We start from the raw sequence: 124,822 nt of genomic DNA, 5'->3' as shown, positions 1-124,822 counted from the left end.
TAATGCTGCCAGGTAGTTTCTTGTCTTGCTGCATAAATGGTTTCTTGGAAAGAAAATATAAACATTCATTAAAAACTTCTGACAGAAGAAAAGTTTTTGGGTTTTTGTTTTCAGTTTGGGTTTTGTTTTTTTTTTTTTTTTTTCCCTTTAACAACTCCATTTGGCAGTACACAATATTCCTACCAGAAAGGATGGGAAGATTAATGGCACTGTTCTGCAGCAGCTAGAGTTTAAGGACACAGAGAAGACTTGACTTTAGAGCACATGGTACACAGCTGGAAATTATCACATTAAGTTCTTGGCACACAAAGCCCAAAATAAAGGCAGAAGTCATCAACATGATACACATTTGGCAGTTGCTCCAATTTAACGTGCATTAAATTGGGAGAGGTTAGAAACTCTAGTCTGTTCCATGAGCTATCAACTCCTTCCCTGTGCTCCTTTCCAACACTTCCAAGGACATCCTCTCCTCTAGCAGAGATGTGATGGCTGATACGCAGCTTACAAAACCGCAACTACCCTTCACAGCTGGTATTTAGCTCCAACATTTCCTGGTGCTTTTTAGGACCTGAAGAAGGGCTTGTATAAAAGTTTTTTTCCTACCCACCTAGCCAAAGAGGTCTCCTCCCAACCCTCCAGTGGTCTTGGCTGGTACCTCCAGACTTGGGCCTGCCACAGCATGGCTGTCTCCATCCTTCTCCCCTCCTTGCCCTTGGAAAGGGGGAGACTTGCAGGCCCATCCAGGAGGTGGCTGTGCCAGGGATACCCCCCCCATACCTGCTAGCCCTTACCTGCCAGGCAGCTTCTCCCTGGCTTCATCACCATGGAAACACAGGGCTCTCACCACAACACAGGGATGCCCACCCTCCCTCCCCAGCCCCACAAGGCTCTGACCCACATCCTCTCCCCACCTTCCCAGGAGAACAACCCCCTCCCCCCAAATCAGGAGCCGCAGAGAATAAAGAAACAGGCCAAGACTATTTTTTTTCCTCCCCTAATAGCAAAATATATTTCAACTGCTGTAATACAGTAGATTATAAACAGTTCTTCTGCATGACAGAACATGGTACAGGTTGCATACAGGGAACCACTTGGTGCCAGGGCAGGGCCTGTGCACAGCTCTGCTTGTGCACCACTCCCTTGACACCACAGATGAAGGGGCAGCGATGGCTTCTTGGTCCCAGCTGCGAGCGCAGGGAGAAGAGACAAGGCTGAACTCGGAGGTACTGCGGGGAGCTGGTTTGTAACGGATGTTGCAGAGCGCAAGGGCTTGCTCACAGCTCACGCTGGACTGCTGTCCTTCCAGTCCATCTACATTCAAGAAGGTGGGAGCTCAAACAGTTTGGTTTTCCTTTAGCAGGTGGACCAGTTCACATCAACCATGCCATTTCATATTAAAAACAAAAATACACCAGGATTTCCCCCTTCTCTCCCCACAGCATGCAGCACATGCTGACGGTTGTCACGGGATAGCATACAGTTAGCAGCTCAGATGCAGGACTGTTTCACCTCTGGAGGCTGGAAGTTAAATATCCCAGCAGAAAGGACGTACTAGGCATGAAGACTCTGCAGAGGTTCAGTCTTCCTGAGAACAAACTGTTATCTGCTTGAAAACCCGGACATATTTCATCATATTAATACTGATTTTTGTGATGTTATTGAGCGAGGAGCTGCAGCTGTACTGGCTGCCATTCCAAAGCTGGAGGCTTCCCACTTCAAAACTGCAGGAGTTACCATGGAAGCAAGCTGCACAATTCTTGTGTTGGAAAGAACCACAGAAAACAGTATATACTATTATTAAGAACTTGTAAAGGGCAGGTTGTGAACCTTAGCATCCTCATTATTGACCAGAACACCATACTGCTAGCTCTGGCACTCACAGCCTAAGAAAACTCAGACAAGCATGGTATAATTGACTCTAATTAAACAAGCAATGTGCAAAAGACTTAGTGTTTCCCCTCCAGTACTCTTGAGAAAAATGAAAATAAGCCCACATTCAAAAGCAATTAAAAAAAAAAAAACAAACATGAAATTGAAAGTAATCCCAATTGTTAGTGCCCTGACAGCATGGTTGCCAGATGCCTTGACCTACAAGGCTAAAAACCTCAACCTGTCAGAAACTAAGACTAGTTCCAACAGCTGAGCACCCCTTTCTGGTTGCCTTTTGCTTGCCAGATGCTCAAGCCCTCAGGCTTCAAACACTCAGGATGCTGACACAGTAAACACTGATGTTCTTTATTAGGAATACGACAGTGCCAGTTGCAGGGGAAACACTAAAACTTAGCACAAAGTGCCACGATTTGATCTCCTTTTGGGAAAACTGATACATTAGCAAGACCTGACACGGGCATCAGGAAAACAAATCAAGTCCCTAATCCATCACACCCTATTTGAGTCCAGTTACAGCTGTACATAAGTGTTTTGAGCACCACAACTAAGAAGTACTGGACTGAATTTCATCCTATATTAAGGAGGTGACAAAGCTGTTTGGCCAAATGGTGGGGTGGTTTTGTTTGTTTTTTAAAAAAGGAGACTTAGTTGCTCCAGCACTTCTGTCCCTTCCTCCCACAAAAGGTACGGTGAAAGATTTAGGATTAATCCAACTGAATGAGAAGAAAGTAATCCATTTAATTCACAGGATCAATTTTATATACTAATACTGCCAAGTTTCAGTATATACATGAACTCCTTCCTCTGAAATTAACCTAACTGTTTCAACAAACAAGTTCTAGAGTAGGAAATACTTTAGAGGAGAGCCACATATGCAAATGCTGTATTTGGCAAATTTGACCTGACACAATGTCCCTTCTGAAGAGCCGGATTCCTTCGTACAAGAAACTGAAAACCTGGATGACTGCAAGTATCACCTAGCTTTCATGAAATTACTTTTGACTCAGGTTAGTAAAAATAGAAGTCCAAAAGACAGTTTTAAGTGGACTGGGAGACAAGTCCATCAACAGCCCCAATACTGCTGGTATCCAATACCTGGGCTGTAGGTCAGTCAGGAAAAGCTGTTACTGCAAAGTGCCAAGAACATTTGAATAATTCAGAAGTCTCTGTGACCAAAGTTAAGGTACCTCCATCAGGTTACCCTCTCTCTCTCTCTCTCCAATAACGGGAGCTGCAGTTCCAGTAAAACTGGAGAGGTATGTTCCCACATACCATCTAAGTTCCCTTTTGTGCTTAACATCTGACAGAAAAAGGAAACTGAAGGGACTCCGCCTAATTAATACCTATTGAAACACCAAATTCACATAATTCTTCTCCCTTTAGCAGTGTGTATGGGAGGATGTCCTACCTCTTCAGAAAGAAGAGGGCAATACCTAGGAAATTGGTCTTCACTCAAAAACCCCACTGATGTAAGAGCAGATACAGGCAGGTGAAAAAGCAGCTCTGACTGCAGCCACTCTGTCAACCCTCATTTCCCAGCAATGGAGTTAGAAGCTGCTACAATACACATTGTTAAGAGGCACCGAGATGTGCTGGCATATTGAACTGGATGTAGCCATTTCAGATGAGAATGCACTGTGTACTTGTAAAGTCAACTGTATTTTCTTACAATTGGGTCATAGTATTTCAGATCTTTCGCACTAAAGAAAGCCTTAACAACTTGTATACCTTAAAGCACCTGCTTATAGCAAAAGCTCTTTTACAAGTTAATTGTGTTAAAAGAATTGATTATCTGGAACAACAGAAAGGAAAACCTAGAAGAACTATTCCTCAAGTCGCAAAGGCCTTCAGAGAACAAAAATGCTTTAAGTCAGTTGGGAACTTAATGAATACAGAGAAAACAAATTTTCAGCGTAAAAAGTCACACAAAGACTGACCACGCTGTGCCCTGCTTCTGAACCTGATTCTCCAAATGCAGCCACAAGTAAACTGACAATCCCCTCTTCCTCTGCCCATTTTAAATCTGCAGGCAGCCAACATACATAGAATACAGTTCAAAGCCATCCAGGAATACTTTGGCTATTTTCAGAGCAAGGAGGTAAATATCCTGTTGCTCTACCACTTGTCCGCATCATAGCAGCGGACAGGATCACAAAGAAGGGAAGTTTTGTAGATATCCCATTACCAAAAGGGAGAAAAAAAATTGCAAGGGGATGGCTAAGGAAGATGGACGGAGCCAACAATGAGCAAATCTGACTAGATTATCTATTGTCCAGAAGAGCAGCAACTTGGGGGGACCCCTGGATGAGTAGGATTCCAGAAGACTCCACCTTCAGCTCAATGTTTTACTGGCATGGAAATGGCTCAAAGTGGGACAGCTGCCCCACTGTGGGACAGTGGATGCTGCCTATGAAGCCTGTTGCAATCCAGGTCAACTGGTTTGCCCCAGTAATGTTTAAAAAAAAAAAATTACAGTTTCTCCCCAATAATCAGGAGGCACAACTTCCCTTAGAAAAAGTCCATAGTGAGTTAGGTCATTGGTCCAAATACTTGGAGGACAACTCTCATCTTCTGTGATGATGACACAGCCAGAGCATGCCATTTTTACATCTTCATATGACACGACCACGAGCGTGGTTTTAAGTAGTCCAGGAACGTGGGCTGCAAAAGATGGAGAAGCAGTATGTCAGTCACAGGCAAACAGCACCAGCTGTGGAGTGGTCTGCTGAAGCCAAACTTCCCTAACAGGAAAGATCAAACCGCATTTTCACATCCTACAACCCTATTCTTATCCTCACAAAGGATAAGCTACACTGTAGAAGTGTAGCTACAGTCAGAAGCTGTTTGCCTGCCATCCACCTTACCCCTAGTTCTGACACATCAGCTAAATGCTGGTTCTAGTAGCATACTGTATCAAGAAGCGCATTCAAGCTGGAACACAAGAGGTTCCACTTAAATTTGAGAAGAAACTTCTTCTCAGTGAGGGTGACAGAGCACTGGAACAGGCTGCCCAGGGAGGTTGTGGAGTCTCCTTCTCTGGAGACATTCAAAACTCGCCTGGACGCCTTCCTGTGCAACCTCATCTAGGTGTTCCTGCTCCAACAGGGGGATTGGACTAGATGATCTTTTGAGGTCCCTTCCAATCCCTAGCATACTGTGATACTGTAATGGCAAACTCAAGTGAGGAGAGTCAAACTTAAAATAGAGTTTGCCTGAGGACACCTTTGGTTAAAATGGAAATCAACTAGGACAGCAAGTTTTATGTAGTACAGAATCTGATCTCAAGAAAATGAGTTCCAAGTCAGAAAGTAACACCATCAAAACCCCAGACTGACCATTTATAGGCAACCAATTCTCACTGCCACCCACTCTAGCCTGGGAGAGGCACAGTAGGCTCAGTTTTTGTGAGCCTCCTAGAAGAGTTTCTCCTGACCTCATTGGCCAAGTGCTGCAGTTCCATTCACATAGCCTGAATGGCGTAGCATACTCTCAAGTAGTGGCTTATGTCCTCAGAGATGTGGGAAAAACACCCCCAGTTTCAAGTAGTGAAATGCTATCAGCATAGAAAGAGCACTAATGAAAGCACTTTTGTTAGAAAATGCTTTCCTAGATTCTCCACAGTTTCTAGACTAAATAACTCCTAATCAATAGCACACTGCCAGGAAGACCAGTGCCATTTAACATCTGCCCTGTCCCCACAGCAAGAAAGGACAGGCCACTTGCATGGTCAGTTATCCCAGAGGAAAGGTCAGTCACTCACATTTTCCATAGGGCAGTACTGGCGGGCATACCACTCTTGGCTATAGAGGCAAATGATGACACCTTGGCCCAGGAAGAGGGAAGTCCACATGATCACATTCCAGATGGGCCCTTTCCGACGGTCATTAAGGATGAAGTTGAAGACCACTGCAAAGAGGTGAAACGAGTAGCATCATTCAGAAAAAAACTCAGGATTAAAGAATCAAAGACCTGCTGATTTAACTGGATCTTTCCCTCCCTTTGCTTCATCTCTAGAAGAACGAGGCTGCTCCGTGAGGTCAGTATAGGGCAAGAAAATCTGATTATGCTTGGCAGTAAAGCAAATACTGAGATGATTCTGACATTTACTTCCAATGAGTTTGCCAACAAGCTAGCCTAGCTGTATGCCTCTGGGGATCAATATTGTTTGTGCTAAGCTGGTGAGTAAGACATGCTGGCAGAGGTGGCCTAGAGTTTATTAGAGCTCTCTAACTTATTATAGCTCAAAATCCAAAATGAAATGCAAGAGCTTTAACTTCTAAATGGGCTCTCTTGCTCACTGCAGCAGTAATGTAATACCTGTCTTACACTATGACTTTAAAAGAGGAAGACTTCCAACTTGCTGACATACAACAATTCAACTAAGGCTTGGCAAAGAGGAAGCAGTACTATTAAAATATGTAGTGTCCCATGAACAGCAGTACATACATGCATAGCTCTCCCTCCCCACCCATAACTTGCCCATCTGAGTCCCAAAGCTTGCAAACGCAGTGTGTGTATACATGTACCTACTGAGCTACTTGGCTGCAAAAATCCATTCACAAAGTTTGGACCCGCAATTGCAACTCTTGGACAAGAAACACTTCTGTGTGTTAGTGCCTAAAGGATAACTGGCATCAGCATCAGAAGAGCTAAATGTGTTTGTTTGAAAAACAAAAAAAACAAACCACAAACCCCACAACTCACACACATACTCTCTCCTGGGAACTTACTTCCAAAGCACATAAACAGGAAAAAGAGAACTGGATAGAAGTAGCCGAAGCAGATGCTCAGAACATATTCATGCACAGCAGCTGATACTGTGAAGACAGACAGCATAGCTGCTGCTTTAAACTTCTTGCCAAAAAACTGGAAGAGAGAAGAATACAAAAGTATTATAAGCTATTCCACTGTGGTTTTAGTTTGGTTGTTTCAACATAATTTTTTATTTTTTTTTTTACCTGAGCTAAGAAAGGCCTTCTCCCGGCATACATAAAACGCTAACTGCTTTACAGAGCACCTTGGATTTTAGGTGTTTCTTCAGGCATATTTCTGGTGTCCTGCGTAAGTACTAAGGTTGAGTCCACTCATGAAATACCTACCACAACTCATCAAAATAGTGCAAAGTAAGCTCAGACTGTTGAGTCAATCCTTACACTGACACCTCAGACCCATATTTTATGTATATTAAGGACTTGGAAATGAGCAACGGATCTCTAAAAAACACAGCAGCTACCTACAACAGCTGAGGCAAGACATTTTTGTGCTTCTCAATGGACAGTGACGCTGCATCTTGACAAATATACTGTCTTGCTCAGTGGTTAAATGTTTAGTTAACAAAAAGAATGTATCTGCTTGTTACTCACCCAAAGGAAGTCCCTGTAGGCATAGTAGTAGAGCCAGTCATGTACTACCACATTCCAGGTTCGGTAGTAGTTTGCATAGGAAGTGGAGTTCCACCAGTCCTGAAAGCACAGTTGAAAGAGTAGAAAGCTAATTAAGCATAAAACATTCTATGGGCCTCTTCTGGGATATCAAGTTGAAAAAATATTGATCAGAGTAATACCAAGCTAATATAAGAAGTTGCACCATGAAATAATGTATTCCATTGCACTTCCAAGATTCCACTCTGTATATCAAAGTCTGGTTTTATCCCAAACTGCAGTGGCTGAGATGATAAAAGAATAAAAAGAGTGCCAGAGTTACTGGGTAGGTCTGGTGGCTGGTTCTGTTTGTGTATACAGGGTATATTACATTAAAAACAATTGAGACTGCCAAGTAGAAGTGAGATCTGTTCTACAGCACAGCAAACTTAGGCCTTAACAGCATATACCAAGCAAAACCCTGTGGATGCTTTGTTTGGTAAAAGTCTTCAGTTTCCTCCTCTTTCATTTTCATTAGGAAAATGAATTTTCGAAGCTTTATAAAGCTTGCTTTATAAACTATAACTCCTGCTTCTTACCTTGTAGAACATCCTATCTGCAAAGCGCAGCATCTCAGCAAACGCATTAAGCCAACAGTGAAGGAATGCAAAGAAAACCAGGAAGAGAATCAGTACACCTAGAAACAAGGTAGATTCAGACTGGTTTTGTAGTGTTTTCTCTCAGCTATAAACAAGAATATGTAACAGTCAGGACTGTTCTTATAGGCACTGACACAGATGAGCTTTGTGCTAAACTATACTTCTACTTTTTTGTATTTCAGTTTCTCACCACACCAGGTGATGCTTACACCAGTGGGAAATAGCAAGGTTGTCACAGAGCCAAGAAGCTGGCTTTGAAGACAGTTAAATTCAAACCCACCTTTTTTTTTTTGTGCTCCTGACTCTAAAGTTTAACACCATAACACTGAAGTCTGCCCACAAGACCTCCTTTGCTGATCATTGCCTGTCATCAATGCATCTCATATGAAGCACTTCCCCTCCCTTTAGCCTGTTCCATAAAGCTATAGTCACTCATGAATTCGGGTCTTACCTGGCAGAATGGAATTGAAGATGCAGAGGACCAGCCCTCGAAGATTGAAGGTTTCTTGACTACTGTTGTGAAACTGAGGAATGCAGAGTCTCACGAAGATGTAGTAGGCATAGAAAAGCGAACCAAGCACCTGGAGCAAAAAAATAATTAATCTGACTCCATAACAGAAATGCACAATTAACACATCACCACTTGACAGCTCTAGGAGAGGAACTGCAGCTGCCAACACAAATCAAAATAATTTATTTTACATTGCTGCTAATAAACTTCCCTAAGGGTCCGGGAAGAAAATAAGCCACAACCATCTCTGTAGCATGTCGACAGCCAGGAGCGAAATCAACTTGTCTTTTCTACTACAGCAGCTGTAAGTTTCTCCCATTCCTATCAACTCAAAAGTTACGACACAGAAGATTTGTGCCAACGCCAAAGTACGTGGGGATCAACTGTGATCTAGGTACAAGACAAGTGCAAAAATAATTCAAAAATGCTTATTGTAGTTAAATTTAATATTAAAGCTTACTTTTCTTTTATCCCAAAGGAGGTGTTTATAGGCCAAACAGCCTCAGGCCTTCTTTGGCTCATGAACCCACATTCTGGAAGTTGAGGTCAAAATGCAAGTCACTGTTTTAAATAGTCTGACCACTGTAAGCCAGGTAGGTGCTTTATCACCCTCTTTTGTCAAAGAGCAAGCAGCCAAAGGCCTTTTCATGCTTCATTCTTTCTTTTTTTTTTTTTTTTTTTTTTTTTTTTTTTTTAAATGTTTTGCTTTTTAAACCATTAATGCATTGTGTGACAGTAAAAGTTTCAATCACACAATACCATTACTTGGAAACACATCCACAAAAAACAACTGAAGGTCACATCTAGGCAAATGTGAAGATCAGGTCAACCTTGAGCTCAAATAAGCACTGAAGATTTGGACTCCAGACCTAATTATTTCAAATTGGTCTGAGTATCTGCAGGCAGGTAGCTGCGCCAGTGCATTACAATACAGCATCAGTGTACAGAAAGTGGGCCAGAGCATGGATATTGCGCTCCCCACACATACATGCAGCTTTTGTTTGTATGGAATGGAGTTTAAAGGCTTGTTTAAGCAAGGATTGTTTTTTTTTTTCTTCTTTGACACAACCATTAGTGCAGCAATATCACTGTTTCTTTGTTTAGTCACTAAAAAGTACTCTTTTCTACTAAGCCCACACCAAGTAAACAGTGATTTAATGCCAAAGGGGGAACTGTTTAGCAACACAGTTTAAATGAACTCTGAAGGTGCTTTCTTCAGAAAGCTGCACTACTCACCTGTGCAAACTTGGTAGCTACATAGCCCCATCTTATCATGGGATTCCTAGGAAAAAGAACACATGACACATCTAACTAAAACCTCAAAGCAGCAAAAATCTCCCTTCAGTTACTGACTTTAGTGACCTATACTATGAAAAAAAAAAAAAAAGTTTTTTGAATTCTAGAGTTCTTAATCTCCTGACATCCCAGAGAAGTCTGCCCAAATTGCTAGTTCCTCACTTTCAGCTACAGCAGGACAACTATGGCAACACCATAAATGGAACAGTATCTGGAGGGCAGCATTATGCAATTACGTAGGAGGTGGTGATCTGCCTGATAGTCACATCAAGGACTGCTGACTTGACACTGTCAAAGTGCAACCCAGCAAAGTGCAGAAAAGTTTGAGAGTTGCCAGTTTTAAAGGCTTCAGCCTATCTTCTCAAACTCAGGAGACAGGGCTGCTTATTAGCACCACATAAAACAACACACAAGTCTACTGCAGGAACTGAGTGTCACTAGATATTCAGTAGCAAGTTCTTGATTTGTTTCACTTTAAGTGCACTTCCCAAAGAAATAAAACCAAAACTGTAAATTCAAAATACTATCAGCGTTAGAATGAGTTTTCATGACCAAGTCCTGCTCTTGCCAGGTTACCGACTTAACCACATCGTTATGAAAGCTCTAACTCATAAATTGAATAGATAACATTCAGAGACTCTTAGCATTAGCTTCTGTTTTTAAACTACTTTAATGTTCTATTGGTGTTGCTCACATTACCTGGGATAGTTGTCTCTGTAGATGAGGGTGGGAGCAAAAAGGAAGTACAGGTATTGAGAAATTCTGGGAATAGGTACTGTGCCTGGAAGAAGGGGAGATAAAAAAAAAAAAAAAACACAACACTGCAATCTTTCTGCTTACTGAAGTTTTCAGTTTCCCCAGTACACTTTCACAACATACAACCCTTACTACCTCAAAAAAACATCAGTCTGGAACTAAAGGTATGGGATTTCCAGAGAGGAAACAAAACTAGACTTATCAGATGGAACTGCCCTCCCCATGAAGCACAGTTAACAAGTGAGGGTGACTAACAGGTAGTGCAGTGCTAACTAACGCTGCTAATGATAGGACATTCCCTTTCCTCCTAGGGAAGATGAAGCTGTAAGGCCTGTACCAACACGTGGGTTCATGTTCAGCTCTGGCATGCCTTGCTGAAAGAACTGTGCTTCTACAGTTGCTGTCATTTCACCTAGAGCGCTGAACTGGGGGTGTGCAGGCAGCCTCTACACACCTTTTTCTCGTAAAAGCAGAAAAAGGTCTTGCTTCAACAGGACTCCTTAAGACACAGAGATGACTTTGACTTGAACAACAGTCTATCTCATTGCCTACTACCAAATGAAAAGGTTCAAGCTGAAATTATAATGCAGAAGAGTCAGTGTAGAACCTCGTCACCTGCCCATCCAAAGTCACCTACTCAAATCCTAACTCTCCAATTCATGAGGGCAGCTCAAAGCAACAGAGGGAAAACAAGAGCTGGTTATGCACTACTGTCAAAAAAAGCAGGGCAAGTTACTCACTGGACTTGTCTTTTACAGAGGACAGGACTCTGGGCACATTCTCCCGGACAAATGAATGAGCCTTCATAACAAGACGAACCTGTAAAACCGTGAGAATATCAATTTAATCCTCTCACTTTCCCAACTTCACAATAAATACTGGATCAAGCATTTTACAGCAACACCTTCAACATCTTGGTTTCTCTCCAATTTACCCCTTTTACAAGGAAAAGGCTGCTTCCTCTGCTCACAAGCTTGTTTAACTGACATGAATTTAAAACACTGCAACGTGAAACACACAGTAACAATCATGACTCAGGAGAGTCAAAACACATCCCATTTACACTCACAGGACCACAGCATATGCAAGGACTCCAAATTACACCAGTAAGTCACTAACCAATTAGCACCAACTTAAAATTGATGCAAAAAATAAAAAAGCCCCATCCATTTCAGTAGGACAGTATGCTTCAAAATCTTGAAACTGACTCCTTGAAGTTAAGATGTGTGCTACAGCAATTACCACTACATTGGAGTAAGGTGGTGCCACACATAAATAGTCCCTCAAGGACTAAAAGAAGAGCTAGTTCAAAGTTAATTCTTCAAGCCTACACTCTCATCTCTGACCATCCTTGTTTTAACCTGATGGTCTGACTAGTCCTCCACATTCCTGCACTCTTTCCTGCCTTGCCCCAGAAAAAGAAAATTCCACTTTCAATACAATTCTGACTACAAGACAAAGACAGTTTCTTCTTTGGAACACAATAGGAAACAGGAACCACTTGTTGACTACATACTTGCCTTTTTTTTTTTTTTTTTTTTTTTTTTTAAGAGGAATGTTACAGCATCCTTGTGAACTATGGCACAACAGGTTCTTAAAGTTGGTTCTAAGCATTTAGCATCTACAAATCAACTAGAATTAAATGGAATTTCAGCCTTGAAGAATGTTCAGAAAAAAACCACAGTAAAATCTTAAATACAGGCTAAGAAAAACAAGTGGTTTCCAAGTCAAAATGAAATTCACTATCTACTTTTTCTCTTTAGACTTGCGGCCTGTATGTCTGTTAGTAAGTCAAAGAAACTCCATTCACAGCCCTGGCTTAATTTAATGAATAAAACCAACACTTGACTCCTTAAAAAAAAAAAGGACTCTTTCCATTTTGAAAACAAGATTCAATATAACCAAAGACATGGGGTAGGGACTTACCTGTTCCAATATTACAATAAAACGGGAAGCTGGAGGCAGGGCATATGATACAGCAACATAGGTTGGTCCAAATCCAAGCCCAGCTGTTTGGAAGAGCATGAACAGTGTCCCATAGAAGAGAGAGCGGATTACACGATGGGAGGAACCGCAGTAGCCTTGGGCCCACCAAACATAAAGGTTGTATGGAACAATAACTGTAGCACAGAACATGCACAGCCAAGTACAGAAGACGACTGGGAACTTTCCAAAAACAAAGACCAAGAGATCAAATCCTAGGACCAGCCTAGAAGGCACAAGGAAAGAGACCATATTGAGCATCCATTGTTTCATTAGAAATACTTCTACTCCACTAAGTGGCTACAAAATGCAAAGCTTCCAGATCATAATTGTTTGACAGTCTAGATAAAAGTGGCTCTGGCAGTTTTCAGTTCAAAAACAGGGGACTGTCTGTGGCAGATTTAAGTGACCACCCACAAGCACATCAGAAAATAAGATATGAAGGACTCATGCCATCAATGCTGTCAGGCACAGCTTACCTTCAAATCCCACAGGGCTTAAGCACATCTTTAAGATCAGCAAGTGCTTTAAGAGTATGCTCAAGCTCATCCCTGCTAAGGACAAGCACGTGACTAAAGGCTCCACTGCTGAACCAGGCTCCAAAAGAGCTTTTGGGGAACACTTCCAAGACATCACTATTATGTTAAGAATCAGTTCTTCTCACGAGTTTAACACCTAAAGAGGCTGTTTCCCCACCTCTCTAGGCATGAGGTCTTTTAACATCTAGCACTCAAATGTAACTTAATTCTGCTTTGTGAAAACTGTAAGCATCCCACATGGACTCAGTTTACAAGTCACTCAAAAGGCTTAGGGTCATTAAATGGTCAGTCCAAATACATCCATGTGGTGCACACCAGGTACTTTATTTCATTAATCAAGCTTAAAACATAAGGACATAAGCAAAAAGATGTTCAACCTTACTGGCTATCAAAATCACCAGAGCTTACTCCTATGTGTAAGCAGCTCTTCTAAACCAAGGTCAGAGGAGAAGGTAGTACAGAGTACACCAACAATTTGTTTTGTGTGTGGAGGCTCAATTGCAAACTGGATCCAAATTATCAGTTCTAGCTGAGAACGTAGCCCTATTACTTGATTTTGGAGGTAAATACCTGTTCTCCCCCAGCGCCCATACACTATTAAGTTAGGATCAGCTAAACAATATTCAATAGTTCACAAGCCTGTTCTTATACCTAGACAAGAGGGACAATGATTCTAATCAAGATACAGCTCTAGTTTTGTAAACTGAAAGTCAGATAATCAGCAAGATAAACGTGTAATCCTACTTGTGTACATGGGATACCACTTGCCAAAAAGATACTATTTAAAGCAACAAGCAAGTGTGAGGAAAGCAGTCTTTCAAAATCTCATTCACAACTGGCTAACTGCAAAGCGCAATCTTAACAGAGGCTGTGCCAATATCCTTGAGATTTCTCCCCAGGAAAAACTAAAAGTTCTATTTTTATTTAAGCACAAGTACAGTGTTCCAGAACTGTCATCATTAAACAGAGAAAGGACTGCTGAAGTATTTAGTTTTTCTAAACACAGTCCTCCTTTAAGCAACACAAGCAGCTGAAAGCTACTGTTTCATTAAAAGACACTCAACTAAAGCAGCCCGCATTCAATAATGACCCCTCCCTTTTGCCAGTCTTGTGCTGAACTAAGCACATTAGGCCCAACTGTGTTGGCCATAATTCTCATGGAATACACCAATCTATAGGATTTTCCTAACACCTAGCTACCCGATTTGAAATAAACATATCCCCTCTACAGGAATTCAAGCACATATTTTAAGCATGTCAAGTTAACATACTTCCAACAACATCCCAAGGAAGGATTCCCCCTTCTTTCTGCACCTTTCTGCAGTTTCTGCACCTTTCCGCAGTTTCGTGTACCTCCCTCTGGTGCTTTGGGAGAGAGGATTTCCCAACCCTGGTTCCCATCTTTCCAAAGCAATCTTACCTTCCTTCATCAATGAAGTCTACTAGAAGTGTGCTGAGGATGAAGACAATGAGAAGGGCGATGAACATGTGGTAGATCGTCCTGATGTGACTCACTTCAAACAGCTCACTATGGGAGAGATTCAAATGCTATCAGGCCATTTGCATAGCATATCACACCTCTGGTATGTTAGCTTCCAAAGCATTTTACGGTGAGGTAACATAACATCACTGCCATCCCAATTCAAAGGGCTGAAGGTAACGCACAATTTGAGTGCCAGTCTACAGACACTTCCTTGGTTTATCCACAAAGGACAATTAGCCATTATGTTAATGGTACCAAGAGGACTGTAATGAAGGTTTACATTCAGGAAGCCTGCAAGCTGCAGTAGAAATGTTTTAGAAAGAAACAGAGAAGCTTAAATGGATTAATCCCCAGGGGTTTCAACATAAGACTGTGGGTGGTGGTGGGGAGAGTACCTCAAAGCAAAGGCTAGTTAGTTTGCCATCATGGGTATTTTCAGTTATTTAATGGAAAATGTGTACTTAAGTTACTCACTCCAAAAGGGACCTCCTGGCAGTAAAGATCTTCCCATGTTCTGGAGGGGCCCTCAAGGTCCTGCAAACAAAGAGGAGAACAAAGAGAACATGTGAGACAAGAAAGGAAATAAGGCTTCCAGGAAACATAACCTTGTTATAGGAACAGCTTAAAACTGACTTACTTGGCTTTGTGCAGTTCCTTCTCTGAGCAGGATGCTGGGAAGATGGAGGCTGAAGATGAGGAATCCAGGAGTGCTGATTTTGCCACCAAACTGTTCACAAACTCTGTGAAGTGACTGTCCACTTCCTTCATGAAAGCTGGCTTCAATTGCTGACAGCAATAACAGACCAGAACTTTGTTTAATTCTCTGGATGCATTTTCATAAAATATTTATATTCCTTTTTATCCCAGAGCAGGGCAGAGCAAGGCATCAAGAAAACATTCTTGTACTATCTGCTAACAGTTGGAGCCAACTTCGAGATGATTGGGGCCTACCCCAGCCTGTTCACACACCTCAAACATTATTTAAAGTCCTCTGGTCTATCTTCTCTATCAGATGCAACACAGAGGAGCAAAGTAAACACACCAATCTTCATATATACGTCTGGAGTGGCAGGTATTTCACATATGCAATTGTGCCAAGAAGGTTGAGCTAAACTTAATAAATGAGCCCCACAAAACATTTCTCAATTTTAACCAGTTACATCCTTAGCATATAAAACAAGTACAACAAGATCTACTTTTTAGCCCATCCAGTGCTATTGAGGGAAAAATGTAGCTTTTCACGCTTGTGGCTAAGCAACCATCACTTATGTTCTTATACATTAACACAGAAGTGATATTAACAACATGAGTGCAGGAAGAGGGACCAAATTTACTATTCCACTGCTACCGCTGTTTCGATGAAAACTTTCATGTACAACTGAAATTCCAGAACACAGAAAATTTCCACTAAAGCAACAAAACAGGGTAAAATTGCTAAGCATTAAGACTGAGCAGTGAGAGGGACAAAACTGGTAAGCAGCGAGACTGAAGTTCAAGAGTTCAGGGAATCAAATATCCCAGTTGAATCTCCTATGCTCCCTTTTCTTCAGACAGCTTTATACAGGTTGTCTCCTCTATTACAAGAGGATTACAAAGACATTTTTCAAGTTTGCCTCCAGATTCAAGATCTGAGTTTTCCTACATGATAACTAGACATTATTTCATCTTGTCTTCCTACTGATCAGCTGCTTAAGAAACATGTATGTTCCCCTGATCACCTTCGGAATTCCTGACTACTACCTACTTTCTAATCTTTAAGCTTGAAAAGTAACAAACCCAAGAAATCCGTTTTCAAGGAGGGAAAGAAAAAAGCCTGGAAGTTGTGCACAAAAACGATGCTTCCTCAAAAAGGCATTTGTGACACTTGAGCTCATTTGTCAGTAGGTGTTTATGTTTCAGTGCCTGACTATTAGGCAAAAGAAAGCTGGAGCAGTATTGCTTTTGCTAAAAAGGAACAGGTACAAGGTCTAAGAAAAGAAGTAAAAGCCAGATAAGTGAAACAGCACCTGTTAGCTCTAAGCTGCAGCAGTGATATGTTTGCCTCTTACACAGACCTCTTTCTACAGCTATGTTTTAAGGAGTCTGATTTCCACTGATGCACACTTGTCACCAATGATATAGCCTTCATTATCCAAGCATGGTTGGACTGATTTTATACAGTAGATCCAAACAAGACTAAGCTAAAAAGCCCTCTCTAGAAGCAAAGCTTTTAGGCTAACAAAATATATTAGTAGAAGATGTATTCTTACAGAATGTTATTATCTAATGTGACAACAGCCAAGTGAACTAGTTTAACTCTCTGGCAGGAAATACAAGGCAATCTGAAATGAGACCACATAAACCCAGGAGACAATGAAGTCAAGATGCATCAGAACTCTACATCCCTCCTGTTTCAGTGGTCAGATCCAGAGAGATCTCTTGAAACAGAAGCTGCAGTAGATTAATATTTAACTTAAAAATATTTTTTCCCTATTTGGCAGCTGCCAGTATAAAATCAACAAGCTTCACTGGTACTTAATGAAATAGCAGCTCTTAGGAGTTGGCTACTCTTAGATATTGCTTTTCTGGGAGGCAGAGAAGATTGTCTCTTGTAGAGATGTGGATCTGTTCCTTTAAAAACAGAAGAAAAAAAGTTAAAGTACTTTGGAACTACAACCTGTAACAGAACACACCAGTGCTCTCTGGCACAGACTGCTTTTACAGCATGCATGCACATATCACTACCAAAAAAAGTCAAATAGGAATTTCTGCTGTCTTGGAGTGCTCAAATTTTCATGCCAAACAAAGCGCTATTCATTCCTACCGAAACCTGTCATTTTATTTAAAGACTCTCCCCTTCTTTTCAGCCCAATCTCCTCTCAGCAAGAGTTTAACAGAAATTATTTCCTTAAACTACCTCTTGCTTTTACAGTTAGGACTCTGCTGAGTTTGCCTCCTCCTAATACAACCCTCCAGGGCCGACATCAACATATGCACATGTTTGGATTGGAAGAGCAGGGTGTGAGTTCTTGTTAGATTAAATAAAATACGATACAACCAGTTCATAGATCTTACAGTGACTGTAATTGCATACAAAACTTCACAACATATCGTGCTATATTATCAACTATTACTATTGCCATTCAAAGGGCAAACTACTTGATGAATTGCCAAGGTAACTGTGAGTGCTCAATAAGCCAAGTGCATTCCACCCAGTCACCACAGAAATGAAACTTAAGGGAGAACACACCTCCCACCAGTCTTCACTATGACAGGGCACAGATACACAGATGGCCTTGTTGTAGCTTCCCCCAGAGAGTACTTAACCAAGAGTTTCCTAAGGTATGCTTGAAGTCACAGACAAGGAACTGAGCAGGTCGCTCAGGTGTCACCATTAAGTTTCAAACAAAAGAATCAGATCATTACAAAAAAGAGAAAGAGGAGTAAGTATGAAAAGAATGCTGTAAGAGCCAGAAGCTGGCCAATAATTTATGAGAACTCAAAGAAAGTTGAGGGAAATAACCCTGAAGCTTACTTATAAAGAGAAAGTTGCACAAATTCCCCAGCATCTTACTCATTCTAACAGATTTAGTAATTTTAGTCACTGAAACATGATGACATCCAGCCCTGACCAAGTGACAGAACACACCATTCTCAACTCAGAACAAAGGACTAGATTTTCAGACTGAACTGCAGACACATGAAGGCATTCTACTTCAAATAACACCTAGCACCTACAAATCCCCTTTAGAACAGTGGGAGTTGTCAGTGACCAGCACTTCTCAGAAGTCAAACATCTGTCTAGACCTTGGATACCTATCACCTAAAAAGTAAACTGCAATCCAAGATTATGTTCAGTGGTTCACAGAGCAAAAGGGCCAGGCACTGCAGGAATTCTCAAGAGCTTTGCAGTAGATGGATGCTTTTACGCAGCCTTATAGCTATTATTGTAGCTTTGAGGAACCTTACACAAATTTGCAAGCTGCTTAACCCAGGGTTTAGAACCTGAACTCACCCTGTTTTGGGTGAGTGCCACTGGTGGTTTCTTCAATTCTCTTTGCAGACAAGAAATCACTTTGTCTAAGAACTAGTGTGTCTCAAAGCTGGTGGCCAGAAAAAAACCCAAAACGTTTAGAAACAAGAGACGTTCCTGAAGAAAGAAATCCAAGATCAAGTTGTTTCCCTGCAACCAACAAGTGGTCTCTGGAACTTGCAAAGCTACACGTGCTAAATGCTTTCTTGTGCAAGCATCTATTGCCAACACAGTCATTTGCAGTGGCTATTTTGTCTGCCAAGAAAAGATGAGGCTTGCTCTATCATGTCCTCAGTAAGAGTCATTCAGAGAAGACCGTGTACAAAAAATCCAGAGCTGACTATCCCTCTAACATGCTGAATTTTAGGAGTTTCAGCACAAAAAGCACTACACCCTTTGCAGAAGACATTTAAATACACTTTAGTTATATCTGTTACAAATTACACACTGCCTAGAGAGGTGAAAAAACCAAACTTGTAAACAGGAAAACATCTCAGAGGTGCAAGATATTTTTCTCTGTCTTACAAGTATCCATTCCTTAATATCCACATAAGGGTGGCACAATTAGATTACTTCATCTTTACCATGGAATTCTCTGCAGTAAAATGAAGCAAGAGGGCAGGACGATTTGCCCTGAAGAACATGCATGCTAGAAAACAATGGTTAACAAGGAGGGTGCAGTTCCTTGTTAGCTAACTTCATTTAATTTGGGCATAAATCACCTTAACATAAGCTAAGACAATGGCAGCTCATACAGGTGCAGTCGTTAGAAATACCCAGTGCTATTTCTTTGAGGTTACTGCTTACTGACAAAAGAGTGGGACCAAGAATCAGGAATGTCATCTCCACAGCCAGGGCAACAGAAGCTGTGGGGTACAGGTTACAAGCTACCCTTTACTCCATGGATAGCAGGACACGGAGCATTTTAAAGACTAAATACACCAACAGGCTAGCTGATAATTACACTGCCAAAAGTTAGTTGTGAGAGAAGTTCCATTTTATCTACAGGCCTCAAAGTTCATTCTTATCTTTGGACTTCAACCTATTGGGGTCAAATAAGACAGAATTTGATAATACTACCTCTCTTGTGAGAAGTCAGAAGAGAGAAGGAGGAGAGAGCAGGCTATATAAAAGTCACTACACTCAAGCTATGACTAAAGAAAGATATTTGTGTTCCAGGACTAGTGACTCTCCAAAAGACATTTAAGGTCAATTATCCCGCTCCTCCCCACCAGCAAGCATTAGAGTATATTTACCTCAGCTTCTGCTATTAGCTGCATTTTCCTTGTTATCACATGGTCAACATCAACCCGGCCTGAGGAAGGAAAGCAAATATTTAATAGTTGTGTTTTCAGTTATGCAAGCTGCACATCTGAACACACAGAAAGCACAACATGCAGTAGCTCAGTCATTGATTTTTTCATTAGCCCTTCTGACTTCTAATAAGGTTCCAGTAAATCCAAAACTAAGCTTCAGGAAATTCATAAGCAATGACCAAGTATTTTAAACAGCCATTTAGGATCACAGCACTATAAGGCAGTCAACAGCTGATAACATGCTGGATTTTCAAAAGCTTTATTTTCTATCAGCAACTTTGCAAGTCTTCCCAAGGTCCCTAAACATATTCAGCCTTGAAGCAGCAATTAGAACAACCCTTAGAAGGTCATATCCAAGTGTGCTGACCTTTTATCAGAGCTTTATCTTACGCACAGTGAAGTAGACATAAGATTAGGTTGTCTGGAGGTCTCTACATTGCCAATAGACAAGGCAGTCAAGTCACGACTATCTGTAAAATAATGTAACCAGCTCTGAAGACAGGCTAAGTGGCAAGTTGGAAGGTTATCCTGCATTCAAACCTGGCTATCCCACTCCCTTCATCCTGCCAGGTGAAATGCTAGCCATCAGACTAACTGTATTCCTCAATATGTTTCATTGCTTAATCAGTCAGGTCTAACCATGCCATGAACATCATCTGACTTTTATCATTACTAATACCACTGGCTCATAGGTAAAGCCTCAAATACCAGCTTTCTTTTGCATAAAGAACTATACACATCTGAGATGCCTCTATTACATCAAGCAGAACATACACAAATCAGACATTTTAGACTAGTCGAGTTTTAAAACAAGGTTTGTCTGCAATAGTTGTAGAGTGCTGGCAAGCCAGCTGGTGTTTCACTTCTCCAATAAGAACTACAACACGGAAGATAAAGTTACTTAAAACAGAGTCTTGCACATGAAGGAAAAACAAGATTAAAGCAGCAACATCCACCCCCCTAAAATACTAGTCAGGGCAAAAAGATAGCAACAAACCTTGCCTTGTGCACGTCCTTTGGCAATTATAGCTACAACAGTAACTTACAGAGTAACACATGGGTAGCATTACAACTTGCATGTTCAGTATCCAAGACAACATTACCACTTTTAGAAAAAGAGGGTACTGAACTGATTCTCTAGTAATGTTTCCAGTGAAGCATGAGCTAACAGATTTGCAGTAGAGGTGTCAATGTTGTACTGCTGTGTAACAAGAAAACAGATTCATAGCAATATCACAGTTCATAATGCAGCATCCTTGTCTTGTCCTCCTTATATGTGCACAGACTACGCACACAAAAATGCAGTGTGCTGTTTCAACAGAAACAAGTGCCTTGTGATGGACGCTAGTCTGAGGGTGCTCTTATGAGCAACCAGTTGTAAGAAGTTTAGGTAGACCTGCTTCAGAGATGACCAATTCCAATATTGTAAAAGAGTTAAATGAAACAAGAGATTATCTTCAACAAAGCTATGCTCAATTTTTAGCATTAATTCTGCACCCTCCCCCCCCCCCCCGATCAAGCAGGAAGATTGTTGGTTTGGTTTTTTTTCCTATAAAAACAGCTACACAAGCTATAGACTTAAGAACAGACCAGCAACAGCAGCCTATTACTTAGCAGCCTTGTAATGCAACAACAAACAAGGAAATTATTTAACACCATGAATATTTGGCTGCATGCAAAGATCCATTTTGAAAAAAAAAAACCAAACCCAGAGTTTCTGGTTGCTAAGCATCTCACCTCCAAGACAAAAAAAGTTACCTCAGCATTTAAGCTCATTATGCTGTTACATTTGCCGAACAGCAGCAGTTTGGAAAACAATTTGAGAGAAGAGCGTAAGACACCAGTAGAGAGTCCCTTGCCCCACTCAGCTCGTGCACTTTGCTGGTCTCAAATGGATTGCCACCCTTTCTCCACCAATAAGTTAGAAAAAAAATAAAAAACAAGTTGTTCCACAAGTAGAACTGTATCCCCTTCATATCACCTCACTGTCTCTCCTCACCTCACTCCCTCAATGGCAACTCCACAATTGTATTTGTAGCCCCCTCCCCCTATTACCACTATGCTAAGAACTACCTTGTGCTTACCTACTAGCAAGTGAACAGGACACAACTAACCTTTTCCTGCAAAAAGGTTAAGAATTCATGTGTCTTACCCAGCTGCCAGTCTTCAAGACTTTAGATAAAGTTTGCCTGGAGCCATCCAACATGGCCAAAGAGGACAGGACACATGAGACCAAAGAGATTGCACTATTTCCTTTGTAAGCTAAGCTAAAAATAAATAACCACTGCTTTGACCATGTATTTCCTGTCAGATCTTGCATTTGAAGCCTCAGTTATTATAACTACCCAGGAGTAGCTCACTTTGGAAATAAAACACCCATTTTGACTTACAAGGCCTTACAGATGGATATAGTTTTACAGATACCTAATGTACAGCTTTTATGGTTGTAGAGGAAATGAGGCCAGTCTCTGACCTGCTGACATTGTAATTGCTAAATTGTACGCAGTGTCCCTCCTATCACTTATTCACCCACACACTAATGTGTATGCACAGACTAGAATAGAAACACAGCATCTTTTAAAAATCAAGATCTCCATGTCTTTAGCATATACATCTCAAAGTAAAGCCACCTGTAAGCTTCTTGTTTCCTTTCCAGAATAAAGAGCCTCCTGTAGAAGCAAACCCACTGCAAAACAACAACTCATTCTGCTGTGTTGCATCGCCCCATAAACTCAAGCTGCGTCACAAGGCAGATACCAGAGAACACAAACTCATCACCTTCTTGAATCACTCATCTTCCATTGTGCAAGCTGCTACTTATGTTCTGTGAGGTCATTCGAGAAGAGAATCATCACATGATTTTGAGTCTAAAGGGAATTGTGCACTGCTGAGATGTCCAAATCTTCATTTTCCTTTGACACTGAAAATGAAGACTGGATCACTATATCACTTTGGGATTGCAACATCATTACAAAAATGGACTCAAGGCTGCACAATGCAAGCAAGCACATCTCAGCATTTACAACAAGATGGGATACGCCTTAAGAAAATGGGAAATGCATTTAAAGTTATAAGGAAGTAAATCTTCGAAGACTAGTACAAAATAGTAGCAAATTTCACAGGAGACTGAAGCATGGTTTGCTTGGAAAGAGCTTTGCTCATGGGGAGAAATTTTAACTTAATGAGAGCTATGTTCCCTTCCCATCAGCAGACATTGATAAGACCTTTAGCTGACCACTTGGCTTTGGCTTGTAGAAACTGACCCTTGTAGGGGGTGACACCTCTGCACAGCCCAAATTCCAAGCAGGTTCAAAAGTCAGAAAAAAAAAAAAAAAAACACAGCAAAAGAGCAATTTAAAATGTAAGCTTTGTTTCCATAAGAAACCAGGCTAATAAAAGATCACCTGAAGACTGAGAAATCATCTTATTGTTGAAAACTTGAGCAACTTAAATTTCACAAAAGATTTACAAGCTACCTTTCTTAAAGATCTCATTGTCCCTTTTTCAACATACTCTTGTACATGGTACAGATAAGGGTCATTTGAGATGACTAGAGAAGCATCCCATTCATATCATCTGTTAGTGTTGCAGCTTGGGATCCAACAAAAACAGCTTCTATGTAAGATGCTAGCCAGCACTCCACTAAGCAAGCTCTCAAAAATCAACTGTGTTAAAAAGCATTCATTTTATTTAACTGCTACAGTCTGCAATTACCACTAAGAGCACAATGGGGAATAAGTAATTTGAGTAAAGCTGTGGCTTGCGTGCAGTGCTACAGTTCTAGCTTGTAGTGACTTCACTAGTCGCAGAAGCTGCCTGCAGCCCAGCACTATGAGCCATTGCCACTTGAACTGTTCCTGCACTGTGGCAGTAAGTTTATTATTGAGCAGTTAGAACAACCCAGGGAGACTACTGCTACCTAAATCCCTGCATGGCATTCAAGAAAATTTGCAGAAAAGCAAGCACACAAACAAATGTCTGTTTATTGCCACGTGTTATTCAAAAAAAGACACTTCTCAGAACAACCAAGCACACCACTCACAGTTCAGAAGCATTCGCCCCTAATGTCAGGATCTGTTTAGCTTCAGGATCTTCACAGAAAGTCACACATACAAACTGTACCCACTACTGCCCTTCTCTAGAAGAGTTTACAAATATTATCTTCATTATTTCTTGTTCAGACAACTTACCATTCAAGAGGTTAAAGCAACACAGGCAGAAGGATTTCATTACTGTCAGATACCTGTATTCAAAGGCTCCCCCTCTTAAAAACACTGAAGATGTTATCTGAAGGAAAGCAATGTTAAAGCCAACCCAGTGCAAGGTTCCTGTAAAGAGGGGAAGTCTTCCATATCCAGTACAATACAACATATGTTAATAATCTGATGCTAATAAGCCTTATTCTGACTTCTGGTAGTTTTTTTGGCCACTCAGCAAATAGAGGCAAGTTATGACTAGATCGCTCCCAGAGCTCAGCTGATCTGCTTAAAAGAATGCATAGTCCATAGGTGACTTCACTGTGCTGCCATTGGGCAAAGAATTCAGTTAAAAAGTCATTTCTGCAGGGACAGGGGACCCAAACAGCATCTTCACTAGCAGGAGGAAATACCAGCACTCTCTATGTCATGCCAGCATGTCCACAGGCTCTTCACAATAAACTGCTCAGCCTTCACCAAACACATGTGTTGCAAAACATGAGAGCACCTAGAATTACCGGAATCCACCTAGTCTCAGACAAGGCAACTCTGTTTGATCCATCTCCCTGAAACACATCCAAGAAACTCAAATCAAGCAGCTTAATCCCAAATTCATTAATCCGTAACAAACAGCCTGTTGATACAATGAACACTTATTGCTATGAGTCAGAGAGCAAACCCTAAAGCTTTCCAAATTACTCCTGGTTTTAGAGCTCGCTCCTCCTACATCTATCAGTAGGCACACACAATTCATGAGGCTTCATGAACTTTTGCACTGAGAATGATCAATAGTAACCTCTTCATTGGAAGATAACAACCCCTTTCTAATACCAGCATTACCAAACAGGCTTACTCACAGCAAACAAAGATATGCCACATAGCTTGTTTGGAGATCAGTCTCCAGAGACACTTCTAATCCTTTTCTGATTTCCGAGGAAACAAGGGCAGACTCCACAACCATCAGTTCACTGTTTTGAATGGTCTAATCTTAGCATTTTAGAGGCACTCAGATACACATGTCCTCTCTAACCTTTTAAGACCTGCCCATCCAGTTTCTATTATGCTCATTCCAGGTAAGTTTTCCTGCAACAGGTACTGCTCGATATCAATAACTCATTAAGCAGAACAGTTTTAGATTTATTTATGTATCTGCAGCTGAAAACATGTAAGACTAATCTTATTAAGGAAGCCCAGCTTTTGACAGGGGATTACTGCTGCCTAGATCACCTGTTGACTCTACGCCAGGACCAAATTAGTTGTTTAATTATGATGCTGGAGCCAATTCAAGGAGAAGTGATACATGAGACTGAAGTTCAGCTACTCTGTCAAAGTGAAATTACAGGCTGAACGATTACAAGATACAAACACATCAAAGGGCAGAAAAATTCCTCCAGTAATCTCAAAGCTACGAATACTTCCACATGGCAATAAATTTGGGGGTACGTGAGTACAAACTACTCAGTCTTAGAATTCAGCAAGCAACGAGGCAGTTTTCAGCAGAATTTATGAGGCAAGGAAAAAATAACCTAACCTATACAAACAGAAGTGTCAGATGTAACGTAGCTCTAAAGCCAATATATGGATCAAAATTACTCCCCCAAGCAATTTCAGATCAGCCAGCACATTTGAGTTTTAATAAAGAGAGGATTAATGGCCTAGAAGTTTATGTAGGAAGTTCACGCACTTCTGGAAACAAATCAATTGGCCCTTGACACATTAACTCTTAAGTTAAAAAGCAGATTGTGTTTGCTAATCAGGGAGGATCAAGGGTGGGAAACCACATTAGTGATTTAGTTTTTCTACAGAAATAATTGCTACAAAGACACTAAAATTTTTACTTGCATATAAGATACTGTCTTGACCTGGCTAGAACCCCTTGACTGCAATAAACATGCATCTTGTCTAAAATTCAACACAACATCCACAGTTAAGATGTTGAAGAATAAAGAGAATGTTGCCAGACATAGCAGCCTCCTGCTGCCTTTGTATACATCAGTTCTAATGCCTTAGAAACAGCTATTCGGAAGTGAAAGGCTGGGACAAAAGAAACTGAGAAAAGAAGTCTGTGGCTACTTCTTTAGAAAAGTTCTTCCACCTCAGCTGTGCTTTCACAGAGAGCCCTGCCTACTAATGCAAGCATACTGGACTACATGAAGAGGCCACTGTCTGGAACACTTGAACACTTTATCTTTGTAAAGCCTCAACCTTTGTGCCAGAGAGATACTGCTCTAACCCCATTGTAGAGAGGAATTCCTGACCAGAGGGATGCATGTTCCTCCTGGGCCTATAATGTGGTCAGGCATCAGAGACTGACTCATACCTCCTACCTCCCTGTGGCATTCCTGGTCCACATCACTGCGCTGAGAAAAGACTCTGCAGAAACTGGTAACTGCTAAGTCTCTTTGTGACACTTCTGCTGAACTGGTAGCAACCCTGGAAGGTAAGAGGCACCAAGTCTTAACTAACCAGGATTCCTCCCCACTGTCCTTCACAGCAGTTTGTACTTTAATAAAACACATTGCATTGTTCCAAGTCAACCCACCAAGCACATGTACATGCATGAAAGCTCAGTACACATTCACAAGATCTGCCTCAGAACATTTACTTGCTACGCACGCACAGCATCTCACCTGCAGTGACATTATGCCACATCTCAAAGGTATTAAAATGAAAGGCTTCTAAAGACAGGCACACCTACCTATCAAGTGCTAATTATCACAGCTATTATTTATTCTTTACCCACAAGCTGGCAAGAACTCAAATTCATGTGTAGCAGTTAAGGTGTTTCCATAGATAAAAAGATAGAAGCCTGCTTCTAAAACCACTATAACTGTTTCCCAGTAGCCATCAACTCCTTGCAATTTCCTAAAACCAGCATTAATGGAACAGTCCCATTTGATTCAATTAAAATGATGGTATCACCCAAATCCCAGTTCTCCAAATGGAAAGTCCTCGGCTTTCTCTCCAATGTATTTTTTGCAAGAAGAAATCTGACTTGTCCTAAACTTAAGTTTGCTCCAACTCCCATTTCAGTTGAAAGAAGTATTATGAAATAGTACCAATGTATTCAGAAGCATACCAGTAAGAATTCTCTCCTTAAGTCACTGGTACCAGTGTTTTGGAACTTACACTCACGTGGCAAATTGTGATAGACTAGCTTAGCTTTTTGCTCATTCCATCTCCCAAAGAGAAAGGAAACAAGCTGCAATTTCATTGCTAACCTTCTTATCACCAGGCTGGAATGTGGTACAACATAAGCCAGGAATTATAGACAGTCACAGTGTCCACAGGAAAAACCACTCAAACTGCTGCACAACTGTCCCTGCAAATCAAGGGATAGGACATAGGCAGCAGCAACCCTTCCACAAAGCCAACTATAAGCCACATTACTTTTAAAGTGACCACAATATAAATGAATACAAACCCAATTGTGTATTGTTCTATCACACCTTTTAAGGCAGCCAAGGTTGAGACTGTACAGAAGGGAGCTGTTTTGACATTAGCAGAGCCCCACAGGAGCAGACAATCATTCTTTGTGGTATCCTGTCTGTCTCTCAGGATGGATACACCAGCTTAGCCTGCTATGTCAAAGATCATTTTGTTCAATCCTGAGGAAGCCACATACTTAAAGCTTGTAAAGGAAGCAAGATGAAGTCCCCAGAAAAAGCATTTATCAGCATTACTCAAAATTGTTGTCAAGATGCATTTGCACCATTTACAGCATTAAAGCACCTCCTCCTCATCACACACACTTCTCCTGTGACAACTATTCACCATCTTTATTCTACACCTCAGTAAACACTGCAGTACACAGTGCTGAGGTAAAGTTTGGCAGGACAGCACTCCAAACAACCTAACCCTGCTGAAGAACTGTAGTTGATACACAGAGAATTCCACTTTGGGAGCCTTTCTACGAGGAGAAAAACTAAAATGAAAGAGCAAAGAGGCAAGGACCATGCGCTAGAAAGGACACCTTACAGGAGATCACATGCCAGAGATGCAACTAATCCCAAGTGAAAGAATCTCACCATTGCTTGAGTTTTGAAATGACCTCTCACTTTCAGGTCTCCTCTGTGTTTCTTCATTCTCAGGCGTCTTGCAGGTTGTAGTGGAGCCAGACTGGCGTTTTCTTACACAGTCGTCACCTGCCATTGTTGCCTCGCTAGACCAGAAAAGGATATCAGATAATTAATGACAAAAGAAACTCATTTACTCTTTACATTGTTCAAGAATAAATTTACATAGCCATCTTTAGTGTAAAGTCAGACTTTCTTCCATTAGGAATTCAGAGCAAGGGAAGGGGAAATGAAGCACACACTTGTATTAGTCATTTACCATGGATTACACTTCCTCTCCCTTACTAGAAGGGGTAAAAGAACAAAGTAACCAAGCAAGTTCCCCCACTGCTACTAAAATATCTCTCCACAGCTCCCTCCTTTCCCTACAGACCTTTTAAGTATTTTAAATAACTTAAGCCTTTGTTAAATCTTTAAAAGGCCAAGAAGCCCTTGAAAATGCTTTCCAATAGTCAGTCAGATAGCAAAATCTGTCTTCCGAGAGATCTGGCAGGTTTGCTTTGCAGAATCACCCCGTCCTATTTTGCCTGAGCCAAGCCCTTTCCTGTCGAGTCTTCAGTTCTTACTGAAAAAGCAGCTTCCTCAATAGATCCTTGTACCCTGCTTGGCCACTCACAGTTGCATTGCAAACCACAGGAAAACAGGAAGAGAAAATAAGTTTTGAACTACGCCAGATTCAAAGGTCACTGCTGGGGACAAAGCTGCTAGCAGGGAACACCTGAAACACCACAGTGAGGCTGAAAACAGAAAACTCTTGGCTACTGAAAACGGGGAAAGGGGATTCTAGTTTTGCCACAAAGCAACAACCCAGCATACTTTCCACAAAATTCAGCTCAAGAAGCTCTCAGAGATGTAGCTACAACCAAGGACAATTTTCAGAACCGGACTTCCAGAAAACCACACAGGCATGTACGTAACCACATTTTCAAACTAACACTTCTCTTTTTTGATACATTTTTTCCACCTTGGCACAAACTCTTAAATAGACATGTGTCTAGTTGCTAGTGAACAGAATACATGCACCAGCACAGCCGAGCTGTTAAGAGACAGGCAAGAAAAATTCATGCACTTGTAGAAAAGCTAAGAAGGCAGAACACAATTAAAGGATGGATTTCCTCAGAATACTGAGGCTGGCACTTCTGCAAAAGGGAAATAAGACTCACAATTGTACATTTTCAGGACTCATTTTAAGGACTGTGTTTGTCCCTCCAGTAGACCAGACTCCTATTCTCCTTTTGGGCATCACAGCATAGAGGAGAAACCCCTTTGCAACACTAAACGACAAATCACTAATTCAATCACCAACACCATTTCTTGCAGCACTGCCTCTTAGCTCTCTCGGTCTCAGGAGATCACAGCCAAGTCTACAAGCTATAAAACAAAGACCATAAAAATGACAAACTTCACAGATGGCTTTGTACAACATCTGATAACACATATTATGAAATTTAAATAATGCAAAAAGCATTTACATGAAGAACAGAAAGAACCAGGCAATAATATGGTGAATCTTCCCACAGTAACTATGCTCGCTAGCACAGAGAGGTAGCTGGCAGGACATACCCACTTCTATCAGCTCTGTACAGTTACGGCTGCAGCCCTCCTGAATACCCTTCTTGCCTTTAAACACAAATCAGTCACCATCATGAACACATTACTCTTTCCACCTCCCAGCCTTCCCCCAAGGTTCCCGGTACAGACATGGCCACGTGATGAGAGTATGAGAGCAAAGGATCATTTCGCCTGCCTGGGGGTCACAATCCGGTAGAGATCCTGGACAGGCAGACGTTTCCATGTCTGCTCCTACACAAGAGAGATGCCCAAAACCCTATCACAGGATAAGAATGGGTCACTCTGATCACACAACAGGGTCTACAGAGCAACAGAGAGGGAAAACCAAGCCGCCATATGAATTCATGCACTAACAAGCTACTCCCTAGGCTACTAGCAAGCCTTTCTGCGACCTTCTGATCCAAGTTAAGCTGTTCTTGTGAGCCACATTTGTCCTTAAAGGTGCAAGTTTTCCAGATCTAACAGGACCACAAGTTTAATTCTTTCCCCACTACACTTTTCAACTTATTCAAGAGGTGAAGAAGGCACTCCTTCCTCTCCAGCACAGAGTGATTAGAGTATCTGACTGAAAGGCTAACAGAAAGGAGTTAAAGTGATGCAGGATGCGGGAAGGAAAAATCACATGTGGGAGAAAAACAAAGTCAAAGCAATTAACTTAAGAGTTATTCAATTCAGCTAAGCTATCATGACCACAACAAAGCCTTTTCACACCAAACAATAACTGTGTTAGGGGAAATCTACAAAACCAAACATTTTCCTAGTGTAGTTTCCCTATGACTAGAGGTATAAAATTACAGTACCTAGGCAACTACCAGCACATCATTGCCTAAAGAAGGTATCAGACCTTCCCTCAAACCTCTGCTAGAGCCACATAAATCACGACACAATGCCATGATAAGTCCAAAATGTTCACTACCTCCTTCACTAAAGGAAATCGCTCCTCACAATCAGTAAATACTCACTCCTTTCACCCCACTCTGGGCACTTGCAGGACATCTAGAACTACAAACACATCTCATTAGCAGATTTCCCAGCAGAAACTCCCTGATTTTATCCACGTGACTTCGTTATGGTACTTGTAGAAGGTCTCAGAAACCTCCAGTTTCTCCATCTTCTCTTTCCAAACACTGGCAATTATAAGTATGCCTTAGGAGAAAGCAACACCCTATAGGCAGTAACTAATATATTTGCATTTCAAAAGGCTTGGTAGCGCAGTGAGGGCACACCTTCTACCTCCAACACCGCTTATGCTAAATAAGATTATCCCAAACACCTTTCAGACTTCCTTCGGCCCTTGGGCATAGCGTTATCTAGCAGACCCGGTGCTACACCCTCGGTGTCAGATGAGTTCTTCCCTAGGCAGGTCCCAAAAGAAATTTAAGGTCGTTCCATAGCTCACCCACAGGAGGGGGGGGGGGGAAGGCCTGAAACCTGCAGATAACCATGGAAGTTGCCCAAAGCACTGCCCAGGCTCCGAGCACACCCCAGACCACAAACCCAGCTCCCTTCGCCACTAACTCCCTGGAAACGAGCGCGGAAGTGTTATCCGGAGGTGAAGCGACCAGACCCACCCCCACAAGCCCTAGCCCGGAGGCCTGAGGAGCGCAGCCCCCCTCCCCTCGAGCCGCACAGCCCTCCGAAAAGGCTCCGGGTACAGCTTCCCACCCTGTTTCCCCCCCCAGCAGCACCGCACCGGGGGGACGCCGGTGGTACCGGGGGCCGGCCGGGCCTAAAGCCGCCGGCGGAGGCGGGGGGAGGACAGGAAGGAGCGGACCCGCTGCCGCGGAGCCAGCCGGGCCCCGGGGCGGTGGGACCGACCGGCCTCCCTCACCCCGCGGGAGCGTCACCTCAGGGCGACCGAGCCGCTGCCTCCGCGCGCGCCGGCTGCCCCGCGCCGAGTGCTTCCCGCCCTCTGCCGCGCGCACCCGCGCGCCCAGGGCCTCTTCCCGGGGCTCGCGCACGTCAGCGCGCAGAGGGAGGGGGGAGCGGCGGCGCCGCCGATTGGCTGGCGGGCGTTCCGCGGGGGAGGGGGCGAGCGGTGCGGGGGCGGTGGGAAGCCGGGGTGGGGGGAGGGGGAGAGATGGCACGTGAGGGGCATGTGGGGCACGCCCCCTCCCTCCCCCCCCCCGTCCCCCGTCCCGGCTTTCCTGTCAGGCGTCGCGGCGGGACGGAGCCGCCCGACGCCACCTTATCCCGGTCCTTCTTGAGGCGGAAAGTAAAGCGGAGGGAGAGGTGCGCCGCGTCCCCGGGGCCGTGGGACGGCCGTGACCCCCCAGCCCGAGGGGGTGGGCGGGTTCAGGTAGCGCCCGCGGGCAGGACGGCCCTCGACCACGATGCCCCCCCCCCCGCCCTCCCGGTACAAGGAAGACTCGTTTCAGGGAACTGGGAGGACACCGAAGTCAAGGCTAGGGGAGGCTGGAGGAACGGCGGCGGCTTTATCTGTCCTCGTCCTTCAGAGGGCACACAAGGGTTGCTCAACAAGCGCTTCCCCCGGGGTCCTCCCCACTGAGGTTCTTACACGCGGCTTTATGGGATCGAGGGCAAATGTTTTTAAAGGGAAGTAGAAATGGAGCACCTGCCGATTTGCGTAGCACCCCCTGTCCCCCAAGCAGTGGGGTTTTGTGCCAAGGGGGTGCTCACCCTCACAAGTTTGACCTGCGGGGAGTGTGAGCTGCGGCTTACAAGGGGGGGAGCCGAGAAAGGGGGGCCTGGCTGGAGAGATCTCGTTCCAGTCTCAGCCTGTACTCCAGAGGGTCGAAAACTGGGTGAAAGACTCGGATTTGCACCCTTGCTGTCACTCTTTCCCCAGGCAGAGACAGGTTCATGACAGACGGACAGACAGTGAGTCACAGGAACACGTCACCAGCACACAAACTCCAGTAACCTCTCAGCAGCTGCGTTTCACCGTGTAAATGGGAAAGTTTTCCCAAAGCCAGGAGAGCTAAGCCACTACTTTCCTACTGGCAAGTATGTGTCTTTCCTTTTCCTCATGACTTCAGGGCTGTGCTTTGATTTCAAGTATACCTTGAAAGGTTGTCCCAAACTATGGTACAAAGCTATGGTGAGGTATTAAAACATTTCTATCACATTTCACCTTATCAGATTTGTTAATAAAACAAATTTGTTTTGACCAACACATACCCGAGACACACCATTTAAAATGTGTACTCTGCTGGAACTATTCGGAAGTGGTTTTAAACAACCTGTGGGCACTCGGAGCAGAGCCGCTGAGTGAAAAAGTCTGAAACTGATTCAGTCTGCAATGTGTGTTCACGCTATTATCCCACCACCCATCTTTCATGCTGCTTACCAGGAAAGCTGTTGAAAAATTAAAATAAAAAAGTAAAAATCTTATCATTGCAGAAAGGCAAATAGCTGCATGGATGATAGCACCAGGAATTCTCACGTAACTGTTCTTAACAAGTCAGTTTTAACACAATGCTGCTTAGAGACTCTCAAGTCAGGCTATACATGATCACTGGTGCCCTCATGCTGAAAATGCTGTGCTAGCTACTTACACTGGTGCCTTGTGGTGCCAGCATCAGCTGGGTGAGCAAGTGGAAAAGCCAGAAAAAAAACCAAACAACCCACAAACTCCAAAAGATTCCTAAAGGTCAATAAATTGTTGATGAAACTGTTCACCAAATTAGTAAAAACCTAAGTCTGGGCAGTAGGAAAATGAGATACCTTTAACAGAAAGAAATATGCCCCTAAACTTCAGAGGTAGTTTGTTTGCTTTTCTTATTTTACCTTAAAGAGGTGGTGGATAGGTACCACCAGATTTTTATTAGCACCTCTGGACAAATCTCCCAGGCCAAAGCAGCGCGCTGTGACAGGCACTGAGCTCCCTCCCTGGACTCTCAGTCTTTCCCTAACAGAGCTGTTTCACAGCCTACCTTCCCTTCTGTTTAAAGGCTGTTTACCTGCAGCTCACCGATGGTGAAAAGCAAAGCAGATGGTCTTGTTACTTTTCTTCCCATCCTTCAAAAAATAAATTGGAAGAAGGCATTGTGACCTCTGCTTCTTGCCACTCACACTCTTTGTCTGCTGTTGTCTTCACCAGTCCAAACTGCTGCACTGTTCCATCAGCTACATCATTTACTCTGCTTGTCACCATGGTGTTAGTAATCTTGATTTTCTAGAGCGTTTCACATTAATCCTACAGGTTGCATTGCACAACGATTGCCTAACTGCAACCGTTCTTGAGCACTCCTGGCTGAATCACTGCGTGGTTGTTCCCGTTTGTTGATGTGGGAAGCCATGGTTCTCACACCTCAACCTTTTACTTAAGCCTCACTTGCTCTCACCTACCCAGTGCCAGGCAGCAACTTGATTCCTGCAGCACTACTTGTTTCTTCCCTTTTTTTTTCTTTCCTCCTCTATTCCCCTCTGCCCCTGCCAGGCAGTCTGCATAACAATTTACAGATCTCATGTGCACTTTATGTACCATGACTTTGGTGACTGCAGACATGCTTGATACAGTGGTCGCTGGCTGAGCCTGCCTTACACTTATCAGCTTAGGGGGACCACAAAGAAAAGCCTTTGCTGTTAACACTTATGTGCTGCCCAAGGTAGACGGACACATCCACATGATGACTGGTGGGGTCTGTGCAGCCCAGGGGAGGCACTGGGGAGGGCAGCAGCATGGCCTATACTGGCCCGCATTACGGAGAGGTGGGGATGGCAAGGGAGGGGAGGTAGTGGATTGAGGCTTTCACAACCCCTCTATAAAATCCATGCCTGGTCCTGTTCCTTCCTGCCATTTTTGGCACTGCTGTGAAACAGGCGTGATTAACGTTGCCTACTTTTAATTCTGTGTAACTAATTTATTTTCTATTTTACGATAGCTGTCAGTCAGCCCAGGGAGTAAGTAGCTGTGGCTGTTTCCGATACCTGCATTTATTGACCACAATGATTAAGTCCTCAAAAACTTCTACCTGGATTTCAAGTCAATCACCCGAGAGCCTCAATACTTTCACATATTTCAGTAAAGTGTAGTATGTCCTATAATAAGTTGTTTAAAAGTATGGTTTATAATTTCCCAATATGTATGCACAATGGCAACATCCTAATGTGTAAATGAAAGAGCTCCCTCAAGTGGTTAAAAATATTGTTACATTTCACTTTTTTTTTCTTTAAAAAAAACCCTAACAAAATGACAGTAATGTTAGATCTGTAATGTAAACCCAGTTTTAAATGTAGCAATGAATAAGCTTCCATTTCTGCATAACCATAAAAAATGGTGTGGATGTAAGGCTGAGCCCAAAACTCAGTCAGGCAAATGCTGCAGTTAAAAAAAAAAAAATTAAGGAACTGTAGAGAACTTCAGCCTGATCTGATAACGCACGATTGAATTTTGGCAGGAAAACTGAAAAATAGCTCCAGCAGATATCACATTGTTGAGGATCCCTGAAGTGTTTATAAATCATAAAGCCTGCTTTTTAAAAACGCTGTTTCAATTTTTCACAGTTCCTACTACCATCATGGCAAGATTTTGCATGTAAATACCCTTGCTACTCTTTACTTTGTACGAGGCATAGAGTTTTCAAAATATTTGGTGAAAGAGATTCAGATCAGCAAACTTCAGAGGAAAGACAGAAGCTGCAGAGAACAATTCCTAGGGCAGTTACTTTCCAAGCAATGAAGTCGTGGGTTTTGGTGGCAGAGGAAACAGTCGGAAAGAAACAATCGCATCTCTCTCGGCAGAGGGCAGTAGTATCCTTATTCAAACATCACATCACCTTTTGCTATTGAACTGAAATCATCCTTTAAAAAAAAAAAAAGAGAAGCCCTACTGCCAGCCAGCAGGTTGCTGGCTTCCTCTCCAAGCTCAGAAAATCAAGTGTTGAGCTTCTTGCCACGACCAAGCAGGAGGCGCAACTTAATTCCTGTGATTCCATTGCTGAAAAGGGAAACTTTTGAGGAGCAAATAATTTTTCCTTTCCCTACCATTTTGGAGTAATAGAATGAATCTTGCCAGCTGGGCTGGTGTAATAGTTGGATTTTTGTTTGTTTAAATTGAGGAGGTTGTTTCTTCAGTGCATTTAAAAAGGAGAAGATCCTTCTAATCTGGCTAAACATCAAATCATGAAAGGTATTGACTCTGTATATGTATAACTACTGTCTAACCCTGCTAAGCCCAACTGTGTTTTCCGAGACTGTATTTATCCTCTGTGATATATCAGCTTTCTCTTTCTGTTAGGCTCAGAAACAATTTCACCTGGGTCCCAACCACTTTATATATTAATGATTCTCCTTGCGACACCAGCTCAAACCAATCTCAGATTTATTTTGCAGCATATTCTGCTGCTTAGTAAAATTGCATGAAAATATCGAGCTGCCTAAATACAAGTGTCTCTGAAGTTGTTTCAGCAGGAACACACTGCATTAAATTAGATCCAGAACAAACAGGTCTAGTTACTAGTATTGACTCTCCTGCTTCTAAGGGCTTTGTAAATATTTTTGTGGAAATGCAGCACTAAACTTGGCCAGGATCTCCTTCCCGTTCCTACAGCAGCAACTGTATAGGTTCCTTGTGACTTCACAGATTTCCAGCTGTGCTACACAGCTGGGAGCCTTCCATGTGAAGGTAAGACACAGCAGGTGGAAAAATAGACATGTTACACCGAGTTTAATGATTGCTTACTACTCCGTAGTAGTAATCTCTTCCTCTCCATATTTCATAAAACTGTGCATCCTTTCTCTTTTTCCTAAGTAAATACAAAATAGTTTGCTATGGGTCTCCCCATAGCTGCCAAGGTGCTTAGGTGGAGAAAACAGTGTAAGCCAGTATTTTCTACCATTTTGTTGTCTACCATTTATTTTTTTACAGTATAAACATGCTGGCTGCTGATGGACGTGGAAGAGAATTCGTGCTTACAGAATAATTGGTCCAGGATGATTCCCAAGACTGTTGTTTGCAGGTAATCGTACAGTCCTACCTATTCTGTACATTGCAAAGTGCAGGCTATGGGGACTAATAACTTTCTATGCGCAGTAATCAACCTTTTCACTTTTCTAATGTGGGAGATTTCCATGGCTTTCTCCATTCCACAGTTGTAGAAACAGAAGCATGTTCTTTCATATACAGGGCTTTCATATACAAGCTATAATACATATATATATTTAAATCTTTTAGACTATCCTAAGAAATAACACTATAAGGCTGTGGGAAAGGTACTGGACTTGAAGGCTGTGGTGGAAAAAACCTTGAGGTGCTATGGTGAGAACAGATCAGCGTCTTGGAGGGAGTATGAGATCCTTAGGGTCATCAAGGAGAGATCTTAAAAAATGTCATTTAGGTAAGGCAGTGTGCTTGCAAGACTCATGGGGAACACTACAGAGAAGTCTAAGAGTATCAAAATGGCAGCTAGAATCATAATGCCAGAAGTGGTTGATCTTTGCAATGAAAAACCCCCCAAAATATGAGGACAACAGGAAAAATAATGCCCATCAAAACCAGGACATATTTCTCAGGGGAGAATAAATATCTTCATAAAACCATGCAAGATTGACTCTCCATTGTAAACTAAGAAAGAAAACACATTTTCAGCTTTCAGTGTCAAACATTTCCTCTTTTCCACCTTGTTTTAATCTCTGCAAAGATGGATGACATCTACCAAAAGTAGTCCCAAGCAGGAGAAATTTCTAAATCTGCCCAGCCAGCTCTTTGGCTGTTTCCATGGCAATGAGGCAGCGCGTCCTGCTGCTCTCCCTTCTGCGAGAGCCTTTCCCAAGTTTTATATGGACAGACAGTGGCATGCGTTTGTAGATCCCCTGCCAAAAACTTCCCTCTTCTCTGCTCAAGGCTATTCCCATCTGTTCCTTTCTGCTTCTCCCTGATTTTAGAAACACCTGTCCCGAGAGGGAATCCATCCATGTGTTCACTTCTCTTCCACAATGATTCAGGCCAAGGAGGGACTGCTGATGGTTATAGAAGTTGAGGGACTGGAGAGAGCAGTGGTTTCCAACTTTTCTGCCTTGGAAAGAAGTTTTGGGAGATGGTAAGGGAGAACGTTGTAGGAGCCAGGAGCATAAACAAAGCAGAAAGAAAGAAAATCCAAATTTCTGTCTAGTCTCCCAAAAGAACTGGACTGAAACTTGGCACCTCTGGCCATAGCAACAAGTATAGCAGTAAAGAATGTACAGACTTGGTACAATGCACTGCTTATTGAAGGAGATGACAAGCGTGAAGGAACACTTCCAAACCCCTGAATTCAGCTAGATCTATGTCACAGCTCAGTCTTTGGCAGCTCTCAACAGCATTTCACATAAAGTGAAAAAAAAATAAAAGAGTCAGAGTTATAAAGCTGAAAGAGGATCTTTTGCTATCAGCTGAGGACTAGCGAAATAAGGAGGTTATAATGGAACTACACCGGGAGGTGAAGCAATCTGCAGGGTTTGCTGCAGTTGATCTGCATTGGGCTGAGTTGATGTGGTTACAAAACCATCTTTGTGCTCAGCACTATTCCGTTGTTGGCCTACTGCCTTGAGGCTTAAATGCTTTGGAAATATGGATGAGGAGATGAAAACTTGAGCATGTTTGAAGGATTTAAATCTGAAGATGGCAGGCCCAGGAGAGGGATTCTGAGTTCAGGCATGTAGGTCATGCAAGAGAGGTCTTGTCTTCACTAGCAAGTTAATATGAAATATAGTGAAAGTGTTCCTGTTAGTTCAACCCTTGCCCACACAGAAAAATTCGCTCATTGCCTAAAGTGGCGGGAGAAACATGAATTGACAAACCAACCAGAGAACAGGGTAAACCTTGAGTGAATTCACTTAATCCTTTACCACTGCCATTTCTCTGCAGTAGGGACCCTCGTTAGCCCCATCAAAAAAAACAGCAGCACTCACTCCCCACAGTTTTTCCACTTGTGCTTTCCTCACTAACGGCTTGCTCCTTGCTTCCTATTTGTGAACTTATTCGCCCAGTGCAAAAGGCTTCCAGTGCCCACAACAATAATCACCCATCTTCAGCACAGAAGTCTTTATTTTATTATTTTGAAATTGTGTCTAACAAGACCTCATTTTACTGTTGCTTGCTGATCAGACACCAAGTTATGGCAGAATCACTGGCATGATGCTACTGTAGCTTGTGATTTTAGGAGGAAAGATTGAGGCTGAAAGCTTTCTGGTGAAATTCCAAGTAAGCTGTCATGAGAAGAGAATCCAATGCGCAAGACCTCAGTGCTAAGGGAAAATCAGAGGGTTTCATCTACTCAGAGGAAAAGCGTAGAACTATAAATGCTAACTTGGTAACTCCCCAGGAATGAGCATGTGCCATGCTGAAACTGAATGCATCATTAACAAATCCCTGAGGCCGGATCTCTATTTCAGACTGCGCAGTATAACAGCTCCAGGGAACATACAAACAGAGGATGCTGATAGTTTCACAGTTTCTGCGTCCCTGTGAGGCAGAAAATAGAAGTGCTCTGAAGCTCTTTCCCGGGAACACAGAAGGAATGTTTTCCAGGGCCATCAAAAGCAGAGGAAGATAGGTGTGTTCTCTGCAAACTGGGAGAGAGGGAAATGGAATAATCTGCTACCATGCTGCTGCTAAAGGAGTCTCTTGGCTGATCAGGCAAGCTTGTGGACTGTAGCTATAGTACTGGTCCGTTGCAGATGAGACACTGGGGAGGGATGTGAACTTGGCTCCGGTAGACGGAAATCTCAGAAGCACGTACAATCCACAGTGGATTCACGCCATATCAGCGTCTCCCTGAGCAGCACAGATTATTAATGTGCCTAGTATGGCTGCCCTTTATCACAAGCAACCCACGGGAAAAACTTCCAAGACAGATGACTCAAGGTAATTTTGTAGTGTGACTACATCCTAAGAAACAGTAGACAAAAAGGGAAAGGCAGACAGCCAGGCGGTCTCTAGCACGCTGAGGTCAAATTCCCCTTTCTGTCACTCTCGGGTATGAGAAAGTTGAGGATGACCCGGAGAGGTAACAGACATACTCCCGTGTCTGCTGGCAGCGACGGACAAGGCACCAGGCAGACTTAAACATACGCACGTGTGAGCGCAACGATATAATCTCTGACTATCAGAAAGAAGATGCCCGGGTTTCACTCCTAAATGTCTCAACTTCTCTGCATAGTTCAGATTGCACAGTAAATGCCTCAGCTGTATGAAATGTGCTGTTGGCTCTGGGGAGGTATTATTTCAGGTTGGCTGCAGCTGGGAGTACGTAGCATGACTTCAGGCCTCATTAGATGCACACTTGACAAGTTTTCTGCACAAACATAAAGGGAAGAAAGGTTTTCTTAAGAAAACAAGGCTTATACAGTTGTCCTATGTGTGTGGGGAAGGGAGTGTCTCTCTGTCTGCCTCAGCTGTCTTTTACCTCCCAGTAACTTTTGAACCTGTGGGCCAATTTTACAGAAATCAGACAGACAGAGGTTCCAGAAATATTCAGTTCCTGTGAGTTTCATGAAAAATTCAGCCTAGTTAGAGGACAGAGTCTTAATTAATGCTCTGAATGGAGGAAACCTGCAGATAAACTCAACTTTTATTACAATAAGAATTTAAGTTGGCAGGGATCACTGGAGTCCATCTCGTCCAGTCTCCTGCTCAAAGGGCCTGCCATCCTCAGATTTAAATCCTTCCAACATGCTCAAGTTTTCATCTCCTCATCCGTATTTCCAAAGTTAGATGAGGCTGCTCAGGGCCTTGTTTTGAAAACCTCTGAGATGTCTGAGAATCCATTCTGGACCTCAGCTTCACAAAAAAAAAAATTATCGAGTACAACTCCTTTGGCTCTGCTGATCAGGAAATTAATTTTCCCCTCGTTTAAAGAAGGCTTAGAAGTGGCAGCCGATGGTAAAGCCTGCAACAATCCCGACACCTGGCAGTCCATAGGAGTCTGCTTATGTTAAATATATCTAACCACCAGATAGTTATTTTATTTTGGCATTCTGTGTTAGTTAATGATTAAAAGTACAAAGGTCAGACTCAGAGACACAAGGCTGTGTATATCTCATTGTTTGATTTACCAGAAGCTACAAGGGAAGGAACGCTGCTCTGTATGAGTGGGAACTACAGGCTACATATCCAGCCTGACAAGCTAATGAGAACAAGTCATTCATTAACAGAAGACTTGCTGCTAGGCAAACACACACAGCTGGTATGGGAGAAGAATTTGGATGTGAAATGAGACAGTGTAGTTGGTTTTTTATAAGACATTTCCTACTTCAGCAAGTTTACAGTCTAAATAAAGACCACACATAACACATTAAGAGCCTGATCAGAGGAAGATTTGGGCTTATGTCTTTTCTGAAAGGTTTGGTAATGAGCAGAGTGGCAGAATTTGCAAAGAGAACAGAAATATTTGCATGTTTAACAGAAGGAAGAAGTTTAAATTTAAGTAAGATTTAATTACAAATGTATATACTGCTCTTTTGGGTACCAGTCTATTCTGTGCACGCACACATACATACGCATTCACAGAAACATCTTACAAAGCCCTGATGCCTTCTCCTGCTTCGTTTGTACAAATACATTTTTCTTTAGAGTAGTTGCTACTGAGCATTTTTTAAAGAAGTAAAATTAAACCTGGAAGCTGAAAAGCAGGGATATTTAATACTACATAACCATCTGAGGTGGGAATGTAATGTCATTTGAAAGATAATCACTTACGATTCTTGTGTAATGAAATAAAAAAGCCTGCCAAGGAAGAATCTACCTGGACTTTGTAGAAAGAAACAATAACAGTATTTTAGACCAAACTTTGGCTTTTCAAAGTGATTTAACTATTTAGGACCATTGCATAGACCATGGCACCATTCATGGCCAGGGCACACAGGCATTTACCAAAGTGATCCAGAGCAAGGCTGGATACCTGCCATCCTAAATTTCTAACATGAAGCACCAATCCTGCAAGAAGTTGTACCCTCAGGCTTCCTTACAAGATCAAAGACTAAATTCAGAAGTGTGTACCATTCAAAATAACACCAGGAGTGCAATCACAGAGAGATTAATGATTGTTAACAAGGGCAACACTGGAAGATACGGTTTTCAGTATAATTTAAAAAAGGGAAGTGAAGGTGCCAGGAACTTGGCTGGCAAAGCATTCTGAGCATGAGTGACAGTGTGAGGAGGCGAGAAGATAGAGGTGAAGGAGGTATAAGGGGAAACAAGGAGCATGGAGAGGAAGTGCTGTTAAGTCTTAATTCCATTTTAGTTTAGCTGCACATCTTAGAAAAACGAGATAAGGATTTTTTTTTTTTTTCTGGCTAACGTAGCCTTTATTTTGTTTTGGACTATGACGGTGGTTATTTTAATTCAAATACAGTACAGTAGTCATCAGAGGAATCTAAGGAGCGATGAGGTTGGTCTCAGAGGCATTGATGGAGGTACCGCAGTATAGTATTGTGCTCTGAAGCATTTGCTATCCCTTATCTAAATGTCAGCTCTCTGGCTACAAACCTCTCAGTGGGAAAAAACAGAAAACACATGAAGAAAAGCTTCCATCTGCAAACTAAAGAACCCTCTTGCTGTCCAATGAGCTAGTAAGATTTCAAATTAGGAACCAAAAAAATTAGGCTCCTAAACATGAATTAAGGCAACCCTGGAACACTGGTGGCAAAACACTCCTATTGACCCACCTGCAGACGAATGCCTAAAATCCTGAATCATCACCAGCACTGTAGAGGGACCTCATAATGCCTCAACAAATGTACTTCATCAGTGATCACACTGTGCAAGCTGAGTACTAATTTGCAATTCCCAGCAGATGCACAGACTTGTCATCATTTTTGTTTGGTTGAGGCAACATTTTCCAGGGAAAAAGGCAAACAAACAACATTCTTAATGTTCTTCTTAGCATGCCTTACTACAACCTTTCATACCTTAAACAGGTGCTTGGGAAGGGCGGTTCAGCTGTAGTACTTACAGAAATATATCAGACAGGAAAACAATCACAGAGGTGCTGTAATCTGCTTATTCCATGTCTCCCACCTCTGGCTTTACTCTGATGAAGGCTGTGAAAATGTTGTGGGTTATACCACAATGGGTATAGTTCTTGCAAAGCCTCAGCACAGTTAATGTGTTGCTCTTTACAGTTAATAGACATGTACACAATGACGGGCCACACAGTTATGATCCGTGAGGGTGGTTAGTTACACAGTACACCTAACTCAAAAACACAGGACCAAATAAAAGAAGAATTGGGATGCCTGAGATGCTGTAGTGAGCCGACTGTCTCTACATGCAGCCACACTCCTTTCCACTACAACACTGTACACCCAGGCCCTTTCCTCCCTCCGCACAGAGCCTGTCATTTGCTTGCTTTCCAGGTAGGTGTCAATGTTTAGACTAGTAGCTGGCAGCGTCAGAAGAGTGGTTTGAATGAGGGTAATGCTGAAGCAGTATCAAAGAGATAACAAAAGGTTGGTCACACTGAGGAAAGGACTGACTTGGGTGGTGGGATGCAGCAATTGGGTGAGGGAGTGTGTGTGGCATTTTTATTTTGGCTATGGTGGAAGAAAGAACAGTTATTAACAGAGGAAATTTAATCTGTCAAGGGCTGCACGTGAACCTTTCTGTGCTGTTGGGCAAAATCTGTTAGAAAACCATACTTCCCCAGAAAGCTTTTATGTTCATAGACCCTCATTGAACAGGCTTGTGAGTACCCCAAGCTATCTTGCATGCTGTCCTGGTTTGAGCTAAAAGAGAACCAATTTTGTTCAGTAACTTTGCTTATTAGCTGGGCCTCTTCTAACTACTGAAATTAACTACATATTGTGCAGACAGTGTTCACTCTCTCAGAGTGATAAGACCAATTGTTTATAGCTGATGCCCAGGCATGGTATGCAGAGAGGCTTTTGCTTATACTTATTGCTGTAACCCCCAAGGCCAACCAACTTTGTTATTTGCCACGTTGGAGGGTTGGAAGTGGAAAAGCATAGTGGGGTCCCACCTGCAGGGAGGAGTGGACAGGACAGGTGACCCAAAACTGACCAACAGGGCATTCCATCCCATCTGCCTCATGCTCAGTATAAAAGCTGAGGGATCAAAGGGTCAGCTCTCTTCCTTCAATGGCCGACATCTGAGGAGGACTCAGTTTATCTGCCTGTGATCCCGATCCTGAATCCAGATCTGGAATCCAGTTCCCATCCATCACTGAGTCCAGCCTGGGACTGCCCCAGTGCCAGGCAGTGACGTGACTGTCATCTTGGGAGCTTGATACGGTTTTGTATATTTTTCATTATTTCTTTTTATTTTATTATTAATATTTCATTAAAGTAGTTTAGTTCCTTCTAAACTCATAAGTCTCTTTTCCCTCCTCTGCCTCTCTCTTTGAAGAGGGGTAGAGGGGAGCATCTGTCGGTCCCATTTGGGGTCCCTCAGGTCCCGAGTAGTGGATTTTGGCCTAAACCACGACACGTGCATTGTACATAAATTCAAATTTAAATCATAGTAATGATTCAAAATAAATTTTAAGACAACACTGAAACACTACCTATTGTGCCATGAAAGATCTGTGCAGACAGTACATTTTAAGAGCTGTCAGTCAGAGAAGAAAGGGTGAGTGCTTGTACACTTTGCACCAAGAAACAACATTCTCCTTTGAAATGGTTCACTGCTTACAAGCTTTCGATGTTTATTGCAGAGTAACTAACCTTGTATCATGAAGCCTTTGTCAGATTTTAAATGTTTTCTTTTTTTTTTTTTTTTTTTAATGTCTTTTCCTAGAAGCCCTCCATTAAGGCTGAGGTGGATGCCTTGTTTTCACATGGGTGAAGTCCAGGGTGTTACAGGGACAGTGAGCAGCAATGCCACAGGCCATCTAGTGGACATTGCCTTTGCAGCCATCCCAGGGGAGTTACAGCTGTCCTGAGCTCCACAACTTGTTCTGGTATTGCAATAAAAACATAAAAATCCTGACATGTTATGCACATGTATCCCTTACTCTTGAGAACTCTCCAAATGCCTCCTTGATCAGCCCTCTGTTGTTCTAGGCACTTAACAAATACCTTAACTAAAACCATCCATGTCCTAAATACCAGCCAAATGTTCAAGACAAATCTGTTTCTCTGTGTAGCTTTGATACTCAGAGGGTACATGAGCTGGAACAAGAGGAAAGATTACCTCTAGAATGTATTTTCAAGCCACCAACAGAGTACTGCTAGTTAATTTTTCCTTGGTTACAAATAGAAACTGCCCAGTTGACTCAACGCTTAGGCTCAGGAGTCTCCAATTTGTCCACGGGCTTCTTCTGGCACATAACCCATACTTCAGGCAGATGACAGCAGCGTGCTCGTGACATGTAATGCAGAACACGTAAGACTGCCCAGCCAGCAATTATTTGATTGTGTGATTTTTGGAGCACGCTGTGGATGTGAAGCAATGCATTGTCAGTACTTAGAAGAAGCTTCAAGAAATGGATATACAGCGAATATTTAAAGTCAGTTCAGAAGTGTTTCTAGAAATATCACATTTCTCGTCAGGCACATTACTGTAACCTCAATGCTGCCTTTGTTCTTTGGGCCTTTTTATCCCTTACTTGAACAGCTCATGAGACAGCAGATTGACTGGAAGCCCAAAATCACCAGGAGGACAGTAACTGTTACTGATGCCTCATTAATGCTTGGTGCCAGACCTCTTCAAAAGAAATTACCTTCTGAAAAACAACCTATTCCTGATACTACATGAGGCTGATAACATCACAGCTGATAATAACAAGTAGCATTGATACAGATTTTACCTCTTCAAAGCACTTTGTAATCTTTCCATGGTTAATAACCGTGACACTCTGTGAAGTAAATACTCATTAGCCCCTGTTTTAACAACAAGGAATGGTGTGGCTCAGTGTCATCAGTGAGTCAATAGCACAGGGTCGTTTTCAGTTTGGCGAGTTTCTTGTTTATATCCCCCTTGCTCTTCTAGCAGGTAATCTAGAAGAGCGGTCACCCCCTGTTTATATGATAGCATATAAATTATGTTGTTGAGAGGACCAAGTGGGGTACAGTTTGAGGGTAGGGCTTGTTTAGCACACAAGCAGCAATGGCTGGGGCACTGGCTTTGACACTTTTTTAATAGGGTACAGCATGATCTTAAAATACTATTATACCATAGCAAATGGTAACCACGCTGCAGCCCTCTTCCCCTTGCAACAGGCCTTTTTCGAAAGCCTGACTCCATGACCAGTTAAGATGTTTCTGTGTCAGACATGTTCCATGCAGTCAGCCATTAAAGTAACCCACAGCGAGCTGCTGTATGTACACAAGATGCTGGTATGGAGAATGAGGGACTTCAAGAGATCCGAGGAAGAACAACAGTGTTTAAACTCAATTCTCCTTAGTGCACTTATGTATAATAGTCTCTTGATGCTGGCATCTTCTTTTAAAATGCTAATGGCCTTCCTGGATAGTTCGTTAGGATCAGTGAGTAAAAGGCATTAGGAAAGAAAAATACTATTTCTGTTAATTTTTAAAGAGTTGTTCTATCCTACATGGCAACTGCAAATGGCACGAGGGAGTTCTATGTTTGTTGTCTCTCTACAGCCTCCAGAGAACATATATTTTGTTTACAAGGCAAACCATTTATAAATGCCAAACCCTGCAAATTCTAGCTGGAATGAGACCAGGAAATATCTCCACTGCGGAGTTTACCCATGTGGGCCAGTTCTGCCTGCGACTGTCCATCCTGCAGAAACACCCTCTGCTCACATACACATAACCGTGCCCACACAAGGTCCTGGACTTGGCAACGCGTACCCCATGCTACACCCCAGATGTTCCCAGCGCTATTTTAAGAACTGTTTTGTTGTGTGTTATTAGCAAGTCTGTCTGTAATTCATGATATTCCCAATGTTCTTAGTCCATTAATTTAGTGAGTTAAGGCATTTCTGGTTCCACGTGCTCCTCACTCCTATTTACTCCAGCCTGTGTCAAAGTACACACCAGCCCAGCTGGATGAGCCACCCCTATTTTAGGCAGAATTATTATTGCAGCAAGGCGCAGTTTGAGTGCATGTGACAGTACGGATAGCATTTCCATAGCACCTCATGACCCTGGGAAGGTAGAATATGACCTTAGAATTCCTGTCGCTAGGAATGTCATGCAAGAAAGCTGACTTTCACAGAGCACAGAGAGGAGCTGCTTCTCACCTTCCCACCCCGGGACAGCCACACAAAGGTTGGTCAAGCCACAGGTTGCTGTGGCTCCTTGGAAGCTGGCTGGCTCTGAGCGTTACCAAGCCAATTTGTCGCTGTCATGTGAGTTCTCAGTGATGTGGTGAGGGCATCTGAGATGAGCCACATTGTGGCTTATCCATGATGAGGCAACATCGCCAAAGCATTGCTGAAACAGTAGCTAGCGTGGAGAGTGAAATACTCCCAAGTGCCCAGAACCTCTACACTGCAACAAGCACCATCATCTTTCAGGATGAAACCTCATCCCTTCTGCTCTGGAGAGCCTTATGCTAATATTACAGAAGGCAAAAGACGACAGTTTACCAATTAGTTACAGAACAGAGCGCATGTTCAGCCACCCGATGACAAGATGCTGCTGCCAACCACCCCCGGCCACCAACATGCCTGATGTTATTCACGCAGCCGTGCCCTCCTCTTCCTCCACACCCTCGGCCAGGAGGGCAAGAGGCGGAGGACAGCAGGTCCTGCCAGCAGCCCGAGGACTTCGCCGGGGGCCTGGTGAGCCATGGAGGAGGAGATGGATGCACACGGCTCAGGACAGGCCCACCACCGCTCCCTCCTGCAGCCGGGTCCACGACCCTTGGCTTCACACCTCACTACGAACCTGCTTGGGTTCGTCGGCCAACCAGCCCGGCTTTAGCCTAGAGCGAAAGCGTGTTCAGGGGGCCGGGGCTCAGCTTCGCCGGGAGCGGGGCGCCCTCGGGGCCACGGCCGCAGCCGGGTAGCCCACGCCTGGCCTCAAACCGCCGCCGAGACGGCAAGGACCCTCCGGGGGCGCGATCCGGCAAAGTAACCCGGGGTCTGGCTCCTCAGTGCATGTCCGTGCGTGCCCCCTCGTTTGTGCCTGTCCCCGCCGCGGCCACGCCGCCCGTGTGACCGCGCCTGTGTGACTGTGGCGGGGGCGGGGTGGGCGGCCTCCCTCGGAGGACCGGAGGTGGCTGCGGGAGCCGCTCTGTCCCCTCTCTCCCGGCGCTCTGTGGTTTAAGATGGCGGCGGGGGCTGAGGGGGCGAGTCCGTGAGTCCCAGGCCGGAGCGCCGCGGGGGCCGGCGGGGGCGGCGAGGCGGGCGGGAGCCGCCGGGCCGGGCCGCGCCGCGGGGGAGGAGGAGCAGGAGGCCGCCTGCCGGGCCAGGGAGCGGCGGCATGTGAGCGCGGGCCGCGGCCGGGAGCGCGGCGATGGGGCAGCAGGTGGGCCGCGTCGGGGAGCCGGGCGCCGGGCTCCAGCCGCCGCCTCAGCACCAGCAGCAGCCGCGGGGACTGCGGGGGAGCAGCGCGGCCAGGCCGGCGGGGCGCCGGCGGGAGACGGCCGGGCGCAACGCCGAGGGAGGCTTCAATATATTCACCCAGCACGGTGAGGGGCCGGGCCGGGGGCCGCGCCGCCGGGCGGGGGCCGGGGTGGACGAGGTGGGGGGGCGCGCCCGTCTGCGCTCGCCCCCCGTCAGAGGGTCGGGTGCGGGAACTCGGGGGAGGGGGGCGAGATCGCCCTTCCTCCCCTCCCTCTTTTGTTGTTGTTGTTTTAACTGGGGGAGGGGAGGGTTGCGGGAGTTGCCGGGGTGAGGAGAGGCGCCTCTTGCAGGCGGGGAGAGCGGGGCAGCCCCTGCCGCTGCTGCCACGTCCCGGGGGATGCTCGCCTCGGCCCGGCCCGGAGCCTGGCAGCGAGCTCGGGGCCGGAGAAACTTACCCCCGGAGCTGGGGGAAGCGGGGAGCGAGTCCCCGCCATCCACAAGCAGGAGCGAGGTGGCACCACCGGCAATCAAAACTTGCAGTGCTTGGTAGCTGTCACTGCAGCGGTTCCTAGCTCTGGTTTTGTTTACAAAGGTAAACGTTACATGTGCTTTGTCTTCCTGTTTACAGAGGCGCTTATAACTTGCCCTTCTAGATCGGTAAGTCTCTGTTGCTATATAGCTCCTGACAGAGCAAACGATTTTGTTTTGACCGGGGCATTATAGCTGCCTTCTGATTCTCAGTTGAAGTTTTTGGCTGTCTACTTCTTATTGCAGTAAACTGATACCAGAAGTATTTAATGCAACATGACTAGTTTCTGTAGTCTCTTACGAGGAGCCCACAACTTCAAGTCCCCCTTTGTAACTATGTTTTTTTAATTATTGTTATTATTTATTCTATATGTTTGGCAACCTCTTAATATAATGACCAAGTTTTGGAAGGTATGGTCAACTGAAACCTGTCTGTCTTAACAAGCATGTTGAGAATAGATGTGTGGATGCATCTCTGATCCTAAAGAAGTGAATCTGATATGGAGAGCTTGGCTGGTTTGGCTTTCAGTGGATGGAGATGTCAGTGTTTATAGAGAAAGGCTGCTTCTGACAATACATATTTTCTTTTGCTCAATAGAATGAGCATAGGCAAAAAGATTAGGGAACATGCAACCAGCAGTCTAAATGTAAATATCATCTGCTGTGACTGCTGACACATAAGTATCTATCAAAACAGGAACACAGCACTAAATCTGGTTCTTAAAATCTCAGTATTATCACAGCTTTTGAGTTCAGGGAGCAGTATCAACTTTAAAACCAAAACAGAACTCTGTGCTTGCTGAAATGCCTGACCCACTATTACTACAATTAAAACTAAGGATTACTATTTTATTGCATCTTTCAGCCATTGTGGCTGAATGACTTTGGCAGAAACATTACTGTAAAATAGACTAATGCTGTAAACTCACAATGTTAGGAGCAGATCTCAGAAGCTCTGCACATACCCCACTGCTTTCAGTATGCTGAGGTCTAAGTCTTTAGCAGCAGAGCAAAATTGCGGTATAGACCGCAAAGTGTGACTTAGCAGGCAAGAGCACTTCTGCTAATGTCAAATTGTCTTTTAGTGCTTTGGTACCAAGATGACTGGTTCTTGCTCTCACAGGGCAAGGGCAGAAGGGAAATTTGTGGGAAGTACGGTACACCATGTGAGGACATGTAGTTACTTCAGAATAACACAGTTGGGATTGACTCAAGCATATCTTTTCATTTATTGCTGCATGTTTTAGTAGTACTTTAGTTCAGCATCCTGAACAAATCCTTCTAGCTCCTCCCTCCACCCTACTAAATTTTAAAGGTAAGGAGAATTATTTACATGTAATGGCAGGGAAACAGAGAGAAAGAGCTTTCTTAAGCATGCATGCACACCAAATAGACAAATTATGTGGTCTGCCAGCCCTTCTGCTCTGTCTTCCCTAGATCTAGAAACAAGAATGAACCTGGAAAGTCAACACACTGAATAAAACTGGTCAGTGCATATAAAAACAACATTTCTCTGTGATAACAGCAATTGTATCTTTAAAATAATGACTATTTATATTGCTTAGGTTATCCACTTCAATGTTAAGGTAATGAATATCATTTTACTTAGGTCTTTGTTGCTTCTGTTATTTTATTTGCAGACTGTAAAGGAAGATGTGTTTATTGAAAATAAGATACAGATTTTTAGTCTTTTATATTATGTAAAAGGGGTGGGTTTTTTTGGCAGTCCAGTTTTTGAGAGTTTTGGGGCAGGCTTCAAACTCCCATCCCATCTTGGTGAATACCTCAGCCGTGTTAAATTGTTCCCTGAGTCTATGCACATTTTCCTAGTACTGAGTGAAAAACTCACTATTAATAATCTATAGCAAATACTAGTCAAAGTTGGGTATCTTTTTAAATACTTGTCTTGGGCGATAACCAGAGATTTTTGTCATGTTCCTGAATCTTGAGTTCACTTGCTTTCTCAGAGAAATTGTGTTCTCGTGATCCAGAGTCTTGTTGTCTGAGGGAATTTTTTTTCTCTCAACTTCTCTTCTTATTTTTCATTTACTGACCTTGTTGTCCTGTTCTACTTAACCCAGCTTTTTGCTAGCTTTCTTCAAATGCTGCGCTTCTTTTGCTGAGACATTGTGATTGCTGGCGATACTACTTGATCCACATTCCTCTTTTCTAGTAATTTTGTACTGTCTCTAGGATATGTATTCACAGTGATGGAAAAAACACAGGATTGTGGGCTAGCACTCTTGGACCACTAAGTCAGCCAGTCTAAGGATGAGCCTGGATTATCAACCTTCCTTGGCTTTCCTCGATGCATTCACTGATGTGAGGAGGACAGCCTGTTGACTGGTGCTAGACCCTTTACAGGTATAAATCTCTGCCTCAGCTCGTGTCGGCAGATTTCATACTATACCGTGCCAGAGCGACATGAACCTTACTAAGTACTCTTGACAGAGTTAATTTTAAGGGGTCGCTTCTCCTGGATTGTTTATGAAAAAGATGAAAGTAAACAGTATTTTCAGTCTCAGACCTGCTGTAGTACAGGATTTTGAAGAACAGGTTGCGTCAAATCGATACATTGTAAAATCTCTTATGCTAGGCTACTGAAAACCTGAGACGAGCATTTTAACGCAACTAGAAGTGTAGTTGACCCTGAAAAATTGAGCTGTTGAGTTGACCCAGTTTGTCCCAAGTGTGTTTGCTGTGTTACAGTTGTGTAGGAGAAGCACTACAGGTATACAGGCACTACCTATTTCAGGAGGTATTTTTGGAAGAAGCAAGGAATTTGAAGATGTTTTCTGCTTTATGGGAAGAACAGGGAAATCTGTGTTGTGGCATCCCATTATTCTATCATGAGAACAGACAGCTAGGTTCCTGTGGGCTTCAGGTCATCGTAGTACTGAATTCTGTGAGCACTGCTGTATAGTTGAGCAGAAAAGTCCTATGCAAGCTGATATAGACTGATGTGATTTGTTAGCCGTGGAGCAGAGTTCTCCAAGACGCAAAAGTTAGTTGTGGAGTTTGCAGCATTTTGCAATTAGCCTTTCAAAGTGCCCCATTGCAAGCATTCCTAGCATGTAATCTGTGACTTATAAAAGCAAGCAATGGATCATCAAGCAAGTTGGTTGCTAGTAATATACTAGAAATGAAGAGTGTCAACAGAAGGATTATTCAAACCACTGGTGTTTCCATGCACACTGCATCAGAATTAACTAGTACCACAGGGACAGTAACTCAAGAGGGAGAATCTGTTGTGAACACTAGTTGTGATCAAATTCTTACAGGTCAGTACAACCAGAAAAAGATAATTAGTACTTGGTGCCATTACAGGATGAGCTTGCTTTCACTTTCAGAGAAGGAACAGGGGAGAGGACGGGAAGTAGGTTATCTCCTTATCCTTTCAGTAGCTTGCTTGAGGGAAGGGGTACAACTGATGACAACCAACAACTTCCAAGTTGCATGGGCTTTACTCGGCTCCTCGTATGACCTTTGAACAGTGACATGCTCTAATTTTCTTTCTGAAGAGCAGCGATAACTGCCTAGTGTACCAAGATATTCTTTGGAATGGTGTTAGCATGCTTTTCATCTCCGAAAAGACTTGCTGAGTGTTGTAGAAAACATACTGTAGGAAAATCAGATTATTTAAATCCTGGCTAGGAAGCCTTTGCAATACCTGTTTGCAATACTGCACCAGTTGCCTTGGTGATATATTTTGGGGTAGTGCAAGGCTGTGCCACACATGAGCTTTTGATCCAGCAGGCCCAAGACATTTGTTCCCTGTTTTGTTTTCTAGAGGAGGAGTTTAGCAACCTTTTATTATGCGCATCAAGGTCAGGGAAGATAAGCCTATACTTTTAAAAATAAAATTATCATTAAAGTTCCCCTGAGGCAGTTGGAGTGCTACACCACATGATAAAAACATTCTAAAACAGGAAGAAGCATAAATAACACTCTCCCTTTGAAATTCAGTGAAACTGAAGGGCTGGATGCAGGAAAATGGAAAGAAGGAAAGAAAATAGGGTCAGTTTAACAACTGCACTTTGTGGGCCGCCTAAACTGTTCTTTATTTTTCATCTCAGTGAAATGCAGCAAGCTCGGGCCAGAGCTACTTGCCTGCAGACTTTCCTGTCAGTAAATGCCCTGTGCAGATTGAATATAATCACTGTATTCAGTGCCTGACTCTTTGTACTGTTAATCAGAAGTCTTGTGGGACCATAATGTATAAATAACTCTTAACTAATTGTTTGGGGAATAAAGGATAATTCAGCTAAGTGTCTAGAGGAACATCTTCTGTAGAACATGAAATTATAGGCGTGTTCTCTATTGCATCATTCTCCATGATATCTAAATTATTCCTGCAGATTCAGTTGCATTCAGTACTCATTTTCATACCTTGTCTTAATTTAAGATTTTTGCATACTGTGTTTCGCAAATGAGAGGACTCTACCAACTCGATGGAAGGGACAATATAATACAGACTACCGATCTGTTATAATTCCTGGCATATGTTGATTTCCTACGTACTTTTCTCGTAAACAGGGGAACATAGTCTGAAGAAGGTAAGACTGAAGTGAAGTTACTTCAAAAGATGTTATTCAGAACTAACTTAAAAATCATATTTCAAAGCCCAGACAGATCTCTGATTTCTCAGTTCTCCACATGTAGCAGATGGTGTGGTACAAGTTGTTCTAGCAATATTTCACAAACTTGCTATCGCTTGCAAGTGTAATGTTTTGCAAAAAAAAAAAAAAATTGTTGGATTTTTTTGGAAATAAGGACATGGCCAAATGAACAAATCAGTGAAAAGTGAACATATAAGCTATTGGACACAAAAGCAAATTGTCACAAGTGGCTGAAATCATCTTTTTTAAATCTAGCAGGACTGACAGCTCACATAATTAGAGTTCGAAGGTAGTTGGACCGTCTCCTAGAGATGCTGTAGCAGGATTGGCCTCAGGAATATTTTATGGCTGGTACTAATTACCGATTCTGGGACAGTAGGCTTGAAATCATGTTTTCACTGGTGTTCAGAAGTGACCTGTTCTGTGACCCACTTACTTCAGCATATGTCATGTTTGTTTGTTCTTAAAGCAGGCCAGTCCTTGCTGAAGTCAAATCATATTTTTTAGGTCTTTGTTTTATAGATAAAGCTAGATGATCGTTAGCGTGATTTATTCTAGCCCATTTCTCTTAGTTGTCACAACTTAAGTGTTTCCAGTATATTTGTTATCCGTAAACTGTCTTCTAAATACTGCTGACAGCTGACTAGTTCACACTTATAAGAAACTATGTTAAAATCTAACTAATATGAAACAAGAAACATAAGTTTGTACTTATTCCAGTAGGGATGTGTGTGAAAGTTATTATGAGTAACAGAGTTAGGTTTTGTTTACTGACTTACCAAGTTCATTTTCACCTGGTTCTATTTCAAAAACCCAAGGATGGATGATCATAGACTAAAGCCTCATTTACACTATAACCGTTTCAGAATCTGATATTCCTAAATCACTGCTTGCCAAATGGTTAGTAGTTCTTTCAACAGTATATAATTATGAATGACGCAAAACTTGGTAGCTCTAGTGCAAATGGCCCCTTGACTGGCTTTGCGGTGAATCTGCAAAGTAGGCATCAGCTTCCTTCTTAACAGCATTCAGAAGAGTATTTACTGGTAAAGAAATATTTCTCAGAGTTGTTCGGACCACCAGCAGTCTCTCTTTCCCTCAACACAGCAGGAAATAAAAAGCTTGCACTGAATAGGGTAACACAGTTGGCTTGTTGGGTCCAAAGTAATGGTTTTCTCACCGTTACTGCATCATCCCTGACATTTCTCTGGTTTTGTGGTTAGGAAATACTTTATTTTAAAGGCTGATCTTGGTATTATCTGTAGAGATCATTCTGTCTAGAATAAGTGACTGTTACAAAACCATTGAGGCTTTCCGTTGGTAACACTGTAAACCACAACAACAAAGCTTAGTTATATTACCCATATCTGCTTAGGAAGTTTCATGTGCTTTGTGGGCTTTATAGAAAGACATGCACATCTCCCAGTATGATTGCTTATCTGCAACAGTGTATAAATTAACTTTTTAATAGATGGCTTTCTGTATCAGCTAAATTATCACAGGGATTTCAAAAAACAGTCAAAAAATAACTGCGTTTTTTGAGGGGGAGACAGATGCACAGAAATACTTCACTAAGAATTGAATTGGTTTTATTTCTATCTTCTAGTGCTTGTTAAAGGCCTTTTAAACATACTTCTTTTAAGACTGAACTTTTTCAAGAAATTCCTTTCCTCTTCTCTTGTCCTTCCCTCCCAAACCTTGTCCTTAGGATCTTAATCTTACTATGATACTTCCATTAAAAATAATTACATGTGTTAATAAACTTGGAGCTTCACTTACATTGATTTGAAGGTTTTCTATGACAATAGTGATGTGAGAATTTGGACTAAAATTATGTAACAAAAATAGCTCTTCGATGAAGGAAAACTCATTTTCTATAGGACAGTTCTGCATCCCCTCATCCTGTAATCTAATAATGTTACTTGTTTGGATTTTGGTCTCTTTCCTGGTTTCTTTTGGTGTTTTTTCATTGTTTTTGTTATTCAATACTAAATACTTAATACTAAAGGGAAACCAAAGTAGCTTCTTCTTGTTACAAGCTATATAACTGCTGCTGTTAGGGTCAAATTAGGAATCAAATTAGAGGATAGGAGAATGAGAGCATTCTGCATTTGTGTCTCAATACACCCCCCCAGTCTATTTGACCTTCCTTTCTCCTATGATAATCTCAACAACAAAGTATCAAGTGTGTCTCTGCTGTTCATATGTGTTGTCATCTCAACTAGGATATGTAGGATGAACAACTCTGGAGAAGAGTATCTCCAGAAAGGCAGATAATACTGGAGAGGAAAGAACTGGAATAAAGAAAGACTGGAAAAATAGAAAAGGGTAGAAGATGATCTTGCAGCTTCTCCCTAATAGTGAATTTTGGTACACTGGAGATTGTATTTCAACTGTTCAGTTTCAGAGATAAAGTTTTAAAATACAATCTTGGGTGTATTTAATAATTGTTGAATGAGACAGGTGAGCCTTCTAAACTGATCTATGATAAGTTAGAAGTGGGTTACTGACCGATGTCCCTGTAGTGGGCAGCATACCAGTTGGTGGGTTTGCCCACAGAGAAGAGAAGAGAATACTAGAGAAGAGAAGAGAATACTATTTCAGTTGGAAGGGACCTACAATGATCATCTGGTCTAACTGCCTGACCAATTCAGGGCTGACATAGCTGATGACTGGTATCAGGAACAAAAAGATGAGGAGTTCCAAGCTCCTGGAGCACAACCAAATGTTAATTTGCATGACTGTTCATTTGGGGAAGGAAAAACCCACCAAGATCATCTCCTCTTGTTCCCTTCTTGCCAGAGGTAGAATCAAGTACAATTGAATAGTTAATATACTCTTTAGAGATCACGTGGGATTTACAGTGGGTTGGCATAAGATACCAATAGTCACTTCTGTTGCAGGTTGAGTGTGCTCAGCATATGGCTAATTTTGAAGCAGGTGTCAGGCTTGCTTCTGGTTGAAAGAAATGATGTTAATGTTGGCTATTACGGTGGTGGTATGTAGCACAGGTCATGAAGTGTTCCTGGTTTTCAGATTCTGTGTTCAGTTAGACCCATAATTTTTGGAAAAGTTGACTGTAGAAAGTAATGTGCCTGTACAGTATAAACACCAAACCATACAAGAATTGCAAAGTGAAGAAACGCTGCCTCATCATAAATCTGTGTACACTCCAACATGGCCTAACCTAGAAGCTTGTTTAAATATTGTCATATCCAAGTAGATTAGTATTACCTCCCTACATTTACCCTAAACATCAGGGGTCCAAAAGGTGTTTACAGAGTGCGGATCTGTTTCCTAGACAAAAAATGAAAACATTTGTACTTTCCAATAATGTAGCTTGTGGATTGTGAGGATAACCCTTCAAACCCAAGCTGGAGTGTAAATTAATATAATGAAGTCTTTCTTAGTTTACAGGGTCAACTCAGTTTCTCGAGATTATTTCAAAGCCTTTGCTGCTCAGGGTTCCTTTTGCTAACCAGCAGTGTCATGGAGTTAACAAGACTGTTCAGTTTTACTGCTGCTATTCAGAAACCTGTGGGAGGCTGTGCAACTGATGAGAATATCAATTTTGTGTTGCTACTTAGAAAAGCCAAAAGCAGAAGTAGAGACAAGATACAGCTATACTGGTATCTCTGAAGTTTACTTAATAATAGAAGAAAACTGGAAAAAAACACTTAGATTAGCCTTGAAGGGATTTAAAAAGAAATAATTTTACAGTGTTATTTCCAGTCCAGCAATCTGTCAGAACTTGCCAATTAATGAAACTATGGTGACTGTTTAGCAATAAAAGTATGTTTATGCAAGCATTTTTAAAATTGATACAAGTTATGTCATCTAGGAAGTGTGAAATGGACTCTTAGAGATCTGAATAACCTTGAAGATCTTTTGAAATAGTTAGTGGCATAACTTCTTTCCTCCATTAAATCACTGGGTGCAGCAGCACTTGAGCTTATACTGGCCTGAGATGGACTGCATAAGCATGGACTTACTGACTGCTTGTTTTTTATGCAGTTTTTTCTTATATGACAGGTTTTAATTGTAAAGCTTTACTTCAATGCAAGTGAAAGATAAACTGTGTCCTTTGTCTGAGAGCTGATTTGTGTTTCCTTTTTGCCTATAAATTATTTTTTTTTTCATCTATAAATTTGCAACAACAAAAAAATCAGTCTAATAGTTGGCAGTGCTCAGGCTCAGATTTAAGATACTAAAGTTAAAATAGCAAGTTCTTCAAACTTGAACTTTAAATGGCTGAATGTCCTACATGTGCTTTTTATAATATTGTTGATATTAATGGAGTTGAGTCTTGGTAAAGTTACTCTTAAAACGGGACCTTGATCAAAGCATACAGGCTGTGGTATAGGCAAGACTTTGAACAGATGGTCTAAAAGTTGTTTCTTTGATCACTTTGTGGTGATATCACTCATTTTTGGTTTCTTTTCAAACCTGCCTTTTTTTTTTTTTTTTTTTTTTTTTTTTTTTACAGACAGTATTGGTATCAAGTAAGCCACAACGACCTTTATCATTTCTGGCAGTAACATATATAAATAGTGAGAGCCAGCCTCTGCAGGCCCTGGAGAATTCTCATGCTTTCTCCTGGCTAGGAAATGGGAGTTTTGGTAGGTTTTGTTTTGGGTTTTTTTGAGGCAGAAAGATGTGTACAGCGCGGGGAGGGATGTATTGTAATTGATACCGGTGTGAAACCTGTGCTCTGGCCCAATTACCCAGTGAAGCACAGCAAAATACTTTCCCACTAATCATAAATTGTATGCTTGTTATTCAGGATGATGTTTGTCAGTTTTACTTAATTTTGGTTTATGCCTTTTTTTTTTCCTAAATCCCAAGAGTAAACAGTGAAAGCAGAGGTACTTCATCAGATTAAAAAGGTTTTGTGTAGAGAAGATCCTTAGAATAAATAGGAAAATGGAATATAGCATCTTGCAGTGCTAGTATTTCAAATTATATTTAGTTTTTTCTTCAGGATCTCAAAAAAATATGGATATTAAGGTTTGCAACCTAGCTGTGAGGAAGGAGCTTATTTGTCATGTTAGGAGAAACTGAGATTTATTCTTTTGAGTAATCTAATAAATTTGAGTCTGATATAAACTACAAAAGAACAACTAGCCCACTTTTCATATTTTTTTTTCTTCCAGAGATGCATTAGATGGCTTAGGATTGCTGTGCAAAATCAGTAGATGCTCAAATGCTGATTTGTGTAGCCTGCCATAGCTATCCTGTGAAACAGAAATCTAGCAGATTTAATTCTTACTTTTGTTGTAGCAGTACTGAACCTGTTTTGTCAGAATTTTTTTTTCCATTTTCTGTTTTTATGTATTCATAATTAAATATATTTAACTTCCTTAAGGGTAAAATGCTTAAAGAGAACATTGCCGTCTAAATCAGTCATTTAATTGTGTGGTAATTCCTGTACTTCAGCACCTAATTAGAAGTACAGATATGCTTTCAGAAGTTGAAATAGGCCATAGGCTTAAGTCTGTTAGTGCTAAGCTTGTCTGTTGTCTTGTACAGGAGTTCTAATTCTTTCTTATTTTGATGTGAATAATTCTGTATAGCTTCCATCTATTTTTTGTCAAATGGTTAAACTAAATTTGAGTAAGACAGTATGTGTGTGTCTTTCCATCAACACACAAGCTTGCACCATGATAGTAGAGGTGCGATGACTTTTTTCTGCAAGTGCTTTGTTACTATTTCTGCTAAATAAAATGTTTTCCTCGTTTTAGGGGTAGGTGGCAAAGCATATAACTGCTTCTAGGTGCAGGCTAACTCTACAGTAATGCTCAGCTGCCTTCTCAATACCTGCTCAGCCACAGGTGGCCGGGCTTAGCCCTGGTATTATACTCTCACTTGTGTTGGGGCCATGGAAACTGGCATGCCTTAAAGCAACATAATTGTAGGCTGTTTAGACTCAGGTGAGCTTTGCTAGTTTTCTTGCTTTGCACATGGGGGAATGTTATCCCCAGGTGCCAATTATTAGCATGTTTTCTGTTGTGCATCAGCTGTTACAGAGCTACACTGCAGCTGATATGCCTGAGGCATTGCCGGTAAGTATTTTGTTTCTGAACAGCAACAGCACTTGACTGTGAGGAACCTCTTACACAGCCTTTCTGCTTTCTTTCGCCTTCTCCTCTCCACGCAAAGTTCACCTTGTTGTGTTCGAACAGGGAAGCAGGCTTTGAAACACGTACTGCATTGTCAGCGGGGAGCGGATGAGTATGAAAGAGCACAGCTTCATGCTGAGCAGAACTACCACGTTAGCTGAGGAGCCTGGGCAGCATACAGGAGGCTGTGTGAATTTTAGAGTAAGAAGGTAAAAAGATCAATTGCAGCCGCTTATGGAGAACATGATTTTCCAGCCTACCACGAGAGGGTGCTACAATGCTTTGACTTAATTTATCCATTGCTACAAGGTTTTTCTGCTAGGAAAAGTAGAGGGGTTTTCCAACATTACTGTGTTAGAGTGAAGAGTGTTTTAAGTAACTTTTGGTTTATGAAAGCAGGCAAGAGCCACATATCAAAAGGCAGATGTAGCCGTCTTTACATTTTAAAGGGAACACATGTTTATTTTGCTTTTACCTTTAAGAGCTGAACTGCTTCCTTTTTAGTTGTTTTGTTTCTGCTGGGCTTTATCATAGATAACTTCATCTGCCAGTAAGAGAGGTTTTCCAGCTTGTTTATGTGTAATTATGCAGGCAACCTTTCGTGCATGAAAAGACATTAAATCTGATACTTCTGCTAGGTAATCTGAGCCCTCAAATCAAGAGTCACTTCTCATTGCTTTTGTGCACTTATCTGTAAAATGGCAATAATGTTTACTTGTTTTATGGAGATGTTTAGACTTAACTTTTGCATAAACAAACACAGAAAAGCTGTCTGCAGGCTAAATGTTCAGTCATACACTCTTGTCTCATCCTGTAGGCTGTTAGAGAAACGTGTTTGTTGTGGTTCTATCCTGTATTTCAAAACACTTGTGGCATGATAATAGGTCTGAAAAAAGGTTAGTGTTTGTGTTAATTGTTTGACTTGCCTTGAAATGGAAGCTCAAAGTACTGTACTTTGCTGAATATTATCTATCAAACATCCATAAAGAGGCTGAAGCTACAGTGAATTAGCAACAGATAGAGAACTTTAGTATACTATCTTTGGTTGTTTAGTAGTAGAGCAATGCAAACGGAGTGAATTGCAGTAAGCATTCACGCAGTTGGGTTGTTGGCTGGGAGACAGGATCTCTGCAAAGAGATCCCAAACCTGGTGTTTAGGGTTTAGGTATGTAATTACAAAAAAAAAAAAAAAAAAAAAGATCACCTCACACTACTGTGTTCATCATTGACTGCTCAGCTGTGGGGTAGTTGTTACACTAAATTGGGATGCATTTGTATTTCTCTAAGTCAGTTATCATTCCCTTTAATACTACTCACTGAAAGGCCACATTGAAAGAAACACATTAATCGGTCCTAAAACACTACTAGAAAAGAGATATGAAAATCTGTTTAAAATACAACCAAGACAAACTTCCTGTCTTGCATACTATCATGTAAAAGCAAAGGCATGACTTCTGGTATCCTGTAGCAGTCCTTTTTTCTCCCCCACACTTTCCTAATTTGTTACAAGGTTGAGATCTTACATGCACTTCAGGCCTTGGTACCTGGCTTTGTTACATCCACCCATCCATTATTTCCTCATACAGAAAGTTTGAAATGCTCTTCATCACATGGTGACCCGCTATGCTCCAACCCCTGAGCCCAACAGGGAAGTGGGCTTGTAATTTTTGAAATCATAAAAGCTATTATAGAAGCAGCATCTTGGTTTGTTAGTAGAGAAGCAGGCTTTAGTATTTAGAATAAACTCTTCAGGTACAGCAGTGCTTCATATAACCAAACTGCAGGTAAGTGAGGCATGAATACACAAGATGGTTTATGCAGCAGGTCTCTAGCAGAACTATTAACACACCACCACGCTTTCTTTTCCAAGTTCAACTGTAGAGGCTATTATACTTTGCCCCATGACAGATTTTCTTCCCTTTTTTGATGCTTGAACTTAAAGCTACTTGTTTTAATCCTACTTCATTAGTGTGAGGAAGCGTAGGAGTTTTAGCTTAGAGAACATCAGTAGTTAAGACATTAGCTGTTTTCAAAGTGTTGTATGTCTTTTTATTGAAAGTGTTATTCATTATGCAAAGCACCAGTATAGGTTAGGGGCGGACCTGCTGGGAAGTAGTTCTGAGGAGAAAGATCTGGGGGTCCTAGTAGACAGTGAATTATCTGTGAGGCAGCAGTGTGCCCTTGTCACCAAAAAGGCCAATGGAATCCTGGGCTGCATAGGGAAGAGTGTGGCCAGTAGGTCAAAGGAGGTCATTCTCCCCCTCTACTCTGCACTGGTGAGGCCACAACTGGAATACTGTGTCCAGTTTTGGGCTCCCCAGTTCAAGAGGGACAGGGAACTGCTGGAGTGAGTCCAGCAAAGGGCAGCTAAGATGATTAAGGGCTTGGAGCATCTCCCTTATGAGGAAAGGCTGAGAGAGCTGGGACTCTTTAGCCTGGAGAAGAGAAGGCTGAGGGGAGACCTTATTATGGCGTACAAGTATCTAAAGGGTGGGTTGAAGGAGGATGGAGCCAGGCTCTTTTCAATGGTTCCCAGTGACAGGACGAGGGGTAATGGGCACAAGTTAGAACACAGGAAGTTCCGTTCAAATACATGGAAACACTTCTTTACGGTGAGGGTGACAGAGCACTGGCACAGGCTGCCCAGGGAGGCTGTGGAGTCCCCTTCTCTGGAGATTTTCAAGACTCGCCTGGATGCAGTCCTGAGTAATGTGCTCTGGGCAATCCTGCTTTAGCAGGGGAGTTGGACTAGATGATCTCTAAAGGTCCCTTCCAACTCTGAAAACTCTGTGATTCCATGATTAGTTAGAGAGATACATACTGTAAGGATTTTGTTTCAAAATCTTTAAGTCTTGCATTTTAGGAAGGACAACTGATCAACACCAGTTTGAGTCCTGCTCTGCCATGGCTGCCAGTCTGATATTTAGCAAATGACTTTGTTTCTTTGCTTTAGACCTTCTTCTGCATAGTACAAATTTTACCCTACTCTGTAGGACTGTCAAGAGAATAAAATATCAAAACTGTGAGGCACTTGATATATCAAGTGCTACAAAAATATCCCATGTAGTATCAAGTCATAATATTAGCATGCCCTGACTGAGAATGTTCTGTAGGCTGTGAATTTAATGCATGCAAGAATAAGCATTTACTGCTAGTGAAGGGTACAGCACGGTTAGCACTAGTGAGGGTAGTCACCCATAAAACAGGTACAGCCTCAGCAGAAGCCTGGGATCTGATACATTGTCTTTCTCTTCTCTTGTTAAATTACTAATAGTGTTTCAGCAAAAATTGTGGATCTTATTGTTTAGTTGTAGACATCTGAGCAGGCTAGATGGTTACCTGCTAGAGGACTTGGAAGTAAATCTTCCAGTAATTCATGTCCTCATCAGAAAAATACTGTTGCATCTTGTCACAAGTCTGGAGAACAAATCAACCTCCAGAGAGCAATTACCTAGATTTTATAAAAACTTCACCATTTAGGATAAGATACTCATGCTGCTGTTTCCTGACTGCCTCTTGTATAAAAGAACAGGCACATCATATGTGTTCACTCTCAACTTTGTATGTTAGAGCTCATGCAATTTTAAATCTGAAAAAAAAAAAAAAAAAAAATACAACTGCACATCTCAGGCGTGGTCTCTGAGGAAGAATGCCGAGTCCTTTCAGCAGCGTGCCTCCAAAGACAGCTGCGCAGTTAGCATTCATGTCTGCCAGGGTCTGTGCTCTCCACGATGATCCCCACCCCAAATCTCCAGACAAAAACAGGAGATGAATCTCAACAGCTGCAGAAGGCTCAGTTTATGAATCTTAATTAGGCTGAGTTATTTGAAGTGTTTCTTTTCATAAGTCTCTAATGATGGTTGTAAGGGCTACATATCCCCATTCAAGTTGTCAAGATAATGCTAACTTCTCTGTAGAGGTGAAGTTCTGGTGGTCTGAGCCTGTGTGGATGCCATGTCCCTCTAAACACAAATAATGTTCATATAGACCATGGTGTTTTTGTGCTCTACCAGTGCACTCAGTTCTCCTTTCTCTTTTCCCCTGCCCAGGTTACAACTTTTTGCACATGCTGATTTTTCCAGTTGTTTTTCCCTTGGGAGTAGGCTACCACCCTTATGCGGTATACTGCTTTCATAACATTGGCAAAGTGCCCAATAAAACTGGTTTGAGACCTCCACACCCAGACATGAATATTTTTCCTCTCCAGTTTAAAGGAACAACCTACATTTTATGTATTTGTCTTAGATTACAGCAGCCACTTTCATGTATTAGAACAAAGCCAAGACTATCAGTTTCCCCATAATTATATTCTAACTGTCATTATATAGGAAGCCCTGCCCTTTCTTTAGAAGTAAAATTGTTAGATTCCATATATTGTAATTGGGCAAGTCATTTAGTTTCAGTCCTGCTGCTAGAGCATGCATCTATTGTGTCTAATGTAATTTCCCCTTAATGGGGCCAACAGTAGCAGTACCAGTAGTATGAAGTCCGTTATAAATAATTTGTCTACAGTATTTACAATACATAATTTTTAAAAGCTTCACCAGGGATTTTCAAAGTAAGAATACTTCCATTATTTTTTTTCTAAGGTGGAGAGGGTCATAAGTTGATCTAGAAAATACCTAATCTTGAGGTCAGCTCTAACAGGGTATAGCTGGCTTGAATCTTGGTTATCTGAATTACAGTATGATAAGGCCAAATTAATGAAAACTTGTCAAAAGAGAAGCTTGTCCCCACAACCATCATGGTCCTTTACCGCGACTCATTCTCATCTACCCCTGTGGTGAGCCAGTCCAGGGAGCTAAACCGACAGAAAACTCTGAAGTGCTGGTTTGGTTTCCTGACGCAGCTTACTGCACATCAGATGAACGTGGGCGCGAGCATGCGGGAAGCAGTAAAGGAGGCAGCTGGGAGCAGGGGAAACCACCACTAATCTGGCAGCAGCTGCCTGATGGGTTCACTTAGCCACACAGTCAGTCTGCACCCTCAAAACCTTAGCAAAATGGTTCAGTGGTTTTGTCTCTTGTGCCTGGGGAGGGCTTTGATGAATCTGCTTTAGGATTATTAAAAGAAACATCTAATAGGCCATACACAGACACTTAGCACTGTATCTCTTTAGTAAGGCTGCTGTCTGAAACAAGTCCCTGAAATTTATCATTTTAGAATCTTTGTAATTCAGAAATGAGTTAACTCGGATGCTTAAAGAGTCAAAGGCACTGTCTGTTCGCAAGAGGTTACTTCCTCAAGTTTCTATGAATAGCATCACCTCTTACCTGGTTTAAGGGTCGGGTTTTTTTTAACAGATATTCTACTTAAGTGGGGTTCGTGGGCATAATGGCTTTCTGCCAGGCTATGCGTGTACGCCTTAAACAAAAAGCTGATTATAACCCAGTGCCCAGCTCTTCATTGCTGTCATTGAGTTGGTGAGACATGACAGCTAAAGGAAAAGGCTGGCTGCCCATCCTTCAGGCTGAACTAGGTGTGAACTTAAAGTTGGATAACGATAACCAAATGGATTATTTGACCAATATCTCTGACAAAAGAGCCTCAGTTCTGTGAATAAATCTGTCAGGCTAGTTTCTCTAGTAATTAGGAATTAAGTTCTTACACTGATAATCTTCTGCTGCATTTTAATTAGACCCAATTCTCAAACTAAACAGTCACATTTGACGTTACTAATAAGAGAACATGCCAACCTAGATTAGTCAGTCCTTTTGAGGGCTGATTCTGCTTGGTGTATTTGATCATGACAATTTGACATTTGCCATTACTCAGCTTTTCCAGCTTCAGAACCTAAGGTGTGACCCTGCATGTTTTATTTACTGGTCTTTTTAGTGGGAAAAAAAAAAATGTACTCTGTGCAAGCGTCTGCTGGATATTCTCAAGGCTCTCATCTATTGTATTTCAGTCATTGATTTGTGTGCTGTTAATCTTCATGGGTGCTTCACTTGGTCTTTGTGGATGCTTTAGACATTTTCGTTTTTTGGGGACAGAGGCAATCTACTGTTCATGATCAAGGCATGGCCTTAAGGATTGTTTGCCCCAGAATCTGTGCTGATGCTTCATGTAGGAGCTTCAGCATCCTTGCTGGAGGAGCTTAAATGTGCTGGGTGCTTCCAGGTTTCTAAGTTTCAGCTCTTGGTTCAGTCTTTCAGGGACCGACCATGCAGGCTTTATAAAAAATTAAAATTGTTATGCTTGTATGGTTTATTTTAGATTGTAAGAGACTTAGATCTCAAAGCAATAATATGTCCATATAAACATCTTTCCTTGCCTCACTTCCCTCACTGTTTTTGACAGTTTGGGCATCTGCTCTGTTCTATAACCTATCCAGGAAGTTGTTACTTCTAAGCAGCCCATAGTTATATTGCCTTTAAGTGCTTAAAGTAGCTTGAAAGCGATGGGAAGACTGTTTCTGGCAATGCTGCAGATGAGCAGGAAAGATGTCATTAATTCTAAAGACCCTTCAAATAACTTTCAAATATTAATTAGCTTCTGGTTCTATAAAGTCCTTCTAAGCTGAAAGACCCATTTTAAACCTACATGGTACAGCAGCTTTCAATCTGAAGTTAATCGTATGTGCTTCTGGATTCTCCATTGCTTGCCCAATAGCAACTCTTGAACTAAGGCATGTCTTGTAGTTTACCGGTAAATTCTCAAATTTCTTTGAAAAACAAGTAACGTGTCACAACAGCATGGAATTCCAATAGAGAAATGCCCTAAAACGTTGGGTTTTAGCGGCATCTCAAGAAGCTGGCAGCAATTTACTGTCATGCAGTAGTGCTAAATAAGAGGTCTCCATAAGGATGAGATTAGTCCTTGGCTGGAAGCAGTATCTACATGGGATGGTAATACTTCTGCTTTATAACTACTGCATTGAGGAGAGTTACAGTTACTTTGAAAACATTTAAATACAGGATTGCCATAGGTAACTGCTGTAAAAACTAGAAATGTAACTGAGAAACCTTCTCCCAAGCTACCAACAGGCAGAACAGCTTTAGTTTCCAGTACCTGGACAAAAGGCAGAAAACAGCATTCTCTCCCTTTGCTTTGAAAGGCTAATTCAGAACTGAGTACAAGTTCACCATGCTTTTGGTTACTCAAATATCTGATTTGGAGTAGGTTTGTACTGTAAGAAACTCAAGAGGGAGAATGATTTTTGAGAGGAGCATTTGCAGGACTGCCTGTTGTCATGGAATTCCCAGCTTCAAGACAGCACCTGGTGTGCTGGTATCAGCCCAGTAGTGAGCCTTGGTCCCAAAGGAAGCACTTACTGCGGCTAGTTCTTGAGGGGATACAATATAGCCCTGTGTAATCCAAGCAGTCAGCTGTCCTGACAACCTATATAGGCCAGCAACAACTGGGAATGTTTTTTCTGTGGAGTGGGAAGAAGGAATGAGGTGGAACAGTTGAATTAAAAAAAACAAACCCCCAAACCAAAATAATCCTAATTTAACAAGATAAAAGGACCTTTCTTGGCCTTTCAAACCAGAAGATGTGGGGATGCTGTGAGCAAGTTCCCTTCTGGATGGCAGAGTTAGACTTTGGTCTCGATCTCAGTTCAAAATTTTACATTTCATAAAACAACATTTCTAAATTAAGAAGTAGTTTTACATACCTCCCTAAAAGCAAGCTGTATGGCACAGCTGGCAAAAATCTTGCTATGAAACTGAATGCAGCTAATGTTCTTTTGTCAGAGATCTTGTTTTCTAGTTTAGGTTAAGTCATCTTGCACTTCAGTAATTTCCCCATTCTTTGATTGATGGTGATGGAGTACAGGTAATATTCCTCCTGTGGGCTGCAAGCTCTTCTATGAGCTATATGAATGGCTTGACTTCTCCAATTTGTATGACTTGAAGTCGTATTTTTGTCCTGTTCACGCACATCATGTATCAGTGATAGCTCGCATCAACTTGAATGGCATTTTCTGTGCATTTCTACTTGTCACTGCTACCATTGCTGCAGATGTAAAAACTTATCAGTGCCACAAGAGGCAAAGTAATATCGATGCATCCTCCCAGTTTGTGATGTACTGTATTCCTTGGCTCTATAGAAAAGCATCTTGCTATCCACAGTAAAATCCACAAAAAACCTGATGATGTAGATGGATGCAATTTAGGAACTAACCAGTACTTTACAGAGGGAGAGGAAACAAACTGCTGAGTGAGCCACAATGTTAGACCTCCCACTGGGAATTTCCAGCCCTTTCCCTCTTCCTTCCTCTCTCAGAATATATATAGTAAATAAGAGTAAATTAAGCACTGGGGGAGGTGGCATCTAAAGGCAGAAGCAGTAATAGAGGCTAGAGTTAAAGCTAGGCTAGAGTCTTCAGTTAAAAACAGCTGACAATATACTGACCAATCCTCTGGGCATCACAGTCGTACCACCACAAATACTGACAACAGGAGAGATGTCTCAAGCACCTACTAAGTGGGAGGAAGGCTCTTTAAATAACTAGCAGTGGGTCTTATTCCCTGACTGTGTCAATATTGAGTTGTTGTTGTTTCACCCTCTGAACAGGAAAAATTAGTCAAGTAATTGTGTAGCAAGCAAGTAACGAAATGAAAGAATTTATTTGCTTTTTCTAGTTTCTGGATCTGTTTTAGAAAGGAATGAATACCTTCCTCATCATTTTGTGTTTCTGTTCCAAAAAATCTCTAAGCAACACGATGAAAACCAGAAGAAGAGACAACTAGATATGGTTAAAATTGGGGGAGTGGCACTCAGTTGAACTTCATCACCGAAGCAGTTAAAAAACCCCACTTGTCTATATTTTGATTTTAGAGCATCTGCATTTTGAGGGAGCTAAAGCAGCATTAGTCCCTTCTACTCTCATTGTTAATGTTAGCATGCTTTTAAGTACTGTGCATAATCCAGACTTGAAAAGACTGCCTTGCTCTTACAATATAGCTTACATTGTCTGTCTCCTCTTATTCCAGGTAAATAGAAGGTTTTGTGGTACCAATTCAGTAAAATAGGATTTCATTTAGTTAGGATTGCCTCAAAACCCTTTATGATCCTAGATAAATCCATACAACTATTTTCCATATTTCCTCAACACAAGGAGGAAGTGTTTGCAGTGTTATAGAAAAACAAACAGTTAGCATTCAGGTTACCATTGTAAATTAGCAACAGATCTTGTCTCTTGTGGAGATTTGTCTTTTGACAAATTATTAGATAAATCTGGAATTGCAGCTACCTCCTTTATGATGTTTATTTGTCTGTAGATCAGATTCTGTCCTTGCTAGCCTCATTTAAGGTTAATCTAAGCATTCTACATGCAGTTTCTGGTTTTTGAAATGGCAATCTTTAACCTGGTCAGAAGATTTTGCCTGATGTTTCTGGGGTATTAAGTCACTCGTTTCCACACTGTTGTAGTTTGTTTGCTTTTCTTTACTGCTCTGAAAACAAATTACTAGAAAAAATATCTACAGGATGTTTCTACTCTGTTTGCATCCAGGCACATTCAAGTTTCCCATCTCCTGCAGTATTTCTCTCTGGAGCAAATTATACCTTCTTTAACAAGTCTTCTAGTTCAGCAGTTTCCCTTGCAAAGTAATTTTTTTGTTTGTTTTTTAATGCTCCTCACCATAGCATAGCAGTATCTGATGACTTAAACAGATCGTACCCTGTACTAAGCCCTGATTACAGTATATAACTTGCTGGAACACAATGTTTTTGTTTAGTGAAAAGGTGCTAGAAATGAAGCGGCTATCAAATAGGAATAAAGAAAATGTCTTTTACTCAACTTTCTAACTTCAGTTCACCTGTTTTTTTTAATTAAAAGCTGCTATCAGTCTATGACAAATGATGTGAAGAGGAAGCAAGCAAATAGCAAGGTGGTAAAATTGCTTATAATATTAAGTTATTAAAGACAGTAGAGACAAAAGTTGACTGAAGAATTGCAGGAGGTTGCAGGTTGAATTGGTACATGATTCAGTGTAAACACATGGAAGGTGGTACACAGGAAAATGTTTCTAGCTTTGCATATGAGGTATTTGTCTCTGAGCTGACTGCTGCGAAAATGGAAATAAATCTTTGAGCTGTAATAAGACAGTATCATGACAACTTTTAGAATTATAGTCCAAATAGAGCATTAGGAATAGAAAAGAAAAAATGTATAGTTCTGCCACTGTATAAAGCTATGGTTTGAATACTGCGTGTAATTCTGATCTGGTTATCTGGAGGGGTGTATGGTAGAGCGAGAGAAAACTCAGAGGAGGACTGTTTAAAGATGACTGAAGACAATAACATTGTCAGGCTGCCTGAGACAAACTCTTCAGCCTGGAAGAAAGGTGGCTGAGGTAGAATAAGATAAAGTACTGTAAAAGTCAGAAGTGGCAGGGAAAGTATCGACAGGTAGCGATGGTTCAGGATTTGCCACTGTACAGGCTGAAGATGGTCAAATGAAGCTAGCAGATGTCATGTTCGAAACAAGTAAGAGCCTGTTCTTTATTCCACAGTGTGCAGCTGAGGTACTGATAACATTGCAGCAGGATATTGTTTATTTGATGGGTTTAGTTTGCATTACTTCAGACAGCAACTGGAAAAGTTAATGGAAGAAGCCTGTTGGGAAGTTTAACTACAACAATGCCAGCTCTGGCTCGGAAAGACCTTGAGCTGCAACATGTTGAAGGCTTGGAAGTTATTCTGGAATAATATCATTACCCTTTCCCCAAGCAACTTCTGTTAGCAATGGCAACTGCAGGATGCTGTGCTATTAAGTGACACAGTATGGTGGTTGTTACGTGACTGAAGAATCCCAGTTGTCAGCTAGCTGACTTGCTTTTGACATTAAGTGTTCTGCTCAATCCAAGAGGCGGGACTTGTTTTTCCTATCATACTTCCTTTAAACATTCTGTAGTTTTGATTCTAACAATCAAGAAGTAACCTTCTTTCTCCTAAAAAGAAAAAAATAATGCCTAACTTGACAGTAGCTGTTACCACTACAGTAGTGGATGTACATAAAGTATTCATTTGTATCTTAGCTGCATAAAATTCCTCCAAGTTGAATATATTGGCTAGTCTTAACTCTCTTCAATTAGTTATTTTTAAAACACTGTTTTCCTTCTAGTATTCTGTCAAAAAATATGAGATTTCTACTGAATAATGTCAGGCATAAACTGACTTAATTGTATTAGCATTTTCAATCCATATCCACTCAAGTTATTAATAATCTTTGTCTATTAATTTACGGTTATCATTCTTTGTAGTAAAACTAATTTTATTACTACACCACAATTCAAACAGTGACTTTTTTGTAGCTTTGAATACTTCTAGAATAGGAGTATTGAACTTGCTCAGTCTCACTGTTATCTCTTTTCCTTCAGAGCTGTATTAATTCGGCCATAACCCAGAAAGGATTTTCCAAAAAATGTTATTTTAGCGAGTACATTCTTGTCTTAATACTGGACTCAGACACACGAGGGCTAAACACTGCTGGTAGATTTGAAAAAGCAAATGCAGTGACACAGCCTGAAACTGCAAAGCTGTCGGTGCTGAGCTAGGAATTCTCCTTCTGCCGAGGCTGGGGTTTGTGTTACCCTGGTTATTTAGCAGCTGTTGGAAACGGCGCTGGTGAATGGAGTCCCTTGTCATTGGCTCCACTGACCAGACAAGTGTCTGGGTTTCGCCAACGAGAAGTGGCACAGCAGCCAGTAACTAAGTTTAGTGCGATGGATGTGTTTCTCTGACTTCATACATGCATGTTCACACTTCCCCCCACAAAAGTGAATCAGCCTGTAGGGCTGAGAAGGAGCAAGACAACTAGAACTCCCTCAGCCAGGGCTCGGCTGGATGTCAGACGCTGGGGATCTCCTGACAAGCATCCACATTAAGAGTTTTCCCTGGTTCTGAAGCTAACAAGACAGCATGCAATTCTTGGGCAAGTATTCATGCTAAAGCTCGGCTTTTCTTGGAGGAAAGGAAACGCTGGTTTATTTCTTAAGACAAATATATCTCAAAGGAGGCAAGATCACAAGAATATTTTAGTCAAATGAAGTAAATATTTTAAAAACGAACCCCCTTCTTTGTTCAAGAGAAGAAAATGGCTGTGGACATTGCCTTGAACAGCATATTGGTTGCTGACAAATGAGGTTGACAGTTTTGTGATCTATTTTTAGCTAGAGAATTATTTTTTTTTAAAAAACAGAAGCTTTGTAGCTTTGGCAGTTGCTGCAAATTCAGTGTGGGTGGATGGAACTGAGAAGCCGCATCTGTGCTAGCAAGCATTTTGGGATTCCATTAAAAAATTAAACTCATGTACTGGAAATTGAAGCTGTATCAGCTCACCTGGGGAGCTCTGCCCTCCGAATATCCTCCAAAAGGTAAGCAGTGCTGCCTGTCCAAGGCACTTGCAAAAATAATTACTTGGGCCTCAAGATATGACATCAACTCAAATTTGAGCTTAGATTGACATTTTCTTTCACTCCTGAGATTACAGGTCAGTGAGTTAGTCTCTACCCTTTCCTTCCAAGTTTTCCTTTTAACTAGAAAGGCTAAAAATAAATTTCAAAAAGCCAGCTGATAAACAGTTTAATGTGGTCATTGTTCCAGGTGCTGAGTCTAAGGAGAGTACCTAATACTGCAAGACTTCTAATAAGATGTAATTATGTCACTTGGAAAGCAGCTTGGACATTTATGTCATGTTAACTTGAAGGTCGGATCAGTTAATGCTTTACATCTGCAAAATAAACCTCTCACCAGCTAGACCTTGTTAGTGTAGATATTTCTGGCTTGCTTAGGGGTCATTTGAACCACGATTTTTCAGGCAGTCTTTCTGCAGAAGAGCTCTTACTTTGAATGTTTGTCTTAACACTGTGAATAAATAGCTATTCATTTGATTTGCTTAGAAGCAGACAATATCTTGACTTTGATCTGGCCAGTATTAACAACTCCTCAGGAATTCTGTTGGAGCGAAGTGTAATCCACATTAAGCAACTTCTGTCCCAAAGTACTGATTAAAAAAAAGTGCTAAATGACTTGCTGTAAGCTGTCATAATGTTTGACCATCCCACCTTTCCTGGAGAAGGACTGGGTGACCTAATCCGCCTTACCCTTCATACTGGAGAGGTTTACTGGAACTTACCACGACAGAGGAAGAATGTCAAACAGACTTTTGATCTACATGTATGCAGTTTCCCAGTTATCTTTGAAATCTGGGTGTCACTTCATAGCACTCCTTTCCCTAAAACTGTCAATGTGGGAGTAGTTACTGTCTGCTATAGGCAGGATTCAGAGGAACAAAGATTGGAACTTCATCACCTCAGTACTCAATGGAAAGAGGTATGTAATACAGAGCATCTAAAGGGCGGTCTCTCTGCTTGCTTCTAGATACCAGCAATTGCAAAGCTGACTAGCTTTATAGGAGCTGAACAGAACATTAGTATTAAGGTAACAAATATTTTGATACAGTATTCAGGATTTTGCAAAGAGGTTACATTTGTAGCTTTTTGTTTTAAAATCCTTTGTGTATCATTTTGATTGCATTAAAATCTCTCTCACTTCAGGGAAGTGTTTTTCTTATTATCTGTCGTGCTGTTGGGTTTTGGTTCCTCACCCAGAGGCACATTAAAAAAAGTCAGATTGGTACTTCGAGTGGATTCTGGTGCTTCTGACCATTTCCAGTAGAGGAAACATCCATTGCACCTTTTAATAACTGTTAGGTCCATCTGTCCTGTGCTCACTTGAGTTCCTCACCCTAAAGTGTTTTTTAAATGCATCTAAAAACCTGCATCATTTGCTACCTGCATTTGTCCCAGAGTCACTTCCTACCTGAGTTCTGTGAGGACAGAAAATCTTAAAGGTAATGAGAGGCAGTCTATTGAGTTAGCAACATTTTTACTGAAAATGATCAATGCTTTATCTACTTTGAAATTCTCTCTTAAAACAGCAATGCTACCAAATGCTGCAGTAGAAGGTTTGGTCACTTAGAGCCTACACAGCTGTTGATCTATGAAGAGATTTATGCATCGTGCATTCAACAAAGAATGAATGAAGATTTTCAAGTGAACACTTTATGGCTTAAGCTTGGTTTATTTCATACCAGATTCTGCAGTAAAAAGATACTTCTTTACCAGAAATTAGTTGAGGAAAAAATAGAGAAGTGCTGCATTAAGTTGATATTGTGAGAAATGGTATATATTTGTGTCACTGACATCTGAGCAAAGAAACAGGCTAAAGGACACCTCCATTTGTTCAATAGCATTAATAACAAAGGGAAAGGGTAACTGGAATCAGTCAAACAAAAGATAGGCAGTTCCTTCTAACAATATTGATGTATAATATTCAGGTAGACAGATGATGTCTTGAATTCTTCATACATTGGTGTAACTAAATCAATTGAGATTTACTTGTCTCTCTCCTTCTACCAATTAAAATTCATTAACACCGAAAACCCAAACCTTGTCTTCCCTTGGATTTTGTATCAAGCTAGACAAAAAACATGTCCTCAGGTAAAGACCTACCACTAACCATTAAAGAAGTGCAGGGGAATATCATATGCAGCAGTTTATCATGTTGCAAAATAGATTTGATCCTAAGAGGTGAGGTGTATGGAGAGCTTTTAGGTTTCCCCATATATTTCTCTCTCTGGTACCAAAGATTGCTTTCATTAACCTTTTTGATTTCAGATATATATTGATAGTTGAGGGAAGACAGTGCTACCAGCTTGTCTTGAAACATTTCTTTTTATATGCTGTGAGCTGTTCATGATGCAATTTTGTCCCTGACTGAAGTCTCCTCCCATTCTGTCTCTCCCAGCCTGGTACCATAAATAGAAACCAATTCCTTGCCCATCCCAAGTTCTTGGCTTGGAGCTGTATTTCTTGGCTTTATTCAGTGGGTTGTTTACAGTACTTAAACCTCGCACCACTCTGTGGGAGGCCCAAAGACTAACTATGGATCTGTGCTTAGCTCAGGCAAACCACGTTATTAAGAGTCTGGCTGCTTGCAGAAGAGGAACACCTAGGAATGGCATTTAGTTAGGTTGCCTGCATTTTACCAAAGCCATATGTCAGCTGTCTGACCCTTTTAAACTGGTGTTTTTCATGGCCGCATGTATGTCAGCAGAAAGACTAGGTGGTCCATTTAGGTAAGGGCTCAATTCTGTTACAGGGTAAAGAAAGTTCATAGGTCTGCCTGCATGCTACCACATTACTAGACAGCAGGAACTTGGCCTGTTCAGCATGGGTTTGCTTTTTAGTATGAAGTTTGCTTTGAGTATTTTTGGTTAGTAGGAAGTGCTGAGACTTGGCTTCAGAAACAAAGCTACAGTAGAATTTGATACTATTCCAATCGTGTCAGCAAAATAGGAAACCCACTTGCTGCTGTGTTATCAATTTTGTTTCCTTGTATTCATTAAGGCAGAAATCCTCCCACTAACAAGCTGGTTAAAGTTCTTGAAGTCTAGTGATGTAAAGTGATGTACCTTTTGAAGATGCAGTGGAAAATACCAATTATACTAGCAGTTGTTCATTACTTGATGGTCTACTTTCTATGCCTGTTCTTCCATAGTCTTAAAAGCAAGCATATAAAGTCAGTCTGTGTGTGAAATAGCATCATGGATATTTATATTGCTATTTAGTTTGAAAACTCAAAGTGAAAATAAAGTGAAAATGTGTCATATGCAGGGATCTTAGCGGCCTTGTATTCAAGTGCCCCTTTGTGAAAGAGGCTTGTGAAAAAGAGGCATGTGAAAAGCCAGAAGATGGAACACCATGTGTGTATATATATGCACACATATATATACACCCTATGGGTTTTGATGCACAATGCTAAGATATCAGATTGAGACTGCATGCAATATATTTACCCTATGACCCTTTCTTTGTCTGTCTTCCTTCCATTGACAAACCAGTCACTTTGGCCTGCTACCAACACCACCAAATCCTTTTCAGAGCTGTATTTCCATTTACACGTTCTTTTGTTTGATTAAGACATTGACAGTTGGTTCAGAAAGTCAGAGTACAGCGAATTTTTTTAGAAGCTCCCTGAACTATACATTTCAAAGTAGCATAGTCAGCAAGATTTCCTTTTATTCAGCTTTTTCCCACCACTGGAAAAACTAGAGAAATGTTTCTAAATGGATGATTTAAGTTGTACAGGAAGAGTAACCACTCTCAGGAAACGGCTTTGAAGAGCACCACAGGGAATAGTCTAAAGAGCTGGGAAGAGCTGCTTTGCCTAAAAGGTGGATTCTTCTACTGAGGAAGTTGAGTATACCAGAATTAAGATTTTATATTGTGCACTATCTGTGAAGGAAATAGGAACAGGATGCAGATGTGGTGGATGCAGGTGTCAAGGTGATGTCCTACAGTGTAAAATAACTATCTAGGAAAATCCATTGTAAAAGAAATAACGCTCGTCTAGAAGGTAGAAAGATGCCTGGTTTTAGTCTGCTTGGGTGCATTTGATAGAACCTTATGAACAGCTACACACCATGCAGGGACACCCTGTGTTCTTTCCACTGAGAAACACCTTCAGGAGGGTGGGTGGCTGGAAGGCGCAGGGACAGAATTGCCCCGTTAGAGGAAACTTACAGACAAAATGTTATTTGCCCATAATACCAGTGCTGGCTACTACTTGATTCCCATCAGGAGCTCGTTAACAGACCAGCCAGCCATTAGGCTTTGGCTAATACTCTTCTGACAGAGGCTAAAATTGACAGAGTCAATAGGTTTATTTGCAAGTTACATTATTAATGCAACCTAACTTTCTGCTAATCCTTCTTTGTTCCAAATACCAGTTACTCATCTGTTGTATTTTAGCTAACAAGTAAATTTGTTATTTCAGCTCATGTTATTAACTATTACACCTAAGACTAATTTAACCACAAATCCATATGTAGCTTCCATTTCCTGGTACCATTTCAGACGCACCTGAAGAGTGTGTTTGACACAAAGCTCATCCAAATGTTTCTGAGGCTATGCTGTCTTTCCCTACAAATTCTGCTTATTCTTTGCGTATTAACAGACAAGATAAGGTTAGTTCAAATACCAGTGTAACTAAGAGCACTCAAAGCACATAAGCACATAAAAGAGGGGAGAACACAATAAACTGCAAGAGGCAAAAACAAAAAGGAAAAGAGAGAAAGCTTAGGTGCTCTTAACTAAAGGCATCTCAACCTATAACTAGTGGGTAGTCTGCTGCAGGATTCACTGAGCTTGGTTTTGGAGGGGGAGGAAGAGAGGTTGCCCACGTGTCAGAACTTTAGGAAGACAACAGTATGCAGGTATCCTAAACTACTTTCTTTGTCTGGTAATTTTTTCCATGTGCATTAGGTGATCATGTCAGGGGAAATTACTCATGTCACAGGCCGTATAGGGAAAAGCAACTTCTTATCACCACAGCGTATCCACAGTTTTGTATGGTGTTTTTCCACATCCACAGCCTTACAAAACACAAACATTTGGAATAAGCCAGGTTGTTCATTTCTTACCTTTATCCTGGTCTGAGTCCTCATCACATGGTGCAGTTGCTTTTCTTACAGAACGGTGGAGTTAGGGATTATAGACGCTGCTTTTTCTCGGTGGGCTGCAACAGCTCCTCTCCCCCTACAAAGGCCAAACCATTCACTTCCCTTTCCCTGCTCCCTTTTATACCCCTCTGCAGGCCCACCACCCTCCCAGGTGTGCGACTGCTATGGTGATGGCTTGTTCTTTAACCCTTCCTTGTCCACATGTTAGGAGGAGCTTGTCCTGCTACAAGCCATACAACCTTAGGTAGAAAACTAGGGCTTTTAAAGAATTCATCAAACAAATCTTATATTTTTTGAGGAGTAATTTGATGGTGTCCTTTCAGAGACTTGTCCTGAGTCTTACTAAATCAGCAAATATGTAGCTCAGACTGGGCGTACTGTACTGCCCTTGGTTTCTGTTTCTTTCTGAAATCCTGAAATGTTCAAGAGTGTTTTCCTAGTGCTTGTACGTCTCTTAGACGTGTATTTTCACTAACATCGTTTCCTGTTGATTCACGTAAATAGTGCTTCAGCAATGGTATGTGGAGTGGAAAAATGAATCAATCTGGGCAGTCCCCTTAATGGGTGATCTGTTTTGTAATTTGTACAAAGGAATTTCTCCAAGGAAACTGTTTGCTTTCTTCCCAAACACTTTGTTGCCTAACTCTTAGCGGAACAAAACTCTGTCTTTATAGCTCATCTCAAAATTGTTTCAACTTGTAGTCCAGTCCCCACATCCTCTGTTTGTTCAGCGTTCCCTGGGAAGCTCCACCCTCACTTCCAGCTAATAACCAAGCTAACCCGCAGCTTGATTTTTCCCAGTTTCTCCTTCGCCTGCTCGGCAGCGCTTGCTTTTTCATTGGCCGCCAGCCTTGCGAGCAGTGATCATCTGCACGTGGTGGCATTTTTGCTGGCAGTGGCAGACAAGGACATCTCGTGTCAAGCAGCCTCTTCTGCTTGCTGCGAAGCACAGCATGATTGTGGGGACAGTCCTCTTCCAGTCTAGCAGCTATGGCAAAGAGGGCAAGCTGCTCTGCTGCCTTGGCGAGGAAGTCTCTGAGCCTGGCGTGTCGAGTTTCACAGGTATGATGCTCAGGGATGTAATGTTGTGCCATTCCTTTCCTGTATTTCTCTGAGTGCTTCAAGGAGGATGTGGGTCCTTTCAAGTTTTTGTCTTGTAATATGCGACTAGCCACGGGCAGGACTGAGATTGCCTGCTTTTATCTGGGTTTTAGGATTATTGAAATGCTTCATTTTTATGAGAAGCTACACAGTTAGTATTTCAGAAATAGAGACCACTTCAGCACTGGATGTGATTCTAAAATTTAAGATTTAGTATATTCTACCTCCTCTTCTTGGACTGAAGAGATTGGTAATTGTGTTGGCAGCCCAGGGTGGGGGACAAAACACCCTTTACGTGTTGGCTGAATAGAAAAAGCATTCATATCCGGAGAGAAGCAAATTGTATTGTGGGAATAAAGAAAAGGAAGGAGATGGATGAAGCATAACCTCCTTGCATGACTGTGTATTAACTCGTACACTAAATGATGATGTAAGTTTTCCATTGTATAGGAAATGAAAGTGGTCATATATGATTTATGGTTAGCCTTTAAAAGGAGCTGATATAAAACAAAACTTCCCAGCTCATTTCCTTACTCTTGGTGTGAATAGAGCTTGTGGACTATTCAGTTGGAGGGGTATAATTTGTGATATGCTTTGGTTATCTTACTTTCCTTAATGAGGTCTATGGGATTATCAAGTTTCACTGACTTTCTATATCTTTACATACTGAATGGTATAGATCCCACACTGTATCGAGCAGAATAGGTTATTAGGTAATAGTAACCTGCAATAGGTACTCTTATATCCTGATAAATTCCCCTTTAGTAGATAGTGGGTAATCTTTACAGTTACTTAAGCATCCAAGTCCCTCTAAAAAGGAAAGTGAAGGAAGCTAGTGAGACATGAACTCTTAAAAGCATTTTTTAGGTAATGTGATTTTTAGGTAAGTACTATAGCTAAGTGATTGAAGCTCCTCATCAAACATTAACTTCTGCTGGCTTTTTTTTGTACATAAGGTGGGTGTTAAGAACATGTGCCCGCCTCCCAGGCATTCCCAAGGAAGCAGTAGTAATCCCACATCTGCTTTGAATCCTCGCTGGCGATCCAGCACAGCGCCACAAATGGTTTCATGTGGGCAGAGCTGCTCAGTGCTAAGCAGCAGGTGGCATTTCTGCTGGTTTTGCCTTGGCTGTAGTGCTTGCTGTTGGGCTCAGCGTGGGCAGGCTTAGCTGGTCATGGGGTTTGCTGCAGCAGCTCTGAAGTTGAGCCTGATAATGGGCTGCTCAGGCTTACCCATCGAGTGCATGGTTATATGCTTAATTCTGTGCTGTGTGTTAAGTAGGGGTTGGATGCTCGGTTTATGAGCTTTTCTGGCTTGAGAAAGAAACTTAAAGTATGCTTTGATTTAGAACAAATGCCTATATTTTTGTTTAAAGCCTTTCACATTTTTGGCCAACATATAACTGAAAGTAATAAGTTATTTAAACACCATTAAGTTTATTTTGGAGCTGAAAGGTCGAATATTTTTTGGAAATGCTGACTACTTTTGTCTTTGCTCCTTAGCAGAGATGCGTAAGTCAGATTTCTTGTATAGCACGTTTGCTGAGTGACTTTGCTTAAGGCACTGAAACACTAACACAAAACACTGTAGAAGCGTAAAGAATGTATTATTTAATTAAATATGTATTTTTACTCCATAAAGAGAGCTGGATTTAGGAGCTGGTGTTCCTTTCTGGTGCTTAACAATTGGACATGCATATATACACACCCAGCCCTAAAAAATTACAGTGGGATGTTGGCACCCATGCTATATTGTAGGTATCTGAGCAGACATTGGGATTTCCTCTCTTTTCCATGATAGTACCCAATCTGATAGGTTAGTATATTGTAAAACTAATTACAGTTGATGGTTAGGAACAAGAAGTGTATGTAAATATTGTATCTACAGATAAAGATGTGACATTTTGGTAGCTTAATTTCTGTCACTTCTATTTTTGCTACGAGAACCTTGATAGGGTGTTACTTTGGCAAGGTTTGGGAGGTAAGTTATTAAGTAAGATGAGCAGGTTGTGCAAGCTGTATAACTCTGAATGATTACGAGAAATGCAATCAAAAGCCACTTAGCTACGTGTTTAAAAACAGAACAGAACAAACCTCAACCATTTACTTTCTCATGTACCTACAATACAGTAAAAAAATTGCATGTAGATGCTGGGAACACCCCTTGTTTTCCAGGCTTGAGCTCTGTTCTGCGACACAGATTTGGCATATGCTAGCCTATTACTTGGCACAGGCCTCTTCCTGTTTTGTGTCTCGCTGACTTCCCAGTTTTCCTGTCCTATATTGCATTTAAACTCTTTGTTCTCTTTTAAAGTGCCTTATAGACTAGCTCTCACTCATGAATGTAAATCTCATGGGAGTGCAGGGAGGAGGATATTATATACACATATTCCCTGGCAGTGGTCTGCTTAAAAACATCCTGAGCCTGACTTCTCAGCCCCTCAGAAAAGGGCCAAAGGAATGATTGTAAAGAAAGCATCCAGCTTTCTAAAGAGGATTTTTTTATGTTCGGTGCATTTAATTAAATCTTTTTACAGTGAATTTCCATGAGTAAGTTCAAGAAGAGAATTTGGAAATATATATTGGGACAGGAACTTACATCAGTTGTGCTTTCAGAAAAAACCTTTATATCTTTACATCTTCATAATTTTTTGCCCCCTCGAGCAGCCCATATGTATGAAACTACATCATCCCTCTTTCTCTCGCCTTAATACTGAAATTTATTCTGCTCCATGTTCCTGGAAAACCTCTCTATGGGTTAGAAAGCCAATGATGGTCTTGGCATAGCACTACCATGAAGTCTTCAGACACTTTTGCTTTTTACTACAGTTCTTTCCAAAATCCTATGTATTTAGATTGTTTTCATCATCAAAGCAACTGTGGGGACTTTTTTCTTTTCTCTGTAAAATAAATCTGATTCTTCCCCCCAACTCCCTTGTACTGTCAAGTTTGCATCAGTTCTCCTTTGAAACAGCAAAACAGAACTGCCTGGATATTCAGAAACACTGCTGCTAAATACCTAGCATCATCCTTACTACTTTCTGTCCCTGTCAGCTTTCCACCTCTTCTTTACACAGCCTTGAAATGTATCACAAATCGCCATAATTCCTGCTAATACTGAATCAATTACTGTCCCAACCTATAGATCTCTTGTGTGTCATAATTCAGTCTGTCTTACCTGTATTTGTAACGTTGGTTTCTGATCCAAGCTATCCTCTTCAGCCACAGAAACAATAAAGACATAAACCACAACATTTCAGTGTCAAAAGGTTTCCTTCACTACTTCACATAATAAAAAAAAAGTGCTTTTATCTTCTTACCCATTTTTTATCTGTGAATGCTTCAATACTTTCAAAGAGTTGTATATAAATAGAAATATATATAATATAACAAATATTAAATAGACATTATATATATATAGCTTGCTAGTTGGTATATAGGCAGTTAATCACCTTCTCCAGCCCCTGTTAGAAGTAACCTATAGAATCAAGTCAGCAAAGTAGGTATTGAAAACCACCGATCTAAGATGTGCAAAGGTGGTGTTCCCTTTCCGTAAAGAGCATATTGTACAGTAGGAGCTTTGCTCCGCTGTACACTGGGTTTTGATCTGTTTACAGTTGTACTCAAAGTAATTTCCTATTCTGTTCTTTCTTCAGAGGCCCTGCACCGCCCCTATGGTTGCGATGTTGAACCCCAGGCACTGAATGAAGCCATCAGATGGAGCTCCAAGGAGAACCTGCTTGGAGCCACTGAGAGCGATCCCAATCTCTTTGTTGCACTTTATGATTTTGTAGCAAGTGGTGACAACACGCTCAGCATCACCAAAGGTAAGGTTATGAATTGCAGAGCAACTACTAGGTTGAAAACTTTGCAACAGAAAGCAGAATCCTTCCCTGGATAGGAATAGGAATGAGTGCAGTTAGAGAAGATTATTCTCCCAAACTGATGACTACAAGCAGTCTCTCAATCATGTTGGAGAGACACCTACTGGACAGTTCTCCTAGCACAGGCACAGCTTTGTATAATGCTGCTAAACAGTCTAGTCCAGCTATGGATGTTCCCATTCTAGACTTCCCAAATCAACAGCCCTGCAAGACACCTATTTTGGGGTGGGACAGAGGAAAACCTTTAAGTTATTGATGATAACAGAATTCAGCACTTCCAACTGGAGCAAAATCAAGAATTAAGAATTGCACAGAGATTTTCTGTTCAGAATATGACCTCCTGCAGAATTATTTTAAATCAAATGCAATTAAAGGCTTCAAGATGGAGACAAACCTCATCCCTCCAAGAAAAAAAAAGTCTTTTTAGTCTAAAAAGCTGGACTACAGGAAGCTTTTTGAGTTGATCATTCACTTGCAGTGTATTACGGAACAGCATCCTAGGTATTCTGTCTGAAACTACTTAATAAATATTCTATATATAGCAGTTTAGTTGTAAGATCACTCCTGCAGATTTTTATTGTTAAGCTACAAACCCAGGCTTAGTCAGCTGATAGTTTCTCCCTTAATGAGACCCAATAGATTGCACTGTGCTTATTTTGCCTTTTTCTTTCTGGTACTAGGTGAGAAGTTGCGAGTCCTGGGTTACAACCAGAATGGTGAATGGAGTGAGGTACGTTCGAAGAATGGGCAGGGCTGGGTACCGAGCAACTACATCACACCAGTGAACAGCCTGGAAAAGCATTCGTGGTACCATGGGCCAGTGTCACGCAGTGCAGCAGAGTATCTGTTGAGCAGTCTCATCAATGGCAGCTTCCTGGTTCGTGAAAGCGAGAGCAGCCCAGGGCAGCTATCCATCTCGCTCAGGTACGAAGGACGTGTTTACCACTACAGGATCAATACCACCTCAGATGGAAAGGTAAGGATCTCTGGATAATGCTGTGGGGAGAGGAAGTAAGGATATCAATTAAGAGGTGGTACAGAATCTCAAGTTCCAGACTGTTAAGAGGGCTGTATGTGAGACAAAACAAGTCCACTGATTGATTAATATAAATAAAGAACGTGTGTGCCAAGATTTCAGTGTTAACTCACTGAACACCACTTTGGAAGAAGTGCAGACGGTAATTATCCTGGCTGAAGCAGTTAGGGAGCAAAGCAGTTGTGGTTTGATGCAGTATCTTTCCATTGATCCACTTAGACCAAGCAGAGCTTTGGTAAGTCAGCAGTTTTGATCAGCATTTTGAAACCTTGATCAAATAGCAGTATGATGAGTTGGGTGATGCAGAAACTGGCCTTGCGCTTAGCTAAAAGAATTCCAGTTTCTAGTCCTGTAAAGCACAAGGTAGAAGACAGCACAGCTCTTGAGTGATAGCTTATATCTGGCTGCCTTCTGCAAGTAAAAATCCCACAGATTAATCTTCACTTGCCCAACAAGATGACAACAAATGCTCCAAAGTCTGGTTCCCTTACCTTGTTTCTTTAAACCTGCTAGAATGTTTTTACTGTACCTGTTTCCCAGTGTTACTGAAAGCTTCCAGTTACCTTCATTTAAGTAGATTCCTGGTTCGTTCTTAACAGGTATATGTGACAGCAGAAAGCCGTTTCAGCACACTAGCAGAGCTAGTGCACCATCACTCAACAGTAGCAGATGGACTGGTGACAACTTTGCATTACCCAGCACCCAAGTGCAATAAGCCCACTGTCTATGGAGTGTCCCCCATCCACGACAAGTGGGAGATGGAGCGGACTGATATCACCATGAAGCACAAACTGGGGGGAGGGCAGTATGGCGAGGTGTATGTTGGTGTCTGGAAGAAATACAATCTCACGGTTGCTGTAAAAACACTAAAGGTGAGTTTTTAGGTTGTTATGCACTGTTCATTTGGGCACCATTTATGATGAGGGTCAGGAAATTGTAGTGCTCTCAATTATACCACCTAATGATACGAGTATCAGAAAATGGAGTGTGCTGACCTGCATAAAATCTATGCTTGCGAGTAGCTTTGCAGAACAAAGTTAGTTTATCAAACTTGCACTAGTGCATTTGGCTTAGATACAATTTAGAATTTTGGCCCCAAAACAGCAGAATGAAGACAAGGATAGCATCATTTATATTCAGCTAGGATATGTGGTGTTAAGCAGACCTTGGTCCTGAAAATAAATTTTCCCTTCTTTTGTCTCTCTATTTATCTAGGAAGATACTATGGAGGTGGAAGAGTTCTTGAAAGAAGCTGCTGTGATGAAGGAGATCAAGCACCCAAATCTGGTGCAGTTGTTAGGTTAGTGACATTCCTTGCTCTTTCTGTTCTTACTTGAGTTTCTGCCAAAATGAAATCTGTCTTCTTTAAAAGCAGTGGCAGATTTCTGTATTCATGTAACTTTTTGATTCAGGTCAGGTTATGGGGTGTTATTTTTGACAGCTTACTTTTTCATGTAGTATCAAAACTAAGAGACACTACTTTTAAATAAAACATCAAATATAGTCACTTAAATTAGTAGAGAACTTTGCTGTTGAGGCACAACTATACATTATATAAAAGTTTGCTTCATAAGCCTCCTGTTAGTTTGTATTCTTTGCCTTAGACATGCTCCAGGGTTCAGTTATCAGGGCCAGATTCCTTTTCTGCTGTCTTAAATCAGCTTTACAAAATTATTTTTCATCACTTATTTTTTCTGATAGAACAGAACAAAATTACAAGAAAATTTGAAGTGAAAGAAAAAAATTATATTGGAAGCACAACAAATACTGTTCTTCATACTTCTCAAATCAGACACATTTATAGAAAATGCTGCACTGAATAGAACAAATTAGTCCATAATTAAGCAGAAGACAACCAGATTGCTGCTGTTATAAGGGACCCTGTGCATCACCAAATAAGTACATGAGATCAAGGCAGTGGAGATCAAACAGCACATGAATGGAAGAAATCTGCAGGCTTTACAGCTTGGCTGTGCCCTGTTTGTCTCACTGGGAAATGCATGATATGATGATCACTATTAAATAGTCTGCATAGCTGTTAATTCCACATGTACAAAGATTCTTAAGGAGACACCCTAAACCTTTACTAGTCTTTGTCTCTGGACTTTTGCTGCTTTCAGGAGCAAAGCTGTCAAGCCAAGCCTAGGATGAAAGGAGAAATGCAAAGAATGTGAAGGCTTTTAATAATGGCAACTATTTGTACCCATTTAAAAAATGGGCATAGAGGAAATGTCTGCCCAGCCCTGTCTGGTTCCAGGAGTAGAGACTAAAAGATTTCTCATCAGAGAGATACAATTTTGCTCTTTCTGATGCACACTGTAATTGCGTTTTACTCCTGTATGTGCGTAACGGTATGAACAGGCATTCAGCAGCACTGCAGTGGGAGTTCACAAGTATCCTGTTGCCCTCCTCCTCCACTAATACATACTTTGTACATAATTGCAATGACTGTAGCAAATAGCCATCTGAGGAATGTGTGAGAATGCTGCTTTAGGAGCAGGTCCCACTGTGCTGATCACTTACCCAGCTAGCACACATGGGAGTGCTTTACATTACTCTGCAGTGACATTTTAGTCTGGAAATCTTGCCAGTTGACAGGTACCTGCTTCCAGTTGGCCAATCTTTAGCTTTATGAAGGAGAAGAGGGGAAGAAAAGCAAATCACACGTGTTCAAAAGAACGCTTGTTTCATTCTATAACCCTCCAAAGAACAGAACCACTCCTTCATGTATACTATATAGGAGTAGCGGTGCTTTGATAGACGTGTTTCTATCCATAAGGTGGATGGACAGATAAATAGACATAAGCACTGAATTTTAAGTCGGGCTGCATTGATCTGGGTCTTGTAGATGGAAGTCTTGAGTTTTCAAAGAAACACTCACTGGTACAAAATGCAACAAATGGATATTAAATCAGGAATAGTGGTAAGCTAGGGAAGAAAGGGAAGCTTTATTCACATGCTTCCTCCTCCTCACTGCTAGGTGTATGTACCCTGGAGCCACCCTTTTACATTGTGACAGAATACATGCCATATGGGAACCTGCTAGACTATTTACGGGAATGCAACCGGGAAGAAGTGAGTGCTGTTGTGCTACTCTACATGGCCACTCAGATCTCCTCTGCTATGGAGTACCTGGAGAAGAAGAATTTCATTCACAGGTGGGTAAAGTCACATTGAGCTGGTACAGTTTCAGATTGCAATCATGAACAGGCCACCAGGCCCAGAAATTCCTCCTTTTGGGGAGGTTTCTTCCAGAGTTAGGTTTCACACTGGCTTATCCATTGGCTGTTTTGGTTTCAATGCTGTCTTGCAATACCTTCCCCCCATGACATTCATAGCAGACTTACGACCTTGTGCATGACTGCCTGACACCTATGAAATTTGGTGTTGTCCTGTTCTCATGTACTCCATATGTGCAAGACATTGTCAACCCCAAGTCCTGTTTTAATCCAGTCACCTACAGCTGTCACATAAAGCCGTTACCAGTGTGTGATGAGCTGCTACTCTCATCCTATTCTCAGGAAACATAAACTCATCCTAACAGCTATCATTACTGGAAATTTGATAGAATTTAAAGAATGAACCCTAATCCTGACTTACCTTACTGCTCCTAAGAATAAATCGACTTAATTTCTGACACTGTTCAGAGCAAAGCCCACGTTGCCTTTACCTGCTGTATGAAGAGAGTGCTTCCCAATTCAGAAGAGAGGGACAGGCTATGCAACCACAGGACTGTAATCAAAAGCCCTGCTCTTGCTCCAGTAATGGACTGTGCTTTTTCCCTTTGTACAGGGACCTTGCAGCACGGAACTGCTTAGTTGGAGAAAATCATGTGGTGAAGGTGGCTGACTTTGGCTTAAGTCGACTTATGACTGGAGATACCTACACAGCTCATGCTGGAGCCAAGTTCCCAATCAAATGGACGGCTCCCGAGAGCCTGGCCTATAACACCTTTTCAATCAAATCAGATGTGTGGGGTAAGAAAAATACACTTCAGTGTTCTTTTCTTTTTCAGTTTGTTTTTTCTTTGCTAACCTAGATAGTAACTTGCTTTCTGGCCTGGGCAGAAACTTGGGGAGGAGACGGTCACGTGCCAGGCCACAACTTCATGAATCAATAGCATTTTATCATGTAATGTTTTTACTTAGACTGGCCTGAAATATCTTCAAGGAAAGAATGCTGTCTCAAGCTGCAATAAAGGCCACAATGTAATGAGCAACACAAAAGGAGAGCAGACTTATGACCAGAAATTTTGTTTTCTTCCTTTTACAGCCTTTGGGGTGCTGTTATGGGAAATTGCTACCTATGGGATGTCACCATACCCAGGCATTGACCTCTCTCAGGTGTATGATCTGCTGGAAAAGGGCTATCGGATGGAACAACCAGAGGGCTGCCCTCCAAAGGTTTACGAACTGATGAGGGCATGTGAGTATCCTCTTCCAGTTTGAGGGACAAAGCCTGGGAGGGGTGAGAGAAATGTGTAGCTAACTCTGAAGTCCTTGCTGCTTGTGTGCCATTTTGTTAGCTAATGTGGAAAAGGCCCCTTCACCTGAGATGTACCTGGTTATTGATGCAAAATGAGTCTGGTCTTTAGGGAATGAGAATTCGCTCTCAAAAACTGTCATCTGTGAGTACAGCTAGATAGCCCTTTGTAGCAAATTGTACTGCTATTTTGTCAGTAGGACGCCTACTATGGAATCACCAAATTAGAAGGATATTTAGTTCTCTGCAAACACAGCACCAGTGCAAGAGACATGTAGTTGACAAGGTTGCACAAAATGCATCCTCCAAGCACGCTACTTAGTATTGGCCATGAAAAGTTCCCTAATGCTCTCTAACAAATTGAAAATCTACTAATAAAAGACCAAAAGATACAGTGTGCTGCAGGAAGAGAGCAACAGAGTCTAAGAGCAATGCCAATCTCCTTCAGTCCCGCAAGAGCAGGGAGTAAATTGGGCAAAAGGCTGAGGATCTTAGGAAGCAAACCAGGCCGTGCCGTTAAGGTAAGCAGCTCTGAGCAGAGAGACCCTGTCGGTGTGACCAGGGTGGGAAGAGACTCCATGGTGCTAACTCAAGCAATCTGTGTGGCCCTCAATGTACAAGACAGACAAACCAGGGCTTAAAGTGCCGTTCTACAGCATGTTTCCAGTGATGCCAGATCCCCAGCATGTCAAAGTCAGGGTGAGCTTCAGTTATGAAACAAAGAAGCTGAGTAATGATGGATATCGCTTCAAAAACACTTCAGGAAGATGACAAAAGCCCAAAAGCAGAGAATTCATGTGATATTAATGCAACCCAGTATGAGCAGAATGACAGTCACTTTCCAGACCCCACGGTGATATCAACAGATAGTGCTCCCAGAATACATTCCCCTAGTGCAGATTTCTAACTACAGAAATTACACTTTTCATCATGATACCCTTCCGTAACTTTCCAAGCTCCATCTTAGATCAATGCTGTCTCTTCCTGTTTCCCCTGCAGGGTGCACAGATTCTTCTTTTGGAAGGCTCTGCCTGAATTTCACTATTAAGAGCATGTGAGCACTGGAGCTTTGCCCACAGAGTTGTCCGTGACTGGGTTAGATGAGTTCAGTCCAAACAGCTGGGGTAGCAAACATGGAATTCTCCTTTGCCCAAAAAAATCAGGAAGAAGGAAGGGGAGATCAGGAAAAGCTATGGAGTTGGCAGAGAGCTGGGATTTTTAGAATTGATTTCTTCCTCTCAAGACCTGTTTGTTAGGATACGGTAGAGTGACTGCTGCTATGAATTAATATCTGAATGACTTTAAAGCCTGTTTAATAGTAGGAGATAAGAGTCTGACTGCAGTTGAGAAAGCTTACATATTTTCTGTCTCCTTGGACAGAATAAGAAGTCATCTGCTACCTGTTTCAGGCATTGAAAGTTGCTCTGCTTTCTCACATTGCAGGTTGGAAGTGGAACCCACCAGACCGACCTTCCTTTGCTGAGACCCACCAGGCCTTTGAAACCATGTTCCATGACTCCAGCATCTCAGAGGGTGAGAGCCCCTATTGCTTTATTTCTGAAACAGTACTGGAGTTTATCCCCTAGAGGGCTATCTCTTATGGACGGGCTCTTGAGGCTCATCTACTAGCTGTAGAGGTTGTGAGAGGCTTTATCCCTTACTTAATTTCTTAATAAAAGTCTGCAAATATATGCTCTTAATTGGTGCACAAATACTAAATAAACTTTAATCATATACCATTGCAGGCAGTATAGTAATTAATTTGAGCACCAAGATACCAAAGAGTTAATCTAAAGAATATTGTCACCTCTGTTAGAGGAAACCTCTTTTTTCCCATACCGAAGAGTAAGGAATAGTGAGTTATGCTGAGAGAGAGAAAGATGTATGCACATCACAGTCCACTACTGACTGCAGCAATTAGGTCATGAAATATTATTCTGTCAGCTTTCATTTTTAAGAACTGTGCCTCAATCTCTGGATTTTCTACTTAACCACTCCTCGGAGCAAATCTGTGCAGCTCAGCTCTCAAATGTAATCAATTAGGAGGTAAATACTGTTGAGAAGTGTGATACGAGACAGCAGACAAGCAGAACTGTCTCAGCATCTTCTAAATTTTTAAATTAAATATGAAGCTGATCAATCCACTTCCCTACTACAGAAAAAAAAAACACATCAGATCGAATTCTACCAGGGAGATCTATAATAGGTGCATCAGGCGGCCCACGCAAATGCTAGCCTAGGTGTGGCCAGGAGGTTGTGGGGTTTTTTGGGTATTTTTCAATCCCATACCTTGTGTTGATGTTGGGAGGAAAACATGCAGTCTTCATTTCTCATAGGGAGTGCAGTGCTTTGCCTCAAGCCAAGCAGCTTAGATCCAGATCCAGAGAGGAGACAACTCTCAAGGAATTCCAGGAACATCAGCAGGAGGCACCTTAATTAAAAACAGAGGCAAATGCATTCAGTGCTGGCTTTAGCTCTTGAGCAACCCTTAACCCAGGAGAGAGCTAGATTCATACCGGGCCTCTTGTACAGAGCCTACCACTGTTGTTTTTTTTTCTGAATTTATAAAGACGTAGATGAGTTTGAAAGCATTATGAAAAACATCTCACCCTGAATACCTCTGGACTTGAGCAAAAACTAAATCCATAAACTATGTATTTCTCAGTCATGTATCTCTTCTTGATAGTCTGTGTTTGCAGTAAAAACCCAGATTTTCTTTTCCCCTTCCTCTGCCAGTCTCTGTTCCAAATATTCCCTTTTTGTTTTGTTGTTTGGGTTTTTTTTCCTTCAGAGGTAGCAGAGGAGCTTGGAAGAACAGCCTCCTCATCATCCATTGTTCCTTACTTGCCCCGGTTACCAATGCTTCCCTCCAAGACTAGAACACTGAAGAAACAGGCAGAGAACAAGGAGAACATTGAAGGAACACAAGATACTGTGGAGCACTCAGCCTCTAGCTCAGCACCAGGTATGGGCACTGGAACAGTGGCAATGAAGCCACGTGTTGTGGGATAGTCTTGCTGCTGGTGTTAATTGCTAGAGAAACAGAAGATGACAGAACAATGTGACATGGGAAGGTGCTTTGCGCGGCTGTGTCATTATGGCTGTTGGCCACCTCAGCAGCCCCATTATTTACTAGCAAATAGAAAACACTGCAGCTTGTTCAATGTTCCTTTAGTAAATCCCATTTTTTTTTTCTATCAAATTTAGTTTTGCTGCTTTTTTTTAAAATAACAGCTTCAAAAGTAAAGTTGACAACACAACTAGAGATTTTCTTTTGTACTTGTGGTATTTGAGGAAAGAGGAAAAACTACAGGAAGGGAATAAGAAACTGGAGTAAAAGAGCAACTTTACTTCCTCCTGAACTCTCTCCTAAGTGGCCTTCTCAGTATAGACAACAGACAAGTCACACATGCAGAAGTGCAAAAAAAGTAAAAAAAAAAATCAAAATCACACCAGCCTTGCACAAAAATAAGTGCTACCTTCCTCTCTCAGTCTCTCTCTGCAGAACCTGGGCAGCTAAGTACGCCAGGCTCATAAAGCCCGCTGCAGGATAGGCAGGTGGAAATGGAAGTTGATTTTGCAGATTCACACTTGTTTCTTCTGTCTAGGTTTTATCAGAAGCACACAGCCAACAAGTGGGTCTCCTGCACTGCCTCGCAAGCAGAGGGACAAGTCACCCAGCAGCCTGTTGGAGGATGCCAAAGAGACCACTTTCACCAGGGACAGAAAAGGTGGCTTCTTCAGCTCCTTTATGAAGAAGAGGAATGCTCCCACACCTCCCAAGCGCAGCAGTTCCTTCCGGGAGATGGAGAATCAGCCCCATAAGAAATACGAGCTGACGGGTAACTTTTCATCTGTTGCTTCCTTGCAGCATGTGGATGGGTTCTCTTTTGCTCCCACGCAGCAGGATGCAAGCCTGGCGCCACCAAAGTGCTATGGTGGTGGCTTTGTCCAGAGGACCTTCTACAATGATGATGGCACTGGTACCAGCAGTGGTGGGGGCGTAAGCACTGGTGGTGGGTGGTCGGGCATCACTGGTTTCTTTACACCACGCTTGATTAAAAAGACGCTGGGTTTACGAGCAGGAAAACCCACTGGCAATGAAGAAGCTTCAAAGCCTTTTCCAAGGTCAAACTCTACATCTTCCATGTCCTCAGGGCTTCCAGAGCAGGATAGGATGGCAATGACCCTTCCCAGAAATTCCCAGAGGTCAAAAATCCAGCTGGAACGGACAGTGTCCACCTCCTCTCAGCCTGATGAGAGCACAGGGAGGGCCAATGACCTGCTTCCCAAAAGGTTTGAAGAAGGCCCCGCTTTGACCAGAGAGAGACCAAAAGCAAAACTCTTGCCAAGGGGTGCCACAGCACTCCCTTTCCGAACCCCCTCTGGATCAGAAGAAAAGGAGGGTCCAGGGCTAGCGGCAGCTCCTAAGGGCAAACAAAAAAACAGTGGCCCGCAGCAAGGGGCCCTTGAGGATGGCGAGAAACCAGGGTGGTCATCTCCAGTAAAGGCTGCAGCAATACTTCCAACCACTCACAACCACAAAGTGCCAGTCCTAATCTCACCCACTCTAAAACACACTCCAGCAGACGTGCAGCTCATTGGCACAGACTCTCAGGGTAATAAATTTAAGCTCTTATCTGAGCATCAGGTCACTTCTTCCGGCGACAGGGACCGGCCCAGACGGGTAAAACCAAAGTGTGCTCCACCTCCACCACCAGTGATGAGGCTCCTACAACAGCCAGCTGCCTGCTCAGATGCAGCAGAAGAGCTGAGCAACATGGCGGGAGCGCAGCACGGACTGGAATCAAGCGAAGGGAGTAAGAAGGCAGCAGCAGCACCTGTTGGTGGAAAATCTGGGAGGCCCGTGATGCCTCCACCTCAAGTGCCTCTGTCATCGTCTTCCACCTCCCCAGTGAAAATGGCCAATGGCACAGCTGGCGCAAAAGTAGCGCTAAGAAAGACCAAACAGGCAGCTGAGAAAATCTCCGCAGACAAAATCAGCAAGGAAGCACTGCTGGAGTGCGCAGATCTTCTCTCGAGTGCCATTGCCGAGCCGACACCAAACAGCCAGCTGGTGGACACAGGGCACCAGCTGTTGGATTACTGCTCAGGCTACGTGGACTGCATCCCGCATACACGCAACAAATTTGCCTTCCGGGAAGCCGTGAGCAAACTGGAACTCAGCCTGCAGGAACTGCAGGTGTCCTCAACAGCTGCTAGCATCCCTGGGGCAAACCCCGTCCTTAATAACTTATTGTCATGTGTCCAAGAAATCAGCGATGTGGTGCAAAGGTAGCTACTGTCAATCTGGGTAAGAGAAATACACATGGGGAGGGGGGGACTTTTTTTCTGTACTGATGCTTTCAAAAGGAAAGACTGATACTTGAGTATGTGAAAGTACCTCAGATCACTGAGTTCTCCTCACGTTTACAGGTTCATCTCAAAAAATGGGGATGGAGAGGGTAGATTAAAGCTGTAAAGGGCAGAACATCAAGTATTTGTCCCTACCTAGTTAGTCGGATCTGCTTGGTATGCCAAGGGAAGGACATTCCTTGCTCCTCCATGGGAGAGGCAGGAGAATCGATGGCAGGTTCTCACTCTGGGAAGGATGATGTGTGATAGCTGGAGTACTGGAGTGGCTGCAGGCCACTCGGCTGTACAGATCCTCCCCTGTCTGCACTAACGCATGCTTTGGCCTCCTGACAAGGCAAAATGAAAGGCACTGGGGCTCCGTTGGTCCCAACAGCCGAGCAGTCTGAGCTGGAGTAGCTCTGAAGGGGGAAGTCGCGTGCGGTTGGGGGAAAGGTCTAATGCACTGACAGTATTCAGAGCTGCTGGAGGTGGATGCACTAGCCCAGATGGCTTACTTCCACAGCACTGTTGCTGCTGTAATGAGAACTGCAAAATTAGTTAATATATGAAATTATCCCCTTTTCCCTCCTGTCCACCTCATCCACCACATGTTCTCATCTTCGTTGTATTGGAAGCGTCAGGGATGCTGGGCAGACTTACCACTGGAATACCCCCTTCCCCACCACACAGCCTTTGCTCAGTCAATACCTATTTCTAGTGGTCTAGCACGGGTGCTGCTTGATGGTCTTTTGTGAGTAGTTTGGGGCTCTTGCACAACTTGCCAGTGTTGTTATTGGGGTGGGTGGGTTTGGTTTTTTTTAAGCTCTAGATTGTTTTTAACTTGTTACCAGGTTGACTCCCCAATTCAGTTTCATCACCTTGAGGACCCATGGTAGGTAAGGCAGAGCTTCCGCCACCCTTGGCTGTTCTCCACATTCCTTCAGCAGTGACAGCGCTGCGGGGCCAGCGGGAGAGCCAGAAAGTACAGCCTCGCCTGCCTGCCACGCACCCTCGCTGCGGCAGGATTCCCTGGACCAGTCCATACTCTTGGCATAACATTAACACTTCACACTGATGGCTTCCTGATATTTCTTCTAGTGCTTACCGGTCTCACAGGCTTTCAGGTTCCCTGCAGATGAAGGTGATGTAGGTAGATCAGCACACAGGGGAATCATGGCCATCTTTTTTTTATTTATTCCTGTATTTTAAAGGCTAGACCAGAATCTTACGCTGTGGCATAGGGAACACGTGTATAAACTGTGCACTCCTCTGCCTGAGATGTGACAACGTGTTACCGCTCTGCCTCGGAGAGCTCCTACTGGGTTATAGTCTGTGATGGCTGATGCCTACTGACAATCCCAGAATGAAAGCTGTCACCTGGTTAAAGTTCTCTTCCTTGGTCCTAGTGCTCTTTGTAGACTGTCGTGGCCTCAAAAAACCAGTCTTCTGCGTATAGGCACAGCTCCCTGAGATGTAAATGTACTGGCAAGTAGGAAGATCCCAACTAACCGTTGGGTTTGCAAGAGGAAGAAAACAGGCCTGATACCTGGCTCCAAATACACGTTACCCTGCATGCTGCTGCTCACCTCACGCTATTGGTGATGATAGAGGGTCTGGCTTGCTTTGCACCTTAAATCTTTTATTTTTGGAGAAAACACTTTTTAACTTGTTTTTTAAAGTGTGACTGTTCTGCTTTTAGTTTGAGCATTTAGAGTTGAGCTGGGGCACAGGTGTGAATTTAGAAGATGGGCACGTCTATTTCTGTCTAGAACCATTGCCCTGTTGGTGCTTGGAAGTAGGCTGGGGTGTCTTAGTGCATGTCCCTGTTTTTTTTCATGGAACATAGTGAGACAGTAGCCTGAAAAATCTTTAGAAATGGGCTGGTGTGTGAGAATCCTCATTTTTTTACTGGTCTGTGGTAAACAACGTTGTGTCAGGATGCTTGAACGGGCACCAGTGGAGCAGTATGTGAGGTAAAAATGGACCATGTTAAGCTTCACTGTCCCAAGGATGTGAAATGGTGGAAAAAAACAAACAAACAAACAAAAAGCAACCCCCTCACCCCAACTGACAAGTGAATTAATTATTCCTACAAGTCAGTTTTACTCCAGTGTGCTGGTACCTAAGTGGAGACAAATGAAAACACAGCGTGTGTTACTCATCCTGGCTTAGCAGTACCCAAGGAAGTCTGCTGTCTGGTTCTGCAGTAGGATCTTCAGCTTGCCCAGGCTCTCCTGCAGCCCTCAGCCCAGCCGTGAGGCCGAGTACCAAACCGTTATCTCGTAGACTTTACTGAGGGTTTTTGTAGTTTACCTTATCTCTTTCAGTCATCTTTATTGAAGGTGTGCACCGCTGCACACCAAACTGGCTGCCTTCAGAGAGGTGACCCGCAAAGGGAAGGCGGCTTGTGGTATTGCTTCATGTGGCCTTTCAAACAATCAAAAGGATTGAAAAGGTACGGGAGCTTTCTTCGGGGCAGAAGGGCAGGTCTTGTTTGCCCTGGCAGACAATCGCGTGGTTTCATCATTGTACTACTACTACTACTCAGCCTAGGACAAACAGGCTCAAACTGAAGTGATTCTCAGGGGAAGGGTATTTTAACCAGAAAATTTTAAGGCTATTAGTCCCATTCTGATGACTATTTTGAAAGAAGGCCTTTTTTTTTTTCCCTGAATGCCAGTCTTCCAGAAAAGCTCAGCAAAAGTGGTAGAATAGCAAACAAGTCCTGGAATTTCGAACTACTAAAACTCCCCTCTTTCAGCCCTTTCTGAAGAAACTCACTATGCCCCAACAAAGGACTGGTTCCCTTCTGCTGGTCATCGCTGCTTCCTTTCAGATACGGCCTGGTTTCTCCTCCCCCACAGCAGAGGTGGTGGGCAGAGGGACAGGGCAGCAGGTAGTAACACAGCTGAAGCAGCCATCTGCTTGTACAGAGTCACAGAATGGCTGAGGTTGGAAGGGACCTCTGGAAGTCACCCTGTCCAACCGCTCTGCTCAGGCAGGGCCCCCTAGAGCAGGCTGCTCAGGACCATGTCCAGACAACTCCAAGGATGGAGACTCCACAACCTCTGTGGGCAACACAGAAGCCCATTCAGTTCTGATCCCTCCAGTGGAGGGAGAACACAGAACAGTGGAATTAGGGGATTTCCCTGTCACCACTCCTCCGGAGAGCATTTTCTCTGCTTTTACCTGTTGTCTTATTCACATCAGGTAGGCAGATGGTGGCAGAGGCAGTGTTGACTTGACAGTCATTTTTTCCCCCCTGAATAGGAGATTGCAGAATTACTGCTGCTTCTGATGCCCAACAGTGTTTTATTCCCAAATTGGAATTCTCCCTTGCCCTCTGGCGGGATAGCAAAAGGATGGTATCTGGGAAAGCTGGTTCTGCTGTAAACCACCATTCAGTTCTTCCTGCCACAGCTGCTCCCCTAAAATTGTTACTGTTCCTTCTCCCTTTCGTTAGGTTTGGCTTTCTGTTCAGCCTTAAAGGTCTCTACTGTAGCAGCTTCTCTGCTTTCAGCCTTGCACAGTATGTTCAAAGTAACATAAAGATGGTGAAGCCCTCTTATTTGTCCTAGTGAAGAGCACCTCTTGCTCCACTGTTTAGGGTAGGGGACAAGGCATAAACTCATACTGCATTTCCTTTCCTCACCACTGTCAGAAGGCCTTGTGGGGTAAGGATGCAATTGCAGCCGGGCTCTCTCACTTGCACTAGTATGGGATAATGGGATAGAATTTAAAGGAGTCTTCTTTGCAACAGGGGATGGCGTCACATAGGGCCTGGTAATGCCAAGCACAAAGCATGCACTCACACCAGTGAGTTGATGTGGGGCACTTTCTCTTCCTAGCTACTGTGGGGAATTAGCTGCCTCACAGGTGCAATTCTCTTTTCTTCCTGCACTGTACACCCTTTTTAACCCCAGAAGTGGTGCACTCGGCTGTCTGACTGGCAGCACTTTGATTTAATTATATTCTTCATTAGCGTGGAAAGGGGTGAAGCTGAATTAAGAGTCTGGGTCTTGGGACTGCATCAAACTTAGCTGCTAGGAGAGCAGAATTGAACAGAGCAGTGTTGGTGATGCAGAACGCGATGGGGAAGGGGCGGGAGGGGCTTTCTGTTCCCGTTCTCCTCACACAGGACATTTCTCCTGACCACCACTGGCCTTGTGCCAGTGAGAGACAGTCAAACACACACATGTTGACACCCCGTCAGGTGTGTTTATTCAAGAGTTTTATGGCACACGGCTCTGCAGGCAGCAGGAACTAAACTCCATGGCGTGGGGCCATAGCTGCACCAAAACTGCTGCGTTAACAGAGCAGCCCCTCCCTAAAAAGCAGCGGGTGTGTGAGCAGGTAGGATGGGTTACGCTGTGCAGTCACAGAGGAAAGAAATCCAGAGCCCGATGTCTGTACCGCTTACCTAAGGCAGGCTTCCCCAAGCAGCTGAGGAGCGCTGCATTTTGCTTGTCGGTGCTCTTGGGCATCAGCAGCTGCAACAAGCACTAATGAATCCAGAAGATCTTTTTTGCGAATGTATCAGGCTGCTGTCTTCTCTTTTATAACACTCAGCCCAGCCCCACTGCTAATGAGTAGCAGGAAAACCGAAGGGTGGCGACTACAGCATGCTCGGAAACCTCCCACTTTAGCGCAAGTGGCACCGTCCAGCACGGATGGGCACTGGGGTTGCACTCCAGTTGCCTGTGGTGTAGAACAAAACCTTCAGCCTCTTCCCTGGTGGTAGGAAATAAGAGGTTATGGGACATCTGTCTTATTTATAATACATACATGATAAGAAATGTCTGTACCAAAGGAGGTCATTCTTCCAAATGTGTCTGTCGCGCACCGGAGGTAAAGCCGGCTTGGCACGCTGTTTGTATCAGTAGTGAATTCATTGAGGGCAGGAATGGATTAAAATGAAACACGTTAATCACCAATCACTACCAGTGTTGTCAACTGTTTTCGTTTTTAATTGTTATTGTAATATATTTTGGTTGTTTTTCTAATTTAATTCTCTCACTATCGTCTGACTGTGAACTGCGAACAGTGTTAAACTTGATGTAAATAAGGCCCTTTGAAGGGCCTCTTTGCCTGTCGTTCCACAAAGTTTTGCCAATTTGCATTTTGTTTTAAATAAAGGTTGCAATATTTTATTGGCAAAAAAAAACCCACTTGAGCGTATGCTGCTTTTTTTTCTTAAGGAATATTTGAAGCTGCTCAGCACTAACCTGAAGTTTGTTATTTTGAGTAGAAAAGACAAGATGATTATAACCCTGTTAAAAAGGGAAATAATTTAATTCTGCCAGATTGCAAAGAAAAGCAGTATCTTTATTTACGCCTTTAAAATCAGACTTAATGTTGCCGTGGAGCAGTGCGAGGAGAGGGGTGCTTGCTGTTGGGGTTGCATAATCAAACACTCACTTAATTCTTAAACATACATGAGTGTGACCTGGCAGAGCACAGAGTCTTGCATCATCAGTTTGACAGTTGCCCTCATTAGTAACACCACCACCTCCTTAATCGGTAACAGAGTAAGAACTGCTTAACGTGCCACCTTCATAACCAGCCCCGCACTGGCAAAAGGGCTGACAGAGCGATTCCCTTCCATTCCAAACAGCATCAGTCTAACCCAGACAGCTGAAGATTCTTATCTATTTAAAAAAAAAAAAAATCATAGGTTATCCTGGCTTATACAACCTTCTAAGCAACTAACCTGCAACTAACTAACAACTTTCTAAACTTTCTGCCCAGGTGATAAAACAAACCAACCCATGTCTAAGAAATCCCTGATAACAGCACACGCTGGCACAGGCCCTAAGGTCCAACCAAGCTAGAGGCATCAGGTAAGTTTAAACTAACTTTGCATCAGCCGAGCAGTAAGAAAGCAGCTGGCTCATCTTCCTGCCTTGGACTATGAAGCCTCGTTAGATAACAGAGCCAGCGTGCCCGAAGGGAAACACAAACTCAAAGTCTGCAGGAGTAGTAAGTGTGTCTGGTCAATCTTTTCCCAGAGGTCATGCTGCTCATCACTGGCACCGCAGAGAGGTTCAAAGCTTCAAATAGATCAAAGGTCCGCACACGGGGTGTCCTGGGAGCTAAGCCCCGTCCTTGGCATGTGCTGTGTCACCTCATCGCCCCAGCCCAGCGGTGTTGGAAGGGAGTTTTGACCTAGAGGTCACAAAGCGATTCCTGTAACACTGTTGAAATTTTTTTGGTCCTGCTGTAACGTACTTATCACCTGGCAAGTACCCAGACAGCAAACAGCCCCTTGGTGTAGTAATGCTGATACCAGCCAAAAAAACCCCCACAGCATGCAATATACTGGGGGGGGGAGGGGGGAAAAAAAATAATCCCAAGCTTACTGCATCCCTGAAAACCTGATTTCACAGAATCACAGAATTTTCAGAGTTGGAAGGGACCTCTAGAGATCATCTAGTCCAACTCCCCTGCTAAAGCAGGATTGCCTAGAGCACATTACTCAGGACTGCATCCAGGCGGATCTTGAAAATCTCCAGAGAAGGGGACTCCACAACCTCCCTGGGCAGCCTGTGCCAGTGCTCTGTCACCCTCACCATAAAGAAGTGTTTCCGTGTATTTGAACGGAACTTCTTATGTTCTAACTTGTGCCCATTACCCCTCGTCCTGTCACTGGGAACCATTGAAAAGACCCTGGCTCCATCCTCCTTCAACCCACCCTTTAGATACTTGTATGCCATAATAAGGTCTCCCCTCAGCCTTCTCTTCTCCAGGCTGAAGAGTCCCAGCTCTTTCAGCCTTTCCTCATAAGGGAGATGCTCCAAGCCCTTAATCATCTTAGTTGCCCTTCGCTGGACTCACTCCAGCAGTTCCCTGTCCCTCTTGAACTGGGGAGCCCAAAACTGGACACAGTATTCCAGTTGTGGCCTCAGCAGTGCAGAGTAGAGGGGGAGAATGACCTCCCTCGACCTACTGGCCACACTCTTCCCTATGCAGCCCAGGATTCCATTGGCCTTTTTGGCAACAAAAAAATTTCAATTGCAGCCTGTTCCTTCAGCCACCATCCTCCTCAACTGCCTTTTGCCCTTGAAAGGAGAATTAGTCTCCCCTATTTAATTTCACAATGAAACAAACAAGCTCTTCACCAAACTACTTAGAAAAATTATTTCAGCAGAAGTTCACCTCATCCCTGCAGCTGCTTCCATACAACGAAAGACTCCAACGAGAGAGGGACACTCCAAAGCGAGAGGGGATGGATTTGACATCTCCAGAGGAGATTATTCAGTCATTTTCTCTACACAGGGGCCTCCCTGCACAAACTATGATCCTTCGCACGCGTGTCCCTGAGGGGCAGACCCCGCATGAATGCAGGAGAGTGGTAGAGAAAAAAACAACTCCAGCAAAACAGTTTTGCGCAATCTTGTAAAGTGACAGAGAAAAGTGGGGACCGTGATGAGGCCGTGGCTTCTCCTGGGCTGTCTCAATGGGACTCATCTATCCAAGGCCTTCACTACATGGTACGAAACCAAAGACAGATGCTTTGTTTCCTGTGAGCGGGGATGTCCAACCAAATCACAGCACGATAACTTCAGGTTACTACCTGCTTGAGGAAGGGACTTTAAAACACCAGACAGACTTCAAACACAGCCAAGCGCAGGCTGTCCCCATGTCCCACCAGTAAGGCTGGGCAGGGGGTGCACCTCCTTCCCTGCAGACAGCCCTCGGAGCAACAAGGGTTTAAGTCTCTTTCCCTGTGCAATTGCCCGACCTTGTGCAAAGGAGAGCAGCTCCTAGTGTGCAGAACCACCCAGTCACCCACTGGTGTAGTCCTCCCACCTTGGTGTTCAAGGAAGGAAGTAATTGATGCGCTGGGATACAGATTTACATCCCTGTGCAGAGAACAGCTTCTCCTCTTTGGGGACAAACACCATCATCCTGGCCACCTCGTCGAGGGCTGCCTCGGTGTAGGGAAGTCCACGGGCCAGGAAAGCATCCCGCGCGCAGAGCTTCACATGGTGGTACTCTAGAGGCAGGAATGGCACGAAGAAATCAACGAGGTTCTCTTTGAGGAGGTGGCTGCGGGCATAACCGCTCTCTGTAGCAAAAAGCAAGGCAAAAACTTCAGAAGCTTCATCTGAGAGCTGGCATCCCTCTGCAAGTCAGGGCTTGTCTCCCTGGAGGGGCTGTCTTGGCTCATCCAGCCACATGTGGTGGGAGAGAGGCACCCTTCCACTTGTGAAGAGCTGGCCAGCACTTAAGTCTGGACACAGAGCATCCCCACGGCTTGCCCACCTCAGGCCAAGAAAAGCCTGAATCCTCAGAGAAGCCTTGATACTTCCCTGCGGTGGAAGGCTGCCTCTCGCAACCTGGCCATTTTCAGGGCTGAAAGGGGCCAGAAGAACTCACAGCTCCCTCCTGGTGTGCCTGTTGGAATAAAGGCTGGTGCGACAGCACAGGGTGGATAGGACTGCATAAGCAAAGCCCTGAGCTGGGGCAGAGGGGCAGGTTTGCGGGCAGCCTGCCCACGCCATCCCGCAAGCAAGCCTGACTCTTACCTGCAGGCTCTTGCAGCTCCAGCCGCAGCCGCTGCTCTAGGAACTCCATGGAGATCTCCTCCCGCACCCGGCCAGCTCGCCAGAAGTCCAGGGCTACCTCATTGATGGTGTTGCCACCGAGATTGCTGCAGACAAAAGGGAAGTCACTCAACTGTGCCCCTAGAGATGAACTGCTGAGAGTGACCAGCACCCTCCCCTACAGACAGGTCTCACCAGTCGTTGGCAATAAAGATTTACCATTTAGAATCAGCATCTGAAACACTCGCAGAGGAACCAGCTTTCTTCCCAAAGAGCCCCTTTCTATAGGTGTCTATACAGCCATCTTCTCTCTTGCCAGCCCAGATCCCTGGGCCAGCTGCTTTCTCTCCCAGGGAAGGACCAGGAGCCAGCAGAACCCTCCATCTCCATCAGACCCCTGTCCTGGCTTGGATGCCATCGACCTCACGGGTGACACTTGGCTCAGCACCAAGCTCTCAACAAGCCACCCCTGAAAGTCCAAGTTGGAGGGCAGAGCGCATGGCAGGAGTCCCACCAGAAGTAAAAGTTGAGGACAGGGATTCTAGTGGCAGCCCAGGACTGGACAAAGCATCCGCTGCCTGAGGGACAAAGCAGCGCAGTTCCCATGCGAGGACTCCTCTGGACACCCACTGTGGGGGCAGCTCCGTGATGGGTGACACTGGTCCTGACAGTCATTAAGGCTCCTGGGCAGCCCCTCGCCTCAGAAAGCGGTTCAAGGCCAGGCAGTCCCCGTGTGCTGCCGAGGGGTTTGCAACAGCCTCAGGCAAGAGCCCCCAGCCCCAACTGCCCCACCACCAGTGAGCTGGCGATATTGGGAAACAGCTGGCTGCAGAGCTTGTGTAGGTGGGAGACAGAGAGACACTGGGAGACACAGATCTTGCACCCATCTTTCCTCTTCTGTCAGAGGCTCTGGACCTGTTCCTCAAACGGAGGTGAGGCAAAATTAAAAAACCACCACTGTTTCCCCCCCACTGCCTTGTGGGGGTGAAAGAGCTTGTGCTGCTCCTGCTCCCACAAGAGAAACAGCCTCTTTTGACTGAGGACAGGCAGCCAGTCCCACCCCATCCCCACCAGTCAAACCTGGCCAAAGCTGCGGGGCCAGGCCAGTGTCCAAAGGAGTCCTGGGGCAGAGCCAGCTCTCCTATAAAAGGTCTGTGTCACACCGCTACCAGGTATGATGAAACCCCCCCAGGATTACACGTTGCTACAGTTCAAGGCACCCTGCTCCCCTCTGCTTGGTAGCACCAAGGGGCTGACGTCACCCCCTCAAACCTGCACGGCTTGCTAGGTAGGACACAAGGTCAGCTCAGCACAGCTGGCAGCACATCTCGCTCTGTCCCAAGCAACAAGGGAGAATCTGTTTCCTCCACCATGTCTCCTGCTGGAGGCCCAAGCAGGTAGGACTGAAATGTGGCGAGTTCCACAAGTGCCTGGCACAGATACAGGTTTTCCACAGGCAGAGGAACTTCCCTGGAGAACCAGCAAGCTTGGAGGTTAGGACATTCGCCTGGATGGTGGGAGATGGAGAACGAATGCTCTGCCTACCTCCAACCTGTAGGAACACCTCTTGTCAGAGCCAAGCTGAAGGCTGTAAATCCTAAATTGAAGGGGGCCCAAGATGCTTGTCCCTCCTTAGTATTTCTCACTGGCTACTTCAGGCATGGCCTACCTCACATCTCAGTTTTGTGATGTCCCACTTCTCCGCCTAGATGTGTCCCACCTAGGCCTGGGTCGGGGACAGCACTGGGGTGGAAACATACCAAAAACCTTTCTCCCTCTGGATGGGAAAGGGACCAACCTCCAATCACTAAACCACAGGGTGAGCCGATGCCAGGATTGTCCCTCACAGCACAGCAGACGGATGGCACCTCAGCCTGCAGCCATGGCCAGGCAGCGGGAACTCCCCACCTCCCACTCCCAGCTACCAGTGCCACATTGTACAAGAACTTCCCACCAAGACCTGCAGCCCCAGCTTTGCTCCGTGGAGTATGGGATCTCCCTGCTCAGCTGTCCAGGGTGCAAGGGGACGCCAAGATAGCTCTGACTCTCACTGGTTCCTTGTCTCAAAGCCTAGACAGCGGCTCAGGTGTCCCAGTTAAGGTGGACCTCAGCTCCTCCTTGCAAATGCCCTGTACCCAGGCAGGATGCCCAGCATCAATACAAAACTGACCATGGAGGCAACCACCTCTTGGAGGAGCTAAACATCTCTTTCCTCTCCTCTGCAGCCTGAGCCCCTCATAACGCACACCTTGGGGGATAAATGTTATGACTTTGTGCCTCCCCATCCCTTTGTGGTCCCAGAAATCACCTGAGGAAGAGGAAGATAGATCTCCGGTTATCCACCTTGCCCTTGTTGTCATAGTGAGCCATGAAAGGCTTGATGGCATCCAGGAGGCTGAAATGAAGTTTCTCTGCCTCATCAAAGATGAACAAGGACTGCTTGCAGAGCTGCACGGTCTCGCTTATCTGCTTCTTCAGCTGGGCCTGCAGAGCAGCAGGGAGGAGCGTGAGAAGCTCAGTAGCAGCCACTGCCTCCAGACCATCGTGCAGGGGCTGAGCCTGGATGCCGTGGGCTAACCCCAGCTGGCAGCTAAGCACCACACAGGTGCTTGCGCTGTCCCTCCCAGCCAGTGGGACAGGGCAGAGAACAGGAAGAGCAAAAGCAAGTAAACGTGTGGGTCGAGATAAAGATGGTTTAATAAACAAAAGGAAGAGGAAGAAGAAAGAAAGAAAGAAAAGTAAGTGATGCAAAGGCAATCATTCACACCTACCACTGATGCCCAGCCAGTCTCTGAGCAGTTGGGGTCAGCTGTGCAGTGTGTGTGCCCCCCCAACTTCTTGCACACCCTCAAACTACTGACTGCGAGGGCAGAGTGGGAGGAGAAAGCCTTGATACTGTGCAAGCACTGCCCAGCAGGAGCCAAACACCAGTGTGTTATCAATGCTGTTTTACTCACAAACCCAAAATGCAGCACTGTATGGGCTGCTGTGAAGAAAATGAACTCCATCCCAGCCAGACCCAGTACACTGGACCGTCCCCATGGCAACACCATGTTTTTGGCTCTCACCTTGTATGAGTCCACGTACTTGTGATGAGGGAAGTGGAAGAGTGAGATGAACACCTTGACACACTCACTCTTCAGCCCATCCCGGTACAGGTGACTGGCCACCATCCGCGCCACAAAGTTCTTCCCCGTGCCGGACCAGCCATGGAAGGAGAGGACCAGAGGCTTCTCTGGCCGCGGGCTCTGCAGGAACCCTTGCACCGCTCGGATGACAACTTCTTTGGCCAAGTGCTGCCCATGGAGCTGCCCATTGAGGTCTGCTTCTAGCCCTGCAGGAAAGAGAGCAAGAGCTCAGCTTTAACTTGCAAGCCCCACTGCTGCTACTGCTGCAGGTGGGAATAAAAGGAGATAATGTGTCAGGCACTAAGCCTGCACAGCCCTGCTGGTGGGGCTGCCTGTCTGAGAGTGTCTGAAGCGGCATTAAAGGCACAGGGTTAATGAAACAGGCTGCCCGTACCCTGCTTGCATCAGCCACTGACTGCAAAAAGACACAGATCTTCCACTGACTACTTTTTTCCTTCGGGAAGGGGAGGAGGTATTTGATGACTGCAGAGAGCACTGAAGCCCAAAGGCCCTCACAAGCTCCCAGCAGAGGGTATGGATACCAGAAGTCTCAGAGATAGCAAAATGCAATGACACTTGCGTGGGGCTTACATGCAGCTCTGGGTGTAACCTGCTGACCTGGGGCTGGATACTGGGCCAGTTTGGATCCCACTGCACATGCCTGGGAGCTACTGGATGAAGACAGGGCTCATGGCAAACTGGAGCAGATACACTGTACAGTAAGGAGCAAACTCTCTTGCAGTCTCAGAACCACAAATACAGAACGGGAAACAGGACTTAGCTCAGCCCCTCACCTTCCCACCAGCTCAGCAATCTGCTCAGAAATGCCCTTTACTTGTTAAAATAGACTTTAAAAGAAGAAAAGCCCACAAGCAAACAACAGAAGAGACAACAGGGAGAAGCAACAGAGGCATGCACTGCTTGGGGTCTCCCATGTACAGCACAGCACCTACCTGTGATATTGTTGGTTATCCTGCAGTCTCCTGTCTTGCAGCACTTCCCAAAGCTGCAGTACCAGGCAGAGAGGATCTCCAGGTAATCCTGGCCCACTAGAGGCAAGCTCCACCCTGGAAAAGACAGAGGTCTGAGCAGAGATGTACCAACAAGTGTCTTCTTTTGTATTTTGTGTGCATGCTCAGCTGAGCCCGGTCAACAACAGCCCTCCTCCCAGGTGGAGGGGGTCAGACACCGACCCACCAGGCAGTCTGAGCTGTGGGGAGGGGAAATAAGCACATAACGGGCAGCAGGTGGCTCAGGTAGGCACGGAGAGTGTCTGTGGCAACCTGGGGTATGCTGAACGAGGACATCCAGGGCAGCGACCCTTGGGAAGGGAAGGTCAGTGCTGGGGGCACAGACGCCCGTGTTGGGGGAAGTGGGTTGTTTAGAACCTCGGCATGGGAGAGGGAGAGGAAGAAGAAAGGTGCTTACCTGGCCCGGGACTGGACTCCTCCTCCTCCTCCTCCTCTTCGCAGCCCTCCCGCCACACCTTGCATGCCAGGTACTGCCAATACTGCTTGGAGAGTGCACCCACAGCTCCCAAGTGCTTCTTCACAGCTTCGTACCTCACCCTGCCCCATGGTCCCCCCTCTGCCACAGGGCCCTGCTCCTCTTCCCAGGGCCCCCGCGGCGTTGCTTGGCTCCCCAGGCCCCCCGACCCCCCCAGCAGCAGCAGGCAGCAGACCAGCCCCAGGCGGGACGGCAGCCTGCCCTGGCCCATGGCGGTGGGTCGGGGATCCCCGTCGGGGTTGGAGCGGACCCTGCCCCGGCTCTGCTGGGTGTCCGAAGGCTCCCGGCCTCCCTTAAACCGCCCGAGCCGTGATCTCACTTCCTGGCCGCCTGCAATTGGGAGTCGCTGGGAAAGCTGTGGGCTGGTGTCACCGCCACACCAGACATGGCCCAGCGCCCACCTGGCCCCTGTCCCACGAACAGTGACCCCACTGGACTCCCCTACGCTGGGCTCAGCACGGCTCCGGCCAGCGCTGTGCTACAAAACCTGACCATGTTCCCAAAAAGGAGGTATCAGGCACTCCTCTGGTCCCTGTTCTGCACAAAACTCGGAGCACGTCCTCTCCCCGGGTCCTGCCAGCCCTCGCTGGGAGGGGAGGTGAGCGGCTCCTCTTCCAGCCGGGCTGGAGAGATGCCCACGGAAGCTGCCGGACACCATTACCAGCCTGCTCACGCCGAGCTACACCACCGCAGCCTCCACACCACGGCACCAGCAACAAATGCCTGGGGAAGGCAAATAATCTGGTTTTTAAGTAGCCCTGGTGGATCAGCTGGAGTTTTGCTGCCACAAATGCAAGAGGCGTTGGCAGTTGTTGTTCATCAGGATCATTTCCAAGGGGACACAAAAGGACAACAGGCATAAATAAGGGAGCAGGAGGCAATGGATGAGTCACACCGGCAACACAGGGAGCGGCAGTGTGCTGTCCGGGCTGTTTTTGCTGCCTGCTGTGCTATGAGTTCAGTTTAGCAATTAGATCAAAGCTGTAGGACAAATGGTTTTGTTGCTGGCTCTGGGACAGGCTTGCTGTGTGACGCTGGACGTGTGTCATTCCTCATCAACCGCCAGAAGTGCTGCTCTTTACTTTTACACCAGTGCATCTTCATACACCAGTACATCCACACACTAAGACAGGTTAGGTGAGCTCCACTCAAGCAGCCAGGAAAAAAAATAATTCAGATCAGCTCAGAACCACCATGAAATCGCATACGAGAACTGAGGTGCAACTCTTACCACCACTAAGCTCACCACCAATAACCAGTTTTCTCCAATAAGCTGTAAACCCCCTCCTGTATGAGAAAGCACAGTCGTTAGGGCTGGCTGCCTGTGCTTTGGTAGGAGATTCTAGGATCCCATGCAAAGCCTGGCTGTGATTTTGGACACAAGTACACACAAAAACTCAGCTGGGGGTGGGGGGAGTAGATGAAAAGTGGATAAGCCTCAGATAACCTGCATTTTACTTTAAGCTGGATTACTATAAGAGACTAACACCTCTACAAGTTACCGAGCATAAGGACAAGTCCACGCACAATTTATCCTAACCGAGATGAGGCCAAGATGCTTTGGGCATGGAAAGAATGTCAAGGTTGTCCCACATGCTCACAAAAATAAAAATAAGAAGGATATTAAACGGCATATTAAATGCAATTCATCCAGCTTGGCAATTCACTCGTTCAGGTGGATGGGAAGTGGGATCCAGCACCGCCAAGGCATGGAGTGGAGCATATCACCATCTACAGGTGGCTACAAATATTACACATCGGCATTAAAGATACTGGTATTGACATAATTGCTCCCTCCAACTTAAAGAGCAGTGAAGCTAAAACCTTAACATCAGTTGCAATAACTTAAACAGAACTAAAACTCGTGCACGTTAAAAAAAATAATTAAAAATTGAACTCATCGTAGCCATAGCAAATTAAACTATCAGCCTTTCTAAAAACTAGTTGAAGCATCTGAATTGAAGCATTTATATACATTTATAAAAAATTTCATAGCTCTACCTTTCCCGAGATAAGTGCTATAGCTGAAGAGACCTTATCAAAAGGGGCCACATTCATAAAAAATAGATGCTTCCATATTCCAAATGAAAAAAGCAAATTCTGAAAGACAGAACGCGTGACTGTTCAACACCAGACCAGCCCCATGGTACCACAGCATAATTCCTGGGATGTCAGCTTCGCTTGAGTGCAGTCCATCATAAAAGCTAAAGGGGAAAATAAAAATAGTTGTTTAGTAACCTGCCAACTATACCCTGTTTGACCTGGCTCTGAAGTTAGCAAGGCACTGCAGTGTGTGTGGGGGGGGAAGAAAAAAAAAAAAAACACGTCTCTGACTAATTCAAATCCCTTCGCAGGGCCTTAGGGAGGAAATTATCCCCATGGACTAGATGGGAAGCTGCAGGAGACTGGAAGAGATCCTAGTGCACTACATGGAAGAGGACTTGCTCATACCTGACTTGGGAAGGATGGGGCTTGGAAGCACAGCAGTCAATCCCCTACTACAGCTTGCTGGGATTATATCCTTCCCCCCTTTTTTCTGCTTCCTCTGCTGAATTCTCAAACACTCGCTACGTTATTTGCTAATCTTCAGCTGACAGTCTTGCAGGAAGAGGTAGATGCAGGGATCTGCACGGCCCCAAAGACGACACTAGGATGCATGGCCTTTCACCTCACAACTGGTTATTCCAAAGCAGTCCTGGTGAGCAGCAACCACCCAATTAAAAATCCATGGTCTTGGGTCAAGTCAGGTGTTACAGCGCAGGCATCATCTAAAAAGAAAGAAAAAACAGCACTACAAAAATGTGCCTTCGTCTGGCTTATTCAACAGCGCAGCCCTAACACAACTCGGTACAAGCAAACACTCAGAGGGAACCTTGCAATCCAGGATTTTATAGTACAAGCTGTATCCACTGGACAGGCAAATGCCATGCATCCATCCTTTTATGTTTTTTTTTTTCCAGTTTTCATAAAGCAATTCCTTCTGCATATCCACAGATGAACTCCGACAAATGGCAGGAGTAGAGTCGCTCTCCAGCAGCTCAGTATAACACAGCTATGGATTAGATCACTAAAAAGGAAGGTCTGAAATAAAGGGTATAAGGGGAGCCCTTGCTCTCTTTCCTTTAGTGTCCGTCCCCCCCCCCGCAAAGTCATATCCTCAGCCTCTTTAAAATATTGAGAGACACCACAAAGAAAATAAAACAGAGCACCCATCCCACACATGGGATATATGAACCAAGAACTTATTTTAATTTCTAATTTTCAAAATCAATCAAAATTTGTAGCAAAAGAATTTCAAAGAAATTCAGGGAAAGTGCTAATTTTCAAACCCCTTTGGTTTTCCATTGCCTCGAAGTTGTTTCTGTTCATTCTTCTGTAAAATTATGTTCATTACATAATCAGAAAGACTTTAAAATCTTCCAGTTATACGAATTCTCACCCAGTTACTAAGGCAAACCACTCCAAAATTACACAGCAGTAATACAACAATGTGCTTGTAAAAACAGCTCTCAAAATTAGCTATTTCAGCCTTTCAAAACTTAAAAGCACCTGTAGTTTCTGCAAGTTGTTGAACTGCTTATATACAAGCAAGAATCCTGTCCTGCCCCCTGAACAAATTGGCACCTCAAAAATAGAGGATATGAAAAATTATTGTCACTACACAATGCTAGGAGACAAATAACCCCAGAATATCCTCCTCCCCCAAAACTCCCCAAATAAACCCCCAAAACTAGTTCTTACAAAATTCACCAATGCTCAAGTCCAAAGCTTCAACTGAGAAACTGGTTTGAAAAAAAGCAGGTGCCTTTGGTATTTCACAACACCACTCTGATGCTACAGGCCAGGTCAAAAACCATTCCTGCATTTCCAGAAGTGGCACAGTGCCTTGGCAGTTTTGGGGTGTCCTGCCCCCAGGAGCCATATGGGGACTGGCAGCAGCTTAGGCAGTCCTCAGAAGTACACAGCAGCTCTCAGTGGCTTCCACATGCCTGACACTCAGAACTGTGAGCATCACTTCCTACCTCCAAAAAAAATCACTGCAGCAGGTTATGAAGAAAACAAGCTCTGATACAGCCAGATTAAACCCCTGCACTCTGTGGGAACAGATTTTGATGGTTGTTTACTTGCCCTGTCTGATAAAAGGGCTTCAATAAAAGCTTAGAAAAGCCAACCACCACCACCTGCCAACTCTATATACATCTCTTGCCAACTCAATATACACCCATTATATTGGTACAGAGTCTAGTTAGAGGTCAGTAATGAGTGGTGCCCCTCAAGGGTCAGTACTGGGTCCAGTCCTGTTCAGTATATTCATCAATGACCTGGATGAAGGGATAGAGTCTACCATCAGCAAGTTTGCTGATGACACAAAACTGGGAGGAGTGGCTGACATGCCAGAAGGCTGTGCCGCCATACAGAGAGACCTGGACAGGCTGGAGAGTTGGGAAGGGAGAAACCTTATGAAATTCAACAAGGGCAAGTGTAGGGCACTGCATCTGGGGAGGAATAACCCCATGCATCAGTACAGGTTGGGGGGTGACCTCCTGGAGAGCGGCTCTGTGGAAAGGGACCTGGGAGTCCGGGTGGACAACGGGATGACCATGAGCCAGCAATGTGCCCTAGTGGCCAAGAAAGCAAATGGCATTCTGGGGTGCATCAAGAAGAGTGTGGCCAGCAGGTCGAGGGAGGTCATCCTCCCCCTCTACTCTGCCCTGGTGAGGCCACACCTGGAGTACTGTGTCCAGGTCTGGGCTCCCCAGTTCAAGAAAGACAGGGATCTGCTGGAGAGGGTCCAGCAAAGGGCTACAAAGATGATTAGGGGATTAGAACATCTCTCTTATGAAGAAAGGCTGAGGGACTTGGGTCTTTTTAGTCTAGAGAAAAGACAACTGAGGGGGGATCTTATTAATGCTTACAAATACTTAAAGGGAGGGTGCCAGGGGGATGGGAACAGTCTTTTTTCAGTGGTGCCCAGTGATAGGACAAGAGGTAAACAGGCACAAACTTGAACATAGGAAGTTCCATCTTAACATGAGGAGGGACTTCTTTACTTTGAGGGTGGCAGAGCACTGGAACAGGCTGCCCAGAGAGGTGGTGGAGTCTCCCACTCTGGAGACATTCCAAACCTGCCTGGACGCCGTCCTGTGCAACTTGCTGTAGGTGACCCTGCTCTGGCAGGGGGGTTGGACTAGATGATCTCCAGAGGTCCCTTCCAACCCTGATTATTCTGTGATCCTTTGCTCTGGATGACAAAGCCAACTTATTGGGACACAACCAAGAAATCAGCCTTGGTGCTTGCAGATGCAGAGCCATGGGATGCACTTTCAAAAGCAAAAAATACTTGATCTCCAAAGACCACTTAAAGCTAGATGTGTTCTTTTTTTGTATCACTTTGGGACACTCTTCTTAAAAACATCTTTCCTTACCAACAAGGCTCTTGCAAACAACCTGCACATTTGACCCCATTCTTGGAAATACATAACTGGAATAAACGCCATTGATAATTACTGGTGAAGAAATAACCGTGAAAAATCAGTAGCAAAACACTCTAAACATTCAGCACACCACACGCTGGAAAAAGAGAGAGAGACAGGAGGGGGGAGAGAGAGAGACTTAAACAATCCATCAATGTTGCTTTATTAAAATCTTTATTCACACAATGTTGCTTTATGCGGAATCTGACCCCGGGGGATACAAGTAGAAAGTCATGATTGCATTCTGTTTTCTTATTAGCAACCTCCATTTGTGCAGCTGCTCCCAGGGGCAATCCTCTGACAGCTCCAACAGGGGTGTCTGTTTCAAGCATCTTGCTCCAGCTGCCACAGCAAATAAATTACCTTCTTAATAAATTAGTATTTTTCCGTTGAAGTTTGTTTGGCAAGACACACTCCAGTTCATTAGCTGCTGGAAGAGGAGCCGACTTCAGTGTCTCCTCCAGCCCAACTGCTGACTTAGGAAGGAGGAGATAAATAGCAGATGGCTGATGATGCTCTCTTTTTAATTAGTTCTTGATTTCTGTGCTTCAAGCGCTCTGATATTACTAATATCCACAACCCAACCATTTTGTAACATCTGGGGCCAGTGGATTACAGTGTGCACAGTGAACAAGAATTAGAAGGCGTTATGAAAACCTCACTGACAGCGCATACCACCTGCCTCACAAATGACACTATTTTTCAGAGATTCAAGCACTCCCTGTTCGCATGTGGATGCTGCTACTTATTTCCTTTGCAATGGTTACAATTTATTTCAAAATTTCTCAGGGTTCTGTATTCAAGCAAGACAACAATCACTGCCAAAATGCCAGAGATTATCAAAAGGCCAAAATCAGATCTTCCTGATTTTGGGTAAGAGAGGAATTTATTCTTCTTTCCAGCTGCAGAACACCAAGTCCCAGTGGTGTTTACAGTGATCAGAAGTGTCATGACAAAAAAAGAAGAAAAAAAGCAAACATTTCTTGTTTCCTCCTACTGATGATGTGGGACTTCATGCCCTTTGTTTACGAGTAAACTAATACAGTGCTTTAAATCTCTGACATTCATACTTGGGGAAAACTTATCGCCCCAAGTTCCATTTGACAGCAAAAGCTTTAGCTTAGAGCCCCAGGAACAAGCAATACATAAGCCCTGAAAACGAATTTGATTTCATAAAGACAGAAAGACTTTTTTTTTAATCCATTATTAAATCAAATTTAAATGATCAAGGGTGATCATACAGAAATCAAAACATCAAATTTTGGTGGATCCTTACCAAAATATTAAGTGCTCATGTTTAAGCTCAAAGAGAAGAACATGCTTTTAAAAATGCTACAAGCCACTACCATGTGCTTCGCCGTCTCCTCTTTGCGTAAATCATCTTTGATTTCTTGGGAAACAGTTTATGCCAAAATGCCTCAGTATGAATCTATTTTGCTTCAAAATAAATGCATTCACTAGCCACCTAACTGTTGCCCACAGTACTTCCCAACACTGTCTCGCTCAACCACCAAAATCTGACTGCCAGCCAAGTGACAGGCCAGCTCAGCCAGGGAGGGAGCAGGGCAATCCCTGCATGGCTCCTGCCCACGCTCACCACCAGCTGAGTGCGCTCACTTCTGCCCTAAGGGAACTCACAAGGCACAATCCACACCGGTGGGTTAAACTCACCGAAGGACCATGGCTTCTAAAGCATGTGTTATATTATCAAGTACAGCAATAAACAGGCACTAGCTCAACGCCAGTGTCCTAAAAGCTGGCTGTGCATTACAGTCCTGACTAGTAACACCAATAAATAACTCAACATCCCATCCTGACTGTGAGGTGGTCTGTCATGTGGCCAAGTCCAGAAAAGACCTAGGAGAACATAAAATTCAATTTCAGGTAAGCAGTTGAATCTTACTTTCAAAATACTCTGCTTGGGCAATGTCAAAAAGACTCCAACAAAATAAAACTACATTTTTAAAAATAAACTCTCTCACTAACACCTCTTTGATCAGGTACAGCAGCAGGTGCGGGAACAGAAAACAGCTCTCTACCTGCCCACCACGCTACTGCAGAGCTAGAAAGATTCCGACAGACAAATCAAGGGAAAGGTCTTAAACTGACATTTTGCTGCTCTTGCTCACAAGTACAATAATACATAATAATCACTTTCGGAAGTGAGCTCTTTCCTTACTTCTAAGGACCATACTGTCTGAACTGAAAAATCGCTACAAGGCTGTTAAATTTGGGAAAGTAATGACGAAGCTGCTTCCCTTCTGGAGACACAGATTCAGACCTTCTGCAAGCGTGACAAGTTTTACGGCCACAAGCTCATCTGCAGTGCAGGCTGACGCAGTGCTGAAAGATGACAGCGCTACCATGAGATGAGTGCTATAGGTCTGCCCTGAAAAGCCAACTTATACCAACCCTCCAATATCTACGGCAAAACCAACAGGAGCGAGAACCCCAGGATGACCACCCCAGTCAGAATACCACAGTGGAGGTTGCAGGAAGCAGCTGGGGAAGGCAGAAAACTTACTGAAGTGCTCACAGCTTCACAGCTCAGCCACATGCCAGGCCAGGCAGATGGTAGGACTGAAAAACTGCTGGAGTCTACAAAACAGCAGCACTGAGCTGTGATTACAACACTGAGCAGCAGGAAGCACACCTCCGTATGAGATGAAGAAAAAGACCACAGCTCAGGGTTCCCTCCACTCTTCAGAGCCTTGCCCATGGCTGTTGGTTACTGTGGAAGTTCAGCAATACACCTCTCTTTCCCCAGTGCAACGCGTTAAATAGGGCATGACCTCACTTAACAGAACCTGCTTCCAAGGACAGATTCTGTCCTCCTCCTCAGCTACAATATAATGAAAGTTTGGTTAACATGGACACAGGACTGCAAGGATATTTTTTCTACTCAGACCTTGCCAGATTCCTTGTAAATGGAAAACAGTGACAGGACACGTGGGAACTTACTATAACCTCTTAATTACCAAGTGCTGTATAACCACCCTGTCCTCCCCTAAATCTCCAACCGTGTGGATAAATCTTTGATAGGACTTCAGTGAAAACACTGAAGCATTATCACATGGGGCAAACCCCTTCCCAGCCTTTTACTGAGGAAAAGACAACTGAGCAGCAGAGGTCCCCCCCCTCCCACCCCTAATGGCATTCAGAAGAACATCCCACCCCCGAGGGGTGGCACAACTCTTCAGTCTAATAATTATTTTATTCACCACTTCCTCTTTCTCTAAAGAAGCAGTAAAATGCCTAACCAGCTCACAGCTGATTATGTACAACCCTGAATCAGACAAAAACTCGCAAGAGTATATGCGGGGAAGAGAAGGGGAGAGTATGGTACTGTTTGTCTCCATCTGTCCCCTCTAGATCCAGTCCACAAATTAGTGTCTGTATTCCACATACTTCCACCAACACCAAGAGCCATTTTTATCCAGTGCAATGTCCACTGCCGGCAATGGACACACCACAATGGCCAGGATGCCATTACGGGTACTGAGCCGTCCAAGGCTCCAACTTCCCACCTCTCATTGCTGTCAGCCCAAGATAAAAGCCAGTGTCACCTCTGTTTCTCTGGCTCAGAAGCTTTCCTGTTCATTGCAGTCCATCTTGGCCACAGCCTTTCCGAACTGATTGTGCTGTTTTTCTATCACTTTTTTGTTTGTTTGTTTTTAAAAAAGGAGTTTCATCTGTGTTCCACTACAATTACAAATGAGACAGAGTCATCCTGTCTTCCACCAGCACAACATCTGGCCCAAACTGGTCTGTGCATTGCTTCACTGTAGCCAGAATGCTGAGAAGCCGCTGGTCTAGGGCATCCAGATGAGGGTCAGAAAGCACTGGTGAGATGGGGTCATGCGACATAGCAGTTTTTAAGGCAGACTTCAGTACCCCATTCTTCAGGTAATTAAGTCTGTTCCAGGTAGAAACCCGGATGCTGCAAAAGAAAGAAACAAACATGTCACCATACCACTGTCTAGCTGAAGTCCCATCAGCAATACCAAAGCCAACCTCTTGAAGGAACCTGTTATATCAAGAACGGAGTCTTATTACAAAAGTGGGTTTGAGATGGTAGGGTCCAGCTATAACTGCATTATATGCAATATCTAAGTAGTGAAACTTGAAAATTGAAGAAGAAGAAAGAATCTAATGTGATGTAATTCTTGTGTTATACAGGCACACTTTCGACTGCTAGCAAGGAAGTTCTTCAGTCCTGAGGCCTCCCAAACACAATTTGAAAAGGAAAGAAAAGGAAAGAAAATTAACAGCCTGGCTGTGAATTCAAACACAAAACTCATGTCACCTCAGGAAGAGCATCACTGACCAACAATTAATCACAAAGGACAAAAGTCAGTTGACTGAACTTCCAAGAAAGTGAACACAGGAGTGATCTTTCTGCCACATTGGCCATTGAACTTGTTTGTATCTGCCCATCTGAAAACTGTCTTGTTCTGTGAAGTCTCTTGGGATTCCGCCCCAAACTTTTGTGTTTTAGCACCCCTGGTCTAAACTCTTGGCCCTTGATGACCTCTAAAGAAACAATCAATATAAGAAAGTGTTGTAACAAACCTGTAGTTAAAAAAATTACGCATATGAATTCTCATATGGCATTTGCCTGGCATCAGAAAGAAAGGATATCTGAAAAGCAGGAAACTGCGAAGTCTCTTACACAGATGAACTTCTCTTATGGTTGCATTTGGGAGAATCTAGATGACAAACACTCCAAAAGATCCTCATAAAGCAGGAAATTAAATATGCATTTAAAATTAATGTAGGAAAACTAAAGAGTTTGAAAATCATTTAGTATAACTGTTCTCCATATGGATTTGAAAAGAATCTGGCAGGATGTAGGCCAGGTGTACTGTAGCATGCATAGAGCCTTGCTTAGCGCAAGCAGGGGGTGAGAGATCAGGCTTTCTGCAGGGTTCCCAGCTTTCACGGGCCCTGAGGAATTCAGGAAACAGAACCTTTCAAGGACAGGCTCAAGGAACTCTCAACTAAATACTTAATTTGGAAGGCTTAAAGGAGTTGATGTTATCTTGAAGTAACAGAGGCAGGAAACTGATATATCAGTATTTTTCTTCCTTGAACATTTATCTGTTTGTTAATGAGAAGTAGCAATGGTGTGGTGAGAGAACGGCCACAGAAAACAGAAATCTACAAGTCACCGCCTCTAAAAATAAAACAAACAAAAACACAGCTCACAAGGCCAAAGCAGAAACAAAATCCTGCAAAACCCCTACAAACTTCACTTTGAAAGGAACACCCTGAGCAGTGCTGCAGTCTTGTTTAGAAGAACATTTGGAAACGAAGGTAGTTAAGTTGCCAGGCACGTTGAGTCCTTAGCTTGTCAGAGAGAACTCAAACTGTGATGTGAACTTTTATTCGGCAGGAGCTGGATGCAGACAGCTGCAGATGCAAAGTACCTGTCACACTGACTAAGGATTGATTTGAACCAGTGACCTGGAGGTGAAACTACTTCCTACAGTCTACCATCTGATTTACTACCTTAATGAAAATGTATTTTTCAGCTTCTTGAGCAGTGACAATACATCAAAAAAATATAGTACCTCAAAAAAGTAAAGCACTATGTACCCAAGCAAACATTTTCAGTTTACCAGAAGGCTTCAAACTTTAAAATTATATTGCAAACCTAAGGACAGCAATTGCACAAGTAAAGTGAACAGCATCCCTGCATTTCACTTACATGCAGCACTGATAAAGAGGAGCTAAGATACTTCTTTCATCCAGGGCAGGATTTCCAAAGCTGAAAAGCAAAATCAAAACCAAGTGAATCAGCTGAACTCCTAATGTTGTTCTCAACATCAACAAATTTGTAAAGAATTCAAAAAAAATCAATACTAGGCAATTTCATGCTCCAACAGCTGAAATCATTTAAATTGAAATATAAACAAGTTATGACCTAAATTAAAATATAAACAGGTTATGACCAATTACAGCTATAACTCTCAAGAGCATCAGCTAATGTACCGGATAAACAGAAGCAACACCAGCATACCTAGTTCTTTATCAGACCAAGGCACCTCAGAAAGAAACTTCAGAGGAGTTTAGAACTTGAGCTCATCTTGTGAAGCTAGGAAAAGGAATAATTGGTATTCTGGACACAGAGAGCAGGAGCTTTGCCTGTCTGACACAGCTGGACACGGAACGAACGAAATAGCAGCCACATGCTGTTTTAGATGGCCAAGCTTAGATCAATAGTTCAACAAACAAGGTGATCAACTTTAACATTTCACAATCACGCTTTCTAAGGGAGGCTTGCCAAAGGGATTTCATAGCACCTCAAGCTTCACCTAAACACATGCTTTTTTAATAGTTTCACTCCCCCTCATAATTCTGTTTTCAACAAAGAACTTTCCCCTCAATAAAGATACTTAGTCTAGCAGTTTGGCATTACTCTGCTCAAATAATTCTGTTATTAGTAGCTTTAAAACTGGAATAAGCTCCTCAGGGAAGTGGTCACGGCACCAAAGAGTGTCTGGACAATGCCCTTAGTCATATGGTTTAGTTTTAGGTAGTCCTGGGAAGAGCAGGAAGTTGGACTCAATGATCCTTATGGGTCCCTTCCATCTTAAGATAGTCTAAGATTCCATGAAAAAATTGTCCCCCTACCCCTTATCTCAAAGGAGCCAAAAGAACTTTACTTAAGCTTTCAGGAATACAATTTACTTCTGGGCCTGCAAAGCCCCACCAGAAATGTTTTCATAACATTATAAGCACATAACATAATGAAATGTCTGACATGACCTTCAACTGTCATATTCACTTCCAGTGACTAATACATTAATTTCCTTCCAGCACATGGCCAGAGAACTATAGAAAGAATTTTTTTGCCAAATTCACCTAAAGCAGTCTGAAAGCAGCAATAATTAAGCAGTCCCAAGGTGGAATGCATCCTGCTGACATAACTGAAGAAGTGTTACTGAACAGACTGATGCATAAAGACAAAATACTCAACTCAGCCACTGCAGACAAATGAAGGAAGGAAGGGAGGGAGGAAGGGGAGGGAGGGAGGGAGGGAGGAAGGGAGGAATCCACTATACAAAAGGCAAATGGGGAAAGAAACTCCAAGCCTTTCAAGGATCTGTCTAGATCAGAGGTCTCAACTTCTGTGTACACATCATGTAAGTGGTATGCAAAGCCACTGCAGAGCAGAGCCTGGCACAGGAACCGCCAGAGGTAACCACCAAAAGCTGCTCCATCTGCAGAAGGGGAAGCTCACTGTCACTGCAGATGGTAGTGCCCATCAGAAAAAAAACCCAGGAGCCTCTGGACTAAATCATGAGAAAGTGGAATTGGTTATCTTTGTTTTTAAGAAAAATTAAGCAACTTTTTATGATTTAAACAAGGCTGTATCTTCAATAGGGTTTTTAACTTAAAACCAGCCAATGTACAAAAACTATAGCAAAGACAGATCAACTCACATTTTAAACACATATGCGTAAGAGTAAAGGTTGGCCTCAAGAAGGACTTCTCATCAGTTCCTCTCAGTTATCACATGCTTCATTTTTGTTTCGATAATAGTTAATGCCCACACTCAGGACATCATCGTATTTTGCTCTCAGTATCGGTTCTGTCTCCATTTTAAACTTTTAACCTTTTAAAGCCAGAGCAGACAGATCCAGAAGGCAGAGAATGCCAAATTATTCAGAGACATGTTTTGAAAAGATCTACTTTTACTATGGCACTCACTAATACTCCCAGGTAAATAATAATCAGTAAGTTTTTAATCTTCCATTAATTAAAAGCATAAAAAGGAGGGGCTTCTCTGGTGACAGAAGGAGAGACACAAACAAACCTTTGAAAGTTGCTTGGGGGAAAAAAGGTCATACTGTGCTAATTTGGGTGTTTCTGTAGTTTGAGTAAGACTTTGCCCAAAGCAGTGATAGTATCTAGAGCACAGAGTAAGCATCACACCCTAATATTTGGTGAGTAATTTCTGAGAAGAAAGCAAGCTTTGGATTTTTAGCACAAAAGGTATTAATGAAAAAATTACTGAGAGAAAGAAAAAACAGAGAGATGCAGAGCAGACAAAATGTGTGCCTGTGTGCTTGCCACTGCCTGGCCACCAGGAATTCCCATACCATCACCTTTTGGCATTATCCAGGAGGATGAGCATACTGGCTCCTTCATCATCCTGGAAACTCTCATAATGATGCCGGTCAGCATTCCCAATCAAATAGTCAAAGATGGCGGTGTCAATGATATCAAGGAGACGAGGGCCCGAGTCATACGGTGAAGTCTTCTTCACAGCATCACAATAGCTTTCGTCGTACTCCCACCTGCAGGCCATCAAGAGAAGCGAAATCAAATCTTCAAGGAGTGCACACCAATGGTATTTATAGCTGTCCCTTTATTCACTTATGAGCGCGTAAAGGTGAGCACAACGGTCAAGGCTATATAAAGAAGAAAGAGCTAGACAGAAGTGTTTTAATAAAAGACTAAATCCTGTATTAACACCTTAGCATATGGAGCAAGCTATAGTTTCAGTGCAAGGTTACACATCTTCTTTCTACAGAAAACAAGGTCAGAGTTTGCTTCCTCACTGCTCACAATTCAGAAGTGGTTGGGCTGCCTAACGGCAAGATTACCATAGTAAATTGCCTCCCTTAACTTCCTAACTAAGGACTTCAAGTACTGTGTCTATTCCTATTGTCTTGATCTGTTTCCATCAGTCTTGCTTTCCAGTGATCCTCTTCATTTTTTCTTTCTAATACAAATAACCTCATCGTGGTTACTAATGACCTCGTCTGTCCTGAGAATGGCTTCATATGTGTTCATTCTCCTTCACTCACAGTTGTGTCTTTCATCCCCACCTTCCTTTTGGAGTCTCTCACCTCTTCACTGGCAAGATTTCAAGCTTCCCCTTTCTCTCCCCCCCTTCTACACATAACCTCGGCATGTACTTGCGGTCTTATAACAGGGGTGACACGTCTCTATTCCCTAAAGCTAGGATTTTAAATTTTCTTATTTTCTTCTTTACAGTTTTCAAAGCTATGCAACACCACCACCAAACCGCCAAATCTCTGGTGTATATCCTTTCCATCTGTCAACCTAAATAACAAGTACATCTATAACATCTTCCATGTAAGGACTGAAACAATCCTTCACAAAATAGCAGTTAAGTTGGAAATGCCTTAAACCATCTGTGAATTGGAAACAGAAATGGAGGCAACACAAGCTGGAGAGACTCGCTGACATGCTCAAAATTGCACAGAGTCATAAAAGCAGGGAGAAAAACGGAATTTAACTACTAGAACTGCCACATACCCCACCTGATCTTCTACAGTTCTGGAGCCTAAGCTCCCAAGAATCCATCTTTCCTCCAGTTATCCAAATCAGAGTGGGCAAAAATTTATCTTCTGAGTGTTTTTGTTGACATGTCACACACACTCCTCAAATGCTCTCTGTAGTTCCCTCTTTTGCATCAAGGTCCAACTCACATCCCAACTTACAGCACAAACCCACACAGCAAAAATCTCAGAACGTACTCCTCCTTGTACTGGACACATTTATTTTATGCTACATCCCTCTCTCCCTCGAGTGTTCCTCTGTCCTCTCATTTAACTTTAGATCAGTACTTAATTTCCTTGCAACAATTTTTTTCAGATATGGTATGCTCCCTCGTCTCATTTTCCATTCAGTTTTTCAAGAGAAACCTTTCTCCAAAATTTATTTCTGATCATTTATATTGTATTAGCATAGGACTTTGAAGGTCAGGGATTTTATCTATTACATATCCATTAAAAATTATGTACACTAATGTGACTATAGGAATTATGTTCAAAAGGTCATCTCAGGACAGAGTAGAAGCAGCTAAATCTGGAAAAAAAATTTCTAAGGTTATTTTTCCATAATTACCAGACAAAGAAAAAGGGAGAGCATGACATCTAGAACGTTTAATTCTCCTAATGCTCTCAAAGTGAAAAGTGCAACATGACAAGGTACAAAACAACAGAACCATGCAATCCCATCTGAACAAGGCAAGAGCTAGTAAGTTTAAAATACAGCGAATATCAAATGAACATAGGTATCAGGGTAAACTCCTGTGTAAGCAGGCAGTTTATGATGAAAAACAATCTCTCAAAAAAAGAAACACCTCCAAGAAATTCAGTCAATTCATTACTACAATTTACCACATACTAAATACAGCTGATTTTGACCTATTGAAAAGGAGATAACATCTGCGGCTCAAAAGTCAAATTGTACTCTAAAACAATTCAATGAAGCCTTTGGATGAGATTCTTTCTGAACAATCACGTCATTGGAAATCAATGGATATTTTAGATCAAGGACTAAAAAGTCCATTCCATTCACTTGCTCAGGACACAGATTTGGGAAAATCTACTAAAATCAAAACCATCTGCTCTAGTCATGGCAAAAACATCTCCAACCCAAATACTCGGACACGTTACATCTACTGTACAAGATTGCTAGATCCCATGTTTGTCCTTCTCCGAAAGCATTCTTTAGCTGCTGAGCATGGTCACCAAATACTGATGCTATTCAAAGCAAAGAACTTTTCAGTGCCTACCTACCTAAGCTAAACCAGCTCCACAGCTCTTGGACCAGACTATGAGTATCATGAAATCAGGTCTGGCAGAAAACAACACAGTGCCACCATATTTTAGTGGGCCATAGAGAGGCACAGTGTCAAAAGAAGGTCTAGTGGCACAAGAGAGGAGTCTTGGTTTGCCCAGGGCCAAGAATTTCAGAGCTTGGAGTACAGGGAATTCTGTTCCGGGCAAAAAATCACAGAATCACAGAATCATCAGAGTTGGAAGGGACCTCTAGAGATCATCTAGTCCAACTCTCCTGCTAAAGCAGGATTGCCTAGAGCACATTACTCAGGACTGCATCCAGGCGGGTCTTGAAAATCTCCAGGGAAGGGGACTCCACAACCTCCCTGGGCAGCCTGTTCCAGTGCTCTGTCACCCTCACCGTAAAGAACTGTTTCCGTGTATTTGAACGGAACTTCCTGTGTTCTAACTTGTGCCCATTGCCCCTCGTCCTGTCACATGGAACCAATGAAAAGAGCCTGGCTCCATCCTCCTTCAACCCACCCTTTAGAAAAAGTAGGAAAAGGACAGCACTTAGTATTGTGGAAAACAATGAAGAATTCTTTCTTGCTTATTTTAATTTAAATCTCATCCTAGACTTCTTGACTTCTAGTGCTGTATCAAGAAAGCTGTCGACAATACTCTAGGTTTCAAGAATACTTGCTCCTTAATTAGCCACTGTATTGCAAGGGTACTTCTAGTACAAATTATAACACATAAAGAATAACCCTATCATGTTCTCATACCTGGCAAGTTTGCCTTCACGGTAAGTCCTACCCCATGGGTGCCGGTGCTTCTGAAGAGGCCAGACATCTGGCAGCCACAGAGTAACTGACCCCTCCATGATGTCCCCGTCTGCACAAGCTGGTTCTGTTTCCCTACAATAGTAGCACTTCCCGTAGAAGCAAGTGTTATTACCTTAAAAAAAAAAAAAAAAAAAAAGAGGTATCAAAAAAGTAGAACTTAATTCAAGGGATGCCAACTGAAACTGAGAAGCATATTGTTGCAGCAAAGCCTTCCCTGCACTTGACCTCATGCTTCCTATTTCTGAAAGGGAGAGGCTCAAAAGAGCATCTAAACCTTCATCTGTTCATTCAAAGCAACACTGAAGACTAATATTCAAAGGAGAGAGTAATTATATTTTCTGATGTTTTTATCACACCGAGACTTAATACAACATTGCACTATCAAGTTTTTGTGATCCCTTCAGGGTCCTAAGGACTAGGACTTTGCAACCTTAGCACTGCTTGATTTTTAAATTTCACAATTCATGTGTCAGATTTTCCACTTTTTTGAAAAAGTTGATGAAAGAGACACGTGAAAGAAGACTAAGCAGAATTCAAATTGATTTGCAGCCCTGAGACCTGCCACACATCTCAGTTATGTGAGCTGACTCAGCAGGGGAAATATAAGTTGTCATTCTGATATGACCTAGGAGTGCGGATCTGTCAAAAGTTTCATGAGCATCTTCTGACAGGAGAGGAACAATGAAACCCTGCAGTCTTTAGTCCATTAAAGCCTATGTAGCCTGTAGCATAGTGTAATCTACACATCTTAGATTAACATTTTTAGCTTAACTTTTCCTAACCTGCCTTCACTTGACTCTTGCCAAGTCAATTCCAGTTCGATACTCAAGAGACGTTGTTCCAAAATATTCAACTATATCTCACTTTGTGATTCTACTTATTCCCTGTCCTTTGCAGCCAACGTCCTCCCCAAACCAGGCCCAGTTCACTGAGAGACATGTTTTTCACTTTCCATCCTTACACCATGGGCCAAAACCCCACATCACAATTCCTCAGCCAGCCAGCACTCCTTTGCAGTCTTCCATCCGGACCCAGCTCTTGTGCTGCTAGTATCCCAGTCAGACAACTTCAGGACATCAGATGGATGATAATTTACAGCATAAGAGCTTGCAGGAGACTAGATCTCTTATTTGTATGGAAAGCCCTGCAAGTCTCTCTTCCTATCCATGGCCTGCAGCAGGTCTAGCAAGAGACAGAATTCTTTGAGATTCTAGCTGCAACTCCAGCAAATCTCCACTGAGTATGTGTGAATTATCTTTTCTTCAAAACGTAAGAAACTTGGTCAAATTTGGGTGCACAAGAGATCACAATCTTCTCCCCAGATCCACCCATTTCTTTGGTTCATGCTTTGCAGAACCGGCAGTTCCAAGGAACCTAAAAAAAGCAATGAAAATTTCTGGATCCATACTTTTCAAGTCACCGTTTTTGCTAGAAAACTGCTTAGTTATCTTGGCCGAAATTAGAAAAAGTAAAGTCTGCCTGAGGCAGACACCCAATCTGAATACAAGAAGAGTTTGGCAAGACAGAGCTACTCTCATCTGAAAGTTACACCTTGTAACTGAAAGTGTTAGGCAAAATTAGTAGGTGAGACTACCAACAGTGCTTGTAATAGAAATATACACAGGCATATATATTTATCAGCTGTAATGATCAATCATCTCTAGTCTTCTTATTTAAAAAAAGAGTAATAATTGGATATTTTATGAAAAGCCTGAAGGAGTTGAGACTGCGGCATAAGTAATTTCTTGGTGCTTAAGGGCCACCTGGTAGGAGTTCACATTAATAATTCCCATTAAGTGCCCTTCACTACATTATTCCTGTAAACAACATACGGAAGTTCTGACACATTCAGTTATGAATGCTCAGCAGACTCCAACGTAGCACAAACAACACCTAACACCAACTCACACATCGGTTCTATAAATCATCCCAAATCACCACTGTGTTCACATTAAATAAAATTCTATTTTTTTCCTTTCAGGTTTAATCATAGACTTTTCTAACCACCGCTAACAGCAGAGAGAAAATTCTTACTCAGAAAAATCTCATCTGTAACATCAGCATGAGGGAACACAGGAAAGTTGCAGAGGGAAAAACTACTTGGAGAGAATAAAGTCCTCCTCCCCTACCAAATGGGGTTATACAAG

At 43.1% G+C, this 124,822-nt stretch overlaps 4 protein-coding genes across 5 annotated transcripts in view; 1 reads left to right on the top strand and 3 right to left on the bottom strand.

Moving 5' to 3' along the window:
* Positions 1 to 4,291: 4,291 nt before the first annotated feature.
* On the bottom strand, positions 4,292 to 28,153 carry SOAT1 (sterol O-acyltransferase 1; the record flags this gene model as incomplete). The annotated part of the gene is made up of 15 exons (XM_082484264.1): positions 4,292 to 4,551; positions 5,651 to 5,796; positions 6,621 to 6,756; positions 7,254 to 7,352; positions 7,850 to 7,947; positions 8,361 to 8,490; positions 9,657 to 9,702; positions 10,416 to 10,497; positions 11,213 to 11,291; positions 12,399 to 12,681; positions 14,415 to 14,522; positions 14,952 to 15,011; positions 15,115 to 15,263; positions 19,746 to 19,804; positions 28,030 to 28,153. 15 exons carry the CDS (start codon positions 28,151 to 28,153, stop codon positions 4,495 to 4,497), a joined length of 1,656 nt encoding a protein of 551 aa, XP_082340390.1. The 3' UTR covers positions 4,292 to 4,494.
* A 19,829-nt stretch (positions 28,154 to 47,982) lies between these two features.
* ABL2 (ABL proto-oncogene 2, non-receptor tyrosine kinase) lies at positions 47,983 to 92,586 on the top strand (the record flags this gene model as incomplete). Of its 2 annotated transcripts, XM_082483867.1 has the most annotated exons (12): positions 47,983 to 48,157; positions 81,532 to 81,702; positions 82,440 to 82,735; positions 83,395 to 83,667; positions 84,011 to 84,095; positions 85,776 to 85,953; positions 86,588 to 86,772; positions 87,068 to 87,220; positions 88,721 to 88,810; positions 90,069 to 90,242; positions 90,886 to 91,119; positions 91,435 to 92,586. In XM_082483867.1, the coding sequence occupies 12 exons, from the start codon at positions 47,983 to 47,985 to the stop codon at positions 92,574 to 92,576; spliced, it is 3,156 nt and encodes a 1,051-aa protein (XP_082339993.1). In that variant the 3' UTR covers positions 92,577 to 92,586. The 2 variants fall into 2 exon arrangements, with proteins under 2 accessions (XP_082339993.1, XP_082339992.1); XM_082483866.1 differs by having other exon boundaries at positions 90,886 to 92,586.
* Positions 92,587 to 100,242: 7,656 nt separating this feature from the next.
* On the bottom strand, positions 100,243 to 106,023 carry TOR3A (torsin family 3 member A; the record flags this gene model as incomplete). The annotated part of the gene is made up of 6 exons (XM_082483868.1): positions 100,243 to 100,700; positions 101,161 to 101,285; positions 103,487 to 103,662; positions 104,247 to 104,512; positions 105,260 to 105,373; positions 105,735 to 106,023. 6 exons carry the CDS (start codon positions 106,021 to 106,023, stop codon positions 100,450 to 100,452), a joined length of 1,221 nt encoding a protein of 406 aa, XP_082339994.1. The 3' UTR covers positions 100,243 to 100,449.
* Positions 106,024 to 114,994: 8,971 nt separating this feature from the next.
* FAM20B (FAM20B glycosaminoglycan xylosylkinase) overlaps positions 114,995 to 124,822 on the bottom strand; it is a gene marked incomplete at both ends in the record, with an annotated part of 15,148 nt that continues 5,320 nt past the window's right edge. The window contains 4 exons of the mRNA XM_082483305.1: positions 114,995 to 115,226; positions 116,997 to 117,056; positions 119,401 to 119,592; positions 122,616 to 122,787. Coding sequence (XP_082339431.1) covers positions 114,995 to 115,226; positions 116,997 to 117,056; positions 119,401 to 119,592; positions 122,616 to 122,787 — 656 coding nt within the window. The remainder of the gene's footprint in view (positions 115,227 to 116,996; positions 117,057 to 119,400; positions 119,593 to 122,615; positions 122,788 to 124,822) is intronic.

The sequence above is a fragment of the Vanellus vanellus genome, assembly GCF_965231255.1.
Source record: "Vanellus vanellus genome assembly, chromosome: 5".
NCBI lineage: Eukaryota > Metazoa > Chordata > Aves > Charadriiformes > Charadriidae > Vanellus > Vanellus vanellus.
The sequence above is the reverse complement of the archived record's forward strand: the minus strand, read 5'-3'. Positions and strand labels throughout refer to the sequence as shown.